Source organism: Canis lupus (genome assembly GCF_048164855.1).
Source record: "Canis lupus baileyi chromosome X unlocalized genomic scaffold, mCanLup2.hap1 SUPER_X_unloc_4, whole genome shotgun sequence".
In the NCBI taxonomy this organism is placed as follows: Eukaryota; Metazoa; Chordata; class Mammalia; order Carnivora; family Canidae; genus Canis; species Canis lupus.
In genome coordinates, this window is record NW_027326466.1 from 37,828 (window position 1) to 178,340 (window position 140,513).

The 140,513-nt window shown below is 50.5% G+C and overlaps 6 protein-coding genes and 2 long non-coding RNA genes across 21 annotated transcripts; 3 read left to right on the forward strand and 5 right to left on the reverse strand.

Annotated features, from left to right (window-relative positions):
• Nucleotides 1–6,110: 6,110 nt before the first annotated feature.
• Nucleotides 6,111–8,311, reverse strand: LOC140629699 (uncharacterized). Its single transcript, XR_012027507.1, has 3 exons — nucleotides 7,895–8,311; nucleotides 6,806–6,929; nucleotides 6,111–6,547 (listed from the first exon to the last, which is right to left on the reverse strand). It is a non-coding gene; the product is annotated as an uncharacterized lncRNA (long non-coding RNA).
• On the forward strand, nucleotides 8,215–11,946 carry LOC140629698 (melanoma-associated antigen 8-like). Its single transcript, XM_072819259.1, has 2 exons — nucleotides 8,215–8,362; nucleotides 10,008–11,946. The coding sequence occupies exon 2, from the start codon at nucleotides 10,300–10,302 to the stop codon at nucleotides 11,311–11,313; it is 1,014 nt and encodes a 337-aa protein (XP_072675360.1). The 5' UTR covers nucleotides 8,215–8,362; nucleotides 10,008–10,299; the 3' UTR covers nucleotides 11,314–11,946.
• Nucleotides 11,947–15,912: 3,966 nt separating this feature from the next.
• On the forward strand, nucleotides 15,913–17,014 carry LOC140629704 (melanoma-associated antigen 10-like). Its single transcript, XM_072819274.1, has 2 exons — nucleotides 15,913–15,974; nucleotides 16,170–17,014. The coding sequence occupies exon 2, from the start codon at nucleotides 16,445–16,447 to the stop codon at nucleotides 17,012–17,014; it is 570 nt and encodes a 189-aa protein (XP_072675375.1). The 5' UTR covers nucleotides 15,913–15,974; nucleotides 16,170–16,444.
• Nucleotides 17,015–30,326: 13,312 nt separating this feature from the next.
• Nucleotides 30,327–66,141, reverse strand: TMEM185A (transmembrane protein 185A). 4 transcript variants are annotated; one of them, XM_072819276.1, is made up of 7 exons: nucleotides 65,872–66,141; nucleotides 44,432–44,608; nucleotides 41,509–41,716; nucleotides 37,114–37,197; nucleotides 33,783–33,959; nucleotides 33,126–33,249; nucleotides 30,327–32,002 (listed from the first exon to the last, which is right to left on the reverse strand). In XM_072819276.1, the coding sequence occupies exons 1-7, from the start codon at nucleotides 65,907–65,909 to the stop codon at nucleotides 31,758–31,760; spliced, it is 1,053 nt and encodes a 350-aa protein (XP_072675377.1). In that variant the 5' UTR covers nucleotides 65,910–66,141; the 3' UTR covers nucleotides 30,327–31,757. The 4 variants fall into 4 exon arrangements, with proteins under 4 accessions (XP_072675377.1, XP_072675378.1, XP_072675376.1 ...); XM_072819277.1 differs by lacking the exon at nucleotides 65,872–66,141 and adding an exon at nucleotides 64,944–65,191; XM_072819275.1 differs by lacking the exon at nucleotides 65,872–66,141 and adding an exon at nucleotides 62,402–62,463.
• An 8,378-nt stretch (nucleotides 66,142–74,519) lies between these two features.
• LOC140629700 (melanoma-associated antigen 10-like) lies at nucleotides 74,520–78,617 on the reverse strand. 10 transcript variants are annotated; one of them, XM_072819261.1, is made up of 4 exons: nucleotides 78,193–78,617; nucleotides 76,584–76,680; nucleotides 76,248–76,341; nucleotides 74,520–75,822 (listed from the first exon to the last, which is right to left on the reverse strand). In XM_072819261.1, the coding sequence occupies exon 4, from the start codon at nucleotides 75,631–75,633 to the stop codon at nucleotides 75,184–75,186; it is 450 nt and encodes a 149-aa protein (XP_072675362.1). In that variant the 5' UTR covers nucleotides 75,634–75,822; nucleotides 76,248–76,341; nucleotides 76,584–76,680; nucleotides 78,193–78,617; the 3' UTR covers nucleotides 74,520–75,183. The 10 variants fall into 10 exon arrangements, with proteins under 10 accessions (XP_072675362.1, XP_072675363.1, XP_072675370.1 ...); XM_072819262.1 differs by lacking the exon at nucleotides 78,193–78,617 and adding an exon at nucleotides 76,898–77,360; XM_072819269.1 differs by lacking the exon at nucleotides 76,584–76,680 and having other exon boundaries at nucleotides 74,520–75,802.
• A 21,190-nt stretch (nucleotides 78,618–99,807) lies between these two features.
• On the reverse strand, nucleotides 99,808–101,812 carry LOC140629703 (melanoma-associated antigen 10-like). 2 transcript variants are annotated; one of them, XM_072819273.1, is made up of 2 exons: nucleotides 101,549–101,812; nucleotides 99,808–101,353 (listed from the first exon to the last, which is right to left on the reverse strand). In XM_072819273.1, exon 2 carries the CDS (start codon nucleotides 101,076–101,078, stop codon nucleotides 100,311–100,313), a length of 768 nt encoding a protein of 255 aa, XP_072675374.1. In that variant the 5' UTR covers nucleotides 101,079–101,353; nucleotides 101,549–101,812; the 3' UTR covers nucleotides 99,808–100,310. The 2 variants fall into 2 exon arrangements, with proteins under 2 accessions (XP_072675374.1, XP_072675373.1); XM_072819272.1 differs by having other exon boundaries at nucleotides 101,516–101,812.
• Nucleotides 101,813–105,577: 3,765 nt separating this feature from the next.
• On the reverse strand, nucleotides 105,578–109,305 carry LOC140629696 (melanoma-associated antigen 8-like). The gene is made up of 2 exons (XM_072819258.1): nucleotides 109,162–109,305; nucleotides 105,578–107,517 (listed from the first exon to the last, which is right to left on the reverse strand). The coding sequence occupies exon 2, from the start codon at nucleotides 107,223–107,225 to the stop codon at nucleotides 106,212–106,214; it is 1,014 nt and encodes a 337-aa protein (XP_072675359.1). The 5' UTR covers nucleotides 107,226–107,517; nucleotides 109,162–109,305; the 3' UTR covers nucleotides 105,578–106,211.
• Nucleotides 109,213–111,413, forward strand: LOC140629697 (uncharacterized). Its single transcript, XR_012027506.1, has 3 exons — nucleotides 109,213–109,629; nucleotides 110,595–110,718; nucleotides 110,977–111,413. It is a non-coding gene; the product is annotated as an uncharacterized lncRNA (long non-coding RNA).
• Nucleotides 111,414–140,513: the final 29,100 nt, after the last annotated feature.

Below are 140,513 nucleotides of genomic sequence, written 5' to 3' on the forward strand. Positions count from 1 at the left end.
TATGTCCCAATTGGGCACCTGCAATTGTCCAGAGTGGTGGTACAGTCGGAGGGACCATAAAGTGGCCAAGGGGCCAAGAGCCCTGGGGGCAAAGGGGTAGGAATGTGCCCTTTTTCTTTGCAACCCTGGATGGCACATTACATGCAGTCATTATGTCTGCTTCATGTCCTCCAATATGAGATAGCTCCTTCGTATTTCCTGTTTTTTTTTTGAAACTGTATTACTTTCCCACAGCTGTTGTTGTTGTTTTTCTTTTTAAAGATTGATTGATTGTTTGATTGATTGAGAGAGAGAGAGAGAGAGAGAGAGAGACAGGCAGAGGGAGAAGCAGGCTCCATGCAAGGAGCCCGACTTGGGATTCAATCCCAGGTCTCCAGGATCACACCCCGGGCACCAGATGGCACTAAACCGCTGTGCCACTGGGGCTGCCCTCCTATTGCTGTTGTAACAGATCACCACAAAGTTAGTGGTACAGCACAAATTCATTAATGGAACAACACAAATGTTGGAAGTCAGAAGCCCCAGAAGAGTCTCACTGGGCTAAAATCAAGCCATCAGCAGGGCTGTGATGCTTTGGGAAGTCTCCACGGAGAAATGTGTTTTCATGACTTTTCCAGCACCCAGAGGGTGACCACCATCTTTGGCTCAGAGACCCTTCCTCCATCTTCAACGCCAGCAATGGGCAGTTGAGTCTCTCACATGACCGTCTCCTTCCACATTTGGAGCATTGTATTTACATTGGGTCTACCTGGATTATCTTGAACAATCTCCCTATCTTCAGGTCAGGCAATTGGTAATTTCAATTCCATCTTCTGCGTTAATTCCACTTTGATGTGTAACTTAACATATTCCAGCTGTGAGCATTAGGATGCGGACATCTCTGGAAGGCCAGTGTTCTGCTTATATCTATGGCCTTGACATTTCTGAGGAGTACTGGTCCAGTTGTAGTAGAATGTCCCTCTGAGTGTGTCTGATGCCTTCTCACGAGAAGGCTGGCCTTTGGCATTATCAGGAAGGACAGCACCGACAGCAAGAGCCCTTCTCATTGCAAGTAAAGTATCTCCGATACCTCAAGATGCAGGAACAGTATGTGCAAAGGCAAGGAGCGCACCTGCATTCTGGAAATGGGGATAAATCCTAGTGGTTGGAGTGTTTTGGGTTTGAAAGTAACCTTGCAAACCATCTTAGTTACCCTCCTTTCTACCTTCGCTAGGGAAGTCTTTTTATGGTCATATGTGAACATGGGTGTGCCCTCTGGAATCAATGGGCATGCGCTGTGTGAACTGGCTATCTGTAAAACCTTCTGTGGCCCAACCCAAACCCCAGTACACGTGAGTCCTTGACTGTAGCAACTTATAGATCGAAGCCAACAAGAAGGAAGAGCAGAGCATAAGGGTGAAGGCCATAGCTGCCTGCTGGCAGGAGAGAGTGTGCAGTCAGCCATAGTTGTTTGGAATCCTACTACGCTGACTTCTGCCAGAATACCAGGAGCACAAACCAGGGACTGGGGCTAGGGGTCTCCAGAGTCCCCGGTAAACTCAGTGGCTTACCTTGTCCATGAGCCAATAAGTAGAGCATGGACGGGAGCATTCAAACTTTGCCTGTTTGGATAGTTGTGGGGGTTAGAGATGCCAAGGGGGTTTAGGGACGAGAGGCTCCAAGGACCAGGACCTTGGAGCTGGCAGTTCTTTATTCATTCTCAACATGAGTAGTAAACATGTACCATGTGCCAGGCGCTGCTCAAAGCTCTAAGAATACAGCATTGAACAGATTCGTTGCCTCTGTAGTGCTCATAGCCTAGCATGTGTAGCGGTGTACACTGAAGTGAATCATGAAATGAAGTGAAAGGTGAAGTAGGCTGAGTAGTTTTCAATGCTATGGAAACAAATCGAATCCACAGAGCTGAATGCAGAGTGTTGGGGATGGGGTGGGAGGAGGGGTTGCAATTTAGGATTGGGTATTCATAGAAGGACTCATGGAAAAGGTGACATTGAGGGCGAGACCTGAGGATGTCCCAAGAGGACCACTAGCAGCGTGGCAAAAGCAAATGCCCGGGGAAGAACAACGGCATGCAGTAGCTCAGGGCCCTGCAACAGAGAGCAGGAGGCAGAGGTCTAGAGAGGCTAGTCTGGAGGGCCTGATCCTCCGAGCCTAGAGCAGCCTTGCGCCAAGATCAGTGGCACGGGTACAGTGAACTGGCTTGTCAGATCCAGGATTTTATCCTAGCTTTCTGACTTGACCTAGGGGATAGGGAGCAAATGCAGATCTAAGCATCCAGGGGCCATTCTCCCAGGATAAAGGGAAAGGCAGGCACCATTGGCTTGGAATAGGCAAGGCTGCTGGGCAGTGTTGTGGCATCACTGTGGTAGGCAGGGAAATGGTGCCTTTCTTGAGCAGACTGGATGCAAAACAAAGCAAACACGTTCCTGCAGATGCCCAGAGCTCTCGCCACAGAGCAGACCCTGTGCCTTCTTCTCCTGAAGAGAGCTGTATTTCCTGTCACTATATGTTCACCCCAGTTGGAGGCCAGAAGCAAGTTCAATTTTCTCGGGAGAACATTACTCCTCGGTGGTACTGTGGGCTTCTTAGTGCTTTCTAACAGAAGGCATGCCACTTCTGGCTCTTCCAGTGTGTGTGTGTGTGTTTTTTTTTTTTTAAAGATTTTATTCACTTATTTATGACATACAGAGAGAGAGACAGAGGCTGAGAAACAGGCAGAGGGAGAAGCAGGCTCCCCACAGAGATCCTGATACTGGACTCAATCCCAGGACCCCAGGATCACGACCTGGGCCGAAGGCAGACGCTTAACCACTGAGCCACTCAGGGGCCCCTACAGTCTTTGCTTTAAAATCTAGTCTGTCTGGGGGCACCTGGGTGGCTCAGTGGTTGAGCATCTGCCTTTGGCTCAGGTCTTGATCCCATTGTCCCGGGATCAAGCCCCACATCAGGCTCCCTGCAGGGAGCCTGCTTCTCCCTCTGCCTGTGTCTCTGCCTCTCTCTCTGTCTCTCCTTAATAAATAAATAAATAAAATCTTTAAAAAAATCTAGTCTGTCTGATATAAAGATTGCCAGCCCAGCTTTCATTTTATGTCCGTTAGCATGATAAATCTTTCTCCACCCCCTCACTTTAAATCTGGAGGTGTCTTTGGGCCTAAAATGAGTCTCTTGCAGGCAGCGTATCAATGGTCCTTACTTTTTTATCCAACCTGATACCCTATAACTTTTGATTGGGGCTTTTAAAAACGATTTTATTTATTTATTCATTAGACGCACATACAGAGAGAGAGAGGCAGAGACACAGGCAGACGGAGAAGCAGGCTCCATGCAGGGAGCCCCACATGGGACTCGATCCCGGGTTTTCCAGGATCACGCCCTGGGCTGAAGGCAGGCGCTAAACCGCTAGGCCACCCGGGCTGCCCTATGTCACTAATTCTATCTTCTGCCTCAATTATCCGAGCAGTCAGAGCCTCCATTTTTTTTTTTTTTGCGCCTCCATTTTTTAATGCTTCTCATTGATAGCCTTTTTGAAATTTCAACTTGATTAGATTTTAGTTCTTTTATTTCTCCAGAAAGGCTTTGTCTAGTGTCTTTGATGCTTTATTCAAGCCCCGATAGTATCTTTATAATCATTATTCTGAACTTTAGTTCTACCATGTTACTTATGTCCATACTCACTAGGTTCCTGGCATTCAGTACTGCCTTTGGTTCTCTTTTATGAGATGAGGTTTTTTCCATCTGTGCAGAGAAGAATCGATGAATGAGAGAACAAAATACTGAAATGGCAACAATGTCCCCAGAGAAATATACACTACACAAATCACAAGAGACCCAGAACTGAAAAGAAAAATTAAAAAGAGAGAATATAATCAGACAGGTGAAGAGAATAGAGTAATACACTGGATCCTGTGTGTATTTTGGTCCGTTTGTTAGAAAACTAAATCCCAAAATTGTAACAAAAGGAAAACTTTTATAGGTACTAAACAAATTGAATAGAATACAAGGAAAGGATAGAATGCAATTGTAAAAATGAAAATTAAAAGAGAAAAAAAGAAGAAATATCAACAGACAGGTGAAGAAAACAGAGCAATACACTATATTCTGAGTGTATTTCCTTCGGTTAGAGGAAACTACATCTCAAAATTGTGAAGAAGGGCAGCCCCGGCAGCTCAGCGGTCTTCTCCCTCTGCCTGGGTCTCTGCCTCCCTCTCTCTGTGTCTGTCATGAATAAATAAACAACAAAATTAAAAAAAAAAAAAGATGGCTTCACAATTGTAAAGAAAAAAAACCTTGCATATATATTATATATATTAAATACATTGACAGGATAGAATGTAACTGTAAAGATGAAAATTTAGAAAGACCTTATTTTTTTATTTTTTATAAATTTATTTTTTATTGGTGTTCAATTTGTCAACATATAGAATAACACCCAGTGCTCATCCCATCAAGTGCCCCCCTCAGTGCCCGTCACCCAGTCACCCCCACCCCCTGCCTACCTCCCCTTCCACCACCCCTAGTTCGTTTCCCAGAGTTAGGAGTCTTTGTCTCATTCATTTGGGGGATACAAAAAATAAGTGGGAAATATCAGAAAGGGAGACAGAACATAGAAAGAACTTAACAAGAAAGAAACAAAGAAGGAGAAAAAAGAAAAAAAAAAGCGATTTTGATGAGACAGGTGAAGAAAACAGAATCATATACCGTACACTACGTGTATTTTGGTCTGGTGGAAGAAACTGCACCGCAAGGGTGTAAAGAAAAAAAAAAAAAACTTACACAAATAAAATTAAAAACAATGGAAGGATAGCATGTAACTGTAAGAATGAAAACTAAAAAATATTTCCTAAAAGTTTGATAAAATAAGAAATTGGTTGCAAAAGGAAAGCGAAAAAAAAAAATAAATAAATAAAATGGAAAGACCAAAGAATCATGGGGGAAAACGCTATGAATTGTGTATGTTATATTCCCCTAGCGCTGGAGTTTTGCGGTTCTCAGTGTTCGGTAAAGTTGGTCTGGGCCGCACGCTCTTGCTGACTTTCTGGGGGAGGGACCTGTTGCGCTGATTCTCAGGGGTCTTTGCCCCGAGTGGGCGTGCACCGCCCTTGCCAGGGGGCCAGGCTAAGTAATCTGGTCCGGGTTGCTCTCTGTGGATTTTGTTCCGTGAAGGCCTTGCAGGCCTCTTTAGAGGCTGAGAGCGAAAGTGGTGGCCTCCTCATCCCCAGCCCCAGGGCCGAAAGCTCAGGGTCCCGCTCCTTAGCGCACCCCCAGTGAAAGGCAACCCATCACTCCTGTCTCCCTGGTACCGGACCGCACACTGTGCTCACCCAGCCTGTGACCAAGCATTTCCATCTCAGGCACGGACCCTGCTTCGCCTTCCAAACCCTGCAGATTCCTGCTGTGTGGACATGTGCGCTGCTCCTCCCCAGGGGGAGCAAGGGGGGGCTTGCCGGTTCTGCCGCCTGCTGGGCTCCTGCTCGGAGAGCCTTTGCGCTGAGGGTGCTGGGACCCACTGACCCTGCTGGGTTCCAGGGCTACGGCCACCACTGGCCAAGAGCCCGCTGCAGCCGGCTTCCCTGCTCCGATGTCTGGGAGCTCTGCTGCACTCAGGCACTGTCAGTGTTCCTGTGACCCCGGGGGATCCTGAGACCACGCTGTCCCACCTAGGATTCTGCACCCGCTTCACTGTCTGAGCACCGGGCAGGCAGGGCCGTCCCTCACCGGAGCGGACTTCTAAAGGTCCGGATTCTGCGCTCTCTGCTGCTCCATCACTCTCTGGTGGAGGCTGCTGGAGCTCGCCCCCTTTTGGCTCCCCCGTATCTTCCCATGTATCGCCTCCCTTTTGCCCCCCCCCCCCCCCCGCCCATCTTCCCATGTATCGCTTCCATTTCACTTCTCCACACCTCCTGTCTTGCAGAAACTGGATGCTTTTCTCTTTGTAGAGTTGCAGCTATTCTTTTTGTAGATCTCCGGTTCAGTTCTCAGGGGTTCAGAATGATTTAGTAGCTGTCTCGCTGAATTCCGGGGACCAGAGGAACTTAGGTCTCTCAACTCCTCGGCCACTTTGGACTCCCACCTCCCCCCCCCCACCCCCACCCCACCGCCCTGTGGTCTCATTCGGCCAAATGGTTGGGGAGAAGTCATCATCTTAGCAAAACTCCTTCAAACTAAAGAAAAATATGGGCATTGTTTTCAATTAAATGTCCCACGCTAGTGCTCCTGGATGTAAATGCTAGAGGAGAAATCCACCTTGAAAGAACGCTTAAGCCAAAAGCACTCATATAGCAGCAAATATCCTGAATAAGTATATGCATATTCAAAATCGTAGTGAACGAAACGGACGAGAGGCGGTGCCCAGTGAACAGAAATCTGCCTTAACGTCAGAAAAATCTTTCAACTGTATTTGGGCAGCCCTGGTGGCGCAGCGGTTTGGCGCTGCCTGCAGTCTGGAGTGTGATCCTGGAGACCTGGGATCGGGTCCCACGTCGGGCTCCCAGCATGGAGCCTGCTTCTCCCTCTCCCTCTGCCTGTGTCTCTGCCTCTCTCTCTGTGTCTATGAGTAAATAAATAAAATCCTTAAAAAAAAAAAAAAAAAAAGAAAAATCTTTCAACTGTATTTATCTACATTAACAAAATAATGGAACTAAAAACATCTGATCACGACTGGGTATAGAAGACTCCTTTGAAAGAAATTCAGCACTAGCTAATGGAAAAAGCTTCTATCAGAATACGATGAGGAAGGAATTTCCGTTTTCATTTCTGTGCAACTAAAACCTCACTTAAAAAAAAAAAGGAAGTCTTGGGCAGATACTTGGTCCTGGAGAGCCTGGATCGAGTCCCGCATCGGGCTCCCTGCGTGGAGCCTGCTTCTCCTTCTGCCTGTGTTGCTGCCTCTCTGTCTCTCTCTGTGTGTCTCATGAGTAAAGAAATAAAACCTTAAAAAAAAAAAAAAAGAAAGAAAGAAAGAAATGAAAGTCTTGAAAAACACACACAGAATAAACAACGTCCGAACAATAAATGAGGAGAAAGCCTTGGGGGACCCTGAAGACTGCTGAGCTGGATATTGAGTCTGGGTTGGGGATGCAGGGAACATCAGGGATGTGGGGAGGGAATGCAGCCTGCATCAATGCAGATGACAGGATTGATAGGCGGAGCAATTTCCAACTTCTGCTTCTGCTTCCCAGCATAAATCTGAGGCAAGGCCTCAGAGTACACATGACATTAGCCCTGGGGTGCTAAGAGGACACGGGGAAAGACAGGATGATTGAGGCATTGGACTCTAGAGTCTATGCAAATAACCCCCTGAAATCATCTTAGTGGCAAGGAATGCCCCTTAAAAAAATCACTTAAGTAGAATATACAGAATCAACCTGAAATAGAGTAGGGAGTATCAAAGCAATTCACACAGTAAGAAAAGGTATTTTTGATAAAGTATATATATAGTCTACACCTATATAAATACATATACAAACGCATGTATAACGGGAACACACACGCACATACGTGTGTCGCTGTCCGTATTTAGGTGATATGTACGTACATTTGCATACCAGCACCTATAATCTGCACACCTTATACATACGCGTGCACTGGACACACGCTAGGTAGAGAGGGACGGTGTGTTTCTCCCGATGACGCAGCATGTCAGGGGAAAACTCCCTGCAGTGGGCCCCGCAATACGGGACACCCCTAGACACCCTTGCAGCTGCTCGGCCGCCCCCAGGAAACTAAACCTTTAACACGATGTCCCTAAAGTCTGGCTGCTGGCCAAGGGACCCCGTGGGAAGGGGCGCTTCCTCCCGGCCCCTGCCCCTGCCCTGCCCCGGGGCTATGGGCGCTGCGGCTGCACAGCAGGCCTGTGTCCTGATGAGGGCCTCCTGGGTGAGGACTGAGAGCCGACCTGTGCCAGGACGCTGGGGGCCGCCGAACCCTGCTGTGCCCCTGCCGGCAGCCCTGGGCCACCCCGGGACCTGCAGAGCCGGTGGGGCCCGAGCCGCAGCAACCACCCCTCGGGCGCTCAGGGACGACACGTCGGGGCCTGAGAGGCTCGGTGTAAGGGGCACCGACTGAGGTCTGCAGAGAGCCGAGGCCGCAGCCCGCCCGAGTCCAGGGCAGGAGCCCGGGGAGGACAGGGGGCCCCCGCCTTGCCAGCCGGCGCGCTTCCCTCCTCCCACCCTAGCCTGGAACTCATCTCAACCCAACGTGCTGTTAGCTGTGGGGACCCCTGGCAACGGGGTCAGGACGTGATGTGACGTGGGCCGACCTCTGCGTCAGAATTGAGAGAGAGCAGAAGGCCTCGGTGCGGGGGGTCGCACTGGGGTCCCCTGGAAGGAGGCCAGGCCCGGGCCGGCGGCAGCCAGGGGAGCAGGTAGCCCCGGGAGGGGGCTCGGAGGGCGGGGGAGGGGCCCCGGAGGGCGGCGGGGGGGGGGGGGGGAGGGGGGAGGGGGGAGGGGGGAGGGGGGAGGGGGGAGGGGGCCTGCCGGGAACCCCGAGAGAGGACCATGACCGGGGGAAGGCGGGGCCGCGGCGTCGAGCTGAGGCCTGGATGCCGGGGCCTGGGGCAGTGGCCTCGGGTCCCCGGAGGCAGGACGGGACCCGGCCCTCCCCGGAGCGGGGTGAGGACCTGAGGGAGAACTGCGGGGGTCCCCCGGGGTCCCCCACCCCACCATCATGCCTCAACCCACGGCCCGCCCTCCCCGAGAGAGAGAGAGAGAGAGAGAGAGAGAGAGAGGCACTGGGCCCCCGCCTCGGGGCTGGGGGGCCGCCCTGGGGAGGCCGGACACACGCGGCCCCCGGGGAAATGCGCCTCGGGGGGGGTGGGGGGTGGGGGGGGGACCCGAGCCCAGGGAGCTCAGGAGCCCATCCGGAGGGAGGTTTGCCAGGGCCTGAGGGGGGGAGGGGCACAGGGAGTGCCTGTGGGGGCGGGGGCCCTGGAGCCCAGGACAGAGGGGACCTGGCAGGAGGTCGCCAGGGATGGGAGGCCTGGGAGGCCCCCTGGGCAGGCTGGGGACCTGCCTTCGGGCGGGCCGCCGGGCGGCCAGACTTCCACATCCGGGTCTCCCGAGAGACTGGGGGCCCTTGGCGTCAGGAGCACGGCCTCCCTGAGGGGGCAGACGGTGGACCCCCGCCCACCCTACATTGAAGGGGTGAGTGGCCCCCAAGGCAGCCCTCAGGCCCAGGAGGGGATGGCCCCGAAATCTGGGTGCCCCTCCCTGGCAGCCCTGGGAAGAGAACCCGGGGTGTGGCCTATCCCGCGGAGACCCTCCTCCTCTCCAGATCTCTGGGCTCAGGGAGGGGAGGGCCTGGGTCTGAGGGTCTGCACTCAGGTCAGCAGAGGAGGCAGGTGCCCTGCCCTGCCCTGCCCTGCCCTGCCCTGCCCTGGTCCAGGCCCTGGCGGGGGTCGAGGTGAGAAATGAGGGGATGCCTTCCTCAGCAGGATCCCTGGGGACCAGGCCGCCCCGGCCGCTTGTGTGGGCCATGGGGAGAGGCGGGACGGGTGGGCCGACTGATTTCTCTGGACTTTGGCTGGTTGCGGGGTCGGGGTAGGGGCCCTTGCAAGGAAGGTGCAAGGAGGGTGGCCTCAGGGCCAGCCGGAGAGTCTTCCCACGCCTTGCGTGGGGTCCAGGTGAAGAGCGAGAGGCGCCCCATCCTGGCCCAGAGGGAAGCTTGAGTTGGGCCATTCCTCCCCTGGTGCGTGATCCGTGATCCGTGATCCCTTATTTGACGGCACAGGATGAACCCCCAGAGACCTTTGGCAGGCCTGCCCAGAGCCGGTCCCCTGGCTTCCTCATGGGGAGGGTCGGGGCAGCCTGGTCTTGTGGGGACACTTTGGCCTCAGGACCGCAGACAGAGGCCTGGGTCCCAGGCCCTGCCAAGGGCACTGGCAGGCCAAGGAGGGGACTTGGACTGCTGGGGGCCTCCCAGAGTGCGAGCCAACCTTCCTGTGTGCACTGGGGGCCCAGGGCTGGGCTGGCAGTCTGCACCCTGAGGTGCCCCCTGCTTCCCTCCTGCAGGGGCTCCAAGAACTGGCAGCGCAGCAGAGGCCTTGGTCGCCGGCAGGAGGCCCTCAGGTCACAGAGTGAAGGAGGCATAGCAGGTCTGTGTCGCTGGACCTGGTGAGGTCCACGTTGTCTCCGAGCCTGGTGCCAGGGGCTCAACTCGCCCAGCCCAACACACAGGGGACTCCTTGTGTAGCCAATCCTGATGCGGCCCGCTCTCTGCCCTGGCACGGGGCCTCTCTTGGCCCACCTGCACCCCGACCAGCCATCCCACCGCTGTCTTCAGCTTTAGCTCCACGCCCACACCATGCCCCTGAGGCACACGAGTCAGCTCTGGAAGCTGGAAGAAGACCCGGGAGAAGCCCAGGGCCTGGTCAATGCCCAGCTGCCAGAGGCTGAGGATGAAGACGAAGTTTCATCTCCCCCCTACCTGTGTTCCTCTTCCTCCTCCTCCCCCTCCTCCTCCTCCTCTTGCTCCTCCCCTTCCTTGTCCAGCTCTGGCCTGTTCTTTGTGCCCCCAGAGGAGGGGTCTGAGACTGCCTGGAGTCCTCCCCAGAGCCCTCAGAGTGCCGGGCCCTCCCCCAGTGGCAGGGCACCCAGTGGCTGGAGCCAGGTGGAGTTTGCTGGCCCCAGTGGCCCAGAGGAGGAGATCTGGAACCCCTGGGAGGTGCCCGAATATGCGCAGCCCTCTGCCCAAGGAGGAGACACAATGCTCATGAGTGGGGCTGACCTGGTGGGGTTCCTGCTCCGCAAGTATCTCAACAAGCAGCCCACCAGCCAGGCAGAGGTGCTGGAGGTCCTCAGCCCAGATATGCAGGATGCCTGGCCCGAGATCTGGGGTCAAGCCTGTGAGTGCATGCAGCTGGTCTTTGGCGTAGAAGTGAAGGAAGTGGACCCCATCGCACACTCCTACGTCCTGGTCACCGTCCTGGGCCTCAGCTACGATGGGATGCTGAGCGGTGAGCAGGGCCTGCCCACGACCGGCCTCCTGGTGCTGCTCCTGGGGGTGATCCTCCTGGAGGGCGACCGTGCCCCCGAGCAGGAGGTGTGGGAAGCCCTGGGGGTCATGGGGGTGTTTGCCGGCAGGCAGCACGTCATCTATGGGGAGCCCAGGGAGCTCCTCACCCACGTCTGGGTGCAGGAAGGCTACGTGGAGTACCGGCAGGTGGCGGGCAGCAACCCTGCCCGCTACGAGTTCCTGTGGGGGCCCAGGGCCCACGAGGAAACCAGCAAGCTACGGGTCATGGAGTATGTGCTATGGGTTAATAGCAGGTGGCCGGTTTCCTCCCTGGCCCCGTTTGATGAGGAAGAGTGGGCCTGAGCCCCAGAGGCGGCCAGGCCCTTTCCAGCCTTTGGTGGGGTCGGCAGCTTCTCCCGCGGGATGGGCACGAAGGGAGGCATCCCTTCGGCTGCTTCTTCCCCGTGGGCGCCTCTGGGTCTCCCTGTGTGTGTGTGTTTGTGTGTTTGTTTGTGTGTTTGTGTTGGAGAAGACAGACCACTGGGCTTTCTAGGAGTGCAGGGCCAGGGCGGCTTGGGGGCAGAAAGCAGGGTGAAAAGCCACTCTGGGGGCCTGTTCTCTGCCGCGACCCGGAGATCGAGAGCTTGGTTAACATGAGGAGGCTCTTGCACATCGCTGCTCGGATTCGGGGGATTCATCAGCTTGGGAGGCTACGTGTGTCACTGACATTCCCCCCGCCCGGACCGCCGCAGCCGCCGCCCCCCCCCCCATCCCGAACTTCTGTACATCCCCCAGTTCAACAGTTAAGAGTTTCATCCTGTCCTGAAAACCAGCTGGCCAAAGTCCACCTTCGTCCCTGTGTGGGTCCCACCCGGATCCTCATCCCAGGCAGGGCACTGGGACAGAAATGGGTTGGGAAGCAGCAAGGACGGAGGGGTCAAAGGACGGGGTCGGGTCGTGCAGCCAATAAAAAGGAAAAGTCTTTTGTTCTGGCTTCCTGTGCCTCCTGGCCCGTTCATTCTGCAAGGGCCCAAGGAACCCGGACCGGTGTGCTCCGGCATGGGCGGGGGCCGCGGAAAGGGCGAGAAAGGGCCCGCCGGAGGCCAGGGGAGCCCTGCTGGCGGCTCCCTCACGGCCACACAGCAGCTGAGCTCTGCTCCCTGCAAGGCCCTGTGTGTGAGCAGTGAGGACACGAGGGGCCCGGGGACACGCCGCCTTCGGGGACTGTGTAGAGGCCGCCGTCCGGCAGGGAGGTGGGGAGGGGTGTCCTGAGGCCTGCGACAGCCCCAAGGGGCGAAAGGGTGACGGGGGCGGCGGCTCCCGGGGGCAGGCTCTGCAGGGTCCAAGGCCCCGGGGCCCGGGGGGGCTCTGTGGGCAGCGCGACTCCTCGTGTGCAGCTGAGGAGCGAGCAGCGGGCGGGGGACGGAGGCCGACCTCCACTCTGCCTCCAGGTCGGGAAGCGGGGACCTGAGGCTTGTGGGGGGGCGGGGGGGACACGCGCAGATTGCCTGGCGTGGCGGGAGGGCGGGCCCAGGCCGGCCAGAGTCCCTGACCTCCCAGCCTGAAGGAGGGCCCCGCCCACCTGCTCCCCCCCCCCCGACCCCCCAGCCTGGAGCCCATCTCCGCCGGACCCACCTGCTGGGAGCGCTGGGGACCCCTGGCACGGGGTCCGGATGTGAGGTGGGCCGACGTCCGCCTCGGAGGTCTGAGAGAGCGGAGGGCCTCGCGTGGGGGGTCGGATTGGGGTCCCCGCCGAGCGAAGGCGGGCAGGCCCGGGCTGGCGGCAGCCAGGCGAGCAGGTAGCCCCGGAGCGGCCCGGAGGGCGGCTGGAGGGGGCCTGTCGGGAATCCCGAGAATCCACGCGGGGGAAGGCGGGGCCGCGGCGTGGAGCTGAGGGGTGCCCGGAGGCAGGACGGGCCCGGGCCCTCCCGGAGCAGGGGTGAGGAGCTGAGGGAGAACTGCGGGGGTCCCCCACCCCACCTTCATGCCTCCACTCCTCCCGGAGAGATGGAGGCACTGGGCCCCCTCCTTGGGACTGGGGGGCGGCCCTGGGGAGGCCGGACACACGCGGCCACCCGGGAAATGCGCACTTGGGTTGTGGGGGTGGGGACAGGACCCCACGGAGCTCAGGATCCCCGTCGGAAGGGAGGTTTGCCGGGGCCTGAGGGGGACAGGGGCACAGGGGTTGCCTGTGGGGGCGGGGTGGGAGGGCAGGGACACAGGTGCACAGGACAGAGGGGACCCGGCGGAGGTCAGGGCCCACGCTAGAGGGGCCCCCGGGAAGCCGCGGAGGAGTGGGATGGGGCCAGATGGTGGCGGGGGGTGCTGCAAGCCTGGCACAGCCAGGTACCCGAGAGCCTGAGGCCTGGTTTGGTGGGAGCAGACGCTGAGGGGGGAGGGGAGGGAGGGTCCCGGGGCTAAGGGGAGGCGAGGGATGGACCCTGAGGGGGACAGAGGGGACCCGGCGGAGGTCAGGGCCCACGGTGAGCCCGGGAAGCCCGCGGGGGAGCGGGATGGGGCCGGATGGTGGCGGCGGGTGCGGCAGGCCTGGCACATCTGGGTACCCGAGAGCCTGAGTCCTGGTGTGGCGGGAGCAGACGCTGAGGGCTGAGGGGAGGGTCCCGGGGCTAAGGGGAGGCGAGGGATGGACCATTGACAGGGACAAAGAGGACCCCAGTAGAGGGTCGCCAGGGCTGTGAGGCCCCCGTGGGGATGGGTACCTGCTCTCACGTGGGAGTATGGGTGCTCAGACTTCCACATCCGGGCCTCCTGAGGCACTGGGGGCCCCTGGCGTCAGGAGCAGGGCCTAGGACACGTGGGCAGAGGGGAGGGCCCCGGGTGGTGCTGGGAATCCCGGTGAGGATGCAGAAGAGGCCCGGGGGACCCCGCACCCCAGCCCAGAGTCGGCCCGGGAAGGTCGTGGGGGGGGGGGGATGGGAACACGTGGTGAGGCCCCACTTCTGCATCGGGGCTCTGAGAGACCAGGGGGCTGGTGTTCAGAGCAGGGCCTCCCTGAGGGGGCAGACGGTGGGCCCAGGTCCTGCTGGGTTCCTGGCGAGGATGTCCATGGAGGACGGAGGGACCCCGCACCCCAGTCCACAGTCAGTCCCGGGAGGCAGGCCGAGTGGAGCCAAGCAGAGGCCTAGGCGCCCAGGGAGCCCCGCCAGCAGGGGTGGGGAAGAAGGGCCCAGGGAGCCTGTCCCCCGCCCCCCAGCTCAGCCCCCTCTGTGAGCCCTGGGAAGCCCCCAGGCTGGGTCATGGTCCTGATGGAAAGATGGTCACTCCCTGTCCCCGGTGGGGTCCGGGAGGAGGGGAGGGCCTGGGTGTGAGCGCCCTGGCCTCCGGTAGTCTGCCCGAGGGGCCCAGGGTCAGCTAGGGCTGGAGGCGAGGATCCCCGAGGGACTGAGACCCCCGAGGGAGTGGGTTCCCAGGGAGCCCGGAGCACCACGGCCCTGCCCCTGCTTCAGCCTCGGGAGGCTGCCGGGGGTTGGACGAGTCCCGAGCTGCGTGGTCGCTTGCTTATGTGACAGGGCCTCCCACACCTGTGGCGGTTGGGCTGGAGCACTGCCTCCAGGGTGTGGGCTGCGGTGGGGTCAGGTGGAGTGGGAGGCAATGGCCCACGTGTGGCTGGTGGCCAAGGCCAGGACTACAGGGGAACTGCAGCCCTAGGAACGCAGCCTAGAGTGGGTCCTGGGAGCCCCCAGGGCCCGAGGACCTCCTGGGGCGTGCCCTGGCTTGCCAGCCAAGTCTCCTAGAGCCTGGGGAATTGGAGGAAGGAGCAGGGTTGCAGACTGCCCAGAGCCGACCCGGGGCCTGAGGGGATTGAAGGTGAGGACCAGAGGGAGGACTGACGGACCCTGGGCCCCAGCACGTGCAGTCCAGGGAAGAAGGAGGCCCCTGTGCAAGATGAGCCCATGCTACGGTCCTGATGTCCACCTCTGAGTGTTAGGGCCTGAGGGCTTGTGCTTCAAAGTAGCAGGACCTCGGGGTTGCTTGGTGAGGGTGTGTGTGGAGGGTGTATGGCCAGCGGGGAGTCAGGGTGAGGACCTTGGGGACGTCCTGGCTGGCCCCACCTGGCCCATGAGCCAAGAAGCCAGTGCAGTGGAGTGGGGCCCTGCCCTCTGGGCAGCCCACGGAGGATGGGAGAGATCTGGCCCTCAGTGGAATGCTCACTTGTCCCTGGGGCGGGTGGGGGCAGGAAGGTGGGCTGACCTGGGGTTGGTACGGTCTTGGTGTGAGGGGCACGTCTCCTCTATGGGAGGTTGGGGGCCCGGAGGAAGAGCAGGCCCTGGCAGGATAATGTTTCAGGGAGCGGAGGGCCTGGGCCTGAGGGTCTGGACTCAGGTCAGCAGAGGAGGCGGGTGCCCTGCCCTAGCCCTGGACCAGGCACTGGCGACAGTCGACGTGACATATGAGGGGATGCCTCCCACAGCAGGATCCCTAGGGACCAGGCCGCCCCAGCCGTTTGTGTGGGCCATGGGGAGAGGCGGGACAGGTGGCCCAACTGATTTCTCTGGACTTTGGCTGGTGGGGGGTCGTGGCAGGGGCCCTTGCAAGGAAGGTGCAAGGAGGGTAGCCTCAGGGCCAGCCGGAGAGTCTTCCCAGGCCTTGCGTGGGGTCCAGGTGAAGACCCAGAGGTGCCCCCATCCCAGCCCAGATGGAAGCCAGAGCTGGCCCATCCCTTATGCATGATCCAGGAAGAATCCTGGAGACTTTGGCAGGTGTGGCCAAGGCTGGGCCCCTGGCTTCCTCCTGTGGAGTGTTGGGGACCTGTGATCTTGCAGGGACAGTTTGGCCAGAGAAGGACAGGGCCGGGGCAGTCTTTTGAGAGGCTGAGGAGGGGACTCCCCACCTTGACTGCAGGAGACCTCCCAGAGAATGTGGCAGCCGTCCTGTCCACACTGGGCCCCAGGGCTGGGCTGGCAGTCTGCACCCTGAGGACCCTCCTCCTTCCCTCCTGCAGGGACTTCAAGAACTGGCAGCAGAGGCCTTGGTCTGAGGCGGGGGTCCCTCAGGACACAGAGGTGAGGAGGCGCGAGCCAGAGCCACTTGGCCAGGTGAAGTGCACGCTCTCTCTGAGCCTGATGTCAGGGGTTCTCCCAGCCCAACACAGGGGACCCCTCTGCAGGGGAGCCGGGCACGGCCCCCTGTCAGACCTGGTACCTCGGGGTGTCTTGGCCGGGCTGCCCCCTGACAAGCTCTCCCAACTCTGTCTTCAGGTTCAGCCCGAATCTGACACCATGCCCCTGAGGAATAGCAGCGAGCTTTGGAAGCAGGGAGAAGACCTAGAGGAGGCCGAGGGCCTGGGGATGCCCAGCTGTCTGGGGCTGAGGAGGAGGAGGAAGGGGAGGAGGAGGCTCCACCTTCCCCCTCTACCCCATCTCCCCCATACCACCTATCTCATCTCTCTCTATCCTCCTCCTCCTCCCCCTCCTCCTTCCCCTCCTCCTCCCCCTCCTCCTTGTCGTCTTGCCCTTCATTGTCCTTCTCTGGCATGGTCTTTGGCCCCCCAGAGGAGGGGTCTGCTACTCCCGCGGCCCTGAGTGCTCCCCAGAGCTCTCAGAGTGCCGACCGCTCCCCCAATGGTGGGGCAGCTGGTGGCCTTGGCCAGCCCGAGCCTCCTGGCCCCAGCGGCCCAGGGGAGGCGGGAGATGAGGAGCCCTTGGTGGAGGGCAGTTTCCGCATGAAGACGGCTGCCCTGGTGGTATTCCTGCTCCTCAAGTATCGCAACAAGCAGCCCACCAGCAAGGCAGAGATGCTGGAGGTCTTCACCCCAGAATACCAGGACGACTTCCCCGCCATCTTGAGCCAAGCGTCCATCTGCTTGCGGCTGGTCTTTGGCCTAGACGTGATTGAAGTGGATCCCAGGGAGCACTCCTACGTCCTCAACCCCATCCTGGGCCTCACCTGGGATGGGATGCTGAGCGATCAGTGGGGTATCCCCAAGACCAGCCTCCTGGGGCTGGTCCTGGGGTTGATCCTCCTACAGGATGGATGTGTCCTCGAGGAGGAGGTGTGGGAGACTCCGGGGTTCACAGGGGTGGCGATGGCCAAGAGCACATAGTCTATCGGGAGCCCAGGGGCCACTTCACCAACGTGTGGGTGCAGGAAGGCTACCTGCAGTGCCGGCAGGTTGCGGACAGTGACCCTGCCCGCAACGAGTTCCTTGGGTGCCCAGGGCCTACGAAGAAACTAACAAGTTTCCACCGTAGCCACGTGAGTGTGCAAAGTAGTGGCAATGAGATGTGATCCTGCCTTGGAAGCACCCACCCCACAGCTGGTGGGCACTTGGGGGCATTCTGTAGATGAGCCGCTGTGTCCCACAGAGAGGGCCAGTGGGCAGTCCTTCCTGCCACCTGACCCTTGGGTCTCCAAGACACGGCCATCAAACCCCTCAGGCCCCGCACGAGGTTCCTTTGGGAGGCCATCTGCCCGTTGCCCAGTGGCCGGGCCAGGATTGCGGGCGTCCTGCTCCTGGGGTCCAGCTGGCAGCCCCCATAGCCCCTGCTGCCTGCCCTGTCCTGTCTCTCCTGACCGTGGCCTCAGCCTGCAGACCTTTGGGCTTGGTCCTGTCTCCCCACTGCCAACTGCTCCCTCCCCAGTGCTGCTGCTCACGGCCACTCATCTTGCTGTCGGGGTCCCCAGACGGGGATCCCCTCTGCCTACCTGTGTTCCAGGGGTGCTGACCAGGCTGTGCCGCCGGCGGTGCATGTCCTAGGGGCCGGTAAATGACACTCCTAGCTGGTGACCCTGGCGACTGTGCCAGGTGGATATTCTCAGAGAACTCCTGGGTCATAGCCATAGTTCTGTGAAGCTGATGTCCTCATGAAGGCCACTGTGAGGTTGGCTCTCTGAGGCTGAGGCAGAGATGGGGTGTGTACCTATCAGCCATCCCCAGAGCTGCCGGGACCCTAGGGTCCCGAAATGGCACTTTGAGCAGAGGAAAGTGTAGTGGGTGACGGCGGTGGTAACCAGGATGCTCCCCCACACCCCGCAGGTCCCCAGGCTCACATGAGGATTTTGTAAGCAGCCGGGCAGGAGGGCCTTTGGGTCCCCAGGAGCCAGGCACTGCAGAAGGTCGGTTGCCCTACGAGAGGGGGGAGGAGGAGCACATGCCATCCTGAGGCTTGTGGCCTTGGCACAAGTCCCAGGAGCAGGCCCAGTGGGACAGTCCTGGGGGGAAGTGACTGCTGGGGCCCGGGGTTTGATCCAGGCCACCATGGACTGCTGACACTGAGCACTCAGGACGCCTGAGCACCAGCATGTGGGTCCTCGGGTAGGCATCTCTGGGATGCCAGGTCCTGTCCCACATTATCTGTATTCACACACAGCGGCCAGGTGTCTGGCAGTTGTCAGCAGGCCAAGGTGGATTATGCATGATGTCCCCTGTCCCCAGCAGGAAGTCCTGACGTTATGCAAATGCCTGAGCTGGTGTCCTGACAGGCTGGCACAAGGCACCTCAGCCATGGTCCTGCTCCTCAGGAGACCTCATTGCCGAGTGATGGCCATGCCTACTCTGAATGCACCCCCTTGGCTGGCCTCTGACCTGCTATCTGGCCTCCACCTGCCTGCCCTGTGTGACAAATACTGCTGGCACCTGCCCTGGGGTCATTCCTGGGCCCGACTTGGGCTTACCTGCCTGTCTTCAGGCACTGAGTTGGCCAAGCCAAGCTGGCCCCACCCTCAGAGAGAGCAGGAATGCCAAGGGTCCCCGGGACTGTCCCCTGTGGGGATGTAGTCGGGTCCTGAGACCCCCTGGGTTGTGTATTGATCTGCTGGCCTGTTGGGTGGCTGACGATTGGCCTGACTAGGGCAATGAGCCTGTGGGATGACATGGGGCCCCAGTCAGCTGGGAGACAAGGGGCCAGACTGGGCCAGGGTCAAGCCTGAGCCCCAGGGAGGTCCTCGAGGGGCCACAGCTCCTCCAGCCCCCTGCGTGTGCGATCCTCTCCCTCCTCCCACACTCAGTCCTGCCCCACACGGCCCCGGGTTTGGCAACCAAGTAGAACGGATGGTGACCCTGAGGCGCTGCTAAGAGGCCGCGTGGGCAGGGGTCTGTGTCAGGCTGTGGGTGGCATCGGTGCCCAGCCCTCCCACGGTCCCCCAATCATGGGACGTAAGCATTGGTACGATGTCCTCCCTGGAGGACAGGTGGACTCCTACTGATGGCAGTGAAGACCCTCAGGCCCAAGCCACCAGGCTTCGCCCTTGGAGGGCACTCAGCTGGATGGGGCATTGTACCGCTCCCCCTGCCCCTGATGGATGCTTCGCGAGGCTGACCCTGTGCATGGTCACAAGAGTCACACGGTCACAAGGGTGACACGGGAATAGTCTCCCTGTAAGGTCAAGCATTGCTGTGCATTGGGCAGGGTGACACCCGGACGTACAGGGCCCGGTCCACATTGGCATCTATGGACCCCGCAGTCGTTAGCGTGCGTCTCGGGCCTGCTTTCCCTGGGTGTGGAGATTGGGAACCAGGCAATGGTTGTCTTCTGATCCCTGGGTCCGGGGAGGAAGGAGGTCCTGCTCTCCCGGTGTGGATGTGTTACCCAGGCCTGTTCCCCACCCAGGTCACAAGTGAGCAAACGTGGTCCCTCTTGCCTGGAGCCAGCTAGCGTGACTGTCAGGTCCCTGGATGGGACACGGAGAGTCCAGCGCTGGGCTGGCCTCTAACGTCCCTGGGCTCCCTGTCCTGCTGTGGACGCTCAGCCCAGTTCTCAGAGCATGGTGGGGTCCCACCTGGAGGCTGTGGGGACGACGCCTGCTCCAATGCACCCCCAGGGATGCTCTGATGCCCCCTTCCCTGGACTGGCCCCTCCTGAGCATCCGGTTTACTCCAGGCTGCAGGGACGCAGCTAGGCAGCAGGTGGCTCATGGGGTGCTGAGCTGGGTCCTCGAGATGCCCTGGCCGAGAACAACACCTGCCCAGTACCCGTCGGCAAAGGCAGGACCGGGGGAGACCTCGTTGTGCGTGGCGTCTTTGGACAAGGCCTCGGAGTCCTGGGTGGGCCCACAGGGGCTTCTTCCACTGGTGAGGGTGGCGAGGAGCTCTGTGCGGACGCAGGACACAGGGGCACCTGTGTGCCAGGAAGGCCCCTTGGGACCCCCACGTGGAGGCTGCCAATGGACCTGGGCTCTGAGGGAGCCCCTGCCTCAGTCCCACTGAGCCAGAAGCAAGATGGGTTGTCACCTGGCCAGGCCTGCAGGGAGGGAGCGGGTCCTGAGTTGTGCGCGATGCGGAGGAGGTCAGAGTGGCAGCGGGGTCCGGCAACGAGCCGCCTGGGGGACAGAAGGCTGGAGTCACCCTGCGGAGGACACGCCCTGTCCATGTGTGTGTTGGCTTCGGCTCTTGCTTTTTAAAACGTGTTCATCATCCATTGAGTTCTGTACATTTCCGTGGACTAGATGTTGGAGAGTCTCGTGTGCACAGAAAGTGTGCTCGCCTTGCACAGAGTCTCCGGACCCTGCCGCCCCTGTTCCCCTGGTACTAGCATTGCAGATCTTGGGTCAGGGAGTTACGACTCGAGAGCTCTCTTCCTTGGGATAGTATGAGCTCAAGGTCACCAGGTCCTCAGATTGCCTCCATTTTCTGCTTGCTGCGCATGTTTCCATTCCAGCATCCCGTCCAGGGTGCCCCACCCCAGTGGGTGGTCGCGGCGTCTCCCTAAGCCTCCCCTTGGCTGCGGGAGTCTCTTGGATGCTGGTGTTGATGAGCTTGCCATTTCTGAGAAGTCTGGTCGCAGGCGCAGTAGGATGTCTGTCACCTGGGGTTGGAGAGATTTCTCCAGGCTTAGAGGGAGGCTGCAGCTTCTGGAGAGGAAGAGCACAGAGGAAAAGTGCATTTGTAGCACGCAGTCGGGAGGGTGAGGACAGATTAGGAGGAGGGTTTGCCTCTGTCCATGTTGACCTTGACCTTGTGGGGGAGGCAGTGGCAGTCAGGTGTCCCCAATGCAAAGTGACTCTTGGGCGTGCCTGTTCCACATTGCCCTGTGTGGCAGGAGTTCACTGCACAGCTCACCTCTGGGGTGAGGGACGATGCTCCCCCTCTTTGAGGGCAGAGTATCTACCCTGGTTCTCCAGAGTGTTCCCGTAGGGCAAATTTGTCTACTCCCATACAATTTTTCCTTTCCCATTCCATCACGTACTTCTCTCACTAGGGACTCAGAATGTTTCTTTGAGTTGTAGGTTACATTCCTAAATGACTTTATTTGGTCGGTCAGCTGCTCCCAGCGTCGCTCATTGAAAGGTGTCTCAGTTTCCCTTTGATGAACAATGTAGTTGGATTGGAGTTTTGTTTTGTTTTTTGTTTTTTGGTTTCTTTGTAACCAGGTCCCTACTTGGAGGCACCACAAGATACTCCAGATGCTCCAGGCTCCTTGGGAAATTAGAATATATGGATTTCTAGATTTCTAGATCTCTGTGTCTATATTATGTCTGACTCTCTCTCCATCTCTGTCTTTTTCTCCATTGCACAGGTGTCTGCCCCCGCTTCCTGACACAGGCTCCTCAAGCCCTTGTCCATGTGGGTGCTAGGAGGCTCTTTTGCCCTACCATGTAATCCTTGACCTGTGCTTTGACACAGGGCTCCTAAGCCCTTGTCAGCTCCCAAGCTATAGGAGCACGAGGGGCACCTTTTGTCCTAACCAGGGGCCCCGAGGGGGGCTCCAGGTGGCCCTAGATGCAGATTGCTCGCCAGAGAGATTAACCATAATTAGAAGGTTGGAAAGTTCAGCCCCATCCCACCATTCTCCAGAGTATGAGTGGCCCCGGACAAGCAATCAATAATCAATCATGACAACACGAGGAAGCCTCCATGAAATCCCAATATTAATGGGGTTTGGGGGCTTCCAGGAGAATGAACACCTCTACATTCCAGGAGAGTGGTGCACCCAAGTCCTCGGGCACAGGTGGGCCTGTGCTCAGGATCCTCCCAGGCCTCCCCTGGGGGTTGTCTTCACCTGGCCGCTCCTGCCCTCTACTAGAAGAGTAAACATGTTCCTCTGAGTTCCTTGAGCTGTTCTAGCAAATGTTCAGCTCCAGGGTGGGAGGGCCGAGAGAACCTCTGGTTTGTAGCCCTCTCAGTCAGAGCCGTGGGGAACCTGGGGACCTGCTCTATGGGACTGGCATCAACGGTGGGATGCGGTCTTGTGGGCCTGAGCCCCTGACCTGTAGGTCGTGGTGCTGTCTCCGTGTATAGAGTGTGGGAAGCGAATCACTAATGGAATCGGGACACCCAGCTGGTGCTGCAGGGAATCGCTTGGTGCGAGGGGTGGGGGAGGGAAAGCCCACAAAACTGTTAGATGTGTTTAGGGTGTGTCCGGTGTGTGGGAATAGAGGACAAGCTCATGGGGGGAACCGTGACGGTCTGTTAGTCGCTCATGTGGTGTATCTCCTGCCCCAGTCCGGAATCATCCTGACGTCTGAAGGCCCTGCTTACTTTCCTCCATGAATGGTTTAGAAGCCAAGATGTGCCTGCTGAGTGTGTTCCTTGCGACTGGGGTGTTACTAGTTCTTGGCCGTGTCTGCTGACAGAGCGGGGAAACCTATACACGGACCTCAGCCCTGTGTGTGTCCCTACACATTTCCTGTGCTGTGATCTACTGTTTCTACAGGAAGCTTCCCGTGGCCTCTTGCTGACCACCCCCACTCACATCCAGTTCCAGCTGGATCCTTGTTATCCTGGTTGATAAGTAAACATCCCTTTCAACAGTGAGAAACTCGGTTCCTCCCAGTGACCACCTTTTGCATACTTGTCCATTCCAGTGTTCTTGTCCGGTAGCATCAGCGGTGTTCACCTGTGTTCACCATCTCGGGGAGCAGCTCCATGGACTGGAACACTGTGCTTATGTCATCCCCTGGGGCTTTATTCCCGCAGAGTCCCCTGCCTCCAAAGCTCCTCAGCTCAGCAGGCCATTCCCTGGCCCCTCCCGTGACAGTGAGTGACAGATTTGTAATACTCCTGCCAGGGTTGGGTTCCTGGGACAGTCTGCGTGCCTCCCTGGGATTGCAGCGATGGTTGCTGTGATTGTCTGCACATGTGCACTGCACGTCCCTGAAGGTACCCTCTCGTGTGTGCGCTCTCTGGGTTTAGAGAAGCGCGTGACACCGTAGAGCCACAGGTACAGGGTGGCACTGAATGGTTTCAGTGTCCTAATGTATCCCCAGCCTTCTGCTATCGGGTCCTTCTTCCCTTTGCCCAAACCCATGGTACTAGCCCATCTTTTCAACCCGTCCTGTCATTCAGCCTTTTCTAGTTGCCACACACTGGGACCCACAGGGTGCGGGACATTTAAGACTGATTGGGAGTAATTCGAATGCTCTTTCTCTCTCGGTGAGTCTAGCTAAAGGTGGTTCACATCTCTTGATCTTTTCAGAGAACAAACATTTGTTCACCTCAATCTTCTCTGTATTTCCTTTGTCTTTGTAAGGCGTTTACGTGCAGGGAGTCTCCCACCCAGTGTGGGGCTGCAATGTCAGAGCTGTGCGCTCCCCCGACGGAGCCAGCCGGGCACCCTGTTGTCTCTCTGTTCTGTTTCACCTCTGTGTATTCTGTTCTCTCTCACTGCCTTCCCTGTGCCTGCGTAGGGTTCACTTTGCTCTCTGGCCAGCTTCCCGGTGTTGAGGGGTAGGTGTGTGGGGTTTGTGTTTGTGTTGTTGGGCCTTTATAGCTGGAGAATTCTCGGGGCTGCTTTGGCCTCATCCCGTAAGCTTTGACACGCCTGCCAGGGTTTTTGTTCATTTCAAAGCATTTGCCAGTTTCCTGTTGACTCCTGCGGTGTCCACTGATCATTGTTAGGGACCGAATAGCCATGCCTCCCAGATTCACATGTTGCCACCATACGCCCGCACCTCCGAGTGTGTGTGTTGCTGGACTTTGGGCCTTCCACGTGCTGACTGGGTTCATAGGGAGTCAGTCAACATGAGCTCTGATGCCATATGGCTGGTGTCCTCGGGAAGAGTAGGTGGGGACGTGGGGAAGGCGACAGCACCTGGGGCATGCATGCACACATGCGGGAGGACCGTGTGCAGAGGTGGCAAGAGCGTGGCCACCTGCGGGAGGAACAGAGAGATCGCAAGCTTGCTGGCACTGTACCCTTCGACTCCCGGGATTCAGATCTGGGAGAGAACCCATGACTTTTGTCCTGGCAGCCGGGACACACACACTGGAGCATGTGGGAGTAGGCTGCTTGACTTCCAGCTCTTTGAAAACTTAGAGGAGGGCTCCCAGGGTCGAGAACCGTGCTCCTTCCACCTTGGCCAGGGAACATCCGCTGTGTGACGTTGGGGACAGATGGGCACAGTTGTTTTCCAGCCCTGGGGTCTCCTGGCGCCAGGCGAGGCTTGGGTTTCCCTCCTGATCTCTGGGCCACTCGGGCTCTGCTGTGTGGGAAGCCAGCCTTGTCCCCACAGTCCCTCATGTTCTCACAGGTCTGGAGGCTCCAAGTCTAAGAACCAGGCGTTGGACATCCGGTTTTTGGGGTGGGCAAGGCTCTCATCCCGGCTCGGAGAAGGCCATATCATGTTGCTGGGTCTCTCCCGGTGCCTCGCCTCTGTGTGCAGGTGGGGCGGGGAGGCAGATGTCCACGTGTCCTCTGCTTCTCCTGGGGATGCTAGCGCTGCAGGATTAGGGCTGATGACCCGCATGGCCTCGGTCAACCTCCCCTCTTCCAAGGGGCCTTCTCAGTACATCCAGTGGTGCCAGGGCGTAGGGCTGCACCAGAACAATTTGGAAGAGGACTAAGCTGGGTCCCTCACACAGGGTGGAGATGCCTCCTGGTTCTATTGGATTCTATTGGGAGCTTCTGTCCTTCCCGACTTTGGTCTGTGCGAGTACATTTTGGGGCTCTGCTAGGTTTCCCGGGAGGGCTCCAACCCCACTAGCTGTGGGACTGTGACCAGCAGGAGTGGGCAATGACACCAGGACAGACCCGGGGCTAGTCTGGCTCATCTGGTGGACGTACCATCCTTGGTACCTGAGCTCAACCCTAGCTCCACCCCCGCTGGGCTTGGACCCTGCTGTCGTGTCAAAACCGGGAAAGTCACCTAGTCCCGCCCAGGGCCGGAGGCCTAAAAGTGGGCTCCGGCCTCCCTGTGCCCGTCCACAGGGGGTCCTGGGAGGCCAGGGCTGCCTCTGGCCTAGACTTGGGTCGAACCCTGGTCGGACCCTCCTGATGGAGGTCCGGGGCTCCCACTTCCCTCGCTGTGCCTCTGTGCATCCCGGGTGGCGGAGGTCACAGAGGAGCCTGGGGCTCCTGAAGAGCAGCTTGGCCTTTTTGGCAGGACCACCCTGGGGAGGAGGAGGCTCCTTTGCCCGGAGGCTTGGGGAGCACAGTGGACACGGCCCTTCCAGGGACCTGACAGTGAGGTCCATCCCAGCAACATGGCTGCCCGATCATTTCTGAGGACCTGTGTTGGGCCGAAGGTGGTTGCCCGGGGTACATCCCTGCACCTGTCACCACGCCACTGACCTCCTTGAGCCGGAGGTATGGACAAGACGCTGGTGGGGCCTCTCTGACACTTACCTGCTGGTGCACACTTCCCCGCAGAGGCCTTCCTCCTGAAGGTTCTCTCCAAACCCCGCCGCTGTCCCCCCCACCCCAGCGAGAGCCCAGTGCCCGAGCCCGGCGCCCGAGCCTCAGCCGGTGTCCATCCCCACAGGCCAAGCCCCTTTAGTGCCCCAGCCTGCTGGGGCTGTGGTCGACTTCTGCCGTTGATGTAGCTGAAGCGCCGGGAACGGACCAGGTGAGGAACCTCAGCACCTGGCCTCGGACTTCTCTGGGGCCCGCAGCCACCATCGGCGGTTGGGGCCGTGAGCTTGGCCACCAGGCCACAGAATGCAAGCTGCCCCCTAGCTGGAGACATGCCACTCTGCCCGAGCGTCATCCACATGGTGGCCTCACACCCCTGAAGGCCCAGCAGGCCACCGGCTCACGGGAAGGCCAACCACCTTTCTGGAGGACCAAGAATAGGAGACCTGTGGGTCTGCGGCTCCCAGGGGCCCAGTGCTGAGGCCCAGTGGGGCGGGCAAATCCATGCTAATCGGGAAGTTTGGAGGAGGAGGCACTAGTAGGCAGACTGGAGAACTAGGGACAGGGTGGGCAGGGGCAGCTGGCTCTGCCGTGTAGCTCCGGCCAGGGTCCCCTGGCATCACCCCCTTCCCTCGCAGCCGGGTAGGGGGACGATTTGAGGCAAAGCAACACCAACCAAGCTCTGTGCGGACGCTTGGGAGGGTTCTGGAGAAAACTCCTTGCACCTCCCCACCCGTGGGCTTTATCTGAATCTCCAGCCCCAGGTGTCTGGCTTTTGAGAGTGGCCTGGATCGGGAAGTGGTTTTCCTTTCAGGGAAGGATGTGTAAGAATAATTCTTCCCCTGCCAGAGTGTAGAGATGAGGCCCAAAATCAGATTCTGGGCCCACTCCACCGACCTCTGTCCTCTGTGGGGAGGGAGCCTCTCGGGGGCAGCGCAGGCTCCTTCCCCATCTTGTGTCATAACCCACTCGTGGGATGGGGCGCTGAGGGCTGTCCCTAGCAGTGGGTTGTGACGGCCGCCATGAGGCTTGAGAGGGGAAGATCCACAGAGCTCCTGCTCCTAAGCTCACTGCCACGCCATCCTGGCCTAGAGGATTTTCTGTCTTTGCTCCCTTGCACAACCCCAACTTGGGCCCCACGTTCCGCAGGATGCCAGCTGCACTAGCTGTGTGCGAATGACGGATCTCGTGCTTTCTAACTCTTTTGGTGTAATAGAGATATTGTGCTTCTGTGTCTTGTGTATGTTGATCAAAGGCCCTCGATCCTGCGCTGGGCTCTCAGGGACACGGACAACCCCAGGGATAAGTCGGCAGCAGCTCCAGGTCTGCAGGGCAGGAATGCTTTGTGCTTTCTCAGCAGGGAGAACGAGTATGTGGAGTGCGTAGCCTACACAATGACCTCGTTTTTGCCAATTAGAGCTGGCTTTTCTGCCGTAGTGTTGTCTTGAACCCCTCGACCTGCAGTGTTCCACAGGAGTCACGAGGTCTTAAGTCAGTTGCGCCATGACGTGACCTCCCCCCACTGGAGGATGGGAAATTGGTCTGAACAGGAAGAGCTGGAACAGGAGGCAGGGTTAGGAGAGGCCCCACCAGCAGACAGGTGCCGGAGGAGGCCGGGATGAGTTGAGGGTTGTCCAGACGTGTAACCCGGGATTCCCGATCCAGGCCCAGGGCACGGGCCTCACTTTACATACCAGACCCATGCTTTGCTGGGTTGGGCCGGGCTGACCTCGCACAACAGGGAGTGTGTATGTGCATGTGTGTGCCCATGTGTGCATGCGGGTGCATGCACGCATGTTTTAAACATGAGTTGGTGAGGATAGGTTACGGATAGTAACCCTGGGCCCAGGTCGAGCTGCCCGGGAATGGGGGTAGGAAGCAAAGGCTGATTGTCTTAACTTTAGCAATTTTGGGCTTTTCCTGGCTTCCAGAGAGACCATAAGACACAGCTCCTTTGCGGTGCCCAGAGCCAGAGTCCTGTCCTGCTGCAGCAGTGATTAGGGTCATGGTAGCGAAAGGATAAAAAAGGAGGTTTTCCTCACCGTGCGGCCAGACCGCCACAAACCTACTTCACTTGTGTTCAAACGGGGTACATACCCTGGAACGCATTGTGGGGTGCATGTCTGCCCCTGGGTCCCTATCTCCTCTGTTGCAGCCCCCTCTCGTGACCCCATTTGTCTGGGTTTTGTAGGACTTCATGCATGGCTTTCCCTTTTTGGGCCAGGTCTTGGGTCCTTAAATCTTGGTTCTTCCTTACCCCTCTTCTATCCACCCTGCCAAGAAAAGCCCCACACTCTGAAGAAGCAAAGAACACTTCCTCCCTCCTTCCCCATCTCCTGTGTGGAGACCATTGCTGGGTGTGACTCATACTAATACACTTGTATTTGCATGGAGTGAACCTGCTTTAGTCTCCGGTCTGACGGTAGAGGGAAGCAGAAGCAATGAAGGGAGACTTGCATGTACACAGGAGCTGTGGAAGACCCAGAAAGGGGAGCTGAAGGTCACACAGGAAATTTTACGCAGGTGCTAGAAGCTTCTGTCAACGTGGCCGCAAGGCCCTTTAACAGGCGACAGGCGCATGTACCTCCCTTTGGACTGCCACAAACCAAAGCTTTGTGTGAAATCTCCAATTTCTTGGGGTGGTCGGAGGGGGTGCATCTGGAAAGCTGTAGCTGCCTGCTCCCTTCCCCTCAGCTCTGAACTGCAGGACCCTGGGCCCTACGGGGCTAGACCCCTTCCAGCTCTGGGGAGAGTTTATTTGCTGGGTGATGTTGCTAGGCGGGCACTTCTTTTCCACTTGCTAGTGTCTTGTAACACACATGCTGACTCTTTTCCCTCCTCTCTTCACCCCGGGAAAATACAATAAAAACCTATTGCTACTGGAAAAAAAAAAAAGCCTCAGAAACTTAGCAAGGAACAGAGGAATAGGACACCTGGGAGGCTCAGTGGTTGGGTGCCTGCATTTGGCTTGGGGCGTGATCTCGGGGTCCTGGGATCTAGTCCAACTTCAGGCTCCCTGCAGGTAGCCTGCTTCTCCCTCTGCCTGTGTCTCTGCCTCCTCTCTTTCAGTGTATCTCAAGAATAAATAAATAAAATCGTTAAAAAATTTAAAAGTAAATGTATGATTATAAATGTTTTGAGAGAGGGATTCCCAGGTCCAGTTGCTGGGGCAAAAGTCAAGTGTAGGTGCTACCGTTTGGGTACCAGCGAGCACCCCTGCACTGCAACGCTTGAGGGTTCTGGGGGACGCTGTCCCCACCCGCATCTTGGTGCTGGGGACCGGGGGGCACCTGTGAGCCCTCCGCTCCAGGGAGACCTGACATCCTGGTGTGGGGAACGCGAAGGCCCTGTGGGACCCAGGCCCCCACTCGACAGGGAAATGGGCCTGCTGCGCAGGAGCACAAGGCCCTGGTTAGCCCTGGGCCCTGATGCCCGGTGTTTGGGCCCGCCCAGCGCCTCCACACACCTCTGTTGGAGCAGAGGCGGGACCTCTGGCACCTAAGTGAGCATGCAGGGCCCCACACATGACAGCGGTGGACTGTGATCCATCCTCACCCAGGGCAGCAGTCAGAGCTCTGGTCGCCTGGCTGCTTGGCAAGAAACGTGCCAGAGGCCAGGAGCACCTGGCTTCAGCAGACAACGGCCCGGTCACCGTCCAGTTTATTGCCCTGCCCGAGGTCCGAGCCCTCTAGCTGCGGTAGGGAGAGCTGTAGGGGCAGTCTGGGCGCCCAGCCATAGGTGGCAGGTATCCCAGGAAACAGTGGCACACCGGGCAGTAGGGGAACGGGCCCAGGGAAGGAGGTATGGGGGGCATGGGGGCGACGGGCCCTGCAGCCACAATGGGCAAACACGAGTGGCACAAAGGTAGCAGCTCGGCCACGGGGAGCACCAGGGGCAGAGGGCGCCTGGCTGCCGCCCCGAGGATGGCGGGAGGGGCGGACTCGCTCCTGACCTGGGTGGTTGGAAGGTCTTGCTCTGGGCCACCTGCAGGCTCCCGCTGCTGCTCCCCCTGGTGCTCTCTGGGGGCCAGGAGCTCCTCTGGTGGCCTGCTGGCGGGCTCCGCCTCTGCTGGGCTTCCTAACTCTTCCGCCTTGTCCTCATCTTGCCTTTGGGCTGCCTTCTCGCCCACTCTCCTCTTCTTCAGCAGGTGGGGGCAGTCCTTCCTGAAGAGAGGGCTGCTGTAGAACTGTAATTGAGGTTCCAAATGGAAAGGGGGACAGAAACTCCAGGTCATGGCAGGGCCTGGGGCACCGGCAAGATGGCTCTGAGCCCCTCTGGGCTCTCAGCCAAGTGTCCCAGGGCCTCCCTCTCCGGGGGTTGCAGCCCCAAAGGAAAGCTGTGCACCTGCTGTCGCCTAGGCCTCATTCGCTGACTTGAAAGCCCCAGCGCCTTTGGCGAGGACAAGAGCCACCTGACCTGGGATTGCAGACAAGCCCACAGGGGAGTGGGGTTGGGGCTTCCTGAAGGAGCATTAGGGGACACTCAACTGCCCCCCAGCGAGCTAGCCAGTAATCACATGGCATTTTATGGCAATGTAAGCGGTTCTCAGCCTCTAGTCTCACCAGGCGATGCCTCGGGGCCACCAAAGTGCCCATTTCAGGGTAGACTGTCTCAAGCCTTGAGAATCCTCTCGGAAGGCTCCTCAGCTGTAACAAGGTGGCTCCATGGTCCCCAGCCAGAGGTCGAGTCTCCAGGGTGTCCGTCTTTCCCTCTACACTCTGTCCGTTCAGGCTGTACCTGAGGACTCATCAGAGATGTTTGGCCACCCCGGGCCACCCGAGGCCATGTGCACGCTGGCTGGGAGTTCCTGTGTCCTGGACCACATCTAAAGTAAGATGCACACGGTAGCATGGAAAAGGAGGAATCGGTTTATTGAACAGCTGCAGGGAGCAAAACTAGTGGACTGCGCCACCTTTGTCACACACCAGGGAGGGAAGGCTTTGCCACTCCAGATGCTCCCCCTCTCCCCCGGAGATGGCAGTCTGTCGGGACCCAGGCCCTGGGGTACCCGGGGTGCTGGGCATCAGTGGGGCCAGGCTGAGACACGTCAGCAGCTCCCTGCATTAAACCCTCCCCTCCTCTCCTGGGTGAGATGGTCGGTGCCCCTTTCCCTCCTGTAACAAACGGCTGCTTGTTCTCAGGCAGGAGGCTCTCCGCCTGGAGGATCTGAGTCCCTCTTTGCTCATTCAGGGCTCTCCTAGCAGCTCTCGGAAGGACTGTGTTCTTAGTTAAAAGCCTGGGGCATCCGGAAGGCTTTTTGTTTGGGGTAGACAAAAGGCCTCAGACCTTTGCAATTCCACAATCCAGTGGCTCTTCCCAGTCTCCGCAAGTCCAGCACTCTAGTTGCAGGTCATGCTGGATAGTTTTCTGACAAATGAGTATTCCCAGTACGCAGGAAAAGCATAAACCATTTCTTGCTTATTGTGGCTGTTCTGGCAGTAGCAGCTACTGTGTATGTGGAGGATTTCAGGGGGGAAATGATGATGTCCCATTAAGGGGTGACACCCCCTTTGTAGGACAGGTGTGCCAGCAGCTTTCTACTTCTGCAACAGAACACGTATATCTCCAATACAAGCTCGTAAAAAAATACTTTAACAGAATATACTGTACAGAACTAGGATTTAACACGGTATATTACAATGCTAAAATATTTGTATAAATACTATACAGGCTCGGAATCACTCCATTAGAAAGGGCTCACCAATGAGGCCATTAAAAACTGCTGTCAGCCTCACTGGAAGAGCAACTACTTCCACAGCAGGAACACAAACAGTAATAATGACAGTGGGTACTGGAGCTCGATGCCCTCAAGGAATATTTAGGTTCCTACTGACTATTCTGCAACAGCAGACGCTAAGCTACGTACTGAGGCCAGCCTGGTTTAAAAAAACCTTTTCAAAGAACACTTTTGATGGGAATTTTAGCACTTTGAAAACCAATTCCTCCTGTGGCCTGATCAGCCACCCCTAAGAGATCCAAGTTGGCTCCTGAGGCACCTGCCCAGAGGGGGTTGCTTTCTCCATGTCCCTCGTGCTCCCTCCATCACACCCACGGCTGCCGACACACACCCCACCCCAGCCCGGCTGCATGTGCCAGTCACCTGCCATTTGTGTGTCCCATCATGGCGAGTCACTGGTAGGCATTGAGTGCAAACAAGACATGAGATGGAAGTCCCCAGAGCCCCAGCTCCAGTTCTGGGTGGGGTAAACAAAGACGCAGAGGAGGGTAGAAGAGAGTGTGTGCCCCAGTCCACTGGCGTTCTGCCCGCGGGAGTGGTATCTAATCTGGCATTTCAATATTTAATTTGGGAGGTGGGAGGACATATTTCCCAGGGCTCTGGGTGATAACCACCCTGGTCTTCTTACGGAACATCGGGGCAATCTTAGGAGGTTCTGGAACGGGTGTTTCTTCTGTTTCCTCATTATCTTCATGGTGGAGGTCATAGGAGATGTTCCCATATTCTCTCAAAAACGGGAAGAGTTCAAGCAGAAACTGACAGAAATCCTTGCGAATCCCAAACCACCCTGAAAAACAAGGATGCACTTGCTTACCACACTGGCCTCCATGGGATCTGCTGTGGCTGTGCTACCCTGAACAGGAAGTTTTACTTGGACCACGTAACCCTTTCTCCCGATGCCTTAGAAATGACAACTAAGCAAGGCCTGGATACCCATGAAGGGCAAGAAGATGGGCCTGTGGCTTGCAGCTCTCTAAGCGGGGCTCCCGGGCTGGCCCACTGCGACCCCATTAGAGATCAGAAAGTGGGGGAGGTGGGGTGGTCCACTGACACAGGCCTCCCGGGTGCTCTGATGGGGGTCCCAGCAGTCAGGACTGCTCTAGCGAGCCTCAGACACATTCCCGAGGCATTGGAACTACGTCAGCATCCTCTCGCCTTCCCTATCTGGGATATGCTCACATGCGACAGAGAATGTCACCGGAAAAAGGGACTTGTCAGCATCTGGCAGGCACTGGTCCAGGCCAGCCGGCAACCCGAGCTCACAGGGCCCTCTCACAGCTGCTCCTCCAAGGCTTTGTTTGTGCTACCTATACCACAGGACCATCCACTCAGTGCTGGCTCTCCCAGTGCACCCCCCACCATCCCCTGGCTTCCAGAATGGCATGCTCTGGGGCTACCTGCAAAGGAGCTTATGGTCTAGTGAGGAAAGGACTCTTGTCAAAGATCACTTCAAAACTGAGTGTCCCATCACACAGGTGGAGAGAAGGGAGAGCAAGCAGGGCCCCACTGACAAGACACAGTGATGTCGGGAATGTCCCTTGGGAGAGCAGGGCGAGGCACAGAACCTGAGTGGACTCCCAGGGTTTGGAGGGTGATGTGGATTTTTATCTAGTCCTCAGGAGCCCCTGGAAAGCAGGTAACTTCATCCTCATGTTGCAGCAGAGGGGACAGGGCTGAGAGGCCTACCTCAAATGGCACAGTGTGCCATAGGAAGGGCATGGTGCAGGTCAGAGAAAGCAAGGTTGACAGCGCACTCTTCCCTCAGAATATTCCAGGCCTTCCTCAGGCCTACATTTCCTCTGTGACCTCCCTAACTGGGACTCTCAGGCTCATTGTTCATAGAATGGGGCCACATGCACACATGCACAGAGACACACAGGTCGAGGGCTTCCGAAGTGCTGAGTACATACAGTGGTTTCCTCCCTTCTGTCCAAAGGTGGTTGCCATCAGAGTGATCAAGGAGAGCCAAAGAGGGACAAATATTGGGATACAAGAGAATGCGTTGTGGCCATCCAGTTTGTGAACCAACAGGATCTAAGGAAAGAGAAACAGGTGAGGTCCTATTGATAAAGCATCTGAGGACGGACAATGTCTAAGGCCAGTCCAGCCCTCCCTTGTCAGGTCTCACAAGGGGTAAGGTCAGCTCCACAGAAGACTACAGATACGCTCTATCTTGTGGGGTAGCATGACACCTACTTTCATGTCCTTCTTCAGGACCAAGCAGAATCTGTATACTTGGGAGGCTTCCAACAGCAGGACTGTTATGGGAAGCTCCTTCTGGTGATCGTTCTGAGGAGTCAACGGTGCCCATTCTATAATTCTGCACAGAATGCTAACGAAAAATAACCAATTCTCTTTCTAGATATAGACAAATCCACACGTACTGATGCATCACGGCCACAAGGACTCACTTCTCACTGCCAGTCCCCCAAAAGAAAGGATGCTCTAATTTTGGCATCATGCCCTCCATCCCCACCCCCATCTACCGTGCTTTCTAGGTATACAGAGTGCTGTCACAGGACAGGGAGGGACCCAAGGCCTGAGAAGTTCTGCTGTCGAAAGCTTACCTCAAAAGTAAGGAGAGGCACGACGATCGTCATCCAGCTCAGTGCCATTGTTATGTGTGTCCTTCGCTGTTCTGCAATCACATCCATGGAACGCAGGAACAGGACAGACCACACAATGTAATAGAGGACCACCAGGCACAGAAAGGACATGAGAATCCAGAGAGGGACACACACGACCTGAGGGAAGGAGGAGAGAGAAAAATCTTTATAGTTTGTGCCCAGTACCTGAAGGGAGGCATAGCCAACCCCCTGCCGGACATCTGCAGTTAAGACAGTGCAAACATGAGTGAGGATGGCCGCCAAGCATCCCAGGACTGTGGGGACACTGGCTCAGGGCCACCGCCTGCTCCAGGACATGCTCTGCCATGGGCCACACTTGGGGAGAAGAGCTTGGTGGTTGCCCTTCTAAGATATGCTCTCACTCAGCCTGCACCTGGCTCTGCTGCAAGGGAAGCAGAGCAGTCTGCCACCCTCAGCACACCCTCTCCACAGCTGTTTGCCCATCCTGCTGGAGGCACCATGGTGGTAGACTGTGGGGCCCATGCCCCTGGGAACTTCAGCTGCCCTCCGCTCACAGGTGCAGTGACGCTGAGAGTGCTCTGCCGCCCAGTCCCTGCCCCCTCGCCAAGGCGGGTCCCATGTCTGCTGCTGTTGCACCAGAAACACCTTGCTTCACCTCCACATGAGCCCACGGGAGAAGCCCAAGGGGCCTCACCAGGCTCCCTGGTTAGATCATTCTCCCTCCTGCGCTGCTCCTTGGATCTGTCATCCCTGTCTTATGTTATCACACGGTCAATTGCTTTCTTTTGGTGTACAGTCCTATGACTTTTCACACATACGTGTGTAGAGCTGTGTAACCCCAGGCAGGACACAGGACAGCTTCTCCACCCCACAGGACTCCCTCATGCTGCCCCCTCACTGTGTCCTACCCTCACCCCACCCCCAACCCCTGGCAACCACTGATCCACTCCCTATCACTACACTTGTGTTTGTTCAAGAGCACGATGTACATAGCATCACACAGCATGTCACCTTCTGAGACTGCCTTCTCTCAATCCACAGAACGTCTGTGAGGTTCCTCCACGTTGTTACATATAACGACAGCCTGTTTCTTTTTATTGCCAAGTGGCATTCCATAGAATGGGGGCACCCACTGCCTGTTTGTCCAGCCACCCGTGGAAGGAAATGTGGGTGCTTTCCCGCTTTTGGCTGTCACAAATAAAGCTGCTACAAACACTAACACATGGGTTTTTGTATGGCTGTACATTTTCATTTTCTAGGGGAAATACCCCGGATCAGCATTGCCAAATCACATTCACTCCAGTCTGTGTCAGAGTGCCTCTACAATTCGGCAATCCCAGCAGCGAGGTGCCAGCATCCCTGCCCTCCACACCCTCACCTGCACTCCACGCTGTTTAGCTTTGCCATTCTGATGACTGTACTGTGGACCTCATCCTGGTTTTTATTTGCCTTTCCCTACTGGGTAAGGATATTCTGTTTGTGCGCTTACTTGCCACATGTATATCCTCTTTGTGAATTATCTCTTCAGGTCTCTTGCCAATCTTAAAATGAGGTTTTTTTGTTTGTTTGTTTGTTTGTTTTTTAGTTTTGAGAGTTTAGATGTTTTGGATACAAGTCCTCAGCTGGATATGTGCCTTGCGAATATTTTTTTCTTACTCTGTGGCCTGTCTTTTCATTCATTTCATTTCCATTCTGACCTTCTCTTATGGACCTTACTGTTAGTGTCACTTTTAGGGACTCCTCATCGAACCCCAGGCCCCAAAGGTTTTCTCCTATGTTTTCTTCAGACACTTTTTTGGTTTTCCATTTTGTTTTTACACCTAGGACTTGAATTGCTGTGTGGTTTTTAATCCTCTCTAGTAGCTTGGAGTTCCTGATGGTAGATTTTGCTATAAAATCTATGGAGAGTCTCCTTCCTATGCCCCTTCTCACTTAGCCACACTCACATGGGGGCCTCCTTCAGGTGGAATGCTAGGGAGCGAAGTGGCCTCCCATGGTCTCTCTTGGTCACTGCAAGAAGCATGCACTCAGACTGTTCCATCTGCTGGGACCTGCCCAGAACTGGGGCTGGAAAAAAATCTCTTCACTCACCTACAGAAAACATTCATAATTCTTTTTTTTTTTTTATATTCATAATTCTTAATCTTTTTTTTTTCTGATTGCACCTTACACTAAAAGTTTGTCTGATATTTGTTTCCTCCACATCACAACAGAAAATCCTGAACCCAATTACCATGCTCCAGATATACCACTCTAAGGATGTAGGACAGGTACCTGAACTTTTTAATCATAATTGTTTTATCAAAGACTTTGGGCAGAGGTGAAGAGTCTTGCCTTTATTCATTATGGAGATGACTATGTTCCCTTATTTTCTTCCCTGTCACCAAATGAATATTTTTTTTGGTATACTTGTTACTTTTTAAAAAGGTAAACCATGTTCATAACAGAAAATGTCTTATATGCAAAAGTACACATCAAGCAACACTGATATGACCTCATCTCCCAGAGGCACATCTTCCACCTCAGTTCTCACCTGCTTTCTAGGCATTCATAGTTGGAAGTCTAAGTCCTACTGGATTCTCTAATTTGTAGCTTACATGTATATATGATTACATATGTTTGTATCTAGACTGATCCATCCTCCTATCCACCTGCCCTTCTCTCCATCTATGCAGTCAGTTTTAACCAAACACCCAAAAACTGAAGGAACAGGTTCCAAGCATGACTTGGACCTTGCCCCGGGCAGGAATGTAAAGTGGCACAACTTTTTTGACAAGCAAGTTGACAGTATAGTTTGTATTTAAAACCTCAAAAAGTTCCCACCCTCTGGCCCAGTAATATGCTCTCTGGAGTCTTTCCTAAGAAAACAATGAAAAAAATTAGGCAAAGACTTTTAGGCACAAAAATATATGTTATATCGTGATTTATAATCACACTGGTATCAACTTCAGTGTTTGGAAGGAAGGGATGGTTTGGTAAATGCGTTTGAAGAATACTACATCAATTAAACTTTAAAAATTATGTTTACAAAGACCTTTTATTGCCATGGGAAAATGCTTCAGATGCATTAGGATAAGAGAGCAGCACACAAAACCGTGTGCATAGCACAGGCTCAGCTACCTTCACAAAGCAATAACCTCCAGCACAGGAAACCCCAAACACTAGCCATACTCTCTCCCAGTGGGTTACGGGTGATTATCATTCTATTACCTAAGCTCGTCTGTCTTTTCCAAGTTTTCTACAATGAACACAAATTACTTTTATAATTAAAAAAAGAAAAGTTTATTTAAGGATTTAAAAAGTTACATACAAGCCAGGGCCAGTGGATGATCTTGTCCAGTCTTAAGGCAATGAATATAAACTGCAGGATGTTGACAGAACACAGTATTTCTAACTAAAAATGAAGAGAAGAATCAGTTAAACAAAGTAAAAGTTGCATTCAATACTGCAATTATTTGGTTAACACACTAAAAGGCAATGCAAATTATAATATGGTAAAAGCTTTATTAAGTTATACTGGGACCTCTTGATCTTCAGCATCAAAGGAGTGAAGCAATGCAGCAGCAAAGAGAAACCTGTCCCCCACCCCAAGTCTCCTGCCTCGTGCCCTCTGCTTACTGGCTGCCCTGCCCTTTATGTGCTCTCTACCAAACAATCATCTTGTTTCCAGGTTCGTTGAATAGAGGCAATCTGTGGCAGGCACTCCAAGCATCCTTCCTGCCCCCACCCACAAATCTCTATTCCATACCTGTACTTCCTTCTCATACCCAGGGCTCAGCTCTGCATCCCACCCCTTCCTTTCTGGCTCCTTGAGGAGCCTGTCACATCCGGACATCAATTCTTTACCTCATCTTTAATCCTGCCCTTTCAACTGATCCCTCCCGGAAGCACAGAAACAAATTCAGCTCAGTCCCTTTAAACACAAAAGAACCCCAAGACCAAATGAGCCCATCCCTCCCTCAAGCTTGTATCCCTCCCAGTGCTAGCACTTGGCTTTGTGAGACATCATGGGTGCTCAGGCCCTCATGGCCTCCCTTGCCATTCTGAGCTCTCAGCACTGTGGCCCAGCCTCCAGCCCTGATCACTGGCAACTGCTTCATCAAGGTTCCCAATGCCAGATCATCCTATGGGGCACATGTGTGGCATCTCTATGAACCCTGCACGGTTTCGCCCTCCTCCTGATGCTCTAGGTAGCTCTTTTTCAGTACCCTCCTCTCCTTGAACCCTGATGCCCCCCAGAACCTTCAACCCAGTCTTCCGTCTCTGTGAGAGACACAGCCACAAATCTGTGTGCGTTCACTCGCTCAGCCTGCTGTCCATGGCCCTGACTGGCGTGACTGCCTGCTGGCTGTTGCTACCAGCTGCCCCTGATACAGCCTTCTTGCTGCATCCCAGGCCCAGCTCTCGTAGAGATGCCGCAGTCAGAGCCAGCCTCAGACTGAGTCCATTAACTGCTCACACCTTTACCCTGTCCCACTCCCTTCCAGAGAGTCCCACTCCCTTCCAGAGCCTCCCACCTTGCTGTAAGGCACCATGGCAGCCCAATCACCTGAGCCACACCACCAGCAAGCACCCTGTATTCCTCTTCCCACCCCTGAAAGCTGTTACCATGTCCTGTCTTCTCTACCACCCCAACAGCTACTGCCTTGTCAGGCCTCTCTCCTCACCAGTGCCCCCAAATGCCTCCAAAGCCTCCCACCCCCCCACTAGCCTCCCAGTCTGGAAGGCTCTCTGTTCCTGCCACTGCCTGCAAAATGAAAATCACAGGAAGCTGACTGATCTGGCCTAGAGTTTTCCCAAAGTGGTCAGTTCACAGGGCATTCAGTGAGGGAGCCATTCTTTCCTAGGCCTCTGGGCTGAAAGAAATCCTTAACAAGTTCCATTGGATTAAGTAATTAAATCTAAACTTCACATTTATATCATTGGTAGCCGTCTAAAAAAATAATAAAAGTCATATAAATCAAAAGGAAAAATTATTTTTATTTCATTCCTAAATAACCACAACTGATTCCTAAGAGGATACATGTGGCCTGCTGGTACTGTACCATTTCTTAAGGCACTGCCATCCTCATTAGCTGTTCTCCAGACAAATTCTTTTTTTTTAATTTTTTTAATTTTTTATTTTTTTTTATTATTTTTTTTCCAGATAAATTCTTACATAGTAAGTACTACCCTCCCCTCACAGTAACTACCAACAACTCCGCTTCTTCTACAATATCATCAAAACTAATGTAGGGTAACCTAATAATAAAACTGTAAACGACTTGGAGGTAGTAGTTCATATCATATCCCCACAGCAGGTTGGTATCACGTTGCTTCCCCCTCAAAAATGGCCAATATCCCATGGTGCCCTGAGAGCTCACTATGGAGGCCTGGGGCAACTCGGCGCATGCTCTGAGGACTGAGGAGCTGGCCTCCCTTCAGCCCAGTTCCTCTCTACATCCTTCCTCTCCCCCAGCTCCCACCACTCTCTCCTTTCCACTTCATGCTCCAGGCAATTTTTTAAACTGTGTGGTAAAATACATACAATGGAAAACTTACTGTCTTAGCTATCTGTAGCTATATAGCTCAGCGTCACTAAGTACCTTCATACTGTTATGCGATTGTCATCAACATCCATCTCTAGAAGTCTCTGTGTCTTGCCAAACTGTGCTCCAGTCATCTTGGGGTCACAAGAGCTCACTGTGCGTGACACTTTCTCCTGCCTCTACATCTTTGTAGAGTCTCTCTGTCTGGGAAATATCAACCCCTTCCATACCTGCATAGGGTGCGCCCTGGCAAAGCCCATTGTTCCTTCATGTCTCTGTGCAAGCCTATCCCGTCACCCCTGAGTAAATGTGGCACTCTTCTCCCCGGACACAAGCACCAGAAGGGAGCTCAACTCCTGACATAGTGTTTCTTCTTCCAGGTCAGAATGCCGAGGGGGATTATATGAATGACTCACTTTTTGTAACTCTGCATTGGGAAAATATGGTTTCATGCCCAATGCGGTCCTAACCCTTGTATATGCTTTTACTTTCTGAAAAACCAAGTTCCAAATTTGAACATGTACCTTAAACTGCTTCCTCAGTTCCTATCCAACTATATTTGGATGCTTTTCCTCAGTGCTTTTCGACCTGAGTGACACTGCCCCTGCCCCGAAGGCTAGGAACTGAGCAGGGGTGCCCCTGGGTCTCATACACACTTGTGGCAAGAGCCTCTCCACCGACATTTAGTGGAAAGAGGGCAGACAGAGGTATCCTGCCATGCATTAGACAGTCCCATTCAACAAAACATTTCCTCTCCAAAAGGCCAACAGCACGTGTCCCTCTCCTACCAAGAAACGTTGAGCCAAACAGAGAATATCTGGGACACCTGGGTAGCTCAGTGGTTGAGCGTCTGCCTTTGGCTCAGGGCATGATCCTGGAGTCCCAGGATCGAGTCCCACATAGGGTTTCCTGTGGGAAGCCTGCTTCTCCCTCTGCCTATATCTCTGCCTCTCTCTCTGTGTGTCACTCACGAATGAATGAATAAAAAATAACTTTAGAAAAACAAATAGAAAATATCTGGAATGTGTGATCCCAATGATTTTGTTTAATGTTAAGTTTTTGCAAATCATTTTTGCAGCTTGGCTTTGCTTCTTCTGCTCAGGTAACAGAGAAAACATGCAAAGCAACATGGGCATAAAGGAGAACAGTAAGGATGACTGGGTGAAAATGGTGCCTTTAGCCAGCACAGGGAGTAGAGATTCAGGTGAAGTTGGAAAAGGAGTCTGGAGCTCACGTGGAAATGTGAGTTCAGCAGTGGGAATGCTGGAGGCGACAGCGCATAAGTGGCAGTGGAGACAGGAAGTGTAAGCAAGACCATCCCCAAGGAAGTATGCACAGTGAGGACAGAAAACAGCCAAGCTTAGGCTCCTTAGTGGTGAGAATGGAGCCAAAGCAGAGGCGGCCAGTGTAGTGAAAGGCCCATGAGTGGCAGAAGCTGCTGCGTGGCTGGTGGCCAGAAAAAAAGAGCTGAAAGGGCTCACTGGCTGTGGTCGGTTTCGGGGAGTATGAGGCTGCGCAGGGAGCTTGGGGTCAGAAAGGCTCTGTTGTAGGAAGCCTTTCTGTGAATGGAAAGAAAGGCACAGGAGCCAAACAGATGACAGAGAAGCTTTTGCTGCTGTCGTTCAGTTTTCTCTTTCAGATGAGAGAGCCCACAGTTAGCAGACAGAGCGTGGATGAGCTTGGGAGCAAATGCTCAGAGGCAGCAGAAGGGGAGAGGGGGCTTCCTGGACAGGAAGAAATTCTGTCACAAGACAGCAGCAGAAACTCAGGCTGCATCTTCTACCTGCTGGTCTGCCCAAATTTCAGACCTGTCAGCCCCCTCCAAGTCCACAAGCCAGCTCCTTAACCTGAATCATTCTCTCCCCCTTTCCCTCTCTTCCTTCCTCCTTCCCTTCTCCCTTTCCCCACCTCTCCTACTGGTCCTCTCAGGAGAAGCCTAACTAACACAGCTGGCTAGGGAAAGCTGCAAAGGTGGATGAAGCCTGAGGGGCTGGGTGAAAAGCCCGAGTTCTGAAAGAAACTCTTTGAGAAAGAGAAACACAATTATTTTCACCATTTTTAGTTTCCTTATATACCACAATCTAGAGGTAAATCTTTCTGACAAAGGGCAAGACATCTACATTAGCTGACCAAAAGATTTTACTTTTTATAACATCCTTAAATAGATGAAATCTCACCTCCAGCGACCTGTCATGTCGAAAGCCCCAGACGCAAGCTGCAACGGACACGGGGGACACAAAGAACAGCGGCATGAAGACCAGCAGCCAGAAGTGGCTTCCTCTCTCGATCCGGTCACAGACCAGGACCTCAAACAGCAAGAGCAGCAAGTGGATGCCCACTGCAATTAACATGGCCTTAAACTCCACACATGTTTCTCCTTCTGCTCTAAAAAGGGACGGTAGAAGAAGAAGAAGAAAAATGCTCAGTTCAGAATCTCCAAAACAGGTAGGCTGTCTGGGCAGACACCAACATAGTATCGTTCGATACTATGAACGATAACTATAAAGCCAGAGTTATTACTTCCCTGATGGGAAACATCGATGCTTTTGTTCATGACTTTAAATTTGACTACTCCCAAGATCATTCAAGCTGATTGCTTCCACTACTAAAAATGGACAAATATCTCTTAAATCTCATGATCCTCATCTCTCAATAAATTAAAAACCATGCAGATCACATTTCACGCAATACTATAAAAATTACTAGCTGTATGAATGTGTGGGTTATAGTTCAAGAAAATACAGTAACTACTGTAAAGTACTATTCAAAAATGCCAATAAAACTATGAACGTCTTTTTTATATTTTCCTTTCTAGTCCATTAGGATGAATTAACACCTGCAGATGAAAGAGAAAGAAGAGCAGTTAAAACTGCTTCTAAGCAGAATCGGTTTAATTAGCTGTTTAAGTATCAGGCAGGAACTTATCAGATTAACAATTGAAAAATAATTAGGCTGCTAATCAGGATAATGCTTAAAGATGCATTTGGAGGGATCCCTGGGTGGTGCAGTGGTTTGGCGCCTGCCTTTGGCCCAGGGCGCGATCCTGGAGACCCAGGATCGAATCCCACATCGGGCTCCCAGTGCATGGAGCCTGCTTCTCCCTCTCTCTGTGTGTGACTATAAAAAAAAAAAAAAGATGCATTTGGAAAGCCCACAGTATTTCATTCAAAATACAAATAAACATTTATGAAGTATGTACTTGGTGATAAATACACCCGAGCTTAGGACACAGAAAATGAAGCCAGTGGTCACTTGTACAGGACCCAGCAACATTCCACTGGATAATGTTAACACTGGAATGACCATTCCTGCACACTCACTATGTTCAACTACACACATACAATTCCTTTCCTCAATCAAAAATCTTCAATTAAACCAACAGGGAAAAGCTCAAATAGCTTCTCAATATCAATTAGCAGAATCTGAAATATTTATTTACATTTTCATTCTTGGGCAGCCCAGGTAGCTCAGCGGTTTAGCGCCGCCTTCAGCCCAGGGCGTGATCCTGGAGACCCGGGATCGAGTCCCATGTCGGGCTCCCTGCATGGAGCCTGCTTCTCCATCTGCCTGTGTCTCTGTCTCTCTCTCTCTCATGAATAAATAAAATCTTTTATTTATTTATTTATTTAAAACTTTTTTTAGATTTTATTTATTTATTTATTTATTTATTTATTTATTGAGAGAGAGAGAGAGAGAGAGAGAGAGAATGGCTGGGACACAGGCAGAGGGAGAAGCAGGCTCCATGCAGGGAACCTGAGGTGGGACTCGATCCCCGATCTCCAGGATCACACCCCAGGCTGCAGGCAGCGCTAAACTGCTGCGCCACTGGGGCTGCCCAATAAAATCTTTTAAATAAATAAATAAATAAATAAGTAAAATTTTCATTCTTCGAGTTGTAAACATTAGATATCTGAAAATATATCATAAAAAAGAAAAGATTTGCAAACTGCACAGGTAATCTCAAGAAAGAAAGAAAGGAAAGAAAGGAAAGAAAGGAAAGAAGAAAGAAGAAAGAAGAAAGAAGAAAGAAGAAAGAAGAAAGAAGAAAGAAGAAAGAAAAGAAAAGAAAAGAAAAGAAAAGAAAAGAAAAGAAAGAAAGAAAGAAAGAAAGAAAGAAAGAAAGAAAGAAAGAAAGAAAGAAAGAGAAAGGCAGGCAAAGGAAATCTAAGGACTTTAAAACAGCTTACATGCAAATGTCCCCCATCTGCCACGGCTCCTTGTATGTCTATTTTAAAGTTCTCAGATACATACGTGGTAAAGTATGTTACATGGGCTAACTCTTATTTTTAAAGTTAACCAAGGTTTAAACAGCTGCACTTTTCTCCCAGGACCAGTGCACATGTCCCACCCATCCACCGGGCATTCCCTCCCTCCCCATCTTCCCAGGGAAGGTGGAGAACAGCCCCTCAAGCCCTTCTTTTCCCTTTCTGGAGTGCCAGTCTCTGCGAGGGAGAAGAGACTCTTTGCGTCCCAGCAGCACCAGGCTATACCCCATGGCTGAGCTGACTCCAGGACCTTGAACGAACTGAGGCAGCCAAGAGGAAAGGCTCAGCCCTCTGCCCGGCCCCCAAAGGCTCTGCCCTCCTTCACAGCATCTAGGCCTCATCTCCCTGTCTTAGGGGCTCACTGTTTCCTGGCCAAGCTACCCCCCAACACCCCTTGCTAACAGTCCTAAAACCCCAGGACTAGGAGCCTGGGACAAGGGGAACCTCAGTTCTAGGACTGAACTGGAGACAGAGGTAGCCCTGATGACCAAACCAGGTCTTTGTTTTATAGACCTGCTCCTGCAAACATGGTAGTTTTATACTTTCTGGTCTAGCATAATATAACAGTTCGATATTTTGGATGCATTTTAGATTACATTGGCTTTTGTGGGCTGGCTAGGATCTTAAGCACCCCAAACAACACTGCTTTTATTTAAAAATGCATATCAAACACCTAATTTTTTTAAAACTTAGAACAGAACTCAGTTTGCCTATATTATAGTTCTTATAAAACCCCAGATAGGCAAAGAAAAATAGTCCTTAGTTAATCAAAAGTGAAAAACAAGATATTGCTCCCTGAGGGTAGAGACTGATAGGTTTCATAAAGCAGCATTACCGATATTGGGGATTCCGTGCCCAGACTCCAGTCCCAACTGAGGCTCCCACAATGACCATCAGCTTCCACAGCCATATCGGAGCGAAGACAGCCCAGTAGCTCCACTGAATGATGCCATCCAGACGGAGGGCCAGCAGGACAGAGAATAGCAGGAGACAGGCATAGATGAGGAATTTACTAGGAGAAAAGTAAAATGATTAACGAAGACTCACTTTTACAAATATATGACACCGAAGGGAGAGTACTGACAGCAGTATTTGTGAGCATGCATGGAGTCGCTAGTTCAACAATCATGTACTGGAAGGTTCCCTGTAGTAGGTGCACTGGGTTAGGGGGCTGGGAAGTACACAGAAGGACCAAAATAAGGTCCCTGCTTCCCAGGGCTTCCTGGTGGGTGGGTGGGGTGGTCTACACCAAAACAGAGCAGTACAGTAGGGCCTGTGGTGTGCTGGAACACTGCTCGGGTGCAGTGTGAGAGATCCTAAAAGACCACACCTGGCTTCCTTCTGTCTGGGGGCACCAGGAGGCAGAGAAGTGGTGCCCCTGGAACGGGTTCCAGAAGGTATGTGGGGAGCTGCTGGGCAAGACAGGCCGTGAGATGAGGAAGCATTGCAAACAGAAGGAACCAGACATACCAAGACATGGAGGCTGAAAAAGGCTGACATGTTAGGAGATGATCAAGTTTTGTCACCGACTCATCACTGGATTCTATTTTTAAAAGGGTATGGCACTTTTAATCTGCCGTGTTCAGATACAGTCACATTTTAGTACATGTATCATACTTTCTGTGATTGAACAGAACACACACACACACACACACACACATACACACACACTCACATTTCCCATAAAAGGGGAAGAGGATGTCCTTGAAATATCAATTAGAAATTACACTGTTGAGGAATTCTAGTTCTAGCAAAGTTTCACAAAGTAAGGGGCATGGGGTTTTTCTTCTCACCTTAAATAATAAACTGGACAAAATTTATGAAACAAGAGCTTTCAGATACTGGACAACAAAGGCTGGTCCAGCAAAGGACTGTGATGACAAGAAGGAAGGGAGGAAGGAAGAAAATAAAGGCGGTAAACTTTATTACGGCTCCAGCTTATTGCCTAGAGGCAGTTCCCAGGATGCAGCAAGAAAGTACTTAACTCCCAACCCTACTGATGATTACTTGAAACGTAAATGGTTTACCAGTTAAAAGACAGATTATCAGATTAGGTTAAAAGGCAGGACAACTATATGCTACCTGTAAGAAATCCACTTCATCTACCTATAAAATCACAGACTAAAACTAAAAGGACAGAAAAAGTTATATCAAGAAAGCACTAACCAAAAGGAAGCTGGAGTGACATATTAATATCTGTTCTAGTCTTCTAGTGTTACTCTAACAAACCACCGCAAATGTGGCAGGTTAAAACAATACAAATGTATTATCTCACGGCTGTATGTGTCAGAAGTCCAGAAAGGCTTGGTTGGTTTAGCTGTTCACATGCTTATGAGGCTGAAATCAAGATGTCAGCTGGCTGGACTCTTACCAAGGGATCCTGGGAATAATCTGCTTCCAAGTTCACTCAGGTTGCCGGCAATTTGGTTTCCTGTGGCCGTGGGACTGAGATCGCAGTTTCCTCACTGGCTGTCAGCTGGGGCTGCCCTTGGGTCCCCTAGGTCTCTCTGGTCCCTGCGTATAAGCCTTCACATCTCAAAGCAAGCAACAGCATACAATGAGAATCTTTCTCACGCTTAAAATTCTTCTGGCTTCTCCTTCTGCCATATCGCTCCTGTTTCCGACGACAGTTCTCTGCTTAAGAGCGCATGTGATTAGACAGGGTCCACCTGGATAATCCAGGCTACTATTCCTATCATCAAGTCCATAACTGCAGTAGGCAGAATTCTAAAGATGTTCTCCAAGATTCCTGTCCTCTGCTTATTCAATCAAATACTAATCTAGGTACAACCACAAAAAGACTTTGTAGATAGAATTAAGGTTACTAATCAGGTGGCCTTAAAATAGGGAGATTAGCCCAGATTATCCAGGTGAGCCCAATGTAATCATATGAATCCTTAAAAGCAGAAAAGGGAGGCCTACGAGTGAGTCAGAGAGAGGTAGCAGAAGAGAGAGGAGGCAGAAGGGGAAGTCAGAAAAATTCTAAACATGAGAAGGATTCAACCTGCCTTTGCTGGCTTTGAAGGTGGAGGAAGGGAGCCATGAGCCAATAAATGCAGGCAGATTCTAGAGGTTGAGAATGATTCCTGCTGATCCAGCAAGAAAAATGAACGGGTTCTTAGCCCTATAACTGGAAGAAACTAAATTCTGACAACAACCCAAAAAAATCTGGAAGCAGATTAATCCCCAGAGCCCCAGAAAGGAATGCAGCCCTGCCAACACCCTGATTTTGGCCTTGTTAAACTCTAAGCAAAAAAATCCAACTTAGCTCTGCTCTACCTATACTTCTGAACCACAGAAATGTGAGATAATAAGTTCTGTGTAGTTTTAAGACACCAAATCTGTGGTAATCTGTCATGGAAACAATAGAAACAAATATTACAACCTTAGATACTTCTGCAAAGTCCCCCTTACCATGTAACTTAACAGTCAGAGAGGTTCCAGAGCCTAAAGCCTGGAAATCTTTGGGGGGCCACTTTGCCTGCCACAATATAAAACAAGGTATGTGGGTTTTTTGTTTTGTTTTTAAAGATTTATTTAGTTATTCATGAGAGAGAGAGAGAGAGAGAGAGAGAGAGAGGCAGAGAAGGCAGAGGGAAAAGCAGGCTCCCTGTGTGGAGCCTGATGCGGGACTAGATCTCAGGACCTGGGATCATGCCCCAAGCCAAAAGCAGTCACTCAACCACTGAGCCACCCAGGTGCCCCAAGGTATGTGTTTTTGAACAAGAAATATTACCAGGGACAAATAGGGGCAGTCCATAATGATAAAGAGGTCAATTTGTCAAAGAGGATCCAATAACTGTAAATATTTGTATACCTAGTAACAAAGCTTCATAATACATGTAGAAAATATTAAGGAAAAATGGAAAAATCTACAATTATTATTGGAAATTAACACTTCTTTCTCAATAACTGATAGAACACATAGAGATTACTAAGGATACACAAGTTTGTAATAATCAACCAACATGACCTAATTGATATTGATATAGCATTCCTCCTCCAACAGCATAATACAAAATTCCTTTCAAATGCACATAGAATACTCATCAAGATAGACTGAAATCTGGGTCATAAAACAAGACTCAACAAATTTAAAAGGATCAAAATCGTTCGAAGTAAATCTCTACACACAATGAAATTAAACTAAAAATCAACAACAGAAAGCTATCTGGAAAATTCTCAAAATGCTTGTAAATTAAACAACTTTGTTCTAAATAATCCACAGACAAAAGAAAAAATACACAAGAAGCATTTGAAAAATTCCAGACTAAATGAAAGTGGAAACAAAGTTTACTGACACTTGTGAACTCCAGCTAAAGTGGTACTAAAGGGAACTTTATAGCATCAAATGCTTTCATTGATCTAAAGTCAATGCTCTAAGATGCACTTCAAGAAACTAGGAAGAGGGGCACCTGGGTGGCTCAGTCCTTAGGCGTCTGCCTTCAACTCAGGTCATGATCCCACCAGTCCAGGCCAGTGGGGTTTCCTACTCAGCGGGGAGTCTGCTTCTGCCCTCCCCACACTTGTGCATACAAATGTGCATGCTCTTTCTCTAATAAATAAATAAAATCTTTAAAAAAAAAGAAACTAGGAAGAAAAGGAGATTTTTAAAAGCAGAAGAAAGGAATTCATAAACATAAGTAAAATCAATGAAACTAAAACCTGGTTCTTTGAAAAGATCAAGAAAAATAGTAAACCTATATAGTCAGAGTGATCAGAAGAAAACAGTAGACAAAAATCACCAATATCAGAAATGAAAGCAGGGGCATTACTACAAATCCTACAAACATTACAGGGATTAAAAGGGGATACTAATGAACAAGTTTATTCAAGTAAATTTCTTGGAAGAAAGACATTATCAAAATTTACACAAGAAGAAATATTTTCATATTTCTTCACAGCTATAGGGATAGCTATAGATAAACTAAAATTGTAGTTAAAATCCTTCTCACGAATAAACTGTCAGGCTCTGAAAAAAATCTATCAAATACGTAAAGAAGAAATAGTACCAACTTTTCACAAATTCTTACAGAAAGAGATGAGAGGGGGATAATTCCCAATTTACTTAATGAGGCTAGCATTACCCTGATACCAAAATCTGACCAAGAAAGAAAACTATTCTTCATGAAGATAGATGCAAAAAATAAAAACCTTAAAAATTATCAATCTGAATCCAGCAATATATAAAGAAGATATTACAGTATGACCAAGTGTGGTTTAGTCAGGATTACACGCTTGGTTTAGCATTTGAAACCAATTAATGTAACTCACTGTATTAATAGAATGAAAAAGAAAAAACATGATTATTTCAACAGTTCCAGAAAAAGCACTTGACATAATTCACTACCCACTCAATATAAAAGCTCTGAACAAATTAGGAATAGAAGGGTATCTATGAAAATAATGTTTAATGCTGCAAGACTAAATACTTGCCCTAAAATTAGAAACAAGGCAAGTACCTCTACTTCAATAAATCTATTCAACATTTTACTGGAGGTTCTACCATAACAATAATACAAGAAAAAGAGATAAAAACGATAACGAATTGAAAGGAAGGAGTAAATCTGGTATTTGCAGACAACATGACAATATATGTAGAAAATCCTAGCTAATCTAACAACAAGAAAAAATAAAACCTGCCTCCAAATCATATAAGTGAATTTAACAAAGTTGCAGGATACAAGGTAAATGTACAAAAAATATTATTATATTTCTTTTTTGAATTTTTTTTTAATTTTTATTTATTTATGATAGTCACAGAGAGAGAGAGAGAGGCAGAGACACAGGCAGAGGGAGAAGCAGGCTCCATGCACCGGGAGCCCGACATGGGATTCGATCCAGGGTCTCCCGGATCGGGCCCTGGGCCAAAGGCAGGCGCCAATCCGCTGCGCCACCCAGGGATCCCTTATTATATTTCTTTATGCTAGCAATGAAAAACTGGGACACTGGTTTTTGTTTTTTTTTATAAACTATCATTTACTGAATTGGCATCATGATGACACTAAATTCATATCTTTCAATAGTAACTCTGAATGTGAACGGGCTTAATGACCCCAACAAAAGGCGCAGGGTTTCAGGCTGGATGAAAAAGCAAGACCCATCTATTTGCTGTCTACAAGAGACTCATTTTAGACATAAGGACACCTACAGCCTGAAAATAAAAGGTTGGAGAACCATGTACCATTCAAATGGTCCTCAAGAGAAAGCTTGGATAGCCATTCTTATATCAGATGAACTAAAGTTTATCCTGAAGACTGTAATGAGAGATGAAGAGGGACATGATATCATACTTAAAGGATCTATCCAATAAGAGGACTTAACAATCATCAATATATATGCCCCAAATGCGGAAGCTGCCAAGTATATCAATTAATAACCAAAGTTAAGACTTACTTAGATAATAATATACTTATACTTCATGACTTCAATGTAGCGCTTTCTGCAATCGACAGGTTATCTAAGCACAACATTTCCAAAGAAACGAGAGCTTTAAATGATACACTGGACAAGATGGATTTCACAGATATTTCCAGAACTTTACATCTAAACGCAACTGAATACACATTCTTCTCAAGAGCACATGGAACTTTCTCCAGAATAGACCACATACTGGGTCACAAATCAGGTCTTAACCAATACAAAAGACTGGGATTGTCCCCTGCATATTTTCAGACCATAGTGCTTTGAAATTAGAACTAAACCACAAGAAGAAGTTTGGAAGGATTTCAAACACGTGGAGGTTAAGGACCATCCTGCTAAAAGATGAAAGGGTCAACCAGGAAATTAAGGAAGAATTAAAAAGATTCATGGAAACTAATGAGAATGAAGATACAACCATTCAAATTCTTTGGGACACAGCAAAAGCAGTCTTGAGGGGGAAATACATCACAATACAAGCATCCATTCAAAAACTGGAAAGAAAAAAAAAAACTGGAAAGAACACAAATAGAAAAGCTAACCTTACACCTAAAGGAGCTGGAGAAAAAACAGCAAATAGATCCTACACCCAGCAGAAGAAGAGAGTTAATAAAGATTCGAGCAGAACTCAATGAAATCGAGACTAGAAGAACTGTGGAACAGATCAACAAAACCAGGAGTTGTTTCTTTGAAATAATTAATAAGATAGATAAACTATTAGCCAGCCTTATTAAAAAGAAGAGAGAGAAGACTCAAATTAATAACATCATGAATGAGAAAGGAGATCACTATGAACACCAAGGAAATACAAACGATTTTAAAAACATATTATGAGCAGCTATACGCCAATAAATTAGGCAATCTAGAAGAAATGGACACATTCCTGGAAAGCCACAAACTACCAAAACTGGAACAGGAAGAAATAGAAAACCTGAACAGGCCAATAACCAGGGAGGAAATTGAAGCAATCATCAAAAACCTCCCAAGACACAAAAGTCCAGGGCCAGATGGCTTCCCAGGGGAATTCTCTCAAACGTTTAAAGAAGCAACCGTACCTATTCTACTAAAGCTGTTCAGAAAGATATAAAGAGATGGAGTACTTCCAAACTCATTCTATGAGGCCAGCATCACCTTAATTCCAAAACCAGACAAAGACCCCACCAAAAAGGAGAATTACAGACCAATATCCCTGATGAACATGGATGCAGAAATTCTCAACAAGATACTAGCCAATAGGATCCAACAGTACATTATGAAAATTATTCACCATGAGCAAGTGGGATTTATCCCCCCGGGATGCAAGGCTGGTTCAACACTCGTGAAACAATCAATGTGATTGATCATATCAGCAAGAGAAAAAACAAGAACCATATGATCCTCTCAATAGAGGCAGAGAAGGCAGTTGACAAAATATAGCATCCATTCCTGATCAAAACTCTTTAGTGTAGAGATAGAGGGAACATTCCTCAGCATCATAAAAGCCATCCACAAAAAGCCCATAGCAAATATCATTCTCAATGGGTAAACACTCGGAGCCTTTCCCCTAAGATCAGGAACAAGACAGGGATGTCCACTCTCACCACTGCTATTCAACATAGTACTAGAAATCCTAGCCTCAGCAATCAGACAACAAAAAGACATTAAAGGCATTCGAATTGGCAAAGAAGAAGTCAAACTCTCCCTCTTCGCAGATGACATGATACTCTACATAGAAAACCCAAAAGCCTCCACCTCAAGATTGCTAGAACTCATACAGCAATTTTGCAGTGTGGCAGGATACAAAATCAATGCCCAGAAGTCAGTAGCATTTCTATACACTAACAATGAGACTGAAGAAAGAGAAATTAAAGAGTCAATCCCATTTCCAATTGCACCCAAAAGCATAAGATACCTAGGAATAAACCTAACCAAAGAGGTAAAGGATCTATACCCTAAGAACTACAGAACACTTCTGAAAGAAATTGAGGAGGACACAAAGAGATAGAAAAATATTCCTTGATCATGGATTGGAAGAATTAATATTGTGAAAATGTCAATGTTACTTACCCAGGGCAATTTACACGTTTAATGCAATCCCTATCAAAATACCATGGACTTTCTTCAGAGAGTTGGAACAAATCATCTTAAGGTTTGTGTGGAATGAGAAAAGACCCCGAATAGCCAGGGGAATATTAAAAAAAGAAAACCATAGCTGGGGGTATCACAATGCCAGATTTCAGGTTGTACTGCAAAGCTGTGGTCATCAATACAGTGTGGTACTGGCACAAAAACAGACACATAGATCAATGGAACAGAATAGAGAATCCAGAAGTGGACCCTCATCTTTATGGTCAACTAATATTCAACAAAGGAGGAAAGACTCTCCATTGGACAAAAGACAGTCTCTTCAATAAATGGTGCTGGGAAAATTGGACATCCACCTGCAGAAGAATGAAACTAGACCATTCTCTTACATCATACACAATGATAAACTCAAAATGGAAGAAATATCTTAATATGAGACAAGATTCCATCAAAATCCTAGAGGAGAGCACAGGCAACACCCTTTTTGAACTTGGCCACAGTAACTTCTTGCAAGATACATCCAAACTATCATTCACTACAACTTTCCTAAAAATCTAAAACTATTCTAAAATTAAAAGTTCATGAAGACTGCCATTTAAAAACATCATCAAAATATGAAATACTGAAATAAATGTTAACAAAAGATGTGCAAGACCTGTACACTGAAACCTACCAAACACTATTAAAGATCTAAACCAATGAAGAGTTACCATGTTTATAGATTAGAAAATTTGGTATTGTTAAGATTTACATACTCTGTGTATTAATTTCCTATGGTTCCTATAACAAATTACCACCAACTTGGTGGCTTAAAACAATAGATGCTTATTCTCTTATAGTTTTGGAGGCCAGAAGTCCAAATGAAGTATAAACTCAAGTAAAAACCTCAAAAAATATACATGGTAACACTTATAATGAGATTTCCAAATCTCCTTTAATACATACAGTAACAATTATAATGGTAACAATTAAAAAAAACTAGTGGGAAGACCATCAGATTTGGAAAGGTTGCTATCTAGAATATAATATACTGCCTTTTTGTGTCACAATATTCTCATCTATAAAATCAGAGTAACATGTACCTCACAAGGTGGTTGTAAGTTAAAGATAATGAATACAAAAAATGCTTTGTGTAAAGCACTACATTAGTGGTTCTCAAAAATTTTTGTATCAGGATTCCTTTACACTCTTAAAAATTACTGAGGAACCCAAAAGCTTTGTTTATATGGGTCATATCTATTGTTATTCACTGTATAAGATTTTAAAATGGTTATTTTTGAAATATTTATTAGTTCACTTAAAAATAATAGTCATTATATATTAACACAAGTAACATAATTTTAATGAGAAAAAACATTTTTCACAATTTTTTATAGTTTTGAAAATTTTTTATTTTTTATTTTTTATTATTTTTTATTTTTTTAAATGTTAGGGAGTATCCCCCTTTATTTTTTATTTATTTATTTATTTATTTATATTTATGATAGTCACAGAGAGAGAGAGAGAGAGAGGCAGAGACACAGGCAGAGGGAGAAGCAGGCTCCATGCACCGGGATCCTGATGTGGGACTCGATCCCGGGCTCCAGGATTGCGCCCTGGGCCAAAGGCAGGCGCTAAACCACTGCGCCACCCAGGGATCCCTAGTTTTGAAAATTTTTTAAATGTCTGGCTTCATAAAAGACACCTAGATTTTAATATCTACATCGTGCATTCATTCTATTGCAATATGTTGTTTTGATTTGAGCATATGAAGGAAATCTGGCTTCACAGAGATTTGTAGTTAGAAAAGAACTGAGTATTTTAATAGCTCTTTCATATAATGGTGGATATTCTTCTTTGACAGAATACTAAAAGTCAACCAGTGGTACTTTCCTGAAGGTTAACTGTGATGTGGAATCTGAAACCCTATCAATGAACTTTTTGTTGTCCACTACATTAAAATCCATGGGTCTCTTGCACTTAGAATGAATGTTTTATCCCTGCATTAATTATAATACCATGTGGGTTGATTGAAAAATATTAGTTCACTGAGTAATAAAAATTTTTCACATGTTGACTCATTTCACTATACAAAGGCAAAAAAATCACAGTAGTTATTATCACAACCCATTTTATAAGAAATATGTTAAGTAATGGGAGGCTGTCAAATTCATGGGTAGATAAAACTTTTCAATAACTCTTTTTTTATAAGATTTTATCCATTCATTCATGAGAGACACAGAGAAGCAGAGACACAGGCAGAGGGAGAAGCAGGATCTCTGCAGGGAGCCCAATGCAGGACCCAATTGCAGGACCCCAGGATCACGATTGGAGCCGAAGGCAGACGCTCAACCACTGAGCCACCCAGGCTTCCCAAAACTTCTAAAAAATTCAGATTTTCCCTTGAAAGCTCCAATTTTACAGTTTACAAAAACACCATCAGTTGTTTTCCTTGTTGAAAATACTGAAGGCACTCCAACAACTGTTGTTTGAATTTTAAATTAGGTTTGTGTTTATTGTGTATCAGTGCTGTTATTTCCAAGCTACAAGTTCACTTGGATTTTCAGGGAAAATGTCTGCCAAATGCCCTAATACAAATAGCCATAGTCCTGTTAGTTGTTCTCCCAGGTAAAAATGGGTGTTCCATGAAAAAAGGCAGCTTGTAGCCCAGGCACATAAGTGGGTTTTCTGTTGTTGTAAGTTATCTCTACACCCAACATGGGGCTTGAACTTACAACCTTGAGATCAAGAGTTGCAGACTCTACTGACTATGCCAACCAGGCACCCCCACAAATGTTTTCCCTTGAGTCAACCACTGTACTTCAGTATACAGCAGACAGATTTTTTGCATTCTTCCTATTTTGTCACACAGAATATTAGGCAGATGTTTGCTCAAAGGTCAATATTTAATGAGACTGGTATTTTTTTATACTTTATTAAGGACATCCTTATGTGAACTGGCTTTAAAAAAAAAAAAAACTGCAAGCAGACCGCAGTGAAGAATCCAATGACTATTAGCATGGTTTCCTGTCACCAGCTTGATTCATGCTCAGGTGCCAGCAGTTTATCCAGCACTGCTTTTGTACCATAAGTGCAAATGTCAACACAGACAGAGGCACAGAACATCCTAGTATTATGAAAACAGCTGCGGGGCAGCCTAAGGTGGCTCAGCGGTTTAGCGCTGCCTTCAGCCTGGGGCATGATCCTGGAGACCCGGTATGGATCCCACATCGGGCTCCCTGCATGGAGCCTGCTTCTCCCCCTGCCTGTGTCTCTGCCTCTCTCTGCCTCTCTCCCCCTCCCTCCCTCTCTCTCTCTCTCTCACATAAATAATAAAATCTTAAAAAAAAAACAGCTATGGCCTTGCAGAAAGGTTCTCAAGCCCCACCCCCAAGGGGAGTCTGTGAAAAATGGTTTGATAACTGCTGCACTAAATATATGTTAGTTATGATTATTAATTCTCAAACCAAGTGAGGCTCTTTGTGAGGTGCTACAAAGCCAAAGAGAGCTACCACTGAAAGCTGCCAAGGTAAGAATGACCTCACCACTAGCCTCTAAAGAAGAAATAGGCTTGAGGGGGACTCACAAGCTAATGGAAATGGAGTTATCACCACAGAGAAGGAATCAGCAGAAGCGACTTTTTCTCTCTGAAAGCACAAGGGAGATATAGTGGAAAAAACTAGAAAACCAGACTAATTTGTCAACCAAAGCCTATGGCTACACATACCATTACCAGAAACAATGGATGGACTTGAAAACAGACTTTTAGAAAAGATAAGTGAATGAGAACATTAACAAATGCAAGGACAATGGTAAACATAGGATTCATAGGTAAATTAAATAATACATAGAGGTAAAATTTTTCTAAAGAATTTTCAAACTATAAACAAAAAATAGATGAGATACTGGGAGAGTAAACCCTCCGAGTTAAACTCATGATCTTCCCTGAAAGAGGTTTCTTTTAATTTAATTGAAGAAAATAGTAGGAATTTATGAGAATAGAAGTACCAAAATGTTTAAAATGTTGGGAAACTGATTACTTCATAGTTTTTGATGTAGTTTAGGGAAATTATGGGACGCCTGGGTGGGTCCTCGGATGAGCATCTGCCTTTGGCTCAGGGCATGATCCCAGCCCAGGGACTGCGTTCCATATCGGGCTCCTCACAGGAAGCCTGCTTTTCCTTCTGCCTATGTCTCTGCCTCTGTCTCTGTGTCTCTCATAAATAAATAAATAAAATCTTTAAAAATTTTTAAAGGAAATTAAGAGCTCTGGGTCTATTACATGAAAAATGAAAAGCAGAAACAAGATGAACTTACAAGAGGACAAATAATAATACAAAAATATAATTCCTACTTCAAATACTGGGGTTGAAAAATACAAATAGGATGAAACGTTCTTTTTTTTTTTTTAAAGATTTAGTTATTTATGATAGACACAGATAGAGAGAGAGAGGCAGAGACACAGGCAGAGGGAGAAGCAGGCTCCATGCCAAGAGCCCGATGCGGGACTCGATCCCGGGACTACAGGATCACACCCTGGGCCAAAGGCAGGCGCTGAACCACTGAGCCACCCAGGGATCCCCGGATGAAACATTCTTATACTACTCACCTATTACTATCAAAATTACCACCAACATAATGACTTTAAAAAGTATAAATTTATTATCTTTACTGTCCCAGACATCAAATGTCTGAAATGGTTCTCTCACTGGGCTAAAATCAAGTGCCACCAGAGCTGTGATCCTTTCAGAGTCTCTAGGAGAAGATAGTTTCCCTGCCTGACCAGCTGCCAGATGCTGCCTTGTAGCCCCTTGGCTCATGGCCCCTTCCTCCAGTTTCAAAGCCAGTGGGGGAGAGTTCAGTCCTCCTTACATCGACTCACTCTGACCTCTTCTGCCTCCCTCTTCTACATTTAAGACCTGTGATTATTGGCCTTGCCAGGGAATCCAGAATAATCTCCCTATTTTCAAGGCAGCTGATTAGCAACCTTAATTCCATCTGCTACATTAATTCCTCTTTGCTATATAATGGAATATATTCCCAGGTTCCTAGAATTAGGATGTGTGTATATTTGGGGGGGGGCATTATTCTGCCTATCATAGACCTATAATAAGAAAGTTCACTTACTGGATTAAAAAACTAAATCTGTTGCATTCAAGAGTCACATTTGCAACTGATTTCAAAAGTCAAACCAACTGCAAGAAAGGAGATGACAGGGGATCCCTGGGTGGCGCAGTGGTTTGGCGCCTGCCTTTGGCCCAGGGCGCGATCCTGGAGACCCGGGATCGAATCCCACATCAGGCTCCCGGTGCATGGAGCCTGCTTCTCCCTCTGCCTGTGTCTCTGCCTCTCTCTCTCTGTGACTATCATAAATAAAATTAAAAAAAAAAAAAAAAAGAAAGGAGATGACAAAGTTTATCATGTCTGGGTGAGGGTAAGAGCAGCAGTCTATTAGTAATCTGGTAGATTTCAAAGATAAATTATTAAAATGTTAAAATGACTAATAATGAAAATGTAAACAATGAAAACCTATCAATATGGCCATAGACTATGACACTAATCTGACCATTTTTCTTTTAATAATATACATAGATATTTTCATTGTGGGCTTCTACATGCTACTATTTATTAAATAATCACAGATAAAGTTGACAAAATTCCTAAGGAAACTATGGAAATGAACACTAGAGTACATAAAAATAGCATGATTCTCTCTACAGAGAGTGTCAAGTAGCAGGAAAAAAATTAGGCTTTCTTTACATACACACAGATTTTTGCAGATGGGGGACAAAAAGGATCATGAGGCACTGACACACAATAAACACAAATCTAAGGAGGGCAGATGTAACAAGTACTGTGCGTTACATGCAACTGATGAATCACTAAATTCTACCCCTGAAACTAATAATACACTACATGTTAACTACAATTTAAGTAAAATCTTTCAAAGATAAAATAAAATTTAAAAAACCGTTTGAGGGGATCCCTGGGTGACTCAGCACTTTAGCGCATGCCTTCGGCCCAGGGTGCGATCCTGGAGTCCCAGGATCGAGTCCCACATCGGGCTCCCAGTATGGAGTCTGCTTCTCCCTCTGCCTGTGTCTCTGCCTCTCTCTCTCTCTATGTCTATCATAAATAATAAAATCTTTAAAAAAAACTGTTTGAGTGCTTTCAACGTATGGAATGTATAAAAATGAAAAAGGAAGTCTCTGCCCAGAAGTTAGCTCACAGACTAATAGGAACAGAGGGAGGAGATAAGATTTTTTGAAGTATTAAACAGTTTTGCTGTATCCCAGGGGACTGGAACACTCAGAGTAAATTCTGTAAATCTTGCGGGGGGGTGGGGGGAGGCGCAGGAAGCTAGGCAACCAGGAGGTAAGGCACCAGAGGAAATAAGGGGAAAGTATGCTAGGGTAACGAGGTAGAGGGATTTGGATACTAAGGTAAAGTCCTTGGAATTTATTAATAGGCAATGGGGAGACCCTGAAGATTTTCTGAACAGAAAAAAAGGCACAGAACAATGTGTAAGGTAGATTGTAACTGGCAGAGATTGGAAGCAGAAATTCTACACAATTCATAATAAACTGACAACAATAGACTGAATGTTGCCTAACCATATGGATCTTTTTCAATGTCCACTTGTGAAGCAGTGCAGCAGAGCCAAAGAGATTATTTGTGCAGCTCTGTTTGAATTGTCAGTTCTTCATGAGCAAAATGCAGACAATACTATCTCTAACAGGCAGTGCTGAGGTAAGAATTAAATAACCTATCAGAAAGCACCTATTGCAAGGTCTGGCACCTAGCAGGTAAGAGCCAATAAATGCTTGTTTCCTTCCTTAAGTAATGACTAAATCCACGATGAAACTGAACACTATTGGAGAATATTTAAAATACTACTAAAACATTAAAACATCTGGGCTGCTGCCAAAGCAAGGTTCAGAGAAAACATAACCACTCCCAAAGTAGAACTAAAAGCAAAAAAGAAAAGAAAAAAAGAGGCAAAGGGAAAACTAATGAACTAAGTCTTTATCTAAGAAATTTAGGGAGGGGAAAAAACCCAAAGGAGCCAAAATATGGAAATAGTAAAACTAAAAGCAGAAATACAGATACAAAAGTGAACCAATCAGTAACACCAACAGCTGGTTCTTTGAAAAAAATGAACTACAAAGTTGGTCAAATAACATACAAAGTTGGTCAAATAACATACTCAGAAATTTTAGAAGATGTAATTTATACACACATTTGTAATTGGGGAAGAAGGTATGTCAACTATACCAACACATTTGACAGCCAAGTTAAAAAGATGACTGCATATCCAATAGGGAATTCCAAACCTCACTGGTGAGCAGAGAATGTGATGCAGTAATAACACAATGACCAGAAAATTTATTTAACAAAAAAGTCAGTCAAAGCCTAAACTACTTTGAGTCACTTTTCAAGAAACATTTAGACCGGAGTCCAAGTATAAAAATAGATTTTGCTTAATTCTCCACAAACCAGCAAATGGAAGTTCCGCTGGATATTGTGGCATAAACCACTACTTCCTAGATTTCACTTTTCCAATTATACCTTTACAGTGGATGTCTTCCACTCTATAAATCTGCCATGCTAGTACACAATCACTATGGAGCGTTACAGGGGTCAAACTACAAAGCTAGTATCCTCTCTGAAATGTATACGGAGCTTTCTGCTTGAGGCTCAAATTCTCTCTCTCCCCACTTTGTAGGGAAAATAAAGGGATGGAGGGAGGGAAAGGTAGGAAAGAGATGACTCTGAGTGTCAAAGTTCCAATATCTGTTTTCTGCAAATCAAAAGAATGCAGATGGACTCATTTTAGATCCATCAGTCTTTTCCAGTTACATGCAGCAGGCATACACACATGCACATGCATACACATGTACACACAAACGCATGCATGCACACACACTTTGGGTGACACATCCCTGTGGATGCCTGTCTACTACTTCAGAGAATGGCTCCAACTGACAAACTGCTGACACTCTCCCAAACTGTTAAAGGGACTGTATCTCTTACACTGAGCAGAACCTTACTGACAAAATTTAAATTCTCTTAGTGCCAATTTTAATTGGTTTCATTAAGATGAAAAATGTTTAAAAGCATATAACCATAAGATGTAAGAAAGCACAAAAGCCCAATAAAAACAAGTCACTCTTAAGGAGAACTAGAATGAGGCCAGACTGGAAGTTTATCAGCTATGCAATCATGTGTGTGTGTGTGGGGGGGGGATTCACTCTCCCTAAGCCTATCTCCTCCTGGATTTGCTCACATATTAATTCACTAAGATTGGGGGATGTGGAAGCCTTGTGTAAATGATCGATTTTACCTATGTTTTGCTGCCAGGAGTATTCTAAAAGAGAAAAGTTGTAACAATCCCACTTAGCAATTGTTTTTCTCCCTACTAGGCCATAGCTGACAAAATAAGAATCATTAGATATAAGGAGCCTATCTCAATTCAAGGCTTGCATCTTGAATTCTAGTACAGGTACAACCTATGATCAGGCAAGGCAACTGGAAACCTCAAGCTCAGTATTGGGAGGCTTAACTCCTAGAGTCCTAGGAAACCATCTAAAACTCCTCCCACCCACTGTCTCTCCCCTATAACAGAGTCTCCGATGGTACATGTCTATTTGTACTCAACATCCACTCATTCAGCGCATTTATTGAATGCCTCAACATCCTGGACTTCAAAGAGCTCACAGCCAAGAAAAACATGTGATATGTGTGTAATTATCAAGTAATGGGAATGATATTTTTAAAACCAGAAATTATGCATTCAAATGGGACTTGTCGCCTTTAAACAGTCCCCCTGGGAGGCAATGAGCTAATTCCACTTCATTGTTCAAACCACCTTTAGAGCTTTCCTCCTGGAATTGCCTTAAGAACCTGCAGTCTCTTCTTTTGAATACCCTCAATGGTGCCAACTCTTCACTGAGAGCGAATTCAATTTTTGGAAATGGCCAAAAGTCAGTCAGAGCCAAGTTTAATGAGTAAGATGCATGATCAAACTAGGTGGCACTATTTTCGTTCAAAAATGATCCATGATTATTAAGCAATGAGACAGATTTCCTTATATGATTTGTAATCTGACTCTGAAGGAAATTTCAGATGAGTAACAAGGAATATGAATAGTGGAATTGGTAGATACATATTTCTTTTTCCTAAGTAACTTCTTAGAGGAATAATATTCATTTGGATGTGTAAGCTTAGATATAAGTTTTGCTTTGTGTAATCACAATTCATAAATAGAAGGTTCCTTGGGATGTTGGACCCATTGTGTCATGGGCAGGCCTGTCACTAAATTAGAGAGGTCGCATGGCACGCAGGAATGAGCACAGGCTTCAGAAGATCAACTGACTCACGTCAGAATCCTGGCCTGGCCCCTTGCTGCCTGTGTGACTTCAGGGATGTCGCAAGGTCTCTAAGACTCTGCAAAACAAGGCTGATCATCTAACTTGCAGAGTTGTTGCAAAGATGTGAGATAATGCCCAACCCATGCTAGGTGCCCCATAAGTCACACTGATGATTAATAATAACCTCAGCATAATTGAGAGGTTTTCCTTACTCTAGGTGGCTTGCGATGACAGAACAACAGGTAAACAAACAGAAATTTGGGTGGTGGGTGAGTAGGTCATGAAAAGAACCAATATACGCTCACTACCTTTGGGTCTGGAGCCAGCTTTAAAACAAAAAAAGTAATATGTAAATAATATTTGCAGTAATCATTATTAATACCACATGTACTATTTTTAAATCATAGGACATGTGCCACCTGCAATGCTGCCACCACACTGACATTTCGTCTGAGCATACCAGGCCCTCTCAGGAACCCTGTGCCTCTACATCCTCTGTCCCTCCTAACATGCCTGCCCTCTTGTCTGACAAAACCCTACAATTATACCCTCCAAGATCACATCATGGAACCTTCCTTGACTGTTCTGCCAGAACTGGTGGCTCTACCCCTCGTGCTTCCACAGCATTTGGTTCCCATCTCTGGAATGCCTGTTTCTGTGGTGAATTTTAACTTCTCTTCCAATTTCTGCTTCTACTGCCAGGTTTGAGCATGGAGAGGAATTGTTTCTGTACTTAGAAACACCTAGAGCATCTCTTGGCACACAGTAGGAACTTGGGAGATGTTTGATGAATGCTTTAAATATAAATATTTTATAAATGACTGGTAAAGGCCAGGTAGCTACCTTTTGTTAACAGTTACCAGAAATCACATCCATTTTTCCTAAATTCAAAGAAGAGACAAGATAACTTACACAGACAACAGAATGGATTTAGAAGTTGTGGCATATGGAAACTTCTAAACACTACTGACCTCCTTAGTACTCCGTGCTCCCATGAGCAGCATCCCTCAGCTTTCATCCCAGACCAGGACACCTGTGGGATGCACCACACTGTCAGGAGTTCACTGCAGATGATTCAGAAGGCCTAGCAGAGTTCTCACAGCCTTCCAGCACTGCCGGGCTACCATGGCTAAAAGGCCTTCTCCAAGCCAGCAACTCCAGCAAGTTAGCAGAAAATATCAAGGCTCCATAGTGTGGCCAGGGTGCTGGCTTAATGCCACCTACTCCCAGATCCCCACCTCCTACAAGCACCTCAGAATCAGTCTGCCAATTCTGTACACTACTGATAGTCTCCTATTCAATGAAGAAGGCTCCCTCACTGTTATGTTAGAAAGCATCAGGCATTCAGAGAAGGACTTGGTGGGTCCAGTGTGCCTGTTTCAGCGAGTCTTAACCTGTATAACTAAAAAGAAGTCCATGATCAACCAGTTCTGTGCCAGATGGAAATAGGCAGAGGGTCAGCTGGCAGCCTTGTGCATCTGAGCGCTGACATTTGTGAATCATTGTCCGTTACTGCAGTTTTCCAGAGCCCTGGCAATACAGCAGTGGGTTCAGACTCATCAAGATCAAAAGACTGGAAAGGAGATTTGGAGCCATGGCCCATGCCCTGGAACCCACAAAACCATGACAGTGACTATTTTTGTGACACACATAATCCACAGAGTAAAGGCAGCCACGTTCTGCCTTAGCGTCACGGTCTTTCCTGTCTCTCTAATGGAATGACTGCATTCTGAAGGAGGGCAGAATACGAGAAGAAAGAGAACCAAGCCACAGACCACCAGAAAAGCCATGATTGGAAGAAGCTGTTTTAGATTTCTCCTATAGGCTCTGGAGAGTCATCCATCCATTTTGTAAATATTTACTGAGTCAGGTGCTATTCCAGGTATGCAGGATAACATAATGGACAGAAATCATGGCCATGGTCCCATGAAGCTTATAGTTTAGTAGGGGAGAAAGGCACTAATCAAATAAGCACACAAATATAAGGGTACAAATAACTGCTATGATGGAAGAATTCAGCATACTACAGAGACTGTATAAACAAATATCAGTGGACTTATTAAGTCAGAAAGGCTTCCCTCAGCAAGTAACAAGTGAGCTAAGTTCTCAAGGATAAATAAGAATTAACTAGATCAGGAGGAGAGGAGAGGGAAACATTCCTGGCAAAGAGAACAGCATGTGCCAATGTCCTGGGGTTTCTACCCAGGGGGATGTTGAACTGGCTCCAAATCAGATGCAGGGAGAAAGGCAGCAGCACCAAGGTTAGAGACCCTGGCACAAGGTATTTTCCTGTCTACGCCCCCTTGGTTTGCACTCTAGTTGTCTAGAAGGACCTCCTCCGCATGGAACAAGACTAAAGAACAATGTCAAAAACTAGGTGTGCCCCCAAGGCATGACACAACAGACCTTCCAATATTACCTGGCCACTGTCCTAGCAGTCACCACTGGGAGGCAACAGGAATGACACAACAGACCTGCCAGTATTACCTGGCCACTGTCTTAGCAGTCACCACTGGGAGGCAACAGGACTCCCACTGAAGCAACACTGTATCAGGAAAATGATGCCCTATAAAAGGTCTATAAACTTAGAGATACATTTCAATCCCAGTAGAATTAAAGTGTTGGTAAATATATTGATGATTACTATAAATCCTTTTAGATAGCTAATATTTCATTGTAATTTTCATACACCAATTTTTGGGGGTGGTGAAGGGGCTGCAGGAAAAGAAAGTGGTGAAGGATGTTATCTTTGCAGCACTATTGTGCTTTGGCAACTGTCAGCTAGTTAGAACACCTGAGGCAGTTCTTGGGTTCTGAATTATCTGTCACCTTGCAAAATAGTGCTGGAGCTATCTATTTGTAAAGCACTTTGCAATCAATCATTAATTTGGCTTCCCATCCTGCTGAGATTATACTCATTGTACAGATAAAGCAGATAAGCAAGTGGCCCAAGGATACAAAACAATTCAGATTTTACTTATCTTTCTTACCACCCTCACCAAACAATGTAGACACACAAGGCCCTTCCAGCTCCAGCCCCAGTTCTGCTACCCTGTAGATCAATCTTCAGCCCTAGGAGCAGCAGAGGGAGGTGCTGCAGTCCTTCTCCCTCACTTTCTCTCAACACGCTCCTCTATGCAAAATGCCTTTGAGGCCAACAATGATAATGACTACACTGTGATAGGGACATTGGCACTCCAGACTGGAATATGAACTCAGTAGTGCTCAAAGACGTATAAGAGCACCTAGGAAGTCACAATGGCTTGTAGTTTAAAATGTCACTGTCCCCAGGGAGTCTGCACTCCTAACAGTCTCTCCCAAGACTTCCCTTCATCCCCCACAAGCAACCCAGGCAGTGGTCTCCTCAGGGCTCCCACAGTGCAACACTGCACAGTGCTGTAAATCATCGATTTACATATTCTACTCCATCCCTAAACTGGGACCTCCCAGAATCTGAAGCACATGGCATGGGACCTAGCGTACAAAAGGCTGATTGAGGGCACAGCTTCGCACCAGCAAATAAGGGAAACAGGTATTTCTTCACAGACTGGTGGATTTGGAAGATCAATTAGGCCAACTCCTTATTCTTCAGATGAGGAGAGAATATGTAACCCAGTCACATGGGGCCTGGTCTTCAATCCAGGTCTTTTGGCTCAGTTTAGTTCCACAAACATTTTATAAGGGCCTGCTCTGTTTCAGATGCCGCCGCCACCGTGGGAGGTGCTGGGAATAGTGAGATATGCAGGAGATGGGTCTCAGCTTCAGGGAGCGCACAGCCTGGGGGAGGGAACAGAGTTACAGAACACTTGGGCAAGTGCAAGGACAGGCGCTGGATTCCTTCCTCAGTCAGTGTTCTCTCCACATAGTCCACTGGATATTCCCCAGCTGGGAAGCAGGACGGCAATATCTACTTCCTGCAAATAAACTTACAGTGAAGACTGATGAGAAACGGCGCACGGAAAATCGTCAGGTTCACCCCCAGAGGCATTATGTAAGGTATTGCCATACCCTGATACCGACTCCAAGGATTCAACGTCGTTTCAGATATCACCCGACAAAGCAGCAAAACAAGCGAGGGGTGGGCATACATGCAAAGAAAACCTCAAGGGCTCAGAGAAACTGGAGGAAACAGTTGGGGGGGGGCAGTAGGGGTGTTGGGTCAAGCGACAGGGCCCCGGCGCGTGGAACCGAGGGCAGGCAGCGGGGTGCGGGAAGAGGGGACGCCAGGGGAGCGTTGGGCCAGCAGCGAGGGTGGGCTGGCCAAGAGGAACCCGGCTCCCGCGGGGCCGAGGCCCGGGGTGGGGTGGGGTGGGGTGGGGGCGCTGAAGGCACCGGGCGCGGGAACGGGAAGTGCTGCCCGGAGCGCCGCTCGCACCGCGGGGAGCTACCCCGCCGCCCGCCGCAGCCTCACGGCCGCCGCGCCTCCCCAGCAGCGCCTCACCTCGGGTTGAAGTCCTGGAAGAGGCCCCTCAGGTTCATGGCGGAGAACTTCGCCGCGGCGGCCTCCTCCTCCCCCCTCCCCCCGCGCCGCGCAGCCTGCGCGTTACAGCGGGTTCATAGTGCCAGCGCGAGCCGTGTCCCCGCTGCCGCCGCCGCCGCCGCCGCCGCCTTCACCACCTTCGTCGCCGTCACCACCTTAGTCGCCGCCGCCGCCCGGAGAAACCTGAGCCACCGCCCCCCGCCCCTCCTTCCGGGCTTCCGTACGGCGGCGGCGCATGCGCCCAGCCCCGCCCCGTCGGCCGGGAAAGCGCCGCGAGCGAGCCTCGTGCGACGCCGCCCTCACAACTGGCGGCATGCGGCCCCGGGTTCGTGCGGGGGACGTGGAGGCTATGAGAGGCGGGGAGCCCGGGTGAGGCGGCTCGGTCCAGGCCTGCGGGAAAGGAGCGCACCACCCGGAAAGGTCTTCGCAGGCACCTGTCACCTTAGCCCGCGCTGCCTTCCGGAGATTTCCCCTGAGACTCGCGGTGGGGCTGGGGGAGTTGTGGCCACGGGGACTCGTTGCGCTTTGGCGATCTTACCCCAGGCTTCACGTGTCCTGTCGGTGACTCCCAAGTCTGCATCTCAACTTCCCTCCCAAGGCCCAGACCAGCATATGGCCACATGCTGCTGGGAAGTCCCACACTCCGGTTACCCTGTGCCACAGTCATCTTTCCTCCCAACCGCCTTCTCCTCCTGGGCTGCCCTCTCTGTTGGCAGCAGACCTATTCATGGGGGCATGTCACACTGGGGATCGGGTAGTCATCCTCCCATTTACTAACCTAGTTAGAGACTCCTTGGTCCCTGCCTAAGCTTTGTGGTCACTTCCCACCTGGACTCTTCCTCCACTCTTGGTCATCCTATTTATAACTGCTAGCTTCATCTCCCTTAGACAAGTCAACATCTTTACGCCTCAATTTTTCTTCTCTGCAAAATGGAGATGATAAAACCAACTTCCTAAACTTTGATGGCATAGCATGCATAGCACTGCTTGGCTCACGCCAGTTGCTCAGGGAGTGCTGTTACTCTCCAGCGCTCTTCCCAGGCCCTACCTCCTCAAAGAGTCTATTTACTTTTGGAATTCGAGAGCTGGACAAGTTCACAGCAGGTGACCTACTCTACCTTCTTCACTTCCTGCTTATTTAAGACTTTCCATGAGCACAGCAATACCTTACACATTAGTCTAGCATCATTATGGATAATAGTTGTACTTTGTTACAATAACAGAGTTTCATGAATGGCAATTTTTATATGGGTTAGCCCTGGGGGCAGCTTGAGAAGATCACAGTTATTATGATAGTCATACCTTGTCATGATGTATCATCTTTCTTCTGAGAAACTGAAAACATTTCACAAGTGGTAATTAGGCTTCCCAAACCCACTGGAGAATGGATATTACCACAGGAGCTGCTTTTAAGGATGAGTAACCTGAATCAGGTTTGTCAGCTGCTGAAGCACCAGAAACCAGTCCCAGGCTTTTTGGTCCAGCTTCCTTGCCCATCCTCTGGGTACAGTCTAGTGTCTACCCCTGAGGAGGTTCTCAGTGAACATTTAAATACAGAAGAGAAAGCTGAGGCACAGAGAGGTTTGTATGGTGTGCCTTGGGCTACCCAGCTAGTACAGGCAAGTGGGAGGCGGCTGGAACTGCAGCCCGCACTCTGCAATGAAGTACTTGCCAACACCATCTTAATTACCAGTGACCTACCATAAACAGGCATTAAGATGGTTTGTGCTAAGATGCTTTAACAACAGCTACTCTTGCCCTTTCAAAAACTTCACCGACCGAGACCAAGTAGGCTGCTCAGAGGCCAGAGTCTTGAGGGCAGGCACTACTTTGGTAAGGTCCCAGGGAGTCCCAGAGCTGATGCACAGCTCTGCAGCTCACAGTCCCCCAGACATGACCAGATATGAGGGCTGCCCGGCCTGAGGAACAGAACACTAATGCACAAACCAATTGTTGTAATCTTTTGCTCTGATGAGCCAAATTGCTGAGGGGAGCTTATAGGCCTGTCCATGGGAACATAAGGGAAGCATTGAACTATTCCAAGGCCTCACATCACCAATCCTCACGAAGTGGATGTATCTGGACTGCCTTCAGTTCACAGGAGGCCCAGCCCTGTACTCTACTGGTGCACTCATGGAAATAAAAATCAGAATATCCAGGTGTCCCTCTTGTCCTCTCTCTGGCAAGTGCAAAAGACCCTGCTGCCAATGTACTGCCAACTCCTGACCTCCCATTCAGTGTCTCACCCTGACCAAAGGCCCAAAGCTTTACTGGCCTGTGTGCACAGACCCATGAGTTACCCAGACATTGAGGAAAGATTCTGGGCCATACACAGGATGATGCCCACATCATCTCCCCTAGCAAATTTTGATTCACCACCAAATTTCAGGGCCATCTTATTACTACAGATTCTTAATGTTCCTTATTCAAAGGCATGAAATGGCACAGAATTGAAAAAGCATGACCCCAAATAAGCCAGAAAGCACATCCATGTGGCTTTGGAGTGGGTACATGTTACAGTGTCCCAGAAACATCAGCATATAACATGGTTTTGAAGACTACCTTGGATTTGTACCATCCTTCTGATAAGTTGGTGGCTTGTCCAATTCAACATTCACACTGGCTCCAAAGTGATTGTGTGGAGGGCAGGCTTCTGAAGAGCAGGGCTGTGAAGGAGAGAATCTGGTACATTCAGGCACTTGGGTCATAGAGGGCCTGGGTTAGGGGAAAAAAGTGGCTGTGGCCTGGGGCACAGCAGGGTGGACAGAGCATGGAGTTATAAGACTCAAACCAGCTTCACCACTGCTCCAGTGGAAGGAGAAAGAGCTGGGATCCAATCCTGGGGAAGGCCAGCAGGCCCCCTAAACTCCCTGGGGGGGGGATCAGCTTGACAATGTCTTCAGCCAAGAGACACAAGATGCCAGCTGAAGGCTAAGTCACTTTCAACCTGACATTCTCCACTCTAAGTTCCCCAAAGTCCACATCCTGAATTCCACCAATTAGAGAATCACAGGAGTCCCCAGGACTCTGCTTGCAAAATGCACCACTTGCTTCCTGAGGCAGCCCTTTTTCTGGCTACTTCAAGTTGACTTGGGTAAGTGTGTCATCATTCTGTTCCTGAGATCTCCCTGAGAGGTGGCTGGAGTCTGGACAGGGGGGCTGTAGGACATATAGCTGGGTTTGGGGACTCCAGGAACTTGGGGAGGAGGCTAGGAGCAATGGAAGAAGCCAAGAAGGTAATATGTATGGTTCTGCTTGGATTTCAAGCTGCAAATCCTTGGTCTTCTTCAAGGGCCCAGAAGGAGCCACTTTATCATGGAGATGTCCCCAAGGAGCTGTAAATTGCAACCATGGAGAGATGAGAGGGAAGGAAGGAAGTCCCAAAGCACCATTGGCCCTCTTGTCACCAAGGGCGGCTCAGGAAGCAAGTGGGCCAGCATCCTTTCTGGAGCACACTTCCCAGTGAAGGGAGCAGGGACTATTTCCTATTGGAAGGTGGAGTGGGCAGGCTGTGTCTGGGCCTACAGAGCCACCATGGTGTCCCTGTATTATCCTCCTTGGACCTCTCCTGTCACCAGGGGCTCCAGGAAGGCTTCCCAGGTGGAGAGAGAGGCTCCTAGGACCTCGTCCTCCAGTGAGATGCGCCTGTAAAGACCAGGTCAAGTACATGTGGCCAGGCCTCCTGGGCAGACAGGAAGAAACATCCCTGTAAGAGGTTACCAAGCAGCTGCCCACACAATTCCCTTCTCTCTTCACTCCTGTCATGTTCTCATTCCTGCATCTCCACTCATGGCTTGCCTTTTGCCCTTTGTGATTCCATACTGGCTTTCTGCCACATGTCTCTGGGACCCTCTGCCCTTCACATAAGATGCCCTCTTATTTCTCATGTTTTCTCCTTTAAAAAATATTTTATTTATTTATTCATGAGAGACACAGAGACACAGAGGGAGAAGCAGGCTCCGTACGGGGAGCCTGATGCAGGACTTGATGCCAGGACCCCGGGATCACAACCTGAGCCAAAGGCAGACGCTCCACCACTGAGCCACCCGGGCATCCTCCCCCATGTCTTCTCCTAATGCACCCTTTTGGCTGGGGCAGCTTGCAGCCTTCATTCCTTCTGTCACTTTCAGCTAATGTCTTTCTCAAAGCATCCGCTTTGTGCCTGGTGCTGTGAAAAGCACTGTTAATACACCGTGTTGTATGTGATCACCTTCCAGGACAGGAGAACTGCTGAGCCAGTAAGAGAAGAAAGGGGATTATAGGCAGAGAGAACACTTGCAAAGGCACAGAGGTCATGCAAGTGGAGGCAGGTGGAGCTTTGGAGAAAACTGTCATCTATGTTCATTCTCTGTGGAGTCTGAGTCTCTGTGGAGTGTGGAGGCACCCTCCTTTCAGGCAGGTCCTCTAGGTTGGGCTCTGAGAGCTCATCACAAAAGTGTTTTCCTGGGGCGCCTGGGTGGCTCCGATGGTTTAGCCTCTGCCTTCAGCTTAGGTCATGATCCTGGAATATCCTGGATCGAGTCCCACGTCTGTCAGGCTCCCGGCTCAGTGGGAGCCCTTTCCTTCTGCCGTTCCCCCTGCTTGTGCTCTCTCTCTTTGTCAAATATATAAAAATATATATTTTTTAAAAAAGTGTTTTCCTCAGCCTGACCCTGGAACAGAACAGGAACTGACCTGGGCCATGCGAGATCCTGTGTGTAAACACAGCATATTGAGCCAAGCAACATGAAGCCATGTCTCAGTGAGCTTGATCCATACATTTCTAATACAGGTGGATGGCTTTCTCCCAGTCTCCAGTCCATCCTGGGATCCTGTGGCCTAAAATGATTATTTTCTCTGGCTTGACATACAGCACACTCCCCCTTACCCTGGTCTATTTGCAACCCTAGGCCTGTGCACAGTGAGGACTCAGCTCCTGAATCCCTTTAGCCAGCAGCTCCCTCCCTGCATCCTGCATCCAGTCAGTAACCAGGGAGCCCCTGGGAGATACAGGCAGGAGTCACAATGTCCCAAGATCCCTTCAAAGAAGCAGGGCTCCCTCCCCCAGGCCTCAAACTGGGACCCCAGCATCTGCCAGGAGCAATGATCTATTATTCCTCAGCCTGTAGTAGCTGCAGGCTTATCTGCAGGCACCCACTCTCCTTTCTGCTCCACATTCTCCAGGTCACTGACACACTGAGGGTTTTTGAGTGTTATTACATAATAAGTTAGACCACGTTTGCACATGCCCATCCACTTGAGATGGACCATCCATTTGTTAACTAATTGTCAAGGGAGGAAAACATTGCATCAGCCAATTTACATGTGGATTGTAAATTGTGTAAATGTGTAAATTGTTGGATCAGACAGAAACTGATTCAACAATATTAAAATGTGGGGGAGAATGTATATCTCAGATGCTCAGAAGTAATAGCTCCTTAGTGCCCACCTACTTTGACAATAATTTTATATACAGATGACAACTTGTATATAATTTTTCTTAGGGGTTGAATTACACTCCCCTGAAAATTATGCTGAACTACTAATCCCAAAGAAAAGAGAGGTGACCTTATTTGGACATACCATCTTGGCAGATGTACTCCAGGTCAGATGAGCTCATTAGAGGGGGCCATAAGGAGTCTGACTGGTGTCCTCATAAGAAGAGGGGAAATTGGACATACAAAAGTACAGAAGGAAGGCAGCCATGTGAGAAGGAAAATCCTGGATTGATGAGACTGAGAGCCAAGGAAAAATTGGGGGTGCGAGATGCTGGAAGAGGCAAGAACAGAACCTTCTCCAGAGCTTTCAGGGGGAGCATGGCCCTACAAACACCTTGAGTGTGGACTGTGAGCATCCATAATTGTGAGAAAAGAAATCTGCCCACATTCAATTTGTGGTACCTTGGTAGGTAGTCCTAGGAAATGAGTATAGTCTCAAGTCAAGGCACAAATCTTCCCCATCTTACCAAAGAGGAAACAGAGAGCCAGATACTGGACCCGCTCATGTGTCCCTTCACAACCCAATTGGATTACCATGTATTCTGAAACGGAGATGAGGAGTGATGGGCTCTAGGACAGAAGGTGTAAGGATAGTTTTCACTTGGAGGTGAGTGTTGAACTGTGGCCACTGCAGGCTGCTCAGAGGTTCAGGCCTGGCCACTGCTCTCAGGACTTCCACTCCAGTCTGGTCCCCTTCTCTTCCAGGCAACTGAGAGACCCAATGTTCTCCTGCAGGCCCACTGCCCGGAGAGGTTGGAAGTCAGACACACAGCAGGCCAGTAGTTTGAAAAACATACCCACCCGGCCTGTGCAAATTCACTGCATCCCCACAATGAGAGTTTCTTATAGTGACTTAGGACAGTCTCTTCATCTGAGTGCTAGGTACATGTGCTTTTGACCCTGGATGCTATTTCAGGAGGTCCCTTGGAGTCACACCCCATATGTGCTCGTGAAGAGTTACAGGGCAGCTGTCCGGGAATCTGTCACAGAAGAAGGCAGGCAAGACCCAGGAAAGAAGTCAACTCCTCCCCACGGAGGCTGGAATTTAGGGCAGGATGTGTCATGGCTGGGGGATGGGGGCTTAACAGAGAAGCAGAACCATGGATGAGACGCCCCAAGGCAGAATGTAAAGTGGCAGGCTTGGGGCATATAGGGAAAGTCAAGACTTCCTGCTGAGGACCGGGGATCTCCTGCCTAATCCACCTTGGCCTGGTGACAACTGCCAGACACCTGGCCACTGTGTGTGAACACAGACATTGTGGGATAGGACCTGGCACCCTGGAGATGCCTCACCGAGGACCCTCGTGCTGGTGCTCAGGCGCCCTGAGTGCTCCATGCCAGCAGTCCATGGTGGCCTGGATCAAACCCTGGGCCCAGCAGTCACTTTCCTCCCAGGACAGCACGCAGGGTCCCGGCATCCAACCACGACTGGCCCACAGGCCTGCACCTGGGACTTCTGCCAAGGCCACCAGCCTCAGGATGGCGGGTGCTCCTCATCCCCCCTCTCGTGAAAGGGCCGACCTTCTGCACTGCCTGCCAACTGGGGACCCAAAGGCCCTCCTGCCCGCCTGCTTGCAAAACCCTCATGTGAACCTGAGGGCCTGTGGGGTGTGGGGGAGCATACCAGTGACCACCGCCATCACTCACTACACTTTCCTCTGCTCAAAGTGCCATTTCGGGACCCCAGGGTCCGAGGCAACTCTGGGGATGACTGACAGATCCACACCCCCTCTCTGGGTCAGCCTCAGAAAGCCAACCTCACAGTGGCCTTCACAAGGACACCAGCTTCACGGAGTGATGGCTATCACCCAGGAGTTCTCTGACAAGAACCACCAGGGACAGTCTCCACAGTCACCAGGCTAGGAGTGTCATTACCGGCCCCTAGGACACGGCCTGGGACCTAGGACCCGGGACCCAGGCCTGGGCCTAGGACCGGCCCTGCCGACGCGGCCTGGTCAGCACCCCTGGGAGCACAGGTAGGCAGAGAGGGGATCCCTGTCTGGGGACCCCCACAGCAAGATGAGTGCCAGTGAGCAGCAGCACTGGGTAGGGAGCGGTTGGCAGTGGGGAAAGAGGACTAAGCCATAAGGTCTGCAGGCTGAGGCCACGGTCAGGAGAGACAGGGCAGGGCAAGCAGCCGGGGCTGTGGGGGCTGTCCGGCTGCACCCCAGGACAGGACGCCCCCGATCCCAGCCAGGCAACTGGTCAGCGGGCAGCCGGCCTCCTGAAGGAGCCTCGTGTGGGGCCTGAGGGGATTGATGGCCGCGTCTCGGGGACCCGAGGGTCAGGTGGCAGGAAGGACTGCCCACCGGCCCTCTAAGTGGGGTACAGTGACTCTTCTGCAGAATGCCCCCACGTGCCCACCAGCTGTGGGGCAGGTGCTTCCAAGGCAGGATTACATCTGATTGTCACTACTATGCACACTCACCTGGCTGTGGTGGTTCAGGAATAGGGATCCCTCCTCACTCCTAGCACCTTGCTGCACTTCCCATGGCAAGAACCTCGAAAATCTCCACGGGCTGACAACGTGCTCTTTCCCCTGATGCACTGCCACCTGCCAGTCTCTGTTACTGTCCCATTTCAGGAGAGACCGGCACACGGGACCACTGGCGACTGAGGACCGTTAGTGGTTGGGAGAAGGTCCAGCCTTATTGTAACGTCCACCACCACACCCCCTGCCCTAAGAATTTGCTGTTCCTGTGACATATCCCAGGATGGGAGAGCAAGGGGAACCGAAGAGAAACTGAGCAGAATGAGCTGTCTGCACACGACCCTCTCAGACCACATAGGATTCAATGGCCGTGACGCTGGGGCAGTCTTCTTGCCTCACTGGGGGCAACTCAGACCTCCCACAATTCCAGGAAAAGCTCAGGGCTGGTTGGCTGGCTCAGGTCTCAGGGCACCCCTCCCTGCCTTCCTGTGGGATAGTGGCCGCTAGACACAGTCCTGGAAGGCAGTGTGACCCCGGGCCCCTCATGTCCTCTCTGAGCTCAGCTGCTCTGTGGCCATGAGGCAGCTGCCAGCAGGGCTCCCTTGGCCTCAGACAGGACCCTTCTCTTCCGTTCCTGAAAAACCAAGTGAATGCAGGAGCGCACATCGACGGTACTTTGGAAAAATGACACACGGCATAGATAAGAAGCAAAAGTGAACACTGTTTATTTTCCTATTTCCACACTCCAGCACTTGCCTGCTGCACTCTTGGCCTTTCCAACAAATTCCAATGCCAATGCCCTGTGATTTCATCCAGAACCCAAACAAGGAGGGAAGGTCTCCCAACTTGTATCCAGGACATGACAAAACTCTTAACTCTTGAACTGGGGAAGTACGAATGGGAAGGGGTGCATGTCACTCACACTGGGCTGCAGAAAACTTCTATCTCAAAAGAACAAACATGGAGAGCTTCCTCAAAGCAACCAAACACTGGATGTTGGGGTTATCGCAGAGCCCAGGGCCCCAGAGAGGCTCTTGGCCCTGCATTCTCCCAACCTGCCCTGGCCCTTAACTCCTGAGAACACCCAGGACTTTCTCTTTACACACCCAACAGGAAAACACAGGGAGGAAGCACCCTAAGGTCTCCCTTCATGCCGACCCCACCAAAGCTTGGAAAGGGCCTAGCTACCCCTGGGGCTCTGGCCCCATCTTCCTTATCCACCAACCTCTTCTCACAGGGCCAGGGAGGAACTCACATCATTGCTACGGACCAGGAGCACATAGTCGATGACCTGCAACTTACTGGTTTCCTCATAGGCCCTGGGACCCCACAGGAACTCGTAATAGGCAGGATCGATCCTGCCACCTACCGGCATTGCATGTAGCATTCCTGCACCCAGACATTGGTGAGGAGGTCCCTGGGCTCCCCATAGATGATGTGCTCTTGTCCATCGTACACCCCTGTGACCCCCAGAGCCTCCCACACCTCCTCCTCGGTGGCACAGTCGTCCTGCAGGAGGACCAACCACAGGACCAGCCCCAGGAGGCTGGTCTTGGGCAGGCCCCACTGATCGCTCAGCATCCCATCCCAGGTGAGGCCCAGGATGGGGTTGAGGACGTAGGAGTGCTCCCTGGGATCCACTTCAATCACGTCTAGGCCAAAGACCAGCTGCATGCATCTGGATGCTTGGCTCAAGATGACGGGGAAGTCGTCCTGGTATTCTGGAGTGACGACCTCCAGCATCTCTACCTTGGTGGTGGGCTGCTTGATGCGATACTTGAGAAGCAGGAACATCAACAGGGCAAACATCTTCATGTGGAAACTGCCCTCCACCAAGGACTCCTCATCTCCTCCCTCCGCTGGATGCTGGGGCCAGGAAGCTCAGGCTGATCAAGGCCACCAGAAGCCCCACCACTGGGGGAGGGGTCAGCACTCTGAGAGCACTGGGGAACACTCAGGGCCGTGGGAGTAGCAGATCCCTCCTCTGGGGGGCCAAAGACCATGCTAGAAAAGGACAAGGAAGGGGAAGAAGAGAAGGAGGAGAAGGAGGAGGGGGGGAGGAGGAGGAGGAGTACAGAATGAGAGGAGACACAGGATACGGAAGAGAAGGGGGAGAAGGGGAAGATGGAACATCTTTCTTTCCCTCCTCCTCCACCTCAGCCCCAGAGAGCTGGGCATCCACCAGGCCCCAGGCCTCTTCTGGGTCTTCTGCCACCTTCCAAAGTTCGATGCTCTTACCTAGGGGCATGGTAACACATTCAGGCTGAACCTGAAGACAGTTGGGAGAGCTTGTCAGGGGGCAGCCCGGCCAAGATACCCTGAGGTGCCAGGGCTGACAGGGGGCCGTGCCCGGCTCCCCTGCAGAGAGCTACACTGTGTTGGGCTGGGAGAACCCCTGAAACCAGGGACGGAGAGAGCGTGCACCTCACCTGGACAAGTGGCACTGGCCCGCGTCAACTCTGGTCTGTGACCTGAGGGACCCCTGCCTCAGATCGATTCCTCTGCTGTCACTTCTTGAAGTCCCTGCAGGAAGGAAGGAGAAGGCGCCTCTGGGTGCAGACCGCCAGCCCAGCCCTGGGCCCCAGTGTGGACAGGAGGGCTGGCACATTCTCTGGGAGGTCTCCAGCAGTCAAGGTGGGGAGTCCCCTCCTTAGCCTCTCAAAAGACTGCCCCGGCCCTGTCCTTCTCAGGCCAAACTGTCCCTGCAAGATCACAGGTCCCCAACACTCAACAGGAGGAAGCCAGGGGCCCAGCTGTGGCCAAACCTGTCAAAGTCTCCAGGACTGGTCCTGGATCATGCACAAAGGATGGGCCAGCTCTGGCTTCCATCTGGGCTCGAATGGGGCGCCTCTCGCTCTTCACCTGGAGCACACAGAAGGCCAGAGAAGAATCCTCGGCTGGCCCTGAGGCCACCCTCCTTGCACCTTCCTTGCAAGGGCCCCTGCCACGACCCTCCACCAGCCAAAGTCCAGAGAAATCAGTCGGTCTACCCTCCCACCCCTCCATATGGTCCACACAAACGTCCGGGCGGCCCGGTTCCTAGGGATCCTGCTGAGGAAGGCATCTGCTCATTTCTCACCTTGACCCCTGCCAGGGCCTGGATCACGGCCAGGGCAGGGCACCCGCCTCCTCTGCTGACCTAAGTCCAGACACTCAGGCACAGGCCCTCTCCTCTCTGAGCTCAAGGATCTGGAGAGGAGGAGGGGCTCCCCCAGACAGGACCGGCCCTGGTTCCCTTCCCAGGGCTGCCAGGGAGGGGCACCCAGATTTCGGGGCAATAACCTCCTGGACCTGAGGCCTGGCTAGGGGGCCACCGACCCCATCAGTGTGGGGTGGGCAGAGGTCCACCCTCTGCCCCCTCAGGGAAGCCCTGCTCCTGACCCCAAGGGTCCCCAGTGTCTCGGGAGACCCAGATGTGGAAGTCTGGCCGCCCTGCCTCAGGCTGGAGGGCAGATCCCCAACTCCCAGGGGAACTCAGCCCTGGCGACTATCTGCCTGTTCCCCTCTGGCAGCTCAGTGTCCATCCCTCGCCTCCCCTTAGCCCCTGGACCCTCCCCCCCGCTCAGTGTCTGCTCCCGCCACACCAGGCCCCAGGCTCTCGGGTACCCGGATGTCCCAGGCCTGCCTCACCCGCCGCCACCATCCGGCCCCGTCCCGCTCCTCCGCGGCCTTCCCGGGCTCACCGTGGGCCCTGACCTCCGCCGGGTCCCCTCTGTCCCCCTCAGGGTCCATCCCTCGCCTCCCCTTAGCCCCGGGACCCTCCCTCCAGCACCCTCAGCGTCTGCTCCCGCCACACCAGGCCTCAGGCTCTCGGGTACCCGGATGTCCCAGGCCTTCCGCACCCGCCGCCACCATCCGGCCCCATTCGGCTCCTCCGCGGCCTTCCCGGCTCACCATGGGCCCTGACCTCCGCCGGGTCCCCTCTGTCCTGGGCTCCTTGGTCCCTCCCCCCCTCAGGCCCTGGCAAACTTCCCTTAGGATTGGGCTCCTGAGCTCCCTGGGCTCGGGTCCCCAACCCCCCCCCCAGCCCATTTCCCGGGTGGCCGTGTGTGTCCGGCCTCCCCAGGGCCGCCCCCAGCCCCGAGGTGGGGGCCCAGTGACTCTCTCTCGCAGGGAGGAGTGGAGGCATGAAGGTGGGGTGGGGGACCCCCGCAGTTCTCCCTCAGCTCCTCACCCCACTCCGGGGAGGGCCCGGGCCCGTCCTGCCTCCGGGGATCCGAGGCCTCTGCCCCAGGCCCCGGCATCCAGGCCTCAGCTCGACGCCGCGGCCCCACCTTCCCCCGTGTGGTCTCTCAGGGTTCAGAAAGAGCCCCCCCACCCCCCGCCGCCCTCCGGGGCCCCTCCCCCGCCCTCGGAGCCCCCTCCCGGGGCTACCTGCTGCCCGGCTGCCGCCGGCCCGGGCCTGGCCTCCTTCCAGGGGACCCCAATGCGCCCCCCACACGAGGCCCTCCGCTCCCTCAGACCTCCGAGGCGGAAGTCGGCCCACGTCACATCCGGACCCCGTGCCAGGGGTCCCTAAGGGCTGGTTGCACGTCCGCGGGAGATGGGCTCTGCGTGGCGGGGGTAGGAGGACACCTGTGGGAGGCTCCCTGGGTCCTCTCGCGGGTCCTCCCTCCCCGGACTCGGGCGGGCTGCGGCCTCGGCTCTCTGCAGACCTCAGTCGGTGCCCCTTACACCGAGCCTCTCAGGCCCCGACGTGTCGTCCCTGAGCGCCCGAGGGGTGGTTGCTGCGGCTCGGGCCCCACCGGCTCTGCAGGTCCCGGGGTGGCCCAGGGCTGCCGGCAGGGGCACAGCAGGGTTCGGCGGCCCCCAGCGTCCTGGCACAGGTCGGCTCTCAGTCCTCACCCAGGAGGCCCTCATCAGGACACAGGCCTGCTGTGCAGCCGCAGCGCCCATAGCCCCGGGGCAGGGCAGGGGCAGGGGCCGGGAGGAAGCGCCCCTTCCCACGGGGTCCCTTGGCCAGCAGCCAGACTTTAGGGACATCGTGTTAAAGGTTTAGTTTCCTGGGGGCGGCCGAGCAGCTGCAAGGGTGTCTAGGGGTGTCCCGTATTGCGGGGCCCACTGCAGGGAGTTTTCCCCTGACATGCTGCGTCATCGGGAGAAACACACCGTCCCTCTCTACCTAGCGTGTGTCCAGTGCACGCGTATGTATAAGGTGTGCAGATTATAGGTGCTGGTATGCAAATGTACGTACATATCACCTAAATACGGACAGCGACACACGTATGTGCGTGTGTGTTCCCGTTATACATGCGTTTGTATATGTATTTATACCAAAAGTGGAAGGAGACGGTCATGTGAGAGACTCAACTGCCCATTGCTGACTTTCAAGATGGAGGAAGCATCTATGAGCCAAAGATGGTGGTCACCCTCTGGGTGTTGGAAAAGTCATGAAAACACATTTCTCCTTGGAGACTTCCCAAAGCATCACAGCCCTGCTCATGGCTTGATGTTAGCCCAGTGAGACTCTCCTGGGACTTCTGACTTCCAACATTTGTGTTGTTCCATTAATGAATTTGTGTTGTGCCACTAACTTTGTGGTGATCTGTTACCACAGCAATAGGAAAGTAATACAGTTTCAAAGAAACTGGAAATAGGAAGGGAGCTATCATATTTTGGAGGACATGGAGGGGACATAATGACTGCATGTAATGGTGCCATCCTGGGCTGCAAAGAAAAAGGGCACATTTCTACCCCTTTGCCCCCAGGGCTCTTGGCCCCTTGGCCACTGTATGGTCCCTCCGACTGTACCACCACTCTGGACAATTGCAGGTGGCCAACTGGAAAATACACAGAAGTCTGTGGCTGAGGTGCAGAGACAAGACCACCCAAGAGGATGGTGCATGCCTCCTCCCACATTCCTCCTTGCAGGGTCAAGGATCCTATCCCCCCAGTGAGAGAAAATGAGGGACAAGTTTGAGGGACTGGGTCCTGACAGTTGGAGAATGGCCAGCACGAAGCTGGGGGTGTAGGAAACACATGAGGCTGTTTCTACAGAAGCCTCAGGAGTCAAGGGATCTGTTACCACACTGTGAGTTCACAGAGCACAGTCCACTGTCTTTTATTATTAGGGGACCTAAGTCAGGCACACATGATTTCCTAGGGGCAAGACTCCAGATCCTGTGCCTTTAAGGTGCAAGGCCAGGGTGGAGGTGTTCAAAAGAGGAGCTGCCCCACAGGAAGCTGTCTGTCCCCGGTGGTTCTTGTCAGAGAATCATGGGTCATAGCCACCGCTCCGTGAAGCTGGTGTCCTCGTGAAGGCCACTGCCAGTTGGCTTTCTGAGGCTGAGCCAGGGAGGGGGTGTGGACCACTCTGCCATCCCCAGAGCTGCCTGTGCCTCTGGGGTTTGGAAACGAGCATTTTGAACAGAGGAAAGTGTAGTAGGTGATGGCGGTGGTCACTGGGATACTCCCCCACACCCACAGGCCCTCGGGCTCACATGAGGATTTTGTAAGCAGCCGGGCAGGAGGGCTTTCGGGCCCCAGGCAGCAGGCTGTGCAGAAGGTCGGCCTCCCACGAGAGGGGTGAGAAGGAGCACCTGCCATCCTGAGGCTGGTGGCCTTGGCACAAGTCCCAGGAGCAGACCCTGTGAGGCAGTTGAGGCTGGACGCGGAGACACCTCTGCTAATGTTGCTTGCTGTGGGGAACTGGTGGGTCCAGAGTTCAGAAGGACTGGTGAGCTGTAGGAGCTAGGACACCCCTGGGCCTCCTACCCCCTTTGTTGGAGTCATTCTGGGGTGCATCTCTTTAGCCACAGCCTCTTGTGTGGACACATCCACCCAGGCCCTGAGCTGTTGTAAGCAGGGCAAAGCAAGTCAGACAATAGCTCCCTGGCCTTGAGGACTCACTCTCGGTCCTTATCTTCCCGATCTGAGAAGCCTCTGGTTTTTCCCAGGTAGAGCAAAAGACCTGCTCTACACTCTGGTCTCCTTTGCGAGGAGTTGAGGTGCTGCCTGGCTCTTGCCAGACCTGCCCTGTGGCAGATACCCCTGCAGGTGTCCTAAGGCCCTTCGTGGGCAAATAAGTGTTTGCAGGTCTCCATCTGGCATCATTGAGAGCCTCCTGCTAAAATCCGGGGAAGACAGCTGGGAGGTAGGGCTAGCACAGGGGTTGCAGGGCTTGAGGAAGGAATGGATTCCAGAAATGTCTATGCGATGGAAGAATGCAGACTAGTGTATGATGCTGGCTTAGAAGTTAAAGGAAGGGAAAGAAGTGAAGAAGATTCAGGAAGGTTGTGTTGCACACTGCCTGGTTTTGTGTGCTTATGTTTGCTTTTCCTTTGAATCTTTCTTTCTTTTTCTGAAACTTAGCCATTACCTTTTGTTCAGTTGCTCTTTGCCCTTTTTATTTTAAAAACTTCAACAAACTCTTAATTTTAAACTATTTTCTTGGGATCCCTGGGTGGCGCAGCGGTTTGGCGCCTGCCTTTGGCCCAGGGCGCGATCCTGGAGACCCGGGATCAAATCCCACGTCAGGCTCCCGGTGCATGGAGCCTGCTTCTCCCTCTGCCTGTGTCTCTGCCTCTCTCTCTCTCTCCGTGTGACTATCATGAATAAATAAATTTAAAAAAAAAGAAAAAAAATTTAAACTATTTTCTTTTCGACTTGTAAAAAATTTGCAAAGATAGTCACAGTTTCTTTACGCCCCTCACTCAGTTTCCCATTATTAACCACTTCCGTCAATGTGGCACATTTGTTGCAATTAATGGGGTAATTTTGACACTTTACTTATTAGTAACTGAAGCCATACTTTACTCAGACTTAGGCAGTGTTTACCCAGAGTCTGTTTTCTGTTCCAGGATCCCAACCAACATACCGCCTTACATTATTTCTAGTGTTTCTTTGGCTGTGGCAGTTTCTTTTTTTTCTGAGGAGCTTGACTCTTTTGGGGAGGAGTGATTAAATATTTTGTACATTGGCCCTCAGTCTCGATGTTTCTGAACTTTTACTCATGATTAGTCAGGAGTTCTGTGTTTTGGAAGGAAGCTACAGCGGTGAAGTGCTACTGTCATCACATCCTACCAGCACTACATACCAGTAACTTGATTTATCACTGATGAGGTTTACCTTGATCACCTGACCAAGTTAATGCCTCTTAGGTGTTAAACTTACTGGTGTCAGCCCCCTTTCCATACTGTCCTCTTTGGAAGAAAGTCACCGTATGTGGCCCACACTTCAGTTTCTAAGGAGTTATGCTCTACCATTTTGAAGTGAGTGTATCTGTGTAATCCAGAATTGTTCTCCATTGGAGATCTGCCTATTTTCCCATATTTATGTGTTTAATAAGTCAAAGTCTTTTCTCAGTACACACACATGGGCACTTCTATTACACTTTGGGTTAAAATCCAACACCATTCTATATCTTTGTGTTGTTTAACTTGTTCCAGGTTTGGCCACTGGGTGCTCTTCCTGTTAGCTCCCTCTGTGTGTACCTTCCTCACGCTCCTGGAAATGTTTTCATTGGTTTGTTTTTATGTATTTGGTTTTTTTTTTTTAGCATTTCTTTATTTTCAGGCACTAAAAGATGCTTCAGACTCATCTTGCATATTTCCCTGTCCCATTTCTAGAATCAGCAATTCTTCCATGGAGCCCTTGTTCCATTTACCGTAGTATAATATGAGAAACCTAGGTCTGTGTACTACGTACACACATTGCATCTGGGGTCAGTGCTCCTACGGCTCCTTGGCTGACAGAGGAAGAAATTATATGTGTATTCACTACCCTGTGTGTATTCACATATGTATACAAATTTTAGATGTAATCATTTATATGTGTATTAAGCTACATAAGAGTTTTTACTGATGTTTTTGGCTCTAATCCACCACCACCTAGATCACTATAGCTTCCTCCTCTACAGTGAAAAACCTTGAGATTTGGACGTTGTTTATATGTCAGTGTCCTGTTGTCTCTGCTGGGTTATCATGGTTATCTCTGAAGGAGCTGCTGAAATAGAATTTGTGGATGGGCTAAGCATCAGTTCAGCTCCAGAACTCCCTGGAACCTCATCAAAGCTATGCCTGCCCTCTAGCCTCTGGACTCTGATAAGGCTACCTGGCCCCTGTCTATGGAGCTCTTGAAAGGTCAAGAGTACCCGTTATTTGAGTGTCTGAACTGATGAACAATTCAACTTTTGATGCTTTTGGGGGTTGAGATCACCTGTAACTAACTTTGGTCTTCCTTATCTGTCTGGAAAGTATTTCTTTCTACCAGAGCATAAGCTACAGGGTAAGCTGGATCCCAAGATGAGTATTTGTTTCCTCACCTTTATTTAGCTTTTTGACTCACAGAATGTTATACGAGCTTTTGGTGCCTCAGTGCTTTTTCTCTATTCTGTATTTGAATAGTCACTGGGAAGCTCCTCGAGGCTGGCAATTAGACTCTACCCAGAGGGAGGGCAGGATAGCTGGATGAAAAACAAACACTCCTCAGATTCCACCCTGCTATATGTTACTCATCCTTAAAACCAACTTATATAATTATATACATTCTCCAGTGAGTGTTGGAAAGCCTAATTAGAAATTGAGAGATGTGCCCAAGTTCTCAGATTAAAGGTGATACATCATGGGAAATCATGAGTTGATACTTTGATTGATTATGATCAATCAAGTAATAATGATTCTCTCAAGCTTTTCCTTAAATAAATACCATAGAATTGCCTATTTGAAACTCTACTATGGTGTAAAGTGTGAGTGTTTTCTATAACAATACTAGATGAATGTTGAAGGTATTGCTGTAATCACAAAAACTCTCAAATTGGCTGTAAGTGAAGACAGCATACTAGGTCACCTTCTGTGATGTGGTGTAGTGTGGTATGGCCTAACACAAACTAAAAGAACACCTGCAAAGATTCGGATCTCAATTTTGATTCGATGCATTGAAGGAAATTTCCATTAAATCAGTATGTGACAGCTAAGAAAACCTGGTTCATTGAAAAGACCAAAAATTTTGACAAACATTTAGTAAGAGAGAGAGAAAAAAGAAGTCTCAACTACTAATATAAAAAATGAAAGTCGGGGTAGTATTACAGTTCTTTTTTTTAAAGAAGATTTTATTTATTTATTTATGAGAGAAGCAGAGACATACACAGAAGGAGAAGCAGGTGCCCTGCGGGGAGCCTGATGTGGGACAGGACCCCGGGACCACAGGATCATGCCCTGAGCCAAAGGCAGATGCTCAACCCCTGAGCCACCCAGGCGCCCCAGTAAAATAAGTCTTAAAGAAACCAACAGGATTGTAAAAGAGTACTCTGAACAATTATACTTCAAGATATTATATAATCTAAATGAACTGGGTATAATTTTAAAAACATAAGCAACCAAAGTAACTCAAGAGGAAAAGAAAATTCAAACAGATCTAAAAGGTAAGGAGAATGAATTCGTGATCAAAAGTGTCAAAGAAAGAACATCCCAAGACCAGGTGACTTCACTCGTGAATGCTACCAATACTTGATAGAAGAAAGAAATCCTTAATTTCTTCCCAAAATATGGAAGAGGAGGGAATACTTCCTATCTCATTCTGTGTGGGCAGCAGTACCGAGGAAGTAAAGCCTGACAAAGACATCAAAACAAACAAACAAACAAACAAACAAACAACCTGACACACTTTCATGATTAAAAAAAAAAAACTTTCAACAAACTAGAAATAAAGGAAAACTTTAACATGTTAAAAGGTATTCAGGAAAGATCCACATCTAACATACTGAATGTCAAAGACTGAACTTTTCCCATTAAGCCAAGAAATAAGAAAGAAGCCAAGGGCCGCCTAGATGGCTCTGTCGGTTAAGCAGCTGTCTCTTGATTTCTACTCAGGTCATGATCTCAGGATTTTGAGATCAGGCCCTGCATTGGGCTCCATGCTCAGGAGCATCTGCCTGAGATTCTCTCTTTCCCTCTTCCTCTCCCTCTCCCCCTCCCTCTCTCTCTAAAATAAATAATAAATAATATTCTTTTAAAAGCCGAGAATGCCTGCTTTTGCTACCTTTATTTTTATTACACTGTAAGTGCTAGCCAGAGTGATTAGGCAAAAAAATACTTTTTAATAAATAATAAATAAATAATCATAATAATAAAGACAAAGTGGAGAAAAAAGTAAAAAAAAAAAGTAAAAGGAGAATCAAATGCTTAAAAATAAGTTTATCCAAGGAAATACAAGACTTGTACACTAAAAACTACAAAATATTCCTCAAAGTAATTAAAGAAGATTTCAGGATATGGAAAGATATCTTGCGTTCATGGAGCTGAAGACTTACTTTTGTTAAGATAGAAGTTGTACTAAAGCAGTTTACAGATTCAATACAATCCCAGTAAGAAATCCCAACAATCCTGTTTGAAGAAATGGAAAAGCTGATTCCAAAGTGCATATGAAGGGACACCTGGGTGGTTCAGCGATTGAGCATCTGCCTTTGGCTCAGGTGGTGATCCCAAGGTCCTGGGATTGAGTCCCAAAAGGGAGTCTGCTTTCCCTCTGCCTATGTCTCTACCTCTCTCTTTCTCTGTCTCTCATGAATAAATAAATAAAACCTAATGAATAAATAAAGAAGTAAAGAAAGTGTATATGGAGTGCAGATGCCCCTTGGATAATTCTGTTGGTATTCTTTGCGTAAATACCTCGTAGTAAAGAACCGAGATCAATAGGTGAACTATCAATAGGTGAATGGATATATTGGAAATTTACTGTCTGGCACGTTCGTGGTAGGAATGAAAAATGGTGCAGCTGTTGTAAAAGATGTTTGCCAGTGGTAAAAGTCTATCAGTTTGTCAAAAAGTTAAACTTTTTAAAATTTATATTTATATTTTTTACTTTAATCTATATGACAATTCCAGTCCAATGTATATGCTCATTAAAATGGGAAACAGGTATTTAAACTATTACCTGTGTAGAAATGTTTACCAAAATTCACAATAGCAAAAGGATGAAGCAACCCAAATGTCCATCAATTTGCGAATGAATAAGCAAGATGTATAGGCCTATAAAGAAATATTCAGCTGCGAAAAAGAATGAAGTCCCGATATAGGCTTTAGCATGGATGCATCCTAAAAACTGCTGACTGCAAGAAGCCAGACACAAAGATATCATATTGCAAATTCTGATTATTAAGAAATACACAGAATGGGTATATTCATATAGAAAGCAGAGTAGCGGTTGACAGGGTATGAGGGAGGAGGGAATGGGCAGTGACCACTTAACGGATGCGAGGTTTGCTTTTGGTGTGATGCAAGTGCTTTGGAATCAGACAGAGGCTATAGTCGTACAACACCGCAAATGTATGAAATGGCACTGAATTGGACACTGTAGAATGATTTCGTGTTATGTGTATTTACCTTAAATTAAAAAAATAAATATTGATAAATTTGTGAAACAAGAAAGCATGAATCCTCTGGAAACCAAGGAGTGCCTTCCCCTTCACTCAATTGCCCTTTGCCCTCAACCTCGGGTCATGCTCCGCAGCCTAACATGCTGGGTTAAAGGTCTAGCCCGAGCCTCTGCATCTGGCCTCGTCTTTTGCCTTCCACCACTCTGTAGCCTTTCTCTTTTCGTACTTGGAACTGTTTTCTCTGACATTGAGCAACCAGGTCCTCATTATCTCAACTACATTCACTATTCATTCCCACCTAGTAAACAGATGAGCAATTAGAGGTTTGCTAAGTCCTCTCCTGTGAAACCCAGATATACTAATTGGGGTACAGAACTCGTGTGCCATTCAATGCGGTCTGGCTGTTCTTAGAAGAAATATACACAGGATCGGATGTGTCCATATAAAAGGGACATTGGCATTGACCCTGGACCTTCTGTTAACTGGGTGACATGAATTTAAGGAGCAAGGGGATCCGAGGAAACTGGTGAGAGGGTCTAATTCAGGCTGCTGGCCATGTGCACAGGAAATGCTGGGCGCATGCTAGCGGTAGAAACTTACTTAGGGGCCAGTGAAGATTTTTCAGGTGTGGCTGAGTCTTGACTAGCCGGACATCCCAAGACACTCTCTGCTACAGGGCACATGGCAGAGAATGGCTGGTGGTGACAAGACCGATCAGTAAAAATAAAATCTATCACCTGTTCAGGTGTGAGCTGCTGAGAGCATAACTAAGACAGAGACTGGGGGTGGAGAGGACAGAGACACAGAATGTACTCACGAGCCCTCCACTGCTTTCCTCAGAAAGGACACTTTTCCAACAGCCACCCGCTGCCCACAAGCTTCACTTCCTCTTCACTCCTGGAGCCATGTAATCCGAGACTACATTTTTGCTTGAACTCCATCCTACTTGCCAGCGAGGCTTCTCCTTTAGTTTAGCAAACCTAACTGTGGTTCTGGCTTCATTCACCCAGATGGCACCCCCAGATCTCAGCAAGAAGGACTACACAGTTGTGAGGAAAATCTTAAAACATCCCTAAAGAGTTACTGTGTCCCTTCTATCTCCACTACAGCATCTCATATGATACTCTGGAATGTAGTCTGCAGGTTATGGTTCTTCTCAGGTTGTTTAAATGTTTTAGGTTGGATTCTTCAAATTGGCAGACTTTTTCTTCCTTTGAAATCCCTTGCCATCCCTAAATGAATAGCAAAGCCCCAGTTAACAGAAACCAAGAAAAGGACCACCCTAATCCTCACTCCTTTCACCAACTAGACTCTGGGTCCTTCCCACTCTCCCTCCACAAAACCCTTTGCCAACCACTGATAACTTTGGGAGTTCTCAACCAGATGAAGATCTCTAGGGTGAGATCTTGAGGACACTGCCTCATGTCTCTGAGAACTTGAGAAACTATATAAAATGGGAATGATCATGTTTCCCACAGACAGTTTGCAGTAACTGTTGTGATAAATAAAACACCAATGCCCACAGAATGTGTGCTGAATCGAGAGTGTCTGTAATCTTAAGCTCCCATTGCCTTCTTGTAGGCATTCATGGAATTGCCTTTTAGCATGAAAAAAAGACCTAGTACCCAAATAGGTTTTTATACACACACACACACACACACACACACACCCTGGGTGGAGAGTCAAGAATGTCTTGAGTGTCTGGAGCACAAGTGTAAAGTATCGAGGGATAAAGGACTCATGGCTACTGCAGCCTAGTTGGAGTTTGAAACTCTATGGCACTGTAGATATGTGTGTATTGTGGGGGGCTTGAACATATGATTGGATTCTGGAAACAATGGAAGCATCCTCTATTTCAAAAAACAAGCAATAGCTATTCTTGTGTTCCTTTTCAGCTTTGGTTGCCAGCTTCATTCGCAAACCACCAGACACATCCCACACACAGCCAGCCAGCCACAGACATGTGAAGACTCTTCCTACCATCTCCTGCTGGGTTCAGGAAGAACTTCATGGAATGAATGCTCTCTTCTCTTACCCAGAGAGGCACTCGCTTTGGAATGCTTCATTCTTCCCTTTCTGCCTGTCTCTTCCCAGGCCAGTTTCGTTAGTGTTACTGAACCTAAAATTAATCTCAGGTATATGTAAGTATGCTAGATGGTTGTGCATAATAGTTACTGAAAAGCATTGGCGTAATTCTTCATGAAGTCATGTTAGGCGATAGTTTCTTAGATATGACAGTCTCAATCTGCTTGAGCTAGCATAACAAAACACTATAGACTGGGTGGCTTACCCAACAGTAATTTATTTCTCATGGTTCTGGAGACTGGAAGTCCAAGACCAAGGTCTGGCAGGATTCAATTTCCAGTCAAATTCCTCTCTTGTTTTGAAGATAGGCACTTTCTTTCTGTATCCTCATATGGCCTTTTGTCCGTGCTCACACACAGAAGGATAGTATAAGCACACTAATCCCATCATGAGGATCCCACCACCCGTAAACTCATCTAATTCTATCTCCTGAAGGCCTATCTCCAAACACCATGGCATGGGGAGCTTTAACATGAATGTGGGGGTAGGGACACAGATCAGTCCATAGCAGATACCAATACCCAAATGACAAAAATATAGATAACTTAAATTTCATAAAAATTAAAAATGCTTCTGCTTCAAAGGACATCATTTAAAAAAATACCACCCACAGATTGGGAGAAAATACTTGTTCATCATGCATAAATGTGTAGTATACAGAGTATATAAAGAACTGTCATGGGGATCCCTGGGTGACTCAGCAGTTTAGAGCCTGCTTTCGGCCCAGGGTGTGATACTGGGGGTCCTGGAATCAAGTCCCACATGGGGCTCCCTGCATGGAGCCTGCTTCTCCCTCTGCCTATGTCTCTGCCCTCTCTCTCTCTCTCTCTGTGTGTCTCTCATGAATAAATAAATAAGATCTTAAAAAAAAGAAAATCAAAAAAAAAAAAAAAAGAAAATCAGTACAATGCCGTGAAAGAATAAAATGATGGCAAGAAAAACTCCTTGTAGAGTTAGCAAGCTGAGCCAATGTCCTCCAAGTGCTGGAAGGACAGCTCTACCATTTAGGAAGAAATGACCAATGTAGTAAGAAATGGCAAATAGGAAGTCAAATTAGGTTTGGAGGGGTGGATACAATAATCCAATGGGCTCCAGAAGTAGAAAATCAAGCCTTTGCCTAAAGTATCCACTGGTACATTCAAGAGACAGCAACTTTTTTTTTAAGATTTATTTATTTTTGAGAGAAAGAGAGAGAGAGAGATGCAGAGACACCGGCAGAGGGAGAAGCAGGCTCCATGCAGGGAGCCCGACATGGGACTTGATCCCAGGTTCCCAGGATCACGCCCTGGGCTAAAGGCGGAGCTAAACCCTTGAGTCATTTGAGCTGCCCAAGAGACAGAGACTTGTAACTCTATTTCTAATTGGGGGAACATTGTGGCCCCTCTCCTGCTGGTGTACACATTCAATACCATTACCAAGAAACAAGTGGCTGCACAGACTGAATTCTGGGTTTCACTTCCCTATCACTGTTATTGGGACTGTGAGGCAAATACGCAGTAAGTTAGTTCACTTTTGCTTAAATCAAAATCTAAGAATTTGTGTCTGGTTACCAACTCCACCATTCTAGTGACAGAGAAATCAAACTAGTCAAGGTGATACCCAAGCTAAATAAATAAATAAATAAATAAATAAATAAATAAATAAGCCTACAAGTGAGATCCAAATGGAAACTGTAACTGTGTACATGACTGTAGGTTAGAGGATTCAGGCCATCCAATAGGGAAATGCAGCAGGTGTTTTCCAGTTCCTCATCAAGACTTCCTGCTTTAGCACAATGGCTCCCTAAGCTGGAGACCAGCATTTGGTAAGCCTAATCATCGTTGGTAACTCTCCCTAGGAGACTGATTGCAATGATTCCCAGTGAATGATCTGATTCGTCTCATAAGCCATTCCATAGAATCTGTTTGACTTTGAATTACAAATTCTTTACCAATATCTAAATATGTATTATTTCTCAGGCATTGAAGTGAACATAACCTTGAAAGCTCACTACTCCAAGGAATGGACATACACTGTTCTGTGACATGGAACAAACTTTTATAGCAGACAGTAAGTGTACTGCTGAGGATCTGGTGGGATTTTACCTATATTTTCATAAGCAGAACTATATTCTTAGCTCAAAAATGTTTTGTGACAGGGTCGTTGTCACAAGATGAACTGTCGATATGAATGGCGTGGGGGAACCAGACAGACCTTCCAAGGACAGAGCAAGGGATGGCTGATGGCCTGGTAGGTAGGCAGCATTCTGCTGTAAGGCAGTTTGGATTCTGGAATTTGGTAGTCAACCTCAAGTGTTTCAAGGTATGAATTTAAGTTGGGGAAAAATGGGAACATGGGAAGATTGAATAGACACCAAGGACTTGGTCACAGCTGGGTGGCAGGGCCCTCCACCCAAGGGACTTGGGAAGGTGTGTACTCCATAGGACATTAGCCAGCAAAGGGGAAATTTGGTAGGCTCTGTTTTCACTGAAGCCCTGAGGAAGGAGCTCCAGGTTCCTCAACGTGGTCTGCCTCTGACTTGTTGGTGAGATGGAGCCGAGGTCAGTAGGGTACTATGGCTCCAGGTGGACAGGTTTCATAGCTGTAGCGCAGGGAACATTATTACCTATACTGCAGGACTTAGTCAGAACTTGGGGATGTGCTTGGAGTTACATTTGTGCTATAGACACAGGAGGCTGTAACATCTCTTCCCTCCCACAGCTGTCTCTTTCGATCCACCAAAGAAACCTCAGGCTCCGAGAGCTGCTGGGAGAACCGAGAGTGAGCACAGAGGGAAACAGAACCTCCAGGCTGAGTCTCCTGCCTGAGGACAAGCAGCGTTTGTTACAGGAGGGACAGGGGCACCGATGGACTCACCCAGGAGAGAAGGGGAGGTTTTAACACGGGGGGCAGCAGACATGTCTCGTTCTGGCCCCACTGACGCCCAGCACCCCTGGTACCCCCGGTACCCCCGGGCCCCAGGTCCTGGCAGCCTGTTGTCTCCGGGGGAGAGGGGGAGCATCTGGAGTGGCAAAGCCTTCCCTGCCTGGTGTGTGACAAAGGTGGCAGAGTGCACAAGTTTTGCTCCCTGCAGCTATTCCTCCTTTTCCACGCTACCATGTGCATCGTACTTTAGACGTGGTTCAGGACCCGGGAACTCCCAGCCAGCGTGCACAAGGCCTCGGGTGGGCATGGGTGGCCAAACATCTCAAAAGAGTCCTCAGGTACAGCCTGAACGGACAGAGTGTAGAGGGAAAGACGGACACCCTGGATACTCGACCTCTGGCTGGGGACCATGCAGGCACCTTGTTACAGCTGTGGAGCCTGCCGAGAGGATCCTCGAGGCTCGAGACAGTCCACCCTCAAACGGGCACTTTGGTGGTCCCGAGGCATCACCTGGTGACACCAGGGGCTGAGGACCGCTTACATTGCCATAAAATGCCCTGTGATTTCTGGCTAGATTGCCCTGGCTGGCTCTGCGCTAACTCAGGCGGTGTTTCAGCCCAGGGTTTTCATCTGCTGCTGATGGGATGTGCGTTACAGGAAGCCAGAGGCCACAGCTATTTAGGACTTGCTGTTAGACAAATGCTCTCAAGTCTGGAGACACAGAAATCTCCGGTGGTCATCGAGTGCCAAGCCAAAATATAGTTGGGGAGGAGTTGGCAACGTGCACGAGGGGGAGAATGTGCTAGAGAGGCTTCCCTGCCTGGCCACCTCTTACTGATCCTCCCAGCCGCACAGCCCAGAGAAGGATCTCTGAGCTCATACCCCGGGCACGAGCCGAGACTGGTATCCCTGCTATGTCGGTCAAGGGAGGTACGTCTCAAGTAACCACAGGATGTGTTTGATGGTCAGCAAACAGAACACATGTCTTGTCCTGCTTGATTCATAAATCATAAATCCCCCTGAGTGTAGCGCTGCCCCGGCCACGGCAAATCACTCTGGCCCAGCCCGCTCCCTTAGGAACTGACACTCACACCCACGTCCTCATCCCCTTCCTAAGATTCCTTACCCCGGGAAGACCTCAGCTCATCGGAGGTACATTGAGTTGGCCTCTGGATCTGGGGCTTCCACATGCCCCCCAAGCCGAATCACACCCTGTTGGGAAAACTACTTTTCTATAAACGTCAGCAGGAGCAACCTGGCTGAAATATCAGGCCACAGGGATAGGCCCAGGGGGGACAAGCATCAGGAGGATCACCTGCTTTTCCATGGGGGCATGGCCGTAGGATGGATGGACCCCCTCCCACCCGCAGCAGCCCCAGGCTGCCCTTCTCTCTGTCCCTTCTTGAGTGAAGGTGCCAAAGGGTGACCGGTGGGAGGGTGGAGTCGTCGGAATCTTTAGGCCACACTTCGAGAGGGGTCATCGAGCTGGGTTTCATATTCTCTTCCTGGTGCAGATTCTTTTCTGGAAGATGCTTTGGCTAGTTTTCTCGATGCAAAAATAAGTTTGTCAACAATAAAGCCCCAAAAGAACATGGAGAAGAGCAACACATTATATTGACACAAACCAGGCCACCTAGCAATCACACAGTCAGCCATGCATGAAGTCCTACAAAACCCAGACAAATGGGGTCACGAGAGGGGGCTGCAACAGGGGAGACAGGGACCCAGGGGCAGACATGCACCCCAGGACGCGTTCCAGCGCACGTGTCCCATTTGAACACAGTGAGGTAGGTTTGTGGTGATCTGGCCGCACGTTGAGGAAAACCTCCTTTTATCCTTTTGCTACCACGACCCTAATCACTGCTGCAGCAGGACAGGACTCTGGCTCTGGGCGCCGCAAAGGGGCCGTGCCTTATGGTCTCTCTGGAAGCCAGGAAAAGCCCAGAATTGCTAAGGTTAAGACAATCAGCCTTTGCTTCCTACCCCCATCCCCGGGCAGCTGGACCTGGGTCCAGGGTTACTAACCGTAACCTATCCTCACCAACTCATGTTTAAAACACACGTGCACGCACCCGCGTGCACACACACGGGCACACACGCACACACACACGCCCTGTTGTGCGAGGTTGGCCCGGCCCAACCCAGCAAAGGATGGGTCTGGTATGTAAAGTGAGGCCCGTGCCCCGGGCCTAGAAGTCTGAATCAGGAATCCCGGGTTACACGTCTGGACAACCCTCAACTCATCCCGGCCTCCCCCGGCACCTGTCTGCCGGTGGGGCCTCTCCTAACCCTGCCTCCTGTTCCAGCTCTTCCTGTTCAGACCAATTTCCCATCCTCCAGTGGGGGGAGGTCACGTCATGGCGCAACTGACTTAAGACCTGGCGTCTCCCGTGGAACACTGCAGGTCGAGGGGTTCAAGAGAACACTACGGCAGAAAAGCCAGCTCTAATTGGCAGAAACGAGGTCGTTGAGTCGGCTACGCACTCCACATACTCGTTCTCCCTGCTGAGAAAGCACAAAGCATTCCTGCCCTGCAGACCTGGAGCTGCTGCCGACTTATCCCTGGGGTTGCCCGTGTCCCTGAGAGCCCAGCGCAGGATCGAGGGCCTTTGATCAACATACACAAGACACAGAAGCACAATATCTCTATTACACCAAAAGAGTTAGAAAGCACGAGATCCGTCATTCGCGCACAGCTAGTGCAGCTGGCATCCTGCGGAACGTGGGGCCCAAGTTGGGGTTGTGCAAGGGAGCAAAGACAGAAAATCCTCTAGGCCAGGATGGCGTGGCAGTGAGCTTAGGAGCAGGAGCTCTGTGGCTCTTCCCCGCTCAAGCCCCATGGCGGCCGTCACAACCCACTGCTAGGGACAGCCCTCAGCGCCCCATCCCACGAGTGGGTTATGACACAAGATGGGGAAGGAGCCTGCGCTGCCCCCGAGAGGCTCCCTCCCCACAGAGGACAGAGGTCCATGGGGTGGACCCACCAATCCAATCTCGGGCCTTATCTCTACACTCTGGCAGGGGAAGAATTATTCTTACATATCCTTCCCTGAAACGAAAACCACTTCCTGATCCAGGCCACTCTCAAAAGCCCGCCCTGTCCCCAGTTCTCCACTCTGCCCACTAGTGCCTCCTCCTCCAAACTTCCTGATTAGCATGGATTTGCCTGCCCCACTGGGGCTCAGCACTGGGCCCCTGGGAACTGCAGGGCCACGGGTCTCCTATTCTTGGTCCTCCAGAAAGGCAGCTGGCCTTCCCGTGAGCCGGTGGCCTGCTGGGCCTTCAGGGGTGTGAGGCCACCATGAGGCCAACGTTCTGGCAAAGTGGCATGTCTCTGGCTAAGGGGCAGCTTGCATTCCATGGCCTGGTGGCCGAGCTCGCGGCCCCGGGCCGCCGGGGGTGGCTTCGAGCCCCAGAGAAGTCCGAGGCCAGGTGCTGAGGTTCCTCACCTGGTCCGTTCCAGGCGCTTCAGCAACATGGAAGACGGAGCTTGCCCGCAGCCCCGGCAGGCTGAAGCACCAGAGGGGCTTGGTCTGTGGGCCGGGATGCCAGCAGGGGCTCGGGTGTTGGGCACTCCCTGGGGTGGGGGCGACAGCCGCGGGGTTTGGAGAGAACCTTCAGGAGGAAAGCCTCTGCGGGGAAGTGTGCACCGTAGACTGGCAGGTTAATGTCAGAGGCTCCGCCAGGGTCTTGTGCATACCTCCGGCTCTAGCAAGTCAGTGGAGTGGTGCAAGGTGCAGGGACACGTCCCAGGCCACCATGTTCGGCCCAGCGCAGGCCCTCAGAAATGGTCGGGGGTCCATGTTGCTGGGATGGACGTCGCCGCCAGGTCCCTGGAGGGCTGGGCCCACTGTGCTCCTCCAGCCTCCAAGCAAAGGAACCTCCTCCTCCCCAGGGTGGTCCTGGCAAAAAGCCAAGCTGCTCCTCGGGAGCCCCCAGGCTCCTCCGGGACCTCCGCCACCCGGGATGCACGGAGGTACAGCCAGGGAAGTGGGAGCCCCAGACCTCCATCAGGAGGGTCCTAACGGGGTTCGACCCGAATCTAGGCCAGAGGCAGCCCCAGCCTCCTGGGAACCCCTGTGGACGGGCACAGGGTCCCCTTTTAGCCCCCTTTTAGGTCTCTGGCCCTGGGAGGTATTCGGTGACTTTCTTGGATTTGGCATGACAGCGGGGGCCGAGCCCAGCGGCTGGGGGGTGGGTTGAGCTCAGGTACCAAGGATGGTATGTCCACCAGATGAGCTAAACTAGCCCCGGGGCTGTCCTGTTGGCATTGCCCACTCCTGCTGGTCACAGTTCCAAAGCTAGTGGGGTGGGGACCTCCCGGGAAACCTAGTAGAGCCCCAAAATGAACCCGCACAGACCAAAATCGGGAAGGACAGATGGCTCCCGATTAGAACCGGATAGAACCGGGAGGCATCCCCACCCTGTGTGAGGGACCAAGCTGAGTCCTCTTCCAAATTGCTCTGGTGCAGCCCTATGCCCCGGGACCACTGGTTGTGCCAAGAGGCACCCTAGGGAGGCGGGAGGGTGATCGAGGCCATGCAGGTCATCGGCCCAAATCCGGCAGCCCTAGCGTCCCCATGAGAAGTGGAGGACACGTGGACATCTGCCTCCCCGCCCCACCTGCGCACAGAGGTGGGGCCGCGGGAGGGACCCAGTGACACGAAGGCCTTTTCTGAGCCGGGAAGAGAGGCTTGCCCACCCCGGAAACCAAATGGTCTAAACCCTGGTTCTTGAAGTTGGAGCCTCCAAACCTGCGAGAACATGAGGGGCTGCGGGGACACGGCCGGCTTCCCACAGAGCAGAACCCGAGCGGCCCGGAGCTCAGGAGGGGAACCCACGCCTCCTCGCCCGGCACCAGGAGACCCCGGGGCCGGAAGACAGCTGTGCCCATCTGTCCCCAGCGTCACACAGTGGATGTTCCCTGGACGAGGTGGAAGGAGCATGGTCTTCGACCCTGGGAGCCCACGTGCGAGTTTTCAAAAAGCTAGAAGTCACGCAGCCCACTCCAACATGCCCGAGCACGCGTGTCCCGGCTGCCAGGACAAAAGTCATGGGTTCCCTCCCAGATCTGAAGCCCGGGAGTTGAAGGGTACGGTGCCGGCAGGCTCACGACCTCTCTGTTCCTTCTGCGAGTGGCCACACTGTTGCCGCCTCTGCACACGGTCCCCCCCGCGTGCGTGCACGCCCCAGGCGCTGTCGCCTTCCCCACGTCCCCTCCTACTCTTCCTGAGGACACCAGCCATATGGCTTTAGAGTTCATGTTCACTGGCTCCGTCTGAACCCCGTCAGCACTTGGAAGGCCCAAAGTCCAGCAACACACACATTCGGAGGTGCTGGCGTATGGTGGCAACATGTGAATCTGGGAGGCACGGCGATTTGGTCCCTAACAATGACCAGTGGACACCCTGGGAGTCAACAGGAAGACAACCCGTGGGGGAGGCCCGGGAGGATCCTGCACACAGGGCCACCTGTGCCCGAAGATTTGGGTGGCACCACTCTCCTGGAATGTGGAGGTGTTCACCCTCCTGGAAGCCCCCCACATCCCATTAATATTGGGATATCATGGAGGCATCCACGTGTTGCCACGATTGATTATTGATTGCTTGAGCCTGGGTAACACATCCTCAGCGTGACAGAACGACTTCCCTCCTCACGGGCCCGGGATCAGAAGATGAGCGTTGCCTGGTTCCCAATCTCCACATCCGGAGAAAGCAGGCCCGAGACACACGCTAACGACCGCGATGTCTGTGGACGCCAATGTGGACCAGGCCTTGTACGTCGGGGTGGCACCCTGCCAAAGTACAGCAATGCTTGACCTTGCAGGGAGACTATGCCCGTGTCACCCTTGTGACCGTATGAGCCGTGTGACCGTGCACACGATCAGGCTAGCGGAACGTCCATCGGGGCAGGGGGAGCCGTACAACGCCCCAGCAGGTGAGCGCCCTCCAGGGGCCAAGCCCGAAGGTGTGGACCTCAGGGTCCTCCCTGCCGCCAGCAGGGGTCCAGCTGTCCTCCGAGGGGGGGGGGGTCATCTTGCCGACGCTCCACGTCCCATGATTGGGGGACCGTGGGAGTGCCGGGCACCGATGCCACCAGCAGCCTGACACAGACCCCTGCCCACGCGACCTCTTAGTAGCGCCTCGGGGTCACGATCCTTTCTACCTGGATGCCAGGCCCCAGGGACACGTGGGGGCAGGACCGAGTGTGTGAGGAAGGAGAGGATCGCACACGCATGGGGCTGGAAGAGCTATGCTCCCTCGAGGGCCACCCTGGGGTTCAGGCGTGGCCCCGGCCGAGTCTGGCCCCTTGTCGCCCAGCTGAATGGGGCCCCATGTCATCCCGCAGGCTCATTGCCCTGGGCAGGCTGCACGTCAGCCACCCATCAGGTCAGCAGGTGAATACTCAACCCAGGGGGTCTAAGGACCCGCACTGCATCCCCACAGGGGACAGTCCCGGGGATCCTTGGCACTCCCGCTCTCTCTGGGGGTGGGGACAGCCTGGCTTGGCTAACTCTGGCCCTGAGGACAGGCAGGGAGGCCCAAGTCGGGCCCAGGAATGGCCCAGGGCAGGTGCCAGTGGTATTGTCACACAGGGCAGGCAGGTAGAGGCCAGACAGTAGGTCAGAGCCCGGCCAAGGGGGTGCATTCAAAGCAGGCTTGGCCATCGCTGGGCACGGGGGCTCCTGAGGAGCAGAACCGCAGCTGAGGCGCCTCTTGCCAGCCTGTCAGGGCACCGGCTCAGGGCATCTAGAGAATGTCAGGACTTCTTGCTGAGGACAGGGGACCTCGTGCATAATCCGCCGTGGCCTGCTGACAACTGCCAGACACCTGGCCGCTGTGTGTGAATACAGACATTGCGGGACAGGACCTGGCACCCCGGAGATGCCTCCCCAAGGACCCACATGCTGGTACTCGGGCATCCTGAGTGCTCCGTGCCAGCAGTCCATGGTGGCCTGGATCAAACCCCGGGCCCCAGCAGTCAATTCTCTCCCAGGAGAGCATGCAGGGTCCCCGCATCCAGCCGGGGCTGTCCCACAGGGCCTGATCCTGGGACTTGTCCCAAGGCCACAAGCCTCAGGATGGTGGGTGCTCCTCCTTCCCCCTCTCGTGGGGTAACTGACCTTCTGCACTTCCTGCCTCCTGGGGACCCAAAGGCCCTCCTGCCCGGCTCTTACAGAATCCTCATGTGAGCCAGGGGGCCTGTGGGGTGTGGGGGAGCATCCCGGTCACCACTGCCATCACCCACTACACTTTCCTCTGCTCAAAGTACCCTTTTCGGGACCCTAGGGTCCCGGCGGCTCTGGGGATGGCTGATAGGTACACACCCCGTCTCTGCCTTAGCCTCATAGAACCAACCTCGCAGTGGCCTTCACGAGGACACCAGCTTCACAGAACGATGGCTATAACCCAGGAGTTCTCTGACAATACCCACTTGGCACAGTCGCCAGGGTCACCAGGCTAGGAGTGTCATTTACCAGCCCCTAGGACATGGACCACCAGAGAACCCTGGTCAGCACCCCCGGGAGCACAAGTAGGCAGAGAGGGACGGCCAGAGCAAGATGAGTGCCTGTGAGCAGCAGCACTGGGGAGAGAGCAGTTGGCAGTGGGGAGACAGGACCAAGCCCCAAGGTCTGCAGGCTGAGGCCACGGTCAGGAAAGACAGGGCAGGGTGGGCAGCAGAGGCTGTGGGGGCTGCCGACTGGGCCCCAGAAGCAGGACGTCCCAGATCCTGCCCCGGCCACTGGGCAGCGGGCTGCCGGACTCCCGAAGGAACCTGGTGCGGGGCATGAGGGGTTTGATGGCCGTGACTCGGGGATCCAAGGGTCAGGTGGCAGGAAGGACTGCCCACCAGGGCCTCTCTGTGGGGCACAGAGGCTCGTCTACAGAATGTCCCTACGCATCCACCGGCTGTGGGGCGGGTGCTTCCAAGGCAGGATCACATCTGATGGTCACTACTTTGCACACTCACCTGGCTGTGGTGGTTCAGGGGCAGCAATCCCTCCTCAATCCTAGCACCTTGCTGCAATTACTGTGGCAGGAACCTCAGAAATCTCCATGGGCTGGCAATGTGCTCTTTCCCCTGATGCACTGCCACTTGCCATTCTCTGCTACTGTCCCATTTCAGGAGAGACCGGCACACGGGACCACTGACAAATGAGGACCGTTAGTGGTTGGGAGAAGGTCCAGCCTTATTGTAACGTCCACCACCACACCCCCTGTCTTAAGAATTTGCTGTTCCTGTGACATATCCCAGGATGGGAGAGCAAGGGGAACCGAAGAGAAACTGAGCAGAATGAGCTGTCTGCACACGACCCTCCAAGACCACATAGGATTCAATGGCCGTGACGCCGGGGTAGGCTTCTTGCCCCTCTGGGGGCAACACAGAGCTCCCACAATTCCAGGAAAAGCTCGGGGCTGGCAAGCTGGCGCAGGTCTCAGGGCACCCTCCCCGCATTCCCGTGGGGATTCCCGCCGCTAGACACAGTCCCTGAAGGTGGCGTGACCCTGGTCCCCTCTTGTCCTCACTGCTCACACGCAGAGCCTTGCAGGGAGCAGAGCTCAGCCGATGTGTGGCCATGAGGGAGCTGCCAGCAGGGCTCCCCTGGCGTTAGGACCCTTCTCTCCCGTTCCTGAAAAACCAAGTGAATGCAGCAGCGCACATCGACGTTGCTTTGGAAAAATGGCACACGGCAGGGGTAGAAATGAGAAGTGAACAAGGTTTATTTTCCTATTTCCATACTCCAGCACTTGCCTGCTGCACTCTTGGCCTTTCCAACAGATTCCAACGCCATTGCCCTGTGATTTCATCCAGAACCCAAACAAGGAGGGAAGGTCTCCCAAATTGTATGCAGGACATGACAAAACTCTAACACTTGAGCTTGGCAAGTATGATCTCAAAGGGGTGCGTGTCACTCACACACGGGGCTGGGGAACCCTTCTGTCCCAAGGAACAAACATGGGGAGCTTCCTCAAAGAAACCAAGCTCTGGATGCCAGGGTCATTGCAGAGCCCAGGCCCCCAGGGAGGCTCTTGGCCCTGCTTTCCCCCTACTTGCCCTGGCCCTTAACCCCTGAGAACGCCCAGGCTTTTCTCTTTACACACCCAACAGGACAACACCGGGAGGAAGCACCCTAAGGCCTCCCTTCATACCGGCCCCACAAAAGATTGGAAAGGGCCTGGCTGCCCTTGGAGCTGCAGCTCCCTCTTCCTTATCTCAGAATCTGTTCTCACAGGACCAGGGAGGACCCCAGGTTTTTGCTACCGACCTGGAGCATAAAGTCCATGACCTGAAGGTTGTTGGTTTCCTCGGAGGACCTGGGCCCCCACAGGAACTCAAAGCGGGCAGGGTCGCTGCCTGCCACCTGCCGGCGCCCCAGGTAGCCTTCCTGCACACAGACGGTGAGGTGGTCCCCAGGCTCCCCACAGACGATTTGCTCTTGGCCATCTTTCATCCCCGTGAACCCCAGAGCCTCCCACACCTCCTCGGAGACACATCCGTCCTGCAGGAGGATCAACCCCAGGACCAGCCCCAGGAGGCTGGTCTTGGGGATACCCCACTGATCGCTCAGCATCCCATCCCAGGTGAGGCCCAGGATGGGGTTGAGGACGTAGGAGTGCTCCCTGGGATCCACTTCAATCACGTCTAGGTCAAAGACCAGCCGCAAGCAGATGGACGCTTGGCTCAAGATGGCGGGGAAGTCGTCCTGGTATTCTGGGGTGAAGACCTCCAGCATCTCTGCCTTGCTGGTGGGCTGCTTGTTGCGATACTTGAGGAGCAGGAATACCACCAGGGCAGCCGTCTTCATGCGGAAACTGCCCTCCACCAAGGGCTCCTCATCTCCCGCCTCCCCTGGGCCGCTGGGGCCAGGAGGCTCGGGCTGGCCAAGGCCACCAGCTGCCCCACCATTGGGGGAGCGGTCGGCACTCTGAGAGCTCTGGGGAGCACTCAGGGCCGCGGGAGTAGCAGACCCCTCCTCTGGGGGGCCAAAGACCATGCCAGAGAAGGACAATGAAGGGCAAGACGACAAGGAGGAGGGGGAGGAGGAGGGGAAGGAGGAGGGGGAGGAGGAGGAGGATAGAGAGAGATGAGATAGGTGGTATGGGGGAGATGGGGTAGAGGGGGAAGGTGGAGCCTCCTCCTCCCCTTCCTCCTCCTCCTCAGCCCCAGACAGCTGGGCATCCCCAGGCCCTCGGCCTCCTCTAGGTCTTCTCCCTGCTTCCAAAGCTCGCTGCTATTCCTCAGGGGCATGGTGTCAGATTCGGGCTGAACCTGAAGACAGAGTTGGGAGAGCTTGTCAGGGGGCAGCCCGGCCAAGACACCCCGAGGTACCAGGTCTGACAGGGGGCCGTGCCCGGCTCCCCTGCAGAGGGGTCCCCTGTGTTGGGCTGGGAGAACCCCTGACATCAGGCTCAGAGAGAGCGTGCACTTCACCTGGCCAAGTGGCTCTGGCTCGCGCCTCCTCACCTCTGTGTCCTGAGGGACCCCCGCCTCAGACCAAGGCCTCTGCTGCCAGTTCTTGAAGTCCCTGCAGGAGGGAAGGAGGAGGGTCCTCAGGGTGCAGACTGCCAGCCCAGCCCTGGGGCCCAGTGTGGACAGGACGGCTGCCACATTCTCTGGGAGGTCTCCTGCAGTCAAGGTGGGGAGTCCCCTCCTCAGCCTCTCAAAAGACTGCCCCGGCCCTGTCCTTCTCTGGCCAAACTGTCCCTGCAAGATCACAGGTCCCCAACACTCCACAGGAGGAAGCCAGGGGCCCAGCCTTGGCCACACCTGCCAAAGTCTCCAGGATTCTTCCTGGATCATGCATAAGGGATGGGCCAGCTCTGGCTTCCATCTGGGCTGGGATGGGGGCACCTCTGGGTCTTCACCTGGACCCCACGCAAGGCCTGGGAAGACTCTCCGGCTGGCCCTGAGGCTACCCTCCTTGCACCTTCCTTGCAAGGGCCCCTGCCACGACCCCCCACCAGCCAAAGTCCAGAGAAATCAGTTGGGCCACCTGTCCCGCCTCTCCCCATGGCCCACACAAACGGCTGGGGCGGCCTGGTCCCTAGGGATCCTGCTGTGGGAGGCATCCCCTCATATGTCACGTCGACTGTCGCCAGTGCCTGGTCCAGGGCTAGGGCAGGGCACCCGCCTCCTCTGCTGACCTGAGTCCAGACCCTCAGGCCCAGGCCCTCCGCTCCCTGAAACATTATCCTGCCAGGGCCTGCTCTTCCTCCGGGCCCCCAACCTCCCATAGAGGAGACGTGCCCCTCACACCAAGACCGTACCAACCCCAGGTCAGCCCACCTTCCTGCCCCCACCCGCCCCAGGGACAAGTGAGCATTCCACTGAGGGCCAGATCTCTCCCATCCTCCGTGGGCTGCCCAGAGGGCAGGGCCCCACTCCACTGCACTGGCTTCTTGGCTCATGGGCCAGGTGGGGCCAGCCAGGACGTCCCCAAGGTCCTCACCCTGACTCCCCGCTGGCCATACACCCTCCACACACACCCTCACCAAGCAACCCCGAGGTCCTGCTACTTTGAAGCACAAGCCCTCAGGCCCTAACACTCAGAGGTGGACATCAGGACCGTAGCATGGGCTCATCTTGCACAGGGGCCTCCTTCTTCCCTGGACTGCACGTGCTGGGGCCCAGGGTCCGTCAGTCCTCCCTCTGGTCCTCACCTTCAATCCCCTCAGGCCCCGGGTCGGCTCTGGGCAGTCTGCAACCCTGCTCCTTCCTCCAATTCCCCAGGCTCTAGGAGACTTGGCTGGCAAGCCAGGGCACGCCCCAGGAGGTCCTCGGGCCCTGGGGGCTCCCAGGACCCACTCTAGGCTGCGTTCCTAGGGCTGCAGTTCCCCTGTAGTCCTGGCCTTGGCCACCAGCCACACGTGGGCCATTGCCTCCCACTCCACCTGACCCCACCGCAGCCCACACCCTGGAGGCAGTGCTCCAGCCCAACCGCCACAGGTGTGGGAGGCCCTGTCACATAAGCAAGCGACCACGCAGCTCGGGACTCGTCCAACCCCCGGCAGCCTCCCGAGGCTGAAGCAGGGGCAGGGCCGTGGTGCTCCGGGCTCCCTGGGAACCCACTCCCTCGGGGGTCTCAGTCCCTCGGGGATCCTCGCCTCCAGCCCTAGCTGACCCTGGGCCCCTCGGGCAGACTACCGGAGGCCAGGGCGCTCACACCCAGGCCCTCCCCTCCTCCCGGACCCCACCGGGGACAGGGAGTGACCATCTTTCCATCAGGACCATGACCCAGCCTGGGGGCTTCCCAGGGCTCACAGAGGGGGCTGAGCTGGGGGGCGGGGGACAGGCTCCCTGGGCCCTTCTTCCCCACCCCTGCTGGCGGGGCTCCCTGGGCGCCTAGGCCTCTGCTTGGCTCCACTCGGCCTGCCTCCCGGGACTGACTGTGGACTGGGGTGCGGGGTCCCTCCGTCCTCCATGGACATCCTCGCCAGGAACCCAGCAGGACCTGGGCCCACCGTCTGCCCCCTCAGGGAGGCCCTGCTCTGAACACCAGCCCCCTGGTCTCTCAGAGCCCCGATGCAGAAGTGGGGCCTCACCACGTGTTCCCATCCCCCCCCCCCCACGACCTTCCCGGGCCGACTCTGGGCTGGGGTGCGGGGTCCCCCGGGCCTCTTCTGCATCCTCACCGGGATTCCCAGCACCACCCGGGGCCCTCCCCTCTGCCCACGTGTCCTAGGCCCTGCTCCTGACGCCAGGGGCCCCCAGTGCCTCAGGAGGCCCGGATGTGGAAGTCTGAGCACCCATACTCCCACGTGAGAGCAGGTACCCATCCCCACGGGGGCCTCACAGCCCTGGCGACCCTCTACTGGGGTCCTCTTTGTCCCTGTCAATGGTCCATCCCTCGCCTCCCCTTAGCCCCGGGACCCTCCCCTCAGCCCTCAGCGTCTGCTCCCGCCACACCAGGACTCAGGCTCTCGGGTACCCAGATGTGCCAGGCCTGCCGCACCCGCCGCCACCATCCGGCCCCATCCCGCTCCCCCGCGGGCTTCCCGGGCTCACCGTGGGCCCTGACCTCCGCCGGGTCCCCTCTGTCCCCCTCAGGGTCCATCCCTCGCCTCCCCTTAGCCCCGGGACCCTCCCTCCCCTCCCCCCTCAGCGTCTGCTCCCACCAAACCAGGCCTCAGGCTCTCGGGTACCTGGCTGTGCCAGGCTTGCAGCACCCCCCGCCACCATCTGGCCCCATCCCACTCCTCCGCGGCTTCCCGGGGGCCCCTCTAGCGTGGGCCCTGACCTCCGCCGGGTCCCCTCTGTCCTGTGCACCTGTGTCCCTGCCCTCCCACCCCGCCCCCACAGGCAACCCCTGTGCCCCTGTCCCCCTCAGGCCCCGGCAAACCTCCCTTCCGACGGGGATCCTGAGCTCCGTGGGGTCCTGTCCCCACCCCCACAACCCAAGTGCGCATTTCCCGGGTGGCCGCGTGTGTCCGGCCTCCCCAGGGCCGCCCCCCAGTCCCAAGGAGGGGGCCCAGTGCCTCCATCTCTCCGGGAGGAGTGGAGGCATGAAGGTGGGGTGGGGGACCCCCGCAGTTCTCCCTCAGCTCCTCACCCCTGCTCCGGGAGGGCCCGGGCCCGTCCTGCCTCCGGGCACCCCTCAGCTCCACGCCGCGGCCCCGCCTTCCCCCGCGTGGATTCTCGGGATTCCCGACAGGCCCCCTCCAGCCGCCCTCCGGGCCGCTCCGGGGCTACCTGCTCGCCTGGCTGCCGCCAGCCCGGGCCTGCCCGCCTTCGCTCGGCGGGGACCCCAATCCGACCCCCCACGCGAGGCCCTCCGCTCTCTCAGACCTCCGAGGCGGACGTCGGCCCACCTCACATCCGGACCCCGTGCCAGGGGTCCCCAGCGCTCCCAGCAGGTGGGTCCGGCGGAGATGGGCTCCAGGCTGGGGGGTCGGGGGGGGGGGGAGCAGGTGGGCGGGGCCCTCCTTCAGGCTGGGAGGTCAGGGACTCTGGCCGGCCTGGGCCCGCCCTCCCGCCACGCCAGGCAATCTGCGCGTGTCCCCCCCGCCCCCCCACAAGCCTCAGGTCCCCGCTTCCCGACCTGGAGGCAGAGTGGAGGTCGGCCTCCGTCCCCCGCCCGCTGCTCGCTCCTCAGCTGCACACGAGGAGTCGCGCTGCCCACAGAGCCCCCCCGGGCCCCGGGGCCTTGGACCCTGCAGAGCCTGCCCCCGGGAGCCGCCGCCCCCGTCACCCTTTCGCCCCTTGGGGCTGTCGCAGGCCTCAGGACACCCCTCCCCACCTCCCTGCCGGACGGCGGCCTCTACACAGTCCCCGAAGGCGGCGTGTCCCCGGGCCCCTCGTGTCCTCACTGCTCACACACAGGGCCTTGCAGGGAGCAGAGCTCAGCCGCTGTGTGGCCGTGAGGGAGCCGCCAGCAGGGCTCCCCTGGCCTCCGGCGGGCCCTTTCTCGCCCTTTCCGCGGCCCCCGCCCATGCCGGAGCACACCGGTCCGGGTTCCTTGGGCCCTTGCAGAATGAACGGGCCAGGAGGCACAGGAAGCCAGAACAAAAGACTTTTCCTTTTTATTGGCTGCACGACCCGACCCCGTCCTTTGACCCCTCCGTCCTTGCTGCTTCCCAACCCATTTCTGTCCCAGTGCCCTGCCTGGGATGAGGATCCGGGTGGGACCCACACAGGGACGAAGGTGGACTTTGGCCAGCTGGTTTTCAGGACAGGATGAAACTCTTAACTGTTGAACTGGGGGATGTACAGAAGTTCGGGATGGGGGGGGGGGGCGGCGGCTGCGGCGGTCCGGGCGGGGGGAATGTCAGTGACACACGTAGCCTCCCAAGCTGATGAATCCCCCGAATCCGAGCAGCGATGTGCAAGAGCCTCCTCATGTTAACCAAGCTCTCGATCTCCGGGTCGCGGCAGAGAACAGGCCCCCAGAGTGGCTTTTCACCCTGCTTTCTGCCCCCAAGCCGCCCTGGCCCTGCACTCCTAGAAAGCCCAGTGGTCTGTCTTCTCCAACACAAACACACAAACAAACACACAAACACACACACACAGGGAGACCCAGAGGCGCCCACGGGGAAGAAGCAGCCGAAGGGATGCCTCCCTTCGTGCCCATCCCGCGGGAGAAGCTGCCGACCCCACCAAAGGCTGGAAAGGGCCTGGCCGCCTCTGGGGCTCAGGCCCACTCTTCCTCATCAAACGGGGCCAGGGAGGAAACCGGCCACCTGCTATTAACCCATAGCACATACTCCATGACCCGTAGCTTGCTGGTTTCCTCGTGGGCCCTGGGCCCCCACAGGAACTCGTAGCGGGCAGGGTTGCTGCCCGCCACCTGCCGGTACTCCACGTAGCCTTCCTGCACCCAGACGTGGGTGAGGAGCTCCCTGGGCTCCCCATAGATGACGTGCTGCCTGCCGGCAAACACCCCCATGACCCCCAGGGCTTCCCACACCTCCTGCTCGGGGGCACGGTCGCCCTCCAGGAGGATCACCCCCAGGAGCAGCACCAGGAGGCCGGTCGTGGGCAGGCCCTGCTCACCGCTCAGCATCCCATCGTAGCTGAGGCCCAGGACGGTGACCAGGACGTAGGAGTGTGCGATGGGGTCCACTTCCTTCACTTCTACGCCAAAGACCAGCTGCATGCACTCACAGGCTTGACCCCAGATCTCGGGCCAGGCATCCTGCATATCTGGGCTGAGGACCTCCAGCACCTCTGCCTGGCTGGTGGGCTGCTTGTTGAGATACTTGCGGAGCAGGAACCCCACCAGGTCAGCCCCACTCATGAGCATTGTGTCTCCTCCTTGGGCAGAGGGCTGCGCATATTCGGGCACCTCCCAGGGGTTCCAGATCTCCTCCTCTGGGCCACTGGGGCCAGCAAACTCCACCTGGCTCCAGCCACTGGGTGCCCTGCCACTGGGGGAGGGCCCGGCACTCTGAGGGCTCTGGGGAGGACTCCAGGCAGTCTCAGACCCCTCCTCTGGGGGCACAAAGAACAGGCCAGAGCTGGACAAGGAAGGGGAGGAGCAAGAGGAGGAGGAGGAGGGGGAGGAGGAGGAAGAGGAACACAGGTAGGGGGGAGATGAAACTTCGTCTTCATCCTCAGCCTCTGGCAGCTGGGCATTGACCAGGCCCTGGGCTTCTCCCGGGTCTTCTTCCAGCTTCCAGAGCTGACTCGTGTGCCTCAGGGGCATGGTGTGGGCGTGGAGCTAAAGCTGAAGACAGCGGTGGGATGGCTGGTCGGGGTGCAGGTGGGCCAAGAGAGGCCCCGTGCCAGGGCAGAGAGCGGGCCGCATCAGGATTGGCTACACAAGGAGTCCCCTGTGTGTTGGGCTGGGCGAGTTGAGCCCCTGGCACCAGGCTCGGAGACAACGTGGACCTCACCAGGTCCAGCGACACAGACCTGCTATGCCTCCTTCACTCTGTGACCTGAGGGCCTCCTGCCGGCGACCAAGGCCTCTGCTGCGCTGCCAGTTCTTGGAGCCCCTGCAGGAGGGAAGCAGGGGGCACCTCAGGGTGCAGACTGCCAGCCCAGCCCTGGGCCCCCAGTGCACACAGGAAGGTTGGCTCGCACTCTGGGAGGCCCCCAGCAGTCCAAGTCCCCTCCTTGGCCTGCCAGTGCCCTTGGCAGGGCCTGGGACCCAGGCCTCTGTCTGCGGTCCTGAGGCCAAAGTGTCCCCACAAGACCAGGCTGCCCCGACCCTCCCCATGAGGAAGCCAGGGGACCGGCTCTGGGCAGGCCTGCCAAAGGTCTCTGGGGGTTCATCCTGTGCCGTCAAATAAGGGATCACGGATCACGGATCACGCACCAGGGGAGGAATGGCCCAACTCAAGCTTCCCTCTGGGCCAGGATGGGGCGCCTCTCGCTCTTCACCTGGACCCCACGCAAGGCGTGGGAAGACTCTCCGGCTGGCCCTGAGGCCACCCTCCTTGCACCTTCCTTGCAAGGGCCCCTACCCCGACCCCGCAACCAGCCAAAGTCCAGAGAAATCAGTCGGCCCACCCGTCCCGCCTCTCCCCATGGCCCACACAAGCGGCCGGGGCGGCCTGGTCCCCAGGGATCCTGCTGAGGAAGGCATCCCCTCATTTCTCACCTCGACCCCCGCCAGGGCCTGGACCAGGGCAGGGCAGGGCAGGGCAGGGCAGGGCAGGGCACCTGCCTCCTCTGCTGACCTGAGTGCAGACCCTCAGACCCAGGCCCTCCCCTCCCTGAGCCCAGAGATCTGGAGAGGAGGAGGGTCTCCGCGGGATAGGCCACACCCCGGGTTCTCTTCCCAGGGCTGCCAGGGAGGGGCACCCAGATTTCGGGGCCATCCCCTCCTGGGCCTGAGGGCTGCCTTGGGGGCCACTCACCCCTTCAATGTAGGGTGGGCGGGGGTCCACCGTCTGCCCCCTCAGGGAGGCCGTGCTCCTGACGCCAAGGGCCCCCAGTCTCTCGGGAGACCCGGATGTGGAAGTCTGGCCGCCCGGCGGCCCGCCCGAAGGCAGGTCCCCAGCCTGCCCAGGGGGCCTCCCAGGCCTCCCATCCCTGGCGACCTCCTGCCAGGTCCCCTCTGTCCTGGGCTCCAGGGCCCCCGCCCCCACAGGCACTCCCTGTGCCCCTCCCCCCCTCAGGCCCTGGCAAACCTCCCTCCGGATGGGCTCCTGAGCTCCCTGGGCTCGGGTCCCCCCCCCACCCCCCACCCCCCCCGAGGCGCATTTCCCCGGGGGCCGCGTGTGTCCGGCCTCCCCAGGGCGGCCCCCCAGCCCCGAGGCGGGGGCCCAGTGCCTCTCTCTCTCTCTCTCTCTCTCTCTCTCTCTCGGGGAGGGCGGGCCGTGGGTTGAGGCATGATGGTGGGGTGGGGGACCCCGGGGGACCCCCGCAGTTCTCCCTCAGGTCCTCACCCCGCTCCGGGGAGGGCCGGGTCCCGTCCTGCCTCCGGGGACCCGAGGCCACTGCCCCAGGCCCCGGCATCCAGGCCTCAGCTCGACGCCGCGGCCCCGCCTTCCCCCGGTCATGGTCCTCTCTCGGGGTTCCCGGCAGGCCCCCTCCCCCCTCCCCCCTCCCCCCTCCCCCCTCCCCCCTCCCCCCCCCCCCCCGCCGCCCTCCGGGGCCCCTCCCCCGCCCTCCGAGCCCCCTCCCGGGGCTACCTGCTCCCCTGGCTGCCGCCGGCCCGGGCCTGGCCTCCTTCCAGGGGACCCCAGTGCGACCCCCCGCACCGAGGCCTTCTGCTCTCTCTCAATTCTGACGCAGAGGTCGGCCCACGTCACATCACGTCCTGACCCCGTTGCCAGGGGTCCCCACAGCTAACAGCACGTTGGGTTGAGATGAGTTCCAGGCTAGGGTGGGAGGAGGGAAGCGCGCCGGCTGGCAAGGCGGGGGCCCCCTGTCCTCCCCGGGCTCCTGCCCTGGACTCGGGCGGGCTGCGGCCTCGGCTCTCTGCAGACCTCAGTCGGTGCCCCTTACACCGAGCCTCTCAGGCCCCGACGTGTCGTCCCTGAGCGCCCGAGGGGTGGTTGCTGCGGCTCGGGCCCCACCGGCTCTGCAGGTCCCGGGGTGGCCCAGGGCTGCCGGCAGGGGCACAGCAGGGTTCGGCGGCCCCCAGCGTCCTGGCACAGGTCGGCTCTCAGTCCTCACCCAGGAGGCCCTCATCAGGACACAGGCCTGCTGTGCAGCCGCAGCGCCCATAGCCCCGGGGCAGGGCAGGGGCAGGGGCCGGGAGGAAGCGCCCCTTCCCACGGGGTCCCTTGGCCAGCAGCCAGACTTTAGGGACATCGTGTTAAAGGTTTAGTTTCCTGGGGGCGGCCGAGCAGCTGCAAGGGTGTCTAGGGGTGTCCCGTATTGCGGGGCCCACTGCAGGGAGTTTTCCCCTGACATGCTGCGTCATCGGGAGAAACACACCGTCCCTCTCTACCTAGCGTGTGTCCAGTGCACGCGTATGTATAAGGTGTGCAGATTATAGGTGCTGGTATGCAAATGTACGTACATATCACCTAAATACGGACAGCGACACACGTATGTGCGTGTGTGTTCCCGTTATACATGCGTTTGTATATGTATTTATATAGGTGTAGACTATATATATACTTTATCAAAAATACCTTTTCTTACTGTGTGAATTGCTTTGATACTCCCTACTCTATTTCAGGTTGATTCTGTATATTCTACTTAAGTGATTTTTTTAAGGGGCATTCCTTGCCACTAAGATGATTTCAGGGGGTTATTTGCATAGACTCTAGAGTCCAATGCCTCAATCATCCTGTCTTTCCCCGTGTCCTCTTAGCACCCCAGGGCTAATGTCATGTGTACTCTGAGGCCTTGCCTCAGATTTATGCTGGGAAGCAGAAGCAGAAGTTGGAAATTGCTCCGCCTATCAATCCTGTCATCTGCATTGATGCAGGCTGCATTCCCTCCCCACATCCCTGATGTTCCCTGCATCCCCAACCCAGACTCAATATCCAGCTCAGCAGTCTTCAGGGTCCCCCAAGGCTTTCTCCTCATTTATTGTTCGGACGTTGTTTATTCTGTGTGTGTTTTTCAAGACTTTCATTTCTTTCTTTCTTTCTTTTTTTTTTTTTTTAAGGTTTTATTTCTTTACTCATGAGACACACAGAGAGAGACAGAGAGGCAGCAACACAGGCAGAAGGAGAAGCAGGCTCCACGCAGGGAGCCCGATGCGGGACTCGATCCAGGCTCTCCAGGACCAAGTATCTGCCCAAGACTTCCTTTTTTTTTTTAAGTGAGGTTTTAGTTGCACAGAAATGAAAACGGAAATTCCTTCCTCATCGTATTCTGATAGAAGCTTTTTCCATTAGCTAGTGCTGAATTTCTTTCAAAGGAGTCTTCTATACCCAGTCGTGATCAGATGTTTTTAGTTCCATTATTTTGTTAATGTAGATAAATACAGTTGAAAGATTTTTCTTTTTTTTTTTTTTTTTTTAAGGATTTTATTTATTTACTCATAGACACAGAGAGAGAGGCAGAGACACAGGCAGAGGGAGAGGGAGAAGCAGGCTCCATGCTGGGAGCCCGACGTGGGACCCGATCCCAGGTCTCCAGGATCACACTCCAGACTGCAGGCAGCGCCAAACCGCTGCGCCACCAGGGCTGCCCAAATACAGTTGAAAGATTTTTCTGACGTTAAGGCAGATTTCTGTTCACTGGGCACCGCCTCTCGTCCGTTTCGTTCACTACGATTTTGAATATGCATATACTTATTCAGGATATTTGCTGCTATATGAGTGCTTTTGGCTTAAGCGTTCTTTCAAGGTGGATTTCTCCTCTAGCATTTACATCCAGGAGCACTAGCGTGGGACATTTAATTGAAAACAATGCCCATATTTTTCTTTAGTTTGAAGGAGTTTTGCTAAGATGATGACTTCTCCCCAACCATTTGGCCGAATGAGACCACAGGGCGGTGGGGTGGGGGTGGGGGGGGGGAGGTGGGAGTCCAAAGTGGCCGAGGAGTTGAGAGACCTAAGTTCCTCTGGTCCCCGGAATTCAGCGAGACAGCTACTAAATCATTCTGAACCCCTGAGAACTGAACCGGAGATCTACAAAAAGAATAGCTGCAACTCTACAAAGAGAAAAGCATCCAGTTTCTGCAAGACAGGAGGTGTGGAGAAGTGAAATGGAAGCGATACATGGGAAGATGGGCGGGGGGGGGGGGGGGGCAAAAGGGAGGCGATACATGGGAAGATACGGGGGAGCCAAAAGGGGGCGAGCTCCAGCAGCCTCCACCAGAGAGTGATGGAGCAGCAGAGAGCGCAGAATCCGGACCTTTAGAAGTCCGCTCCGGTGAGGGACGGCCCTGCCTGCCCGGTGCTCAGACAGTGAAGCGGGTGCAGAATCCTAGGTGGGACAGCGTGGTCTCAGGATCCCCCGGGGTCACAGGAACACTGACAGTGCCTGAGTGCAGCAGAGCTCCCAGACATCGGAGCAGGGAAGCCGGCTGCAGCGGGCTCTTGGCCAGTGGTGGCCGTAGCCCTGGAACCCAGCAGGGTCAGTGGGTCCCAGCACCCTCAGCGCAAAGGCTCTCCGAGCAGGAGCCCAGCAGGCGGCAGAACCGGCAAGCCCCCCCTTGCTCCCCCTGGGGAGGAGCAGCGCACATGTCCACACAGCAGGAATCTGCAGGGTTTGGAAGGCGAAGCAGGGTCCGTGCCTGAGATGGAAATGCTTGGTCACAGGCTGGGTGAGCACAGTGTGCGGTCCGGTACCAGGGAGACAGGAGTGATGGGTTGCCTTTCACTGGGGGTGCGCTAAGGAGCGGGACCCTGAGCTTTCGGCCCTGGGGCTGGGGATGAGGAGGCCACCACTTTCGCTCTCAGCCTCTAAAGAGGCCTGCAAGGCCTTCACGGAACAAAATCCACAGAGAGCAACCCGGACCAGATTACTTAGCCTGGCCCCCTGGCAAGGGCGGTGCACGCCCACTCGGGGCAAAGACCCCTGAGAATCAGCGCAACAGGTCCCTCCCCCAGAAAGTCAGCAAGAGCGTGCGGCCCAGACCAACTTTACCGAACACTGAGAACCGCAAAACTCCAGCGCTAGGGGAATATAACATACACAATTCATAGCGTTTTCCCCCATGATTCTTTGGTCTTTCCATTTTATTTATTTATTTTTTTTTTTCGCTTTCCTTTTGCAACCAATTTCTTATTTTATCAAACTTTTAGGAAATATTTTTTAGTTTTCATTCTTACAGTTACATGCTATCCTTCCATTGTTTTTAATTTTATTTGTGTAAGTTTTTTTTTTTTTTTCTTTACACCCTTGCGGTGCAGTTTCTTCCACCAGACCAAAATACACGTAGTGTACGGTATATGATTCTGTTTTCTTCACCTGTCTCATCAAAATCGCTTTTTTTTTTCTTTTTTCTCCTTCTTTGTTTCTTTCTTGTTAAGTTCTTTCTATGTTCTGTCTCCCTTTCTGATATTTCCCACTTATTTTTTGTATCCCCCAAATGAATGAGACAAAGACTCCTAACTCTGGGAAACGAACTAGGGGTGGTGGAAGGGGAGGTAGGCAGGGGGTGGGGGTGACTGGGTGACGGGCACTGAGGGGGGCACTTGATGGGATGAGCACTGGGTGTTATTCTATATGTTGACAAATTGAACACCAATAAAAAATAAATTTATAAAAAATAAAAAAATAAGGTCTTTCTAAATTTTCATCTTTACAGTTACATTCTATCCTGTCAATGTATTTAATATATATAATATATATGCAAGGTTTTTTTTCTTTACAATTGTGAAGCCATCTTTTTTTTTTTTTAATTTTGTTGTTTATTTATTCATGACAGACACAGAGAGAGGGAGGCAGAGACCCAGGCAGAGGGAGAAGACCGCTGAGCTGCCGGGGCTGCCCTTCTTCACAATTTTGAGATGTAGTTTCCTCTAACCGAAGGAAATACACTCAGAATATAGTGTATTGCTCTGTTTTCTTCACCTGTCTGTTGATATTTCTTCTTTTTTTCTCTTTTAATTTTCATTTTTACAATTGCATTCTATCCTTTCCTTGTATTCTATTCAATTTGTTTAGTACCTATAAAAGTTTTCCTTTTGTTACAATTTTGGGATTTAGTTTTCTAACAAACGGACCAAAATACACACAGGATCCAGTGTATTACTCTATTCTCTTCACCTGTCTGATTATATTCTCTCTTTTTAATTTTTCTTTTCAGTTCTGGGTCTCTTGTGATTTGTGTAGTGTATATTTCTCTGGGGACATTGTTGCCATTTCAGTATTTTGTTCTCTCATTCATCGATTCTTCTCTGCACAGATGGAAAAAACCTCATCTCATAAAAGAGAACCAAAGGCAGTACTGAATGCCAGGAACCTAGTGAGTATGGACATAAGTAACATGGTAGAACTAAAGTTCAGAATAATGATTATAAAGATACTATCGGGGCTTGAATAAAGCATCAAAGACACTAGACAAAGCCTTTCTGGAGAAATAAAAGAACTAAAATCTAATCAAGTTGAAATTTCAAAAAGGCTATCAATGAGAAGCATTAAAAAATGGAGGCGCAAAAAAAAAAATGGAGGCTCTGACTGCTCGGATAATTGAGGCAGAAGATAGAATTAGTGACATAGGGCAGCCCGGGTGGCCTAGCGGTTTAGCGCCTGCCTTCAGCCCAGGGCGTGATCCTGGAAAACCCGGGATCGAGTCCCATGTGGGGCTCTCTGCATGGAGCTCAATGTTTCTGCCACAGTTGAACACCTCCCTTCATTTGTATAACCCACCCGGCCCCTTCCAGGACAGCACTCCAGTGATCCTCTCGCCATGCTCTGTCCCATGCACTCTGGGTCCTGGCCACAGAGGGCCCCATCACCACTTCCAAATAGGACGGCCCTTTGCACTTACATTTTGCTTGGATATTTTTTCCACCTGCAGCGACCTTCCCCCTCTGTCTCCGAAGGCTGCCTCTTCCATGGAGCCTTCCCCTGTTCTTCCACAGAGACCCAATCTCAGCCTTCCACCTCTCTTCTGCACACCTCTTTTGGGGTGCCTCTGCCCCAAGTGTTTGGGTGCTTTTCTTTAGACTCCACTAGACTCAAATTCTACATTCTGTGTTAGCAATCGCCGCTTTGCCTGCCATACCCTCTTGGTTCCCTGTACACAGTGGGCACTTAATATCTAACAAAGTGGATTGTCCCTGGACTGGCCTGATGCGGAGGAAGGGCAGTGGCTATCTAACTAGGAAAAGATTCAGTCCAGAAAATCAAGGTAAACTGTCTCAGGAAAGCAGCGAGGAATCCAGGAATATGACAGCAGAGACCAAGGAAAAATAATCCCGGCTTGAACTGAGCTCGCCCTGTTCAGAGACATCCACTCTCACAACAGCGAGATCGCATCCGACATTCCAAAAGCGACAGTGGTCTTGGCCCTTCCGACGGCAATGCTCTCCCCACAGTCACTGCTACCTCTCAGGTTGGCAGCTGTGGGAGCAACAGGGGATCTGGCCTGTGCAGCTCATATCCTCAAATCTGACGCTCCTGTTTCTGACGTTTCCATTTGTAAAATGCCACGTCCCCCACCTGCTACACTAGGCTAGATCGAGTGTGCGGAGTACAGAAGTCACAGATTATTTATTTGCCTGTCTCCACCTGAGAAAGCACCTGGAAACCAGGAGAAAACAAAGAACAGAGCTTTCAGGAAGAGGGTGGAAGGGGGACTAGAAAGGTTCATTCCCTTTTGACTGTAAGCTGGTATTTGTTATTCAGTCATGAAAAAGTTTCTCCTGAAGAGCGGAGGGAATCTTGCTCAGAAGTGATGGAGAAACTCTGGCTTGTAGCACGGGCTCAGTAATGGGACTTTCTACAAAGCCTCCACTCAAGAAATCTTGCGTGATGACTCCTGACCTTTGAAGATGCAAGGCCCCTATATTCAGCACATCACAAGCAACAGAAGGCAGAGGCCCAAAGCACCACCAAGCCACCGGAAGTGTGGAGTCCCCAGGGAACCTTGCTGCTGTGCAGAGTCTTGCTTCCAGGGGCTGAGCTGGGCCTGACATCCTGCTTCCAACTGGCCTGCAAGTGAGGCACATGCTACTTACTGGTTAGAACCACGGGTGGACAATGGAGCAGAGGAAAAATTTCAGACCTATGACATCTGACCCGAGAATAAGCAACTTCATGCCCTTCCAGAGAAGGGAAGTTATAGTCTAGAAAAAGCAGCCTTGGGGTTCCTCCAGGAGGATTCTGGATGCACCATGGTGGTCCCCCTACTCCCCAAGGCTTGAGATTTGATCAAGACCCCTACCCCCTAACCCCGCCACATTTGGCCCCTCCTTCCTGCTTAAGGATCCACCTGAGGGATGGTTACAAAGAGCAGGGAAGAGCACAGGAGTGCAGGAAAGGGTGTGTGTGCAAAGTGGGCAGGGTGTGGAAGTGGAGGCCAGGCTCCTTTGCGACCTCCCTGATAGGTTTGTTCCTGAAGTGCTGGAGAGAGGAGGGGGATCATCCTTTAGGGACTCTCTGGGGCAAACGGGGGACACCCTACCCTTCTTCACAGCCTCGGGTCCTCAAGGAGATGACGAGCCCACTCTGGAGTTGCCCTTTCAGTTCCTGCCAGTCCTCTTCCGGCCCTTAGCTCCTTTAATTCGGACTGGCCCACCCCCAACAAAGGGTCGCTGCCAGGGGCACGGAGACTTCTGTGTGCGCTAGCCTACAATGGCCAAGCCTTGGGCCCAGGGCCTTGGGGCGCTGCGCAGGTGCTGTTGCTCCCAGGATCGCGGCTCGGCAAGTATCCTCACCAAGAGGGCTCCTTACATGTGCAAGTGCAGGTGGCACCTGGGATAGATGTTTTCTGTGTCCGCTAAGAAGGGGTGTAGCCGTGATTAGCAGGGGCCACAGACAGCGGCTCACAGACCAGGAGAAATCATTTCTCTCTCAGGTGGAAGCCACAGATACACAGCTCAGGGCAGGCTTGCTGGTTCTGTTCTGCCACCGAGTGCTTTGGAATCCTGAGTCCTTCTGACTTCTTGCCTTGTTTTCTCTTAAAGATTTCATCCATCTATTCATGAGACACACACACACAGAGAGAGAGAGAGAGAGAGAGAGAGAGAAGCAGAGGGAGAGGGAGAGGCAGAGACACAGGCAGAGGGAGAAGCAGGCTCCATGCAGGAGCCCGACGTGGGACTCGATTCCGGCTCTACAGGATCACAACCTGGCCTGAAGGTGGCCCTAAACGCCTGAGCCACCCAGGCTGCCCGGCTTCTTTCCTCCACGGTACATAGGCAGGGTTCCCAAGGTTCCCTCATGGTCCAAGCTGCTGTTCCAGCTCCAGCCATCCTGTAAGCGTCCCAGCCAAGAGGAGTGAGGAGCAACTGAAGAAGCAGGTTAAAGGGCACAGGCCACAGGCTCTTCTCGGAAGGCTGCTGCACGTTTTCCCGAGACACTTTCATGACACCAGTGTCTCCTTGGCCAGAGCTTAGTCTCATGGCAACATTTAACTTCAGGAAGCTGAAAGGGAAGGCTTGAGATTATGGAAGAGGAGGAAAGTGGCTCTTACGGGGCAGTGCAGAGTCTCTCCTTCATCTTAACACTTGCCCCGAAGCAACGTTGAAGTTCTCCATGATACTGCTGCACTCTCTCTATAAGACGAGGTTGTGGTGGCCGTGTCCAATTTGGAAATAGTGTCACTCTGCCCCTACAATGACTTTTTGCAGAGGTGGGGCTGGTAAACCATTGCTGTTCTGGGTTGCTTCACTAGGATTTAGTAAGACAATCTCTTTCTTTTTCCTTTTAAGATCTATTTACTTATTTGTGAGAGAGAGAGAGAGAGAGAGAGGAGAGAGAATGTGAGAACATGAGTGGGAGTAGGGGCAGAGGGAAAGAGAGAGAGAGAATCCCAACAGGCTCCACATCCAGCACTGCCGCCTCACACAGGGCTTGATCCCACAACCCCAGAATCGTGACCTGAGCCATAATCAAGACTCAGACACTCAATCGACTGAGTCACCCAGGCGCCCCAGTAATGCAATTTCTTACAGCATCATTGTTTAATCTTTAAATGTGTGATTTGGGGATCCCTGGGTGGCTCAGCAGTTTAGAGCATGCCTTCGTCCCAGGGCGTGATCCCAGAGTCCCAGATTCGAGTCCCACATCGGCCTCTTTGCATGGAGCCTGCTTCTCCCTCTCTCTCTCTCTCTCTCTCTCTCTCTCTCTCTCTCTCTCATTTAAATAAATAGAATCTTTAAAAAAAATAAGCATATGATTTATGAATGTTTCCTCTTTGGGAACTTTGGAACTTCAGTCAGTTGATCATGGGCTCTTAGCTCCAAGCTTCCCTCCCCCATCCCAAGCCACGTTTCATCCTACCTGCCGGTCTCAGAGAAGGGACTGCCCTCACCCTGATGGTACTAATCCTGCCTCTGTGCCCTGTTTCAAAGCTCTGACAACTCTCAAGGGACCTTCATGACAATTTTTTTTAATTTCATATATTGAATCTTCTTCTATTTCTTTTTTTTTTTTTAAGATTTTATTTATTTATTCATGATAGTCACAGAGAGAGAGAGAGAGAGAGAGAGAGGCAGAGACACAGGCAGAGGGAGAAGCGGGCTCCATGCACCGGGAGCCCGACGTGGGATTCGATCCCGGGTCTCCAGGATCGCGCCCTGGGCCAAAGGCAGGCGCCAAACCGCTGCGCCACCCAGGGATCCCACGAATCTTCTTCTATTTCTGCTCAACTTTCTGCCTAATCAGACATTTTTCCCTCTAGCCAATATGTATTTCCTTCCTCCTCTATCTTCTGCTTTGTTCACAGCTTCTGCTGCATCACTGCTCCTCAGTTCATTGCATTTAATATTTCCACCATTCGTATGTTATATACGTAAGTAACCTGAAAAGAATAGATAACTGGAAATTATTAACTGGAAAGGAATTAATATGTGATAAGCTTTGAGTATTCATCACCTTTGTTTTTAGTGTATTTTATTTCATTATGATTGTCTCCAACAATGATCATGGGTATTGGTCCAATTACTATTGGAGGAGGGCAATGAGGGCAGGACTTCCAGTTCACTCGTGAGCTGGACCCCAGCCATGGGAGGTTCCTCACCTCCTCCCCTGTGCATTCTGCTTACCTTCCCTGATCCCAGAAGCTGCCAAAGGATGTAGCCCTGAGATACAGCGTGGTGTTGTGACCATCTGGATGGTAGTCGTGAATGAACCCAGTTAAGGCTTCTAGATAAACTCTTAGGATTCTGGAGGGCAGATGTAGAGATCGAGTCATCTTGCAGCCACCCAAGAAAAGTCTCATATATAAGTTCCCTTGTTTATTAAACCTGCTACCTCCCGATCCGGAGTGGCCTTCATCTTTCTTTGATCTCACCCTGTCCTCCATATATGGGACCCAGTTTCAGATTATACCCAGGAATCTCCCGAAAAGGTTACAAACCAGCAATTACCTAAACTCATGGTTCCTTAGTTTGCTCATCTCTTAGATAAGTCTAGGGATATTCCAAACCTCTTGGGTTTTCAGGGAGGATGCCTGCTTTCAACTCCTGTTACCAAACTTGCTTCCCCCAAAGGCTGCTTTCTGGTCTTCCCTGACTCCTGGTTCCTAGGCCCTTTCCCAGGGCTAACTACTCTTTGCCTATCCTTCAGCCTGCCACCCCAGCCTTCTGTCCTTCTATGTCCTGGTTCTTTGGATTCTGATCAGACCTCTCCATACTGCCATACCACAGGACCTTGTAATAATAGGCCACACAGACATTCACAGTGGCTTTTGCTTCCGTCTTGTCACCCCATTAATTTGTTCAGCCATTTAGTCAACAGACTTTTTGTAATTATAGTTAATACAAACTCAGCAGTCACTGTATGCCACGCACCATTCCAACTACTTTACCTGTTAATTGTCACAACATACCCAAGAGGAATTTTAAAAGTTTAAAAAGCATAATTTACTAGTAAAGCCATCTGGTCCCGAGTGTTCTTTTTGTACAAAGGGGTTTGATTTTAAAAAAAAGAAAAAGAAAAAAAGGAAAGTTGTTTGATCAGTAATTCAATTTTTTACTCGTTATGTAGATCTATTCTGACTCGCTTCTTGAGTCAGTGTTGGTTTTCTGTGTCTTCTAGGAAACTCTACATTTTATACATTCCTTCTCCTTTCTCAGCATACAGTTATGCATAGTATTTCCATCGAATCCTTTTTATTTGTATATTGTCTACTCTTTCATTCTTGATTTGAGTAATTTGAAACTTCTCTTTTCCTGAATGATCTGATTATAGGTTTGCCAAATGTGTACCCCTGGATTATTCAATCACTAGCTGGTCTTCGCTTTGAGAAGTGTGTGGCCCTGGCTCAACTTATTGCTTAGTCATTTACCAGTGGCCATCCTTAGAAGATTGTGACTTTGGCTATATCGTAAAGACACATCCCATAGAAGCTAATAGGGACTATCAGCTAATCACAATATTTGAGGCAGGGCAGCAAGTTGTTTCTTGAAGGGGGAATCTCATAGTCAATGACTGGATTCTCCCTATGCCTTAGAGACTGTGGCTTAGCACTGTTGAAATGTGGATAGGGTACCTGGGTGGCTCAATGGTGGAGCATGTGCCTTTGGCTCATGTCGTGATCCAGGGGTCCTAGAATTGAGTCCCGCATTGGGCTCACCACCCAGCAGGGAGTCTCCTTCTCCCTCTGCCCGTGTCACTGCCTCTCTCTGTAACTCTCATGAATAGATAAATATAATCTTTAAAACAAATAAAAAAGAAATGCAGGTATAAGAGCATTGCTGCTCCTGTCTTAAAAGGCAGCCCATGCACACACTCCCAAATGACAGAAATTCAAGTTTTTGAGTAGGAGTCTGCAACTCATTCTTAGACCCCAGGTAGGAGATCCATCTTATTTTTTTATCAATAGTATTTTTTATTTAGGTATAATTCACATAACTAAATCCACCCCATTAAAATATGTAATTTTGTGATTTTAGTATATTCACAGGATTGTAAAACCGTCACCACTGTCTCAGTCGAGAATATTTTCATTACCCCCGAGTCATTCCCTTTTAAGGAATGACTTAGAGGACTTCCATAGCCATTAGGAATCATGCCCTTTTACCCATAAACTCTGGCAGTAACTGATCTGCTTCATCTGTGGATTTGCCTGTTATAGTAATTTAACTTAGCACAATATTTGAACGGTTGATCTATTTGGAAGCAAGTATCAGTCCCTCCTTTTTTTTTTCATAAGTGTTTATTCATTCCTTTTGAATGCATGACACAGTATGACATTTTCTTTACCCATCTGTTGATGTACCATTGGGTTCTTTCTGCATTCAGAATATTATGAAAAACGCTGGTGTGAATATTCAGGCACATAATTTTGTGTGGACATGTGTTTCAGTTCTCTTGCGTATATATGTAGGAATGGAATTGATAGGTCGTATGATAACTTTGTGTTTAACTTTCTTAGGATCTTTCTAAATGTTTTTCAAAGTAGCTGCATCCTTTTATATTCCCAGTACCAATATATGTGGTTTCCAATGTCTTCACGTCCTTCCAACATTTATCCTTTTTTATTATATCCATCCTATAGGTGTTGTAGCAGTAGGAGTTCAACCAGAGAAACAGAACCTGGAGTATATAAATAGTACATAAATCAGGAGTGAGCAGCAGAACAATAGAGGTTTGGTCAGAAAATGCACGGGGGATGGCACAGCATAACATAGGCTTTCCTGACTGATACAGTCTCTGAGGGCCCTTCCAGGTCTAACATCATACACATCTAGAAACCAAGGTGGCAGAGAGGGTGAAAGAAGCAGTTTACATTCTGTAATAAGTGAAACAAAGCCTAAGTTGTGGGCACATATACCAGTATGCTTTTTGTTTCCTTTAGTTCTTCCATGAGCTGGCATCTCCCAGGAACTTGGGTCACAGTTTATTGGCTCCCTCCAATGTACCAGGCAGTGTGGCAGCACTTGACACAATTCAGGAATGAAGCCTCATGGCAGTACTGGCAAAGGTTCCTTAAGATGTTGGGAAATTTTGAATAGCAAGCAGTTTTAATGTATTTACAACTAATTTGAAAGCAACTGGTTTGGGGTCCCTTAAACAGAATTGGAATGACTTGCAACAGCTGTTTCTCTGGAAACCTCACAGGAAGCTGCCTGTCTGGCTCCTGTCACTGGTACTTCTTCCCTGCAGGGAACTGCCTTTTCAGGTGCTGAGTTCTTTTGTCTGTTCTGGGCTGACAGCCAGGGCGAGAAAGCAGCGTGCATCCTCACATACTAGGGGAGCAGATGTATGGGAAAACCCAAGTGTGGGTTTAGAAGAAGAGAGACGTCCCAGGGAGGTTCCTCAAAGAGTTAAAAATAGACCTGCCCTATGACCCAGCAATTGCACTGTTGGGGATTTACCCCAAAGATACAGATGCAGTGAAACGCCGGGACACCTGCACCCCGATGTTTATAGCAGCAATGGCCACGATAGCCAAACTGTGGAAGGAGCCTTGGTGTCCAACGAAAGATGAATGGATAAAGAAGATGTGGTTTATGTATACAATGGAATATTACTCAGCTATTAGAAATGACAAATACCCACCATTTGCTTCAACGTGGATGGAACCAGAGGGTATTATGCTGAGTGAAGTAAGTCAGTCGGAGAAGGACAAACATTATATGTTCTCATTCATTTGGGGAATATAAATAATAGTGAAAGGGAAAATAAGGGAAGGGAGAAGAAATGTGTGGGCAATATCAGAAAGGGAGACAGAATATAAAGACTGCTAACTCTGGGAAACGAACTAGGGCGGGGGGTGGGAGTGAATGGGTGACGGGCACTGGGGGTTATTCTGTATGTTAGTAAATTGAACACCAATAAAAAATAAATTAAAAAAAAAGAAGAAGAGAGACGTGATAGAACTATTTAGAGGCTGATCCCAAATATGAGAATCCTGTTGGCATCAATTTTCCATCTGGGCCAAGGCTCCCAACTACATCTCAAGTAACCACAGGATGTATTTGATGGTCAGCAAACAAAACACATGCCTTGTCCTGCTTGACTCATAAATCATGACAGGGTGGTGGAAAGATATGCATGAGTATTTGGGGGTGAGACGCGCATATCAGGATATTGATCGATTATTTATGTAGATGAGAAGAGCCTACTGAGTGGCCAACATCCAGTTTCAAATTATTCCTTGTTACCACTACATTCTGTAATGCTGGCAGAAGTGAAAGGCAGGAGGAAATTCAAGTTAGACTCTGAGATTTAGCTACTGGAAGCTTAAGTCAGAGGTAAACGGGGTGTCCATGTATTTTGAGAGAAATTCCAGAACTACAGCCCCCTAGGTTTTGGGTTTGGGCTCCATCAAAAGCCAGAAACTAAGCCTATTGTGCCTTGTTTCTTGCTTTAGCAAATGAGATCATCCCCATGACCCGCTGTATAAATTGAATAATTCTAGTAAGAGCTTGATATTTTTATCGTGATGACAGCAATATACATATCCTGCAGGAAGTCAGGGAGGTCATGGACAATCAAGAAAAGCTTCAGCATAGTTAAATAAACAGTCACCAAAATTTAAAGACAACCTACAGAATGGGAGAAGATATTTGCAAATGACCTATCAGATAAAGGGCTAGTATCCAAGATCTATAAAGAACTTATTAAACTCAACAGCAAAGAAACAAACAATCCAATCATGAAATGGACAAAAGACATGAACAAAAGTTTGACCAATGAAGATATACACACGGCCAACAATCACATGAGAAAATGTTCCACATCCCTTGCATTCAGGGAAATACAAATAAAAACCACAATGAGATACCACCTTACACCAGTGAGAATGGGGATAATTAACAAGACAGGAAACAACTAATGTTGGAGAGGATGTGGAGTTAGGGGAAGCCTCTTGCCCTGTTGGTGGAATGTGAACTGGTGCAGCCACTGTGGGAAACTGTGTGGAGGTTCCTCAAAGAGTTAAAAATAGACCTGCCCTACGACCCAGCAATTGCACTGCTGGGGATTTACCCCAAAGATACAGATGCAGTGAAACATGAGGACACCGGCACCACAATGTTTATAGCAGCAATGTCCACAATAGCCAAACTGTGGAAGGAGCCTCGGTGTCCATCAAAAGATGAACGGTTAAAGAAGCTGTGGTCTATGTATACAATGGAATATTCCTCAGCCATCAGTAAGGGACAAATACCCACCATTTGCTTCAACGTGGATGGAACCAGAGGGTATTATGCTGAGTGAAGTAAGTCAATCATAGGATAAACATTATATGATCTCATTGATTTGGGGAATATAAAAATAGTGGAAGGGAATAAAGGGGAAAGGAGAGAAAATTAGTGGGAAGTATCAGTGAGGGTGACAGAAGATGAGAGACATCTAACCCTGGGAAATGAACTAGGGGTGGTAGAAAGGGAGGTGGGCAGGGGGTGGGGGTGACTGGGTGACGGGCACTGAGGGGGGCACTTGATGGGATGAGCACTGGGTGTTATGGTATATGTTGGCAAATTGAACAGCAATAAAAACAAATTCATAAAAAGAAGATTTTATTTATTTATTTAAGACAGAGAAAGAGAACATGAGCAGGGGAGACAGGCAGAAGGTAGAGGGACAAGCAGACTCCCGCTGAGCAGGGAGTCCAACACAGGGCTTGATCCCAGGACCCTGAGATGCCCAGTAGATAAAACCTTTTTTTTTAAACATTTTTTTTAATTTTTATTTATTTATGATAGTCACAGAGAGAGAGAGAGAGAGAGGCAGAGACACAGGCAGAGGCAGAAGCAGGCTCCATGCACCGAGAGCCCGACGTGGGATTCGATCCCGGGTCTCCAGGATCGCACCCTGGGCCAAAGGCAGGTGCTAACCTGCTGCGCCACCCAGGGATCCCCTAGATAAAACCTTTGAAAAAAAAATATTACCATGTCTGCTGCTGAGGAAAAGAGAAAGCACAGAAATGGCATACTGGCTTCAGATGGGACACACAATGCTTCTGCTCATATCTCAGTGACAATAGCTAGTTACATGACCCTTCCTAACTACAAGCCAACTGGAAATGTGGTGTCCCTGTTTCCAGGGGTAAAAGGAAGACAAGATGTGGTGAGTATTTGTAGTCTCTCCCACACATTGTTACACAGTAAGTGGTGCTCAATTAAGAGTGACCCTTGTAATTTGTGATGACCACAAGCTTCTTCATTTCTTACAGGAATTTCTGAGAAGGCCAGGTTTGCCTTGGATAATCTCCAAATTTTTAAGCACCTACTATATGACAGATGCTTTCAAATACAATATCATGTAATTTTAAGAGGATCATGTAAATGTCAGTGGGTGGATTTGCCATTCTTTACTCAATAGTACCTTTCTATGCTGCCCGTTGCAACTATCATGTCAGTAGGCTGAGAATTTTCTCCTTCCTTTTGATCCATGAGTCACATCTCAACCTTTGAGTATCTGTTGACCTCCACATGACTGAACTTGCCTGAACACCAGCACCAGTGCTATTAGGCACACTGCAAGCCAGGACTTTCCTGTGGGCTGGTACGCAGAAAAGAGGCCAGAGAAGGATGGTTATTTTTTTCCCATTTTAATCTGAGCTAGCACGTCCACTAAGGCACCATTTTTCACCTCGTAGGAGGGTTTTTAAGAGTTCAACCTAATAGATATTTGCTCCACACTGACTTCCATGGTCTTCTCTCACTACAACTATTGAGGGGAACTCTGGGTTTTGATCTCCTAGGTAAGTTCATTTCTCTGCATATGTGTTTAGTAGCCAGTTTCAAATAGGGCATCCCATTAAAATTTTACGGCAACTATCAGGGAGGTTCAAAACCCTCTCTTTAACGTCAGGTCTGTATCCAAAGATCTAGTCAATTATGCAGCCAATCAGACTACTCACAAACCCACTTGGAGAGACATTTTGAGAATGTGTTCAATTTGCGAGAAGGACTGCCGGTGTTTAAATGTCCTTACCCAAAGTCAAAGGGACTGTGGCTATTAAAGGGATTCCAAGGTGAGGACAGTATCGCGGGGGTGCTTTTGCAGGGGTTAGGCACACTCCATGTCAGGGGAGGCCAGAAGACCCTGTGCATCCTGGAGAGGAGGTAGCAGTGATAAGCTGGCCAGCAGGCCAGGTACCAGAGGTGGACAGGTGGACACATGGGAGAAGACCAGGGAAGGATGCTGTCATGTGGGGAAGTGCTGCAACTGAACAGAAATGGTGGCATCTGCAGAGTATACTCTGAACAAAACTCAGACAATCTCCAAACTGTATTTGATTCTCAGTGTCACCTGCCTTCCTTAGCCCAGGTCTCAGTACCTTCGCCACGGCATACTTTCTTTTGTCACATCTTCAAAATAGTTATTAGTTTTGTGTGTGCAGCAGGCCCTTGATCTTGCTATAGTGATGTACCATACACTATTTTTCTGAAGTCTCTTACTAATTCAGATATCCCACATACCTATTTCTCTGAATTCCCTCTATAGTTCATCATAATGTTATGCAACATTATCTTACTTTTTCATACTCATTTATTTTGATATGCATATTTCTGGCTCTGTTCTAGTGTACTTTTTGGTTTTTTAAATATTTTATTTATTTATTCATGAGAGACACACAGAAAGAGAGAGAGAGAGGCAGAGACACAGGCAGAGGAAGAAGCAGGCTCCATGCAGGGAGCCCGATGTGGGACTCGATCCCGGGTCTCCAGGATCTACCCTGGGCTGCAGGCGGTGCTAAACCACTGAGCCACTGGGGCTGCACTGTTCTAGTGTACTTTTGAATGGTATAGGTAAAAGCATACATCTGTGTCTTATCCGTGTCTTCAATGGGAATGCACCTCGCATTTCACTTTTAAGTATATGTGGAGTAGCTATTAGGAAAATTGCTAAAAGTTTTTGTCTTGTACTCATGGTGATTTTTTTTCCAAGGGCTTTTATCATACCCATTGGCATGATGTAATGTTTCCCTTTAATTTGTCAGCCTGGGGAATTACAATTCAAAGTATTTTCTACTTTAAATCATATTTTCACTTAACCACAGCCTGCTTGTTCACTCAATTCACTGTTGTTTTTTTTTAATTTTTATTTATTCATGATAGGCACACAGTGAGAGAGAGAGAGGCAGAGACACAGGCAGAGGGAGAAGCAGGCTCCATGCACCGGGAGCCCGACGTGGGACTCGATCCCGGATCTCCAGGATCGCGCCCTGGGCCAAAGGCAGGCGCCAAACCGCTGCGCCATCCAGGGATCCCTCAATTCACTGTTATACTGAATATGGTATTACTTTATTAGCATATTTGCTACTCTAAGAGTGAACTGGCTCAAGTGTTTTCAGTGTGGAAATGGGGTGCTCATCTGGTTTGAGAGGTATAGAGAGCTAGCCTAGAAAAATAAGTTAAATAACTCCCCATATTTTTGTATGCTTTGGGAGTCTTGAGTTAAGATGGAGATAAGTTTTTCTTGATCACTTGTGGAATTGGCCACCCAAACTGCCTGTCCAGGAACAGGATAGTTTGGGTGTTGGCTATGGTTTCAGTTTGTATTGTTTAATTAAATTTTCTATTTCTCTTTGGACTGATTTGGTCCTTTATCTTTTTAAAAATATTGTCCATTTCACCCAGGATTTCACCCATGTAATTGCATGATATTTATAATAAAACCTTTATTACAGAAAGTCTAAAACACACACAATAGTAGAGAATAGTATAACAAACCCAGTATACCTGATAGCCAGCAGTAATCCTCTTTAGTACATGGCCAGTCTGGTTCCAATATACCCTCACCTTCCCCACATCTCTGCCAATGGAAGAGGGGATCCTCAGACACTCAGATCAGATGGATCTTCAGAGGAGGATCATCTGAGACACTATGCTTTTTCATCTCAACTCATCAGTATTTCTATATGCATTTCCAAAAGACAAAGAATCTTTGGTAAAACATAGATGCAATGCAATTATCATTTCTACAAATCTGAAGAAGTTATTAGTATCAAATATCCAGTTACTTTTCACATTTAAGTTATCTGGAAATTTTATGTTTCTTTGAATCAGAAATATGGCCTATATTCTGTGATTTTTTTGGTTATATCCTTTAAGTCTTTTTTAATCAATAGATTTCCCCCCGCATCCCCCTTTTCTCCCCTTGCAGTTATTGTTCTTGAGGGAAAAAAGCAGGTCAAATTTTGTGACATTTCCCATAATCTGAATTATGTTGAACAAAACAGTTTGGTGTCCTTGAACATGTACTTTGGCCTTCTTTTTCTTTAAATTGATAGTCCCAGGTAGACACTTGATCAAATTTCTTTTTCTGCTGTATTTTATTTCTTAAAAAAAAACAAGATTGCTACATAGATAATGCTACGTACTTCAGTATGAGGAAAACAATATCTATTGTCCTCTGTGCTGAAGTTGGCAGTCATTGATGATCATCACTTTTATTTGTGTGTTGAGGGTTGAAGAATGGGAATTCTCTGGTTCTCTCATTTGTTCTTAGCATATTAGCTGAAAAACTTCTATATGTAGAAAAATTTCTGCATCCAACATTTGGTTATCCTGAGAGGATCATGTATTTATTCTGTGTCTTTACATCATTTAAATATCTTCTGCATCTATATTTTGTACAGTTTTAACTGACTATTTACATTTGATTTTTCTCTTTAGTACCTGTTAATATTTGCAAAAAAAAAATGTCTGTTTTATGAGTATTTTCAAAGAATTGCCATTTGTTTGTTGGTCTTACTGCTTTCTAATTTGTTATTTCTACACTTATCTTCATTATTCCTAACCTTTTATTCCTTTGGGTTCAATTCAATGTTCATGCCCTAGCTTCTTGAATTTCTTGGGTACTTTACTTCTTTTATCTGATGCATCTATTTAAGACTATATATTTATTTTTGATTTCCATTTGGGCTCTACCGCACATGTCATGCTATAAGCTTCATGCTCATTGTTTGAATTTTTAAAGATTTATTTATTTTCTTGGAGGAGGTGTATCAGAATACAGCATGCGAACCTTACTTTGTGGGTGGCAGGGAATTAAGTAGCAGAGTGCCAGGATCACAGCTGGCCCGCCATCCATCCTTCTTCTTAAGAGTGGAGTTCGGAGCTATTTTCTCATGAACTGCCTGTTTGCTCACCTTCCTCACCGGGTGTTAGGAAGGGTTAAAAGTGTTTAGTAAGACATGTACTTATCAGTATTCAGAAGGGTGCCATTTAAACTCCCATATGAGAACGATGCTTTGCTCATTTGGAGACCAAAATATTTCACAAGAACCATATTTGGTTTATGTGTGTGTTCCCTCTTGCCTCTCTCAGGGCAAGCTCCATCCAGTGGCAGCTCTACATCATGGCCCCAAACCCAGGAAAGCAGGAAGTCTTGATGAGGAACTGGAAACACCGGCCGCATTTCCCTATTGGATGGCATGAATCCTCTAACCGATGGTTATGTACATGATTACAGTTTCCATATGGATCTCACTGATAGGCTTTTTTTTTTTTTTTTTTTTTTTTTGCTTGGGTATCACCTTGACTAGCTTGATTTCTCTGTCACTAGGATGGTGGAGTTGCTAACTAGACACAAATTCTTAGGTTTTGACTTAAGCGAAAATGAACTAATTTACTGCGTACTTGCCTCACAAGCTCACTTCCCAATAACAGTGATAGGATAGTGAAACCCAGAATTCGGGCTGTGCAGGCACTTGTTTCTTGGTCCTGGCATTGTCGGTGTCCAACGAAAGATGAATGGATAAAGAAGATGTGGTTTATGTATACAATGGAATATTACTCAGCTATTAGAAATGACAAATACCCACCATTTGCTTCAACGTGGATGGAACTGGAGGGTATTATGCTGAGTGAAGTAAGTCAGTCGGAGAAGGACAAACATTATATGTTCTCATTCATTTGGGGAATATAAATAATAGTGAAAGGGAAAATAAGGGAAGGGAGAAGAAATGTGTGGGAAATATCAGAAAGGGAGACAGAACGTAAAGACTGCTAACTCTGGGAAACGAACTAGGGGTGGTAGAAGGGGAGGAGGGCGGGGGGTGGGAGTGAATGGGTGACGGGCACTGGGTATTATTCTGTATGTTAGTAAATTGAACACCAATAAAAAAAAAATAGAAAAAAAAAATAAAAATAAAAATAAAGGCAGAGACAGAAAAAAAAAAAAAAAAAAAAAAAAAAAAAAAAAAAAAAAAAGAATATACCAGCAGGAGAAGGGCCACAATGTTCCCCCAATTAGAAATAGAGTTAAAAGTCTCTGTCTCTAGGGCAGCCTGGGTGGTTCAGAGGTTTAGCGCTGCCTTTGGCCCAGGGCAATATCCTGGAGACTTGGGATCGAGTTCCACATCGGGCTCCCTGTATGGAGCCTGCTTCTCCCTCTGCCTGAGCCTCTGCCTCTCTCTCTCTCTTTCTCTCTGTGTCTGTCATAAATAAATAAAATCTTAAAAAAGAAGTCTCTGTCTCTTGAGTGTACCAGGGGATACTGTAGGCAAAGGCTTAATTTTCTACTTCTGGAGCCCATTGGAATATTGTAACCTCCCCCTCCAAACCTAATTTGATTTCCTATTGTGCCATTTCTTACTAAATTGGTCATTTTTTCCTAAATGGTAGAGCTGTCCTTCCAGCACTTCTAGGACATTGGCTTAGCTTGCTAAGTCCACAAGGACTCTCCTCTCTTGCCATCTTTTTATTCTTTCACAGCATTTTACTGACTTTTTAATATAACACATAGACTAAAATGGCTCTGTCTACTGTTGGGTGTATTAAGATTAGGCATCTCTCCTAAAGTAGTTTAGAGACATGTACTTGTTACTAATCCTGTGTTTATGGGTGTGTAGATATGTTGTTCGTATTAGAGGCCAAATAAAATTGGTCCAACATAATTGTGTGTTTTGATTTAGATGATGTTATTTAGCAAACATTTTCTAATTTCCTACTGAGTGCCCAAGGCCCATGCTGGGCCCAGGAATACAGAGTGTGACATGTGACCCTTGCTCCAACTAGCTCACAATTCTGGTGGCAGGGTTGCTACAAATCTTTTTTTCCAAAGTCCTACTGAGATTGATTCTAACCATTTCTGCTTGATTTTTTTTACATATTTTATTTATTTATTTATTCATGAGAGACACAGAGAGAGATGCAGACACACTGGCAGAGGGATACGCAGGCTCCCTGCAGGAAGCCTGATATGGGACTCGATCCCAGGACCCCGGGATCATGACCTGAGCTGAAGGCAGACGCTCAACCACTGAGCCATTTAGGTGTCCCTCTCCTTTATTTTTGACGTTCCGGTGGTTCTAAAGATATCCTTCTTTGAAAAATGTAAAACTATGAAATCAATTAGTGAATAGCTATGGTACTAGTCAGGTTATGCAATTTCATTGAGGATAAGTTTGGGTAGTTTCTGATATTTGAGGAATTCTATAGTTTCATTTAAGTTCTTGACCGTATGTACATAGATTTGTTCTTTGTATTTTTCTTTTTATTCTCTAATGTCTAGTGTGGGGCTCGTGGGCTTGCAGTGAAACCCACTTTAATTTCTGATATTTATAATGTACATCTTCTCAACTTTTTACTTTGTCTGGCTAGAGTTTTAAAATTTATGGGATGCGGCAAATCTGTGTTACGAGGGGAAATTATAGCATTTAATGCTTAGATTAAGAAAGATCTCAAATCATGACTCCTGCGTTGCTTCACTCACCCTCTGATAGGGTGGTATAGGCACATAACGTAATTTCTCTCTGCTTCCAGAAGTGCTAGAGCACATGGACAACAAAAATTTCTTTTTATTGGAGTTCAATTTGCCAACATATACCATAACACCCAGTGTTCATCCCATCAAGTTCCACCCTCAGTGACCGTCACCCAGTCACCCCATCCCCCTGCCAAACTCCCTTTCCACCACCCCTTGTTCATTTTCCAGTTAGGTGTCTCTCATCTTCTGTCATCCTCACTGATATTTCCCACTCATTTTCTCTACTTTCCCCTTTATTCCCTTTCACTATTTTTTATATTCCCCAAATGAATGAGACCATATAATGTTTCTCCTTCTCCAATTGACGTATTTCACTCAGCATGATACCCTCCAGTTCCATCCACGTCGAAGCAAATGGTGGGTATTCATCATTTTATTTTTTTATTTTTTATTTTTTTTAATTTTTTTTTTATTTATTTATGATAGTCACAGAGAGAGAGAGAGAGGCAGAGATATAGGCAGAGGGAGAAGCAGGCTCCATGCACCGGGAGCCCGATGTGGGATTCGATCCCGGGTCTCCAGGATCGCGCCCTGGGCCAAAGGCAGGCGCCAAAGCGCTGCGCCACCCAGGGATCCCGTATTCATCATTTTAATGGCTAATATTCCATTGTATACATAGACCACAGCTTCTTTATCCATTCATCTTTTGCTGGACACCGAGGTTCCTTCCACAGTTTGGCCATTGTGGACATTGCTGCTGTAAACATTGGGGTGCAGGTGTCCCGGTGTTTCACTACATCTGTATCTTTGGGATAAATCCTCAGCAGTGCCATTGTTGGGTCGTAAGGCAGTTGTATTTCTAACACTTTGAGGAACCTCCACACAGTTTTCCAGAGTGGATGTACTAGTTCACATTCCACCAACAGGGCAAGAGGGTTCACCGTTCTCCACATGCTCTCCAAAATTTGTTTCCTGTCTTGTTAATTTTCACCAATCTCACTGGTGTGGGGTCATATCTCATTGTGGTTTCAATTTGTATTTCCCTGATGGAAATGGATGTGGAGTATTTTCTCTTGTGTTTGTTGGCCACGTGTATGTCTTCTTGGTGGAATTTCTGTTCATGTCTTTTGCTCTTTTGATGATTGGATTGTTTGTTTCCTTGCTGTTGAGTTTACTAAGTTCTTTCTCGATCTTGGATACTAGTCCTTTATCTGATACGTTATTTGCAAATATCTTCTCCCATTCTGTAGGTTGTCTTTTAGTTTTGTTGACCATTTTGTTTGCTGTGCAGAAGCTTTTTATCTTGATTAGGTCCCAATAATTCATTTCTGCTTTTGTATCTGTTTCCTTCATAGATGTATCTTGCAAGAAGTTGCTGTGGCCAAGTTCAAAAGGGGTGTTGTCTGTGTTTTCCTCTAGGATTTTGATGAATTCTTGTCTCACATTTAGATCTTTCATCCGTTTTGAGTTCATCTTTGTGTATGGTGTAAGAGAGTGGTCTTGTTTCATTCTTCTGCATGTGGCTGTCTAATTTTCCCAGCACCATTTATTGAAGAGACTATCCATTTTCCAGTGGAAAGTCTTTCCAGCTTTGTCCAATATTAGTTGACCCAATAGTCGAGGGCCCATTTCCAGGTTCTCTGTTCTGTTCCATTGATCTATGTGTCTGTTTTTGAGCCAGAACCACACTGTCTTGATGATCACAGCTTTGTAGTACAACCTGAAGTCTGGCATTGTGATGGCCCCAGCTCTTTTCTTTTTTAATACCCTTGGCTATTCGGGGTCTTTTCTGATTCCACACAAATCTTAAGATGATTTGTTCCAACTCTAAAGAATGTCCATGGTATTTTGATAGGGATTGCATTAAATGTGTAAATTGCCTTGGGTAGCATTGACATTTTCACAATATGAATTCTTCCAATCCATGAGCATGGAATATTTTTCCTTCTCTTTGAGTCTTCCTCAATGTATTTGAGAAGTGTTCTGTAGTCTGTAGGGTATAGATCCTTTACCTCTTTGGTTAGGTTTATTCCTAGGTATCTTATGCTTTTGGATGGAATTGTAAATGGGATTGACTCCTTAATTTCTCTTTCTTCAGTCTCATCGTTAGCGTATAGAAATGCCACTGATTTCTGGGCATTGATTTTGTATCTTACCACACTGCCAAATTGCCATATGAGTTCTAGCAATCTTGGTGGGGGGAGTCTTTTGGGTTTTCTATGTAGAGTATCATGTCACCTGAAAAGAGGGAGAGTTTGACTTCTTTTTTCCCCATTTGAATGACGTTTATTTCTTTTGTTGCCTGATTGCTGAGGCTAGGACTTTTAGTACTACATTGAATAGCAGTGGTGAGAGTGGACATCCCTGTCGTGTTCCTGATCTTAGGGGAAAGGGTCCCAGTGTTTCCCCCGTTGAGAATGATATTTGCTGTGGTCTTTTCGTAGATGGCTTTTATGATGCTGAGGAATGTTCCCTCTATCCCTACACTCTGAAGAGTTTTGATCAGGAATGGATGCTGTATTTGTCAACTGCTTTCTCTGCATCTATTGAAAGGATCATATGGTTCTTGTTTTTTCTCTTATTGATATGATCTATCACACTGATTGCTTTATAAGTGCCGAAACACCCTTGCATCCCAGGGATAAATCCCACTTGGTCACGGTGAATAAATCTTAATGTACGGTTGTATCCTACTGTTGAGAATATTTGCCTCAATGTTCATCAGGGATATTGGTCTATAATTCTCCTTTTTGGTGGGGTCTTTGTCTGGTTTTGGAATTAATTTGATCCTGGCCTCATAAACGAGTTTGGAAGTACTCCATCTCTTTCTATCTTTCGGAACAGCTTTAGTAGAATAGGTATTGTCTCTCCTTTAAACGTTTGAATGAATTCCCCTGAGAAGCCATCTGGCCCTGGACTTTTGTGTCTTGGGAGGTTTTTGATGACTGCTTCAAATTCCTCACTGGTTATCGGCCTATTCAGGTTTTCTATTTCTTCCTGTTCCAGTTTTGGTAATTTGTGGCTTTCCAGGAATGCGTCCATTTCTTCTAGATTGCCTAATTTATTGGCATATCGTTGCACAAAATACGTTTTTAAAATCGTTTGTATTTCCTTGGTATTAGTGGTGATCTCTCATTTTTCATTCGTGATTTTATTAATTTTAGAAAGCTTTTGTTTTTAATAAGGGTGGCTCCTGGTTTACCTGTCTTATTAATTCTTTCAAAGAATGCACTCCTGGTTTTGTTGATCTGTTACACAGTTCTTCTGGTCTCTATTTCATTGAGTTCTGCTCGAATCTTTATTGTCTTCTTCTGCTGGGTGAACGTTTCATTTGCCATTCCTTCTCCAGCTCCTTTAGTTGCAAGTTTAGCTTTGGTATTTGAGTCCTTTCCAGTTTTTGGATGGATGCTTGTATTGCGATGTATTTCCCCCCCAGGACTTCTTTTACTGTATCCCAAAGATTTTGAACGGTTGTATCTTAATTCTCATGAGTTTCCATGAATCTTTTTAATTCTTTTCTAATTTCCTGGTTGACCATTTCATCCTTTAGCAGGATGGTCCTTAACCTCCACGTGTTTGAAATCTTTCCAAACTTCTTCTTGTGGTTGAGTTCTAGTTTCAAAGCATTATGGTCTGAAAATATGCAGGGGACAATCCCAATCTTTTTCTATCTGTTAAGACCTGATTTGTGACCCAGTATGTGCTCTATTCTGGAGAAACTTCCATGTGCTCTTCAGAAGAAGAATGTGTATTCAGTTGCATTTAGATGTAAATTTCTGGAAATATCTGTGATATCCATCTAGTCCAGTGTATCATTTAAAGCTCTTATTTCTTTGGAGATGTTGTGCTTAGAAGATCTATCGATTTTAGAAAGCACTCTGCTCATGTCTCCAAGTATAAGTGTATTATTATCTAAGTATGTTTTAACCTTGGTTCTTAATTGATAGATATACTTGGCAGCTCCCACATTTGAGGTGTAAATTTTCATGATTGTTAGGTCCTCTTGTTGGGTAGATCCTTTAAGTATGATATAGCATTCCTCTTCATCTCTTACTATAGTCTTTGTGATAAAGTTTAATTTATCTACTATAAGGATCGCTACTCCTGCTTTCTTTTGAGGACCATTGGAATGGTAAATGGTTCTCCAACCGTTTATTTTCAGGCTGTAGGTGTCCTTAGGTCTAAAATGAGTCTCTTGTAGACAGCAAATAGATGGGTCTTGCTTTTTTATCCAGTCTGAAACCCTGCGCCTCTTGATGTGGTCATTAAGCCCATTCACGTTCAGAGTTACTATTGAAAGATATGAATTTAGTGTCAGCATGATACCTATTAAGTTCCCTTTTTGTAGATTGTTTCCTTTGACTTCCTCTTTCTATTAGAGAGTCCTCCTTATTATATCTTGCAGAGCTGGTTTGGTGGTCATATATTCTTTCAGTTTCTGCCTATGTTGGAGGCTCTTTATCTCTCCTTGTATTCTGAATGAGAGCCTTGCTGGATGAAATATTCTTGGCTGCAGGTTTTTCTCCTGTAGGGCCCTGAATATATCCTGCCAGCCCTTTCTGGCCTGCCAGGTCTCTGTGGAGAGGTCTGATGTTTACCTAATAGTTCTTCCCATTAATGTTAGGGATCTCTTGTCTCTTGCTGCTTTAAGTATCCTCTCTTTATCTTTGGAATTTGCACATTTCGTTATTAAATGTCGAGGTGTTAAATGGTTTTTATTGATTTTAGGGGGGGATCTCTCTATCTCCTAGATCTGAATGCCTGTTTCCCTCCCCAAGTTAGGGAAGTTCTCAGCTATGATTTGTTCAAATACACTTTCTGTACCCTGTCCCTTTCGGCACCCTCTGGAACCCCAATTAAACGTAGAATTTTCCTTCTGAGGCTGTCATTTATTTTCCTTAACTTATCCTCATGATCTTATAATTGCTTTTCTCTTTTTTTCTCAGTTTCCTTCCTTGCCATTCACTTGTCTTCTATGTCACTCACTCGTTCTTCTACCTCGTAAACCCTTGTCGTTAGGACCTCCAGTTTGGATTGCTTCCCATTTAATTGATTTTTATTTTCGGCCTCATTAAATCTAAATTCTGCAGTTACGAAGTCTCTTGAATCCTTTGTGCTTTTTTCCAGAGCCACAAGTAGCTTTATACTTGTGCTTCTGAATTGGCTTTCTGACATTGAATTATAATCCAAATTTTGTAACTCTGTGGGAAAGAGGACTGTTTCTGAATCTTCCTTTGTGGTGAGTTTTTCCTTCTATTCAGTTTGCTCAGTGAAGAGAGGCCAAAAACAAGTTGTACTGGAATAAGGAGAAAAAGAGAGAAAAAAAGGGGGGCGGGGGAAACAGAAAACAATAAACAAGGAGGGGTATCCTCTGTTTCTATATACTGTAAATCTCTCGCCTTCTCCTGGAACTTACCAGTGCTGCTTGGTCAAGGACTTGCTCTTCCCCTGTCCTTCCAGCTGGTCTTCTGGGGGAAGGGCCTTCGGTGCCCATTGTCAGTTGTGTGCACCTGGGGGAGCTGCCCTGTCCCCTGCCAGGTGCATGACTCAGTGGGAGGTGTTTATCCTTTGAGACCCCTGCTCCCTAGTCGCCCTGCTCAGTCCCAGGCACAAGGTGACACCATAGGGAACAACGACAGTGGCGGTGGCCAGCTCTCCATCTCTGGAGTCACCTCCAGCAGTAACTATCGCAGTCTCCCAGTCTGTAGGGGTCTGGATGCCTCGGGGCCCAGCGGGCCTGGAACTGTACAGCTCGGGGTTGCCTGTCGGCAGGACCGTCCTTGCTGCCGTGTCCTCCCGGCTTCCACCTGTCCCCGGAGGGAGCACCGGATCCTGGACTGTGTCCCCCTGTACCCTGGGCTCTGAGACCTGTGCCGCTTGAGCTGCTCCCAAGGCCCCGCCAGGCACAGGGTCCAGGCCTATAGAGAGCTCGGCCCAAGGTGTGTGGCGTGCTCTCCCACCGGGCGCAGTTTCTCTGTAAGTGCTCCCCGGAGCCTGAGGGCATCCCTGCCCCTCCTGGGATCCTGTCCAAGTTCCCTGCGAGCGCAATCTGTCCAGGAAGACTGGTAAAGCTCCTGATTCTCCGGGACGGGGATTTCCTGCCCTGGGGGCTCTCTCCCGGCTCCTTGTGGGGCCCCCTCCCCCTTGGATGCTGCTTTATTTCTTTATTTTTTCTGTCATCCTCCCTTGATAGAAGCACGAACTCTTCTCACTGCAGCATTCCAGCTGTTCTCTCTTTAAATCTCACCCCGAATTCCTAGGTTTTCAGGATGATTTGAAAGTTATCTAAGGTAATTTGGTGGCGACAAGTTACTTGGGGAACCGACTCTTCTGCCATCTGGATTCAACTCAATTTCTAATAATAAATTTATTTTTTTATTGGTGTTCAATTTGCCAACATACAGAATAACACCCAGTGCTCATCCCATCAAGTGCCTCCCTCAGTGCCCATCACCCATTCACCCCTGCCCTCATCCCCTTCCACCACCCCTAGTTCATTTCCCAGAGTTAGGAGTCTTCATGTTCTCTCTCCCTTTCTGATATTTCCTACCCATTTCTTCTCCCTTCCTTTCTATTCTCTTTCACTATCATTTAAATTCCCCAAATGAATGAGAACATATAATGTTTGCCCATCTCGGATTGATTGACTTATTTCACTCAGCATAATACCCTCCAGTTCCATCCACCTTGAAGCAAATGGTGGGTATTTGTCATTTCTAATGGCTGAGTTATATTCCATTGTATACATAAACAACATCTTCTTTATCCATTCATCTTTCGATGGACACCGAGGCTCCTTCCACAGTTTGGATATTGTGGACATTGCTGCTAGAAACATCGGGGTGCAGGTGTCCCGGCGTTTCATTGCATCTGTATCTTTGGTGTAAATACCCAGCAGTGCAATTGCTGGGTTGTAGGGCAGGTCTATTTTTAACTCTGAGGAACCTCCACAAAGTTTTCCAGAGTAGCTGCAACATTTAATATCCCCACCAACAGTGTAAGAGGGTTCCCTTTTCTGCGCATCCTCTCCAACATTTGTGGTTTCCTGCCTTGTTAATTTTCCCCATTCTCACTGGTGTGAGGTGGTAGCTCATTGTGGTTTTGATTTGTATTTCCCTGATAGCCAGTGATGTGGAGCATTGCTTCTTGGCCATGTCTATGTCTTCCTCTGTGAGATTTCTGTTCATGTCTTTTTCCCATTTCATGATTGGATTGTTTGTTTCTTTGGTGTTGAGTTAAATAAGTTCTTTATAGATCTTGGAAACTAGCCCTTTATCTGATATGTCATTTGCAAATATCTTCTCCCATTCTGTAGGTTGTCTTATAGTTTTGTTGACTGTATCTTTTGCTGTGCAGAAGCTTCTTATCTTGATGAAGTCCCAATAGTTCATTTTTGCTTTTGTTTCTTTTGCCTTCGTGGATGTTTCTTGCAAGAAGTTACTGTGGCCGAGTTCATAAGGGTGTTGCCTGTGTTCTCCTCTACGATTTTGATGGAATCTTCTCTCACATTTAGATCTTTCATCCATTTTGAGTTTATCTTTGTGTATGGTGCAAGAGAGTGGTCTAGTTTCATTCTTCTGCATGTGGATGTGTAATTTTCCCAGCACCATTAATTCAAGACACTGTCTTTCTTCCAGTGGATAGTCTTTGCTCCTTTATCAAATATTAGTTGCCCATAAAGTTCAGGGTCCACTTCTGGGTTCTCTATTCTGTTCCATTGATCTATGTGTCTGTTTTTGTGCCAGTACCACACTGTCTTTTTTTTTTATAATTTATTTATTTATTTATTTATTTTAATTTTGTTTTTTATTTATTTATGATAGTCACAGAGAGAGAGAGAGAGAGGCAGAGACACAGGCAGAGGGAGAAGCAGGCTCCATGCACTGGGAGCCCGATGTGGGATTCGATCCCGGGTCTCCAGGATCGCGCCCTGGGCCAAAGGCAGGCGCCAAACCGCTGCGCCACCCAGGGATCCCAGTACCACACTGTCTTGATGACCACAGCTTTGGTAGTACAGCCTGAAATCTGACACTGTGATGCCCCCAGCTATGGTTTTCTTTTTTAAAATTCCCCTGGCTATTCGGGGTCTTTTCTGATTCCACACAAATCTTAAAATAATTTGTTCTAACTCTGAAGAAAGTCCATGATATTTTGATAGGGATTGCAATAAACATGTAAATTGCTCTGGGTAACATTGACATTTTCAGTATATTAATTCTGCAATCCATTAGCATGGAATCTTTTTCCATCTCTTTGTGTCTTCCTCAATTTCTTTCAGAAGTGTTCTATAGTTTTGAGGGTATAGATCATTTACCTCTTTGGTTAGGTTTATTCCTAGGTATCTTATGCTTTTGGATGGAATTGTAAATGGGATTGACTCCTTAATTTCTCTTTCTTCAGTCTCATTGGTAGTGTATATAAATGCCACTGACTTCTGGGCATTGATTTTGTATCCTGCCACATTGCCAAATTGATGTATGAGTTCTAGCAATCTTGGGGTGGAGTCTTTTGGGTTTTCTATGTAGAGTATCATGTCATCGGCGAAGAGGGAGAGTTTGACTTCTTCTTTGCCAATTTGAATGTCTTTAATGTCTTTTTGTTGTCTGATTGCTGAGGCTAGGACTTCTAGTACTATGTTGAATAGCAGTGGTGAGAGTGGACATCCCTGTCGTGTTCCTGACCTTCAGGGAAAGGCTCCCAGTGCTTCCCCATTGAGAGTGATATTTGCTGTGGGCTTTTCGTAGATGGCTTTTAAGATGTTGAAGAATGGGGATCCCTGGGTGGCGCAGCGGTTTGGCGCCTGCCTTTGGCCCAGGGTGCGATCCTGGAGACCCAGGATCGAATCCCACATCAGGCTCCCGGTGCATGGAACCTGCTTCTCCCTCTGCCTGTGTCTCTGCCTCTCTCTCTCTCTCTCTGTGACTATCATAAATAAATAAAAAAATTAAAAAAAAAAGATGTTGAAGAATGTTCCCTCTATCCGTACACTCTGAAGACTTTTGATCAGGAATGGATGCTGTTTTTTGTCAAATGCTTTCTCTGCATCTATTGAGAGGATCATATGGTTCTTGGTTTTTCTCTTGCTGATATGATGAATCACGTTGATTGTTTTACGAGTGTTGAACCAGCCTTGTGTCCCAGGAATAAATCCTACTTGGTCATGGTGAATAATTTTCTTAATGTACTGTTGGATCCTATTGGCTAGTATCTTGTTGAGAATTTTTGCATCTATGTTCATCAGGGATATTGGTCTATAATTCTCCTTTTTGGTGGGGTCTTTGTCTGCTTTTGGAATTAAGGTGATGCTGGCCTCATAGAACGAATTTGGAAGTACTCCATCTCTTTCTGT

What these genes read in the sequence shown, in the direction of transcription:
- LOC140629700 (XM_072819269.1), bottom strand. Translation starts at nt 75,633, where the DNA reads ATGAAGATGTTTGCCCTGTTGATGTTCCTGCTTCTCAAGTATCGCATC.
- TMEM185A (XM_072819275.1), bottom strand. Translation starts at nt 62,448, where the DNA reads ATGAAAGCTGAGGGATGCTGCTCATGGGAGCACGGAGTACTAAGGAG. An exon ending in GCACGGAATCCCCAATATCG is followed by an intron (nt 41,717 to 44,431) that starts GTAATGCTGCTT and finishes GTCCCTTTTTAG; the next exon opens with AGCAGAAGGAGAAACATGTG. An exon ending in TCATCCACTGGCCCTGGCTT is followed by an intron (nt 33,960 to 37,113) that starts GTATGTAACTTT and finishes TCCTTCCCTCAG; the next exon opens with GTCGTGTGTGTCCCTCTCTG.
- LOC140629696 (XM_072819258.1), bottom strand. Translation starts at nt 107,225, where the DNA reads ATGCCCCTGAGGCACACGAGTCAGCTCTGGAAGCTGGAAGAAGACCCG.
- LOC140629704 (XM_072819274.1), top strand. Translation starts at nt 16,445, where the DNA reads ATGGTCTTTGGCCCCCCAGAGGAGGGGTCTGCTACTCCCGCGGCCCTG.
- LOC140629698 (XM_072819259.1), top strand. Translation starts at nt 10,300, where the DNA reads ATGCCCCTGAGGCACACGAGTCAGCTCTGGAAGCTGGAAGAAGACCCG.
- LOC140629703 (XM_072819273.1), bottom strand. Translation starts at nt 101,078, where the DNA reads ATGGTCTTTGGCCCCCCAGAGGAGGGGTCTGCTACTCCCGCGGCCCTG.